This window comes from Pelophylax lessonae (genome assembly GCF_965119305.1).
Source record: "Pelophylax lessonae genome assembly, chromosome: 4".
Lineage (NCBI taxonomy): Eukaryota > Metazoa > Chordata > Amphibia > Anura > Ranidae > Pelophylax > Pelophylax lessonae.
Genome location: NC_138771.1, coordinates 540,344,046 through 540,488,224, shown reverse-complemented (window position 1 = coordinate 540,488,224; position 144,179 = coordinate 540,344,046).

Genomic DNA, 144,179 nt, shown 5'->3' with positions numbered 1-144,179 from the left:
GACCAGTGCCCTGATTACCTGTCCTGGAATTCCCTTTGAGGGGGAGCCACTGATCCACCCTCCTCACCATACACTCTGACAGTGTGAGGCGAGGAGCGCCGATAAACGGCACTTCCTCATTTACACAGCCACATGGGTAAAGAGCCACGTCATTGGCTCTTTACCAAAATCGGGGTCGCGCCTAGTCCTAGGAATGCAGGCGCGTGAGAGCAGCCATTCTGGGGCGCCATCATATGAAGTTGTCCCAGAACGAGAGCCACCACAGCTGCACTGTCATTTGACGGTGGGTGGGCGGGCGGCAAGTGGTTAATGAATACATCCAAAAATCCTAAAGAATTTGATCAAAGTGCAATAAAGTGTAAAAAATTACATCCAATTTTCATAAATAATTGATCACAGACAGTGCTATAAAGTGTCCAGTGCTCCAATTGCATTTTAACGGTTCAGGTTGGTGAGTGTATGCAACAAACACAACTTATTGGCAAGGATGCCAAAAACACTCTACACCATTCTTTATGCTTTGGTTAGGCGATAAATGCATATTTAATTAAATATAGTGAGCATTTAGAATACAGCCATAACAGGTGCCACCTAGGGTGAAGGACTCATCAGCAACAAACACACTTGGTAGAGCAGGACCGGTAGTTTGTGGCAGTAGACAGTTCTCCTGCAGATCAAGTTCATTGTCACACAGATTCTATCCAAATATAGAGTGTGCAAATATACTGCACACTGAGCTTTCTCCTAAAGAACTCAGTGGGGTTGATTTTCTAAAATGGGAGAGTGCGAAATCTGGCGCACCTGTGCATAGAAACCAATCAGCTTCCAGTTTTTTTTTTGTCAAAGCTTAATTGAACAAGCTGATGTAAGAAGCTGATTGGCTATCATGCACAGTTGCACCAGATTTTGCACTCTCGCGTTTTAGTAAATCTTCAGCTACCGCTATATCATTAATCGAATAATATGTATGTGTTTGGTTCCATACAATTAAGGAAAGTGCAAGATGCAAACTGATTAGAGAGTAAACCCAGTAACTTACCAAAGCTGAAAAGAAAGAAAAATTGGACTTACTGGTCAATACAAGAGGTAATGTCTCCTTGCATATGCACCATTAGTTGAGATACTGTAATTTTGCACTGTAATGTGTATGTGTATGCAATGTGTATGAGGGGAGTGTCTATTTAGGTACTTAAAATTTTTATTTGTGATATACAGCATACATATACAATATATACAGTATATATAAAGTTGCATATAGACATTTAGAGTGCTCTGCAGAACAAATAAAAAGCAGCCAAAATATTTCAAACAGGTCTAGTTTATTAGATTTTGTACAAACCCATTTTTTTTACATAATCTGCAGATTAATGTTTTCAGGAATGGTTCCCTGTCTTGAGATAGTTTTAAACTAAGTTTTATCAGTAAGCTAGCAGTGTGCCACACTGTCAATTGATAACTTCAGGTGTCAGACTAAGGAATGAGAGCCAATTGTAATGGTTCCTGATCATGTGATTACAATGACAGATCATATGCAGGTTGTTTACAAATGTAGGGATCTGCTGCCCTCTACTTTTAGCTGTAAATATTACAGTGTTATGTATAATTATGTATTAACACTTCCTGTCTCTGGGAGGGACTTTGAAAACCCCAGAAGAAAGAAGTTGAGAGAGAGAGATAAAGAACTGAGTCAAATGGCCTTATACACACAGGAGCTGCTACTGCTGCTGTATTTTCACCAAGATCATGAGCAGAAAATATTATGCAGTATTCCTCTGTTCTAATAGATGCTCATAGTTTCTTGAGTTTACAAATAAATACTTTTGATGCATTTATTTCTGTCCTATTGTTATTATCTCACACGCACAGGGCGAGATAGCTAGGTCTGTGCTATTGTATGTGTAGTGGTCACTTTCTAGTATATTAGTAGGTGAACCTGTTTATTGCAATATAGTTTATATGCAGCCTCTGTTATTCTAGTTAACTCTGTCCCTTCTGGTCTGAAATTATATAGCTAATTTTAGCTTAGAATTCAAAACCAGTCTAGGCTTGATCATTCTTAGGCATCCAGTGACCACTTCTTATAGCTAAAGGTCCAGGTGCATGTCAGATTAGAAGATACTAGAGAAAACTCAGAGTAAATAGGCTAACTCTGAGTTCCAGTGCCACCCCACAGTTCTTACCAGTCGTAAGCTGTGTTTCAGGCTGGTTTGACTACAGTTAGAGGATCCCCTTGTGACCGATAACCTTGTCTTCAGGTCTCCGACACAAAGACAGATGCCGCATCATTCTCACAGGTTCTGCAACTGAACTTTGCTGCAACATGTTTCTGGAGGTGTCTCTATAAATAACTATATATCCCCAGTTATATGTGCACAAATCCACCAGAACTCCTATTGGGCCGTTTGCTGATAATACCCGTTTGAACATTGGGTGTATGTACTGTTAATAATCTCTTCTATAAATCTAAAGTATTTTTATACTGGTGTACATCTAGATACTTATGGTTGATTTTATCTGCTGGTTGCAGTCATTTTTCTGCTCCCAATTACTTTGATTAGATACTGTAATTGATTAATTTCTCAGGAAGGGAATCCCCTCTGTTCACAGAAGCCCTGTCCAGGATAGAGCCACTGCCAACATTATTAGTCATTAGGTTTAATGCAACATCCTGTTTGTAGAGGGACTTTTCTCTTAACCCCCCATAATAGGGCTACAGAAACAAACATCTCTAGTGGCTCTTGACATACTTATCGAAATGTACGAAGACTGGAGCAAAAAGAATCTAGAGCAGCTGTGGATGGCAACCAATTAGCTTCTATTTTTCATTTTCAAAGCTTAAGGGCTCTTTCACACGGTCCGCCTCTGTAGGTGGATCCGTGCTGCTCAGCGGGGATCGATCCGCCGATCGCCGCTGAGCCGGCGGATGACAGCTCCGTCTCCGCTTGCATTGCGGAGAGGGAGGTGTCACAGTTCCCACTGCTCTCTATGGGGGATCGGATGAGAGCGGACCGTCTGTCCACTCTCATCCGATCCGATCCCTGAACGGATAGAAAAATAGGATTTCCATCCGTTCAGATTTCACGGACAGGATCGGATACGGATGGCAGCGGGTGTCAGCGGAGATGTCTCCGCTGACATCCGCTGCCCCATAGAGCTGCATGGAGGATCCGATCAGATCCGCCTAAAAAACTGACAGGCGGATCTGATCGGATCGCCCGTGTGAAAGAGCCCTAACTGAACAAACTGAAGCTAGAAGTTGATAGGTTACTATGCACAGCTGCTCTAGATTTGAGTTTTAACGAATTCTCTTCCTTTCTCCCTCCTCTCTCTTTCTGGGCAGTTAAGTTGAAATATATTCATTAAAGTGGTATTAAAGCTTCATTTTTTTTAAAATAACAAACATTTTATATTTGCCTGCACTGTGCAGTAATTTTGCACAGAGCAGCTTCAATCCTGTTCTTTTCGGGTCCCCTGCCGGCACTCCTGGCTTCTCACCATCTAGCAGTGCCCCCAGAGAAAGTTGCTTGCCCTGGGGGCACTGCTGCATGCTCGCTCTCGAGCCGCGGCTCTATGCCTACATAAGACACAAAGAGCCACAGCTCAGCCCTGCCCCGGTCTCTCCTCATTGGCTCACTCAATGGGCTTCCGCTGCTGTCTCAGCCAATGAGGAGGGAGAGTCCTGGAACAGCCGAGGCTATCGTGAACATCGCTGGATCAGAGGGTGCTCAGGTAAGGAATTGGGAGGCTGGGGGGCTGTAGAATTATCCTAAAAATGCATGAAGGTAAAACACCTTCAGCCTTTTAAACCACTTCAAGTTTGATCTGAAAAAAATAACATAATATTAATAACATAACATTAATATTTTTCAACTTATATTACAAACATTAGCAGTATATTATTTTTATAAAACAGTGTACAAAGTATTAGCCTTATATATCCCCAAAAACTATACAAAAAAAATATTAGGGTAGGCTAATTAGTCATAGCGTTATTGTTAAATTAATATTAAAGCTGCTAAATATAGTCTGGGTATGAAAAGGTTAAAAGCATTGTAATGATTATTTGATACTGTACAGTGAAAACTACCCGATCAAGAAATGTTGTGTATGAGTTTGTTGTTTTTTTTTCTACACATTACTTTGTTTAATTATTTGTATATTTTAGTCAAGTATCCCTTTAATAGACCTGCAAGAATACGATTCTCAGCTGACTGGGGCCAAGCATCAAAATAATATTGGTGTTGGTGCTTGTGCCCTACATCACACAATATATGAAAAGAAAATCAAATCTGGCTCTTTTCTCTATTTAACTACAATTGACAGAACCAAGATTTAACAAGAGATTATCTGCCAAATCTGTTTTCTGTTTATATAGAATAAAGACCATGGGGTCTTAGTCTGTATTAGGAGTAAAGTAGAACTGGCTGTTTTCACCTGTCTAATCCCACCTCTGTCAGATGGAGTTAAGAGGAAAACGTCACATCTGTTTTATATCCTCATATGGAATAAACCTTTAATAAACTAGGATGAAAAAAGAAGAAATTCTGATATAGAACATATGACATTCCTTGTGCGTGAGCTGAAAGCACAAAGATAATTCTGAATATGTGTACTGCATCTGAATCAGTGGTGTGGGTACAGGAGCTTTGAAGTTCCAACAAGGTCAAAGCAAATTATTCTTTGGTGCCTAAATGTTTGCATCTCACTTTGTAGATTATTTACTGTATATTCTGCATAAGTCTTCAATCTGTTCAAGCAATCAGATGACCTGCTATAACTGCAAGGTTGGCTTCACACTTGTGGTAACACCTGGTGAAGTGTGAATCTTACTGTGTTACTCTCAGGGCTGCTGATAAGGCAGTACAGCTATCCCTCCTGTACGGGGCCCAGGCCTCATCAGTTTAAAAGGAGGGCCAGCAGTACTGCCTTATTGCTGACACTTGTGATGCTGGCGGCGTTATTGGTGTAACGAAACGCGTAGGAGGAGCCTGCGGCACGCTACGTGGCTACCAAGGAGAGGACGCGGCGGCCATCTTTTTGGTAGGATACCATGCTGAGGACTCTCCACGACGCATGCCTGTCTCTATAGCTGGAAATGTGAGTTGCCATCTGTTTGTTTTATTTGAATAAAGCCTGTTTTGACGTTATTACACCATGGAAGTCGTTTTCTCTCCACATATATTTATTATGTGGTAATAAATATAATAATATTTATTTTTTATTATATTATTTTTTATATTATTATATAATAATAAAGTATAATAATATTTATTATGAGAGGAGCGGGTACGGTGGCTGAAGGAGCTTGTACATGTCATCTTGCTGTCTCCAGGATTTGCTTTGACCGCTATTCATGATCCCTGTGATGGGGATCGTGGTGCTCTGGTAAGAGGCTCATCTTATCTTCATGGTGGTGGCTATCCTCACATTTTGCTTGGATTACTTATATGATCACTATTGGGACTGCGTGCTCTGAGGAATCTACTCAGCATTATGATTATATGCCAATTTTTTGGACTGGATTAATTTAGGGACTGACGGACAATCGGTCTATATTGTGTTTTTATAGCGCTACATCATCTATTACTATTGTGCAGTACTGCTGGCTTCTACTTCACTTTTCTTCCTCCGGCTGCACTGCAGGGGGATTGGTTCTAGAATCTGCGCCCCCTTTCCCCTGTAGTTCTGCTGTTTCCCCTCCTCTCCTCTCCTGCTGGCAGCTGCTGAGGCCACACAGGTGGGTTATTGAGTTATTCAGGATGGTGAGCGGGGGGGGGGGGGGTTCACCATCCTGAATGAACACACCAACCTGAATGAACATTATGGGGGTGCTGCTATTCACTTGAATGGGTCCTCTGCCATGGCTGCAAAGCTTATCATTGTGTCCGTTGCTAGTGTTGAGCGAACACGGACTGTATTATTCGTGTTCGTACCGAATAATTGGATTTTTTGTACCCGAACACGGACACGGACACTTTACTGTATGTTCGGGTAAAAATCCGTGTTCGGTCGTTTTATTTCCGGGTTTTGCATGCTTTGGCGCTCTTTTCATGGCGGGCTTTCAACAGCCAATCAACAATCGTTTAACTGGTGTGCCTTAAGCCATCCCAGCCATGCCTGCAAATGTCTCAGTAGCTGTGATTGGCCGTCTGAAGCATGTGACCAAGTCTTTATAAGTTCGAGGCAGCCGCAGCGGCGTCATTATGCTGCTTAGATTCAGGGACAGAGCACACATCAACGTGCTGGCTGCTGATTAGGGAAAGATAGGCAGGAAAAAACCATTTGTGTCCGGATAGAATTGAGGGACAGGTCGGAGTGTTTAGGCAGGGCGAGTTGTAGGCATTTTAGGGATAGAGTCTGCTGAATTATATAGGGTCAGTGTCTTCTACAAACTACAATCGATATTGCTGTGTGGGGGGTGGGGTCTGCACTCAATCCTGATCTACGATCTCTTCTCAATCCTGTTAGGGACAGAGTCTGCTGAATTTTAGGGAAACTGTGTTCTACAAACTACAATCGATATTGCTGTGTGGTGTGGGATTGGAGATAGGCAGGTGTCAGTGATCCACATCCATTTTTCTGTGTGTGAGCTGCAGTGAACACAATCTTTTTGGGCTGCAGTGAACACAATCTTTTTGGGCTGCAGTGAACACAATCTTTTTGGGCTGCAGTGAACACAATCTTTTTGGGCTGCAGTGAACACAATCTTTTTGGGGTGCAGTGAACAAAATCTTTTTGGGGTGCAGTGAACACAATCCTTTTTGGTGTGCAGTGAACACAATCTTTGTGGGGTGCAGTGAACAAAATCCTTTGTGGGGTGCAGTGAACACAATCTTTTTGGGGTGCAGTGAACAAAATCCTTTTTGGGGTGCAGTGAACAACATCCTTTTTGGGGTGCAGTGAACACAATCTTTTTGGGGTGCAGTGAACAAAATCCTTTGTGGGGTGCAGTGAACACAATCTTTTTGGGGTGCAGTGAACACAATCTTTTTGGGGTGGAGTGAACAACATCCTTTTTGGGGTGCAGTGAACAAAATCCTTTTTGGGGTGCAGTGAACAAAATCATTTTTGGGGTGCAGTGAACACAATCTTTTTGGGGTGCAGTGAACACAATCTTTGTGGGGTGCAGTGAACACAATCTTTTTGGGGTGGAGTGAACAACATCCTTTTTGGGGTGCAGTGAACAACATCCTTTTTGGGGTGCAGTGAACACAATCTTTTTGGGGTGCAGTGAACACAATCTTTGTGGGGTACAGTGAACAGAATCTTTGTGGGGTGCAGTGAACACAATCTTTGGGGGGTACAGTGAACACAATCTTTGTGAGGTGCAGTGAACACAATCTTTGTGGGGTGCAGTGAACACAATCATTGTGGGGTGCAGTGAACTCAATCTTTGTGGGGTACAGTGAACACAATCTCATACTGAAGGTTTGAGGGTGCTGCCTGTTCCATACTCCCCCTACTCCTCATCTAGCCTTTTAGGGGTACAAACAATAGTAATTGGGGCCTAGTGTGGTTGTGTACGTGTGATATACATACACTTTTTTGGGATCATATTTTCTATTCCGCTATTTAATCAAAAACCTTTGGGGATCAGTTAAATTGGGGGATAGTCTGTGTTGGTACGTGTGAGAGAGATCCACCTTTCCAAGTTGTTGGGGTTCATCTCATACTTCTGAAGGTTTGAGGGTGCTGCCTGTTCCATACTCCCCCTACTCCTAGCCTTTTAGGGGTACAAACAATAGTAATTGGGGCCTAGTGTGGTTGTGTACGTGTGATATACATACACTTTTTTGGGATCATATTTTCTATTCCGCTATTTAATCAAAAACCTTTGGGGATCAGTTAAATTGGGGGATAGTCTGTGTTGGTACGTGTGAGAGAGATCCACCTTTCCAAGTTGTTGAGGTTCATCTCATACTTCTGAAGGTTTGAGGGTGCTGCCTGTTCCATACTCCCCCTACTCCTAGCCTTTTAGGGGTACAAACAATAGTAATTGGGGCCTAGTGTGGTTGTGTACGTGTGATATACATACACTTTTTTGGGATCATATTTTCTATTCCGCTATTTAATCAAAAACCTCTGGGGATCAGTTAAATTGGGGGATAGTCTGTGTTGGTACGTGTGAGAGAGATCCACCTTTCCAAGTTGTTGGGGTTCATCTCATACTTCTGAAGGTTTGAGGGTGCTGCCTGTTCCATACTCCCCCTACTCCTAGCCTTTTAGGGGTACAAACAATAGTAATTGGGGCCTAGTGTGGTTGTGTACGTGTGATATACATACACTTTTTTGGGATCATATTTTCTATTCCGCTATTTAATCAAAAACCTTTGGGGATCAGTTAAATTGGGGGATAGTCTGTGTTGGTACGTGTGAGAGAGATCCACCTTTCCAAGTTGTTGGGGTTCATCTCATACTTCTGAAGGTTTGAGGGTGCTGCCTGTTCCATACTCCCCCTACTCCTAGCCTTTTAGGGGTACAAACAATAGTAATTGGGGCCTAGTGTGGTTGTGTACGTGTGATATACATACACTTTTTTGGGATCATATTTTCTATTCCGCTATTTAATCAAAAACCTTTGGGGATCAGTTAAATTGGGGGATAGTCTGTGTTGGTACGTGTGAGAGAGATCCACCTTTCCAAGTTGTTGGGGTTCATCTCATACTTCTGAAGGTTTGAGGGTGCTGCCTGTTCCATACTCCCCCTACTCCTAGCCTTTTAGGGGTACAAACAATAGTAATTGGGGCCTAGTGTGGTTGTGTACGTGTGATATACATACACTTTTTTGGGATCATATTTTCTATTCCGCTATTTATTCAAAAACCTTTGGGGATCAGTTAAATTGGGGGATAGTCTGTGTTGGTACGTGTGAGAGAGATCCACCTTTCCAAGTTGTTGGGGTTCATCTCATACTTCTGAAGGTTTGAGGGTGCTGCCTGTTCCATACCCCCCCTACTCCTCATCTAGCCTTTTAGGGGTACAAACAATAGTAATTGGGGCCTAGTGTGGTTGTGTACGTGTGATATACATACACTTTTTTTGGATCATATTTTCTATTCCGCTATTTAATCAAAAACCTTTGGGGATCAGTTAAATTGGGGGATAGTCTGTGTCGGTACGTGTGAGAGAGATCCACCTTTCCAAGTTGTTGGGGTTCATCTCATACTTCTGAAGGTTTGAGGGTGCTGCCTGTTCCATACTCCCCCTACTCCTCATCTAGCCTTTTAGGGGTACAAACAATAGTAATTGGGGCCTAGTGTGGTTGTGTACGTGTGATATACATACACTTTTTTTGGATCATATTTTCTATTCCGCTATTTAATCAAAAACCTTTGGGGATCAGTTAAATTGGGGGATAGTCTGTGTTGGTACGTGTGAGAGAGATCCACCTTTCCAAGTTGTTGGGGTTCATCTCATACTTCTGAAGGTTTGAGGGTGCTGCCTGTTCCATACTCCCCCTACTCCTCATCTAGCCTTTTAGGGGTACAAACAATAGTAATTGGGGCCCAGTGTGGTTGTGTACGTGTGATATACATACACTTTTTTGGGATCATATTTTCTATTCCGCTATTTAATCAAAAACCTTTGGGGATCAGTTAAATTGGGGGATAGTCTGTGTCGGTACGTGTGAGAGAGATCCACCTTTCCAAGTTGTTGGGGTTCATCTCATACTTCTGAAGGTTTGAGGGTGCTGCCTGTTCCATACCCCCCCTACTCCTCATCTAGCCTTTTAGGGGTACAAACAATAGTAATTGGGGCCTAGTGTGGTTGTGTACGTGCGAGATACATACACTTTTTTTGATCATATTTCCTACTCCGCTATTCAATAAAAACCTTTGAGGATCAATTGAATTGCGGGATAGTCTGTGTCGGTACGTGTGAGAGAGATCCACCTTTCCAAGTTGTTGGGGTTCATCTCATACTTCTGAAGGTTTGAGGGTGCTGCCTGTTCCATACTCCCCCTACTCCTCATCTAGCCTTTTAGGGGTACAAACAATAGTAATTGGGGCCCAGTGTGGTTGTGTACGTGTGATATACATACACTTTTTTGGGATCATATTTTCTATTCCGCTATTTAATCAAAAACCTTTGGGGATCAGTTAAATTGGGGGATAGTCTGTGTCGGTACGTGTGAGAGAGATCCACCTTTCCAAGTTGTTGGGGTTCATCTCATACTTCTGAAGGTTTGAGGGTGCTGCCTGTTCCATACCCCCCCTACTCCTCATCTAGCCTTTTAGGGGTACAAACAATAGTAATTGGGGCCTAGTGTGGTTGTGTACGTGCGAGATACATACACTTTTTTTGATCATATTTCCTATTCCGCTATTCAATAAAAACCTTTGAGGATCAATTGAATTGCGGGATAGTCTGTGTCGGTACGTGTGAGAGAGATCCACCTTTCCAAGTTGTTGGGGTTCATCTCATACTTCTGAAGGTTTGAGGGTGCTGCCTGTTCCATACTCCCCCTACTCCTCATCTAGCCTTTTAGGGGTACAAACAATAGTAATTGGGGCCCAGTGTGGTTGTGTACGTGTGATATACATACACTTTTTTTGGATCATATTTTCTATTCCGCTATTTAATTTAACTGGGCCTCCATGCGAGACCTGTGTGCCTTGTTGCGCTGTTTTGAGTACTCCACCAACATGGCCAGTGGCAATGACGCCGTTCTCAGCTTAACTATCCCACTTCCATGCCTCCTTGAAAAAACAATTCGGGCGATGATGGAAGAGGATGTGGCACAGGATGAGGAGGAGGAGGAGGATGAAGAGGTAACATTTCCAAGGCTTTCAGGGCAGTCATTCGCAAGGGGCTCCGAGGGTGGGTTCCTGCACACGCAAACGCCAGGGACGCAATTGTCCAGCAGGGGCACAGTTCTGGAGGATGAGGAGGATGAGGAGGAGGAGGAGCTGGAGGAGGAGATGGAACCATGTTCACAGCAGGGTGGCACCCAGGCCAGCTCATGGCCATCACTGGTGCGTGGCTGGGGGGATACAGAGGACACGGACGATACACCTCCCACAGAGGACAGCCCTTCGTTGCCTCTGGGCAGCCTGGCACACATGAGCGATTACATGCTGCAGTGTCTCCACAACGACCGCCGAGTTGCCCACATTCTAACTTGTGCTGATTACTGGGTGGCCACGCTGCTGGATCCCCGTTACAAGGACAACGTACCGTCCTTAATTCACTCACTGGAGCGCGATCGCAAGATGCGCGAGTACAAGCGCACGCTGGTAGACGCCATGCTGCTGGCATTCCCATCTGACAGCGGGGCCACAGTGGAAGCACAAGGCAGAGGAGGAGGAGGTCGCCAACGCAACCAGGGCACCGCCAGCACCTCAGAAGGCAGGGTTAGCATGGCCGAAATGTGGAAAAGCTTTGTCAGCACGCCACAACAAACAGCAGCACCAGCAGCTCAGATGGAACGTCTTAGCAGGAGGCAGCATTTTACCAACATGGTGGAGCAGTATGTGTGCACATGCCTACATGTAGTGAATGACGGGTCTGCCCCCTTCAACTTCTGGGTCTCCAAATTGGGCACATGGCTTGAGCTTGCCCTTTACGCCTTGGAGGTGCTGGCGTGCCCTGCAGCCAGTGTATTATCTGAACGGGTATTTAGCACGGCTGGGGGCGTTATAACAGACAAGCGCAGCCGCCTGTCCAGAGACAATGTGGACAAGCTCACGTTCATTAAAATGAACCAGGCATGGATCCCACGGGACTTTTCCGTACCTTATGCAGAATAGCAATGGATACCGACCTTACCCACCCATTGTTCCATTTTTGCTCTTTCTCACTCTTTTGGGGTGTACCCTCATTTAAAATTTTTGAAAAGAAGCAGTGTTGGCTACCTCGTCCTCCTCCTCAGGGCCAGATTAATGTAGGGGCTATTGGAGCTGCAGCTCCAGGCCCCTACCTTTTATATAGGCCCCGGGTTGGCCATATTCACTGTTACCGCTCTTCTGTCACTTGTAAACACAGAAGTCTGGCTTCTATGCTCGCTTCCCCAGGCAGCACCCTCAGAACCTCCCCACACAGCGTGAAGGCCGGACAAGGAGGGACAGTTGGCGATGCATGGATGTGTTTATGGGCTTCAGAGACAGCATCCCATGTTGAATTAGGCATGCATGGCTGCACCCTTCCTCCTCTGGGTGCATGGCAAGGCACGGCCCTTAAGGCCCTTCAAAATCCTCAGCACCAAGCCCATGATGCTGTTAATCCGGCCCTGGTCCTCCTCCACCGCCGCTTCCACCTACACCGCCCATAGGTGTGCGCAGCCTATTGCATTAAGGTGTGCACCCCAAAGTTGAAATACACATGCATGTGTTTGCCAGCAGGGAGAGTAATGTATCGGGGCCATGTACCTGTAGGCAAGGAGAAATAGAGCAGAGCAGGTCCCAGGGAGATCTTTCCCATCTCCTCACTGGCAATGCTATGTGCCCTAGGTGATTAGGGTGTGCCCAGGCACACCCAGCACACCCTGTGCGCACGCCTATGTCACCGCTAGGCTTGTGACGGTATCAGATTTTCATGCTGCGATTAATTGATTAAGGTTTTGCCACGGTATACGGTATTATCACGGTATTCTATTATTAAATTTAAATTATTAAATTTCCACCTCACTTCAATTTCATTGCTGAATTTAGGGGCTTTGGTTCACTTATGCACATTATTATATAGTCAGTCAGTACAGACTCTGTGAACCAGGCCTAAAATAGGTCATCAAGCAGTGTCTGGCCTAACTGGTGATAACTGGTTCTGGCGCTCGGCTCCGATCCGATGGCCTGGTCATTAAGAGGGCAAATCCTTGTGGTCAAGAAGTGGTTAAACCTGAAGGAGGTGTTGTTTATAAATTACTTTACTATTGCTTTAGGCCTGGTTCACATGTATGCGGGTTGGTGGTTCACATTTGCACAGGCATAGCAGCCCATTGATTTGAATGGGCTGCTATGCCCTCATTTTCCGCAGAAAAAAGGTGCATGCAGCATTTTTTTAAAATTCAGTGGCCTTGAAATCCATCCTGCTTTTGCACCATGCGACTAACCTGCAGTTCCTGCTCTGGCAAGCTTTCTGCATTTTTTGTATACGTGGGCACGGCATTTAAAAATAAACAGTTTGCGTGTGCAGCAACGGCAGGTAAGTCGCATGGTGCAAAAGAAGGATGGATTTCATGGCCACTGCATTTTTTTAAATTCTGCATGCACCTTTTTTCAGCTGAAAACGCAGGCATAGCAGCTCAAGCCCATTCACATCAATGGGCTGCTATGCCTGTGCAAATGTGGGCCCCCAACCCGCATACATGTGAACCAGGCCTAAAGCAATAGTAAAGTCATTAATTGGTTAAACCTGCAGGAGGACCGGTGTTTTTATCTATTAATGACTTTACTATTGCTTTAGGCCTGGTTCACATGTATGCGGGTTGGGGGCCCACATTTGCACAGGCATAGCAGCCCATTGATGTGAATGGGCTTGAGCTGCTATGCCTGCGTTTTCAGCTGAAAAAAGGTGCATGCAGAATTTAAAAAAATGCAGTGGCCATGAAATCCATCCTTCTTTTGCACCATGCGACTTACCTGCCGTTGCTGCACACGCAAACTGTTTATTTTTAAATGCCGTGCCCACGTATACAAAAAATGCAGAAAGCTTGCCAGAGCAGGAACTGCAGGTTAGTCGCATGGTGCAAAAGCAGGATGGATTTCAAGGCCACTGAATTTAAAAAAAATGCTGCATGCACCTTTTTTCTGCGGAAAATGAGGGCATAGCAGCCCGTTCAAATCAATGGGCTGCTATGCCTGTGCAAATGTGGGCCGCCAACCCGCATACATGTGAACCGCCAACCCGCATACATGTGAACCACCAACCCGCATACATGTGAACCAGGCCTAAAGCAATAGTAAAGTCATTAATAGATAAAAACACCGGTCCTCCTGCAGGTTTAACCACTTCTGGATCGCAAGGATTTGCCCCTTTAAAGACCAGGCCATCGGATCAGAGCGCCAGGACCAGTCATCACCAGGTAGGCCAGACACTGCTTGATGGCTATATAATAATGTAATGTGGGCTGCTAGGCGTGTGTGTGTGTATATATATATTTATTAGAGCTGCACGATTCTGGCCAAAATGAGAATCACGATTTTTTAGCTTGGAATAAAGATCACGATTCTCTCACGATTCTCTGTGTAACAAAAAAAAAAAAAATTGGGATAACTTTACTGTTACGTTTTTTTTTTTTTTTTTATTCATTAAAGTCTAATCATTGCGTTTGAAAGACTGCTGCGCAAATACAGTGTGACATAAAATATTACAACAATCGCCATTTTATTCTGTAGGGTCTCTGCTAAAAAAATATATAAAATGTTTGGGGGTTCTAAGTACTTTTCTAGCAAAAAAAAAACTGATTTTAACTTGCAAACAGCAAGTGTCAGAAAAAGATCCAGTCTTTAAGAGGTTAAACTTCCTTTCTCCCTGGCAGAGGGAAGGAAAAGATACAAATGTAATCATTTTTGTTTATAGTTAGGAGACTTAATGCTGAAAGGTGTTAGGCTGGGGTCACACTATTGCGATGCGGGAAAGCTGCGAATTCGCAGCCTTTTCCCGCATCGCACACGCACCCCCGGCAGTTCACACTGCCATATGCGATACGCTGGGGGTGTCAATGTAATCTTAACGACACCCCCAGTTTGATCGCATATCGCAGTGCGATCGTGCAGTTCGCACAGGATGGGATCGCACAAGTGTGAACCGCTGTGCGATCCGATCCTGATGCGGCTGCAAAAATGCCTCCTGTGCGTGTTTGCACCGGGTGCGATGCGAATTTAGCCATACAAACTGTATGGCTAAACTCGCACCGCACAGCTGATCGCATGTAATGTCGGAGCAGTGCGCTCCGACATTACATGCGAACCCGGCACTCGCATGAGTGTGAACCGGGTCTCAGCTGAGTGAGTGAATGAGTCATCCAGCTCACTGAAATGTATCAATTCACAAGTCAGGCAGACTTGACAGGGAAACTCGGTATTTTAAAAATGCCACAATAACAATACCGTGGCTATGCAATACCGCGATATATCGAATTACCGAAAACCGGCATATGTCTAGTCACCGCCACATCCACCACCACCTCAACCTCCCTCCTACTCCATATGGGCCTCGTCCTTCAGAGATGAAGAAGAACATTGTTTTATTTTTCTGTTTTTTTTTGTTGTTTTAAGTTATTTCCCTATCCACATTTGTTTGCAGAGCACTTGCCATGCTCTTAATTACGTTTTGCTGCCATTTGCAGCACTCTAGCCCTTTCCTTTGGTGTTTTAGAGCCATTTTAGTGCCTTAAAGTTCGGGTCCCCATTGACTTCAATGGGGTTCGGTGTCCGGGAAAAGTTCGGTAAAAGTCCGGGACACGGACCCGGACTTTTTTTTAAAGTTCGGCCGAACCCGTCGAACACGGACATCTAGGTGTTCGCTCAACCCTATCCGTTGCATTTAAGCAAAAAATATAATTCAATATTTCTGGAGGAATGGGGACCCTGTCAGGTAGGCTATTCGGGGCCCCGTGATTTCTATCAGCAGCCCAGATTACTCTAATATACTTTATTGTACAGTACTATTGTATGTGTGTTGCATTGCACTGCTATTCATTTACAATAGTACCCAACACATACGGTAGCTGCCAACATACCTGGGCTACAGCACGCCACAATGCACATACTATGTGTTTTGGTGTGCTGGATTGCTAAAAATCCTGTAGGTGCATTTTTTAGTGCATGCTGAGGTGCTCTGCCAATTTATTTAAAATTAATGGGCTCAGCACCCGAAAATGCACTTGTTCATGATTGTAAAGGGGCCCAAAACTTGATTTTGCCAGTATTTACAGACACTGCTACCAAATATGGGTTATTCCGGTTATAAAAAAAAAAAGCATGGATGCATAAATATCTATCAAATACCCTATTCCAGTCTGTCCCAGTTACCCTCCCCTATCAGGTACAGCCATCTTGCCCCTTACACCTGTATTGGCTGTCCATAACCATACATATAAGATACCTCAGTCCTTCCTGTGACAGTTATGTGTCACTGCTCTACATCTCATTGGCCATGGGAAATGAGTAAGAGATGGAGATAGAGGGTACAGCTGCTGGTATTTGAAAAAAAAAGTCAGTATTTCCATATTTTAACAACATTTTAACAGCGCTGTTTAGTCTGCTTAGGTGGAGTGTCTTAAAGAGTAGAGGAGTGTGTCTGAACTAGACTTAAGGCCCGTACACACAATACGAAAATTGGAAGTAAAATTTAGTCCGACGAACGATCTGCCAATTTTCAAATTGCTAGTATAGTGCTTTTGACAGTCGATTACGAATTTTCGGACCACAAAAACTGGATGTGCAGGCTATAAAATTTTTATTGTACGTCAACACAACGTCCGATTTCCGTTTAACTAGTACAGTTTTTGTCCGAAAAAAATCGTAAGAGCGAGACTAGGCATGCTCAGAAACGAAAGAACACATACAAAACAATTCAACTCTGTCGTACAAGAATTTTCGTATGAAAGTAACCGCTTTACATTCTATATGAGACTAGCATGCAACAAAAAACAGACGAAAGATCGTTCGATAATCTGATCTTGCGTACGAGGCTTTAGAGACTACCACTATGCTTCCATGCCCAATAATAAGAGTGGTTAAACTTTAATGCAGCCTGTCCTTACAGAAATACCTGTGTTGCCAGTTATACAATGCTTCCTGCTTGGCTTTCTAAGTGAGTCAGACCCAAAACTGTGGTGAATCAGCAGATATGGCTTATGTTGGGGCAACTAGCTTTGTTCTCAAGGGGCTGATATAGCAGATCTGGCTTTTTTTCTTTTTTTTTTTTAGGAACTAGCCTGTCTGTTATTCCCAGGTCCAAGAAATTTTTAGTTATGCCTCTTATTTGAATGCATGCATAACTTTTCTAAGTAAAAAATTATAATTCTAATCTCTTTAAACAATTTAAAAACAATTACAGCCTGCACAACATTTAGTAATCCATGCGCCATGTAATTATCATTGTGTTATTTGCTGTTCTGTTTCGTTGCAGTAATATTTACAGAAATGTTGTTCCTCCTTTTAAAAAAAAAAAAAATGAATTAACTAACTCTAGTTTACCACTATAAATCTTGGGGTCAGGTACAGTGGCGGCCCGTGCATAGCGGGCGCCAGGGCGCCACCCCCCTACCCCTAAAAAAAAGAAAAAAAAAATGACAAAGCGAACAAATAAAGTTTTACAAAAAAAAATTGGGTTCGCCGGCCTTTGTAATGGAAGTGGTGGCTAGGGGGGGGGGGTGGGGTTACGTCCCAGAAGAGGCGCCAATCGGCAGTCTTCTGGGGGCGTAACCCGATCGCAAGTCCTTGCGATTGGACACCCCCACTTTAGGATATCCTGGCTGTGATTGGTCCAGTCTCCAGCCTGGACCAATCATCATCCAGGACATCCGATCCCTGACATCACAATGGGGGCGGTGCCGGTGCGTGAGTCAGTCACTCACCGTCACCGCCGCTCGGAGGACGAGGGAGAAGCCGCTCTCCTTCCCGCCGCCGCAGAGAGGACGGACTGGATCGAGGAGGGAAGAACTCTCCGCCGCCGCCGCCGCCGCCGCCGCCAGGAAAGTGCATTAAATTGAAGGGAGCACGCACGCTGCACTCTGCATTAAATGGGGGACAATGCTGTGGGCACTCTGCATTTATTGGGGTACATTGCTGTGGCACTCTGCATTTATTGGGGTACATTGGGGGGCATGCCAATATCTTCTATGCAGGATGTGGAAACCTTGCAAGCAGACCTGAACAAAATAACGGGGTGGGCAACTACATGGCAGATGAGATTTAATGTAGAAAAATGTAAAGTAATGCACTTGGGGGCCAGAAACCAGAAAGCAAGCTACTCACTAGGGGGGGAACCTCTGGGTGAGTCTAGGATGGAAAGGGACCTGGGGGTACTGGTAGACAACAGGCTTGGCAGTGGCATGCAATGCCAAGCCGCCGCAAGCAAAGCCAACAGAATACTGGGTTGTATAAAAAAGGGGATTCACTCCAGAAATAAAGAGATTATTCTCCCGCTCTACAAGACTCTGGTCCGGACACACATCTGGAGTATGCCGTCCAGTTCTGGGCACCGGTCCTCAGGAAGGATGTGCTGGAACTGGAGAAAGTCCAGAGAAGGGCAACAAAAATAATTAGGGGAATGGAGGACATCAGCTATGAGGAAAGACTACAAGCACTGAACCTATTCTCTCTGGAGAAGAGACGATTGAGGGGGGATATGATATCAATGTACAAATACTGTACTGGCGACCCTAGCATAAGGAACAAACTATTCAGAGAAAGGAGATACAATAAGACACGTGGCCACTCACTAAAACTTGAGGAAAGGCGGTTTAACCTTAAAGTGCTTAAGGGGGTCGTATCAGCGGGGAGCATTGATAGTTTCAAAAAACTATTGGATGGACACCTTAAAGACCACAACATACAGGGGTATACAATGTACGGTTAAAAGTAAACACACACACACATCATAGGTTGAACTGGATGGACTTATGTCTTTTTTCAACCTCACTTACTATGTAACTATATAACTATGTAACTATGTACATTGCTGTGGCACTCTGCATTTATTGGGGTACAATGCTGTGGGCACTCTGCATTGATTGGGGGACAATGCTGTGGGCACTCTGCATTGATTGGGGGACAATGCTGTGGGCACTCTGCATTAAAAGGGGGACAATGCTGTGGGCACTCTGCATTTATTGGGGGACAATGCTGTGGGCACTCTGCATTTATTGGGGGACAATGCTGTGGGCACTCTGCATTTATTGGGGTACAATGCTGTGGGCATTCTGCATTTATTGGGGTACAATGCTGTGGCGCTCTGCATTTATTGGGATACAATGCTGTGGCACTCTGCAATCATTGGGGTACAATGCTGTGGGCACTCTGCATTTATTGGGGTACAATGCTGTGGCGCTCTGCAATCATTGGGGTACAATGCTGTGGCACTCTGCAATCATTGGGGTACAATTCTGTGGCACTCTGCAATCATTGGGGTACAATTCTGTGGCACTCTGCAATCATTGGGGTACAATTCTGTGGCGCTCTGCATTTATTGGGGTACAATGCTGAGGCGCTCTGTATTTATTGGGGTACAATGGGGTACAATTCTGTGGCACTCTGTAATCATTGGGGTACAATTCTGTGGCACTCTGCAATCATTGGGGTACAATGCTGTGGGCACTCTGCAATAATTGGGGTACAATGCTGTGGGCACTCTGCATTTATTGGGGTACAATGCTGTGGGCACTCTGCAATCATTGGGGTACAATTCTGTGGCACTCTGCAATCATTGGGGTACAATGCTGTGGCACTCTGCAATCACTGGGGGACAATGCTGTGGGCACTCTGCAATCATTGGGGACAATGCTGTGGCGCTCTGCAGTGATTGGGGACAATGCTGTGGCGCTCTGAATTGAAAGGGGCATGCACGCTGAACTCTGCATTGTGGGGGCACAGCACAGTGTTCATTGCATTGAAGGGGGCACAGCACAGTGTTCATTGCATTGAAGGGGGCACAGCACAGTGTTCATTGCATTGAAGGGGGCACAGCACAGTGTTCATTGCATTGAAGGGGGCACAGCTTCAAAGTCACGCAATTTTTTTACTGCGTTTTTTGGCGCGAAGCAATACCTATTACATTTTTCTTTTTGCGCCCCCCCAAAAATTTTGAGCACCAGCCGCCACTGGTCAGGTAGCAATCGTATAAAATGCAACTCGATTAAACAGTGGCCAGTACTTTACTGCATGGACCTCTGGATTCTCATTAGACAAAAAACTATGAGAAAAATATATCCTCATTTACTAATTAAAAAAAAAAAAAAAAATATATATATATATATATATATATATATATATATATATATATATATATATATATATATTGTGGCAGGGAACATGGATCCGTGGTCGACGGAAGATACGTGTCACCGAGGTTCCTGGCCTCGGTGAGATAAGAGCCGGTAATTCTGTGTCAGCAGCAGCTAGTGCTGTTTGACATTTTTCTATTTTAGTGTGGCTGCAAAGCCGAATCCGGGCCGGCTCTTATTGGGAGAAGTTAAGGTATGGGTGGGTGGCTGCTCCCCACGCTCCAGGCCAGGTCTTGCCTGGGGTTTATAAGGCAGACAGCCTAACAGGTGATTGAGAATTATCTCCATGCACCAGAAGGCTGTGGAAGTGAGTGCTGAGGCTGGAAAAGTTACAAGCAGGTGAACTGATCCGTTGCTGTGTGTGAACAGCACCAAAGAGACACAGGTGAATGGACTTGTTGCTGTGTTTAAACCTGCCTTAAAAGACTGTCGTTTTCCTTTTTGTTGGGTGTGAGTTAACACCAAGAAAGACTGTTACTTTTGTGTTCCTGAAGTGTAAATAAAACACTCCTGATTTACTTAAAGAACCATCTGTTTTGCCTCTATACTGCACCCGCAAATCCTACCTACCAGAGCAAATCCCCACAGTTGGTGGAGGATGCGGGCAAACGCAGTGAGGCTGGCGTAAGTCGCCAAAATATTTTTGTTCTGCTGAACGTGACTTTACATGTCCTATATTAAGCCTGCTAAACTGCAGCCACAGGAAAAGATGGAGGAGATGATAAGGCAGCTTGCCCAGGCCAACCTGCAACAGCAAAAAAGACATGAGGAGGCTATATGTGCACAGCAGGAGACTAATCAACGGCTGCTGCAACATGTGTTGGCTTTGGAAAAGTCTGGGGTGTCTCGGGGAGTGCATAATATCCGGAAAGCGGTCCGTGCAGCAATATCGAAGATGGCTCCCGCAGATGACGTCGAGACGTACCTAGCCATATTTGAAAAAGTGGCGGTCCGGGATAAATTACCCCGTGACCAGTGGGCTGAGGTGGTTGCTCCGTTCCTGGCATCCGGACCCCAGCAGGTGTTTTTCGATTTGACAGATGACCAAGCTGCCGACTACCCGACCGTAAAGGGTGAGATCCTGGCGAGACTGGGCGTAAATGTCTTAGTCCGCGCTCAGCGAGTGCATCAGTGGGGCTACAAAGCGGCCGAACCGGCCCGGCCACAATATTACGATTTACTGCACAGATTGCAAAAATGGCTGCAGCCTGATCTGTTAAATCCCACTGATATGCTGGACCGCTTGTTGGCTGACATGTTTTGGAGGGCCTTGCCTTATCCCCTCCAGCACTGGATCGGCCAGGCTTCTCCTGACAATGCTCTGGATATGGTTGACCTGGTGGAGCGCTATGAGGCCACTAAGAACTTGCAGGGATGTACAGGGGGGAGGGGGCCAGTAAAACCCCGGAAATCTACACCACAGACCCAACGGTTGGTGGCAATGAGACACACTCAAGACGTTCTCCCTGTACGCCCGGCCCCAATAGTCTGCTGGCGATGTCAGGAGCCAGGTCACGTGAGGGCTGAGTGTCCACAACAGGACGAGCCTATGGAGACTAACTATGGACAGCGCCACTCGTTGTATGCACGAAAGCTATGCGCCACAGGCACTGGTGAGGTGATAGACAGTAACCATCTGTGTCAGGTGGAAGTGGGAGACACTTTGGCGGTGGCTCTGCTGGACTCAGGAAGTCTGGTGTCCCTGGTGAGAACGGCGTTAATACGGCCTGCTGAATATACCGGCCACAGAGTCGGGGTCGTATGTATTCATGGAGACTTAAAGGACTATCCCACAGCGCTGGTAACTTTGTCTACTGCGGCCGGCAAATGGACCCATGAGGTGGCTGTCGCTACCAAGTTGCCACATGAACTAATAATCGGAAGGGACTTTCCAGCTTTTCCGGCGCTGTGGCCTATGGTTAAAGGGTCTGACAAGCCTGAGACAGGGACAACCCTAGCAGAATGGCCTGGTTCCAGTGTGAGGCCAGAGCCCTGGGAGCCTGAGTCCGAATGGCCCTCGGTAGGGGTGACCACAGCTTCTGTGATAGAGGGGGACACCACCCCACTAAATGTAATGGTGGGAGACGTGGAGGACTTGCCATCCGGCCCTGAGTTGGCAGACCTCAATGTCTCCGGGGAAAATTTCGGGACCGCACAACACCGGGATACGTCCCTAAGCAGGGCCTGGGAAAATGTTGTAATTATTAATGGTAAACCAAAAAACCCTGGGGCTGAATTGATGTTTCCACGTTTTATTGTTCAACAGGAAATGTTATATCGAGTGAATCAAATCCGGGGTGAACTGGTTGAACAGTTGGTGGTGCCCACAGCGTACCGCAAGCTTGTTATGGAGCTTGCCCACCAACATGTTCTTGGGGGACACTTGGGGTGGCAGAAAACACAGGACCGAATACTACAGAGGTTTTATTGGCCCGGTGTGTTCAGAGAAGTGGAAGAGTATTGTAAGTCATGTCCGGTCTGTCAGATAACTAGCCCCCAGCCCCATTTCCGTAGTCCCCTGATACCTCTCCCAATAATTGAGGTCATATTTGAACGAATTGCTATGGATCTAATCGGCCCTGTTCCAAAATCTGCCAGGGGTCACCAACATATTCTAGTCATCCTTGACTACGCCACTCGCTACCCAGAGGCGATACTCCTGCGACATACGTCCGCCAAACTTATAGCTAAGGAGTTAATTGAAATGTTTTCCCGGTTGGGACTGCCTAAAGAGCTCCTGACTGACCAAGGGACACCGTTTATGTCCAAGGTTATGAGAGAACTCTGTAAGCTGCTCCACATAAAACAATTACGTACATCCGTCTACCATCCCCAGACAGATGGCCTGGTCGAGAGATTTAACCAAACATTAAAAAACATGTTAAAAAGAGTAGTTTCCAGGGATGGTAAGGACTGGGACCTGCTTCTACCCTATCTGATGTTTGCAGTGCGAGAAGTACCTCAGGCTTCCACGGGGTTCTCGCCCTTCGAACTGTTATATGGTAGGCATCCTCGTGGGTTGTTGGATATAGCCAAAGAGGCCTGGGAACAACAACCCACCCCCTACAAAAGTGTTGTTGACTATGTCACCCAGATGCAGGAACGGATGGAAAAGGTGATGCCCTTGGTCCGGGAACACATGGAGGCAGCCCAACGAGCCCAGAGTAGGATCTACAATCGACAGGCTAGGGTCCGGAACTTTAACCCGGGTGATCGGGTAGTGGTACTAGTACCAACAGTAGATAGCAAGTTCCTAGCTAGGTGGCAAGGTCCCTATGAGGTGCTCGAAAAGATAGGGGAAGTAAATTACAAAGTACACCAGCCAGGGCGGCGGAAGCCTGAGCAGGTGTACCACGTAAATTTACTAAAGTCGTGGAAAGATAGGGACTTGTCCGAGAACGACAGCCCCCAGCCAGGGTTTCTAGGGGAAAAGGGTCCAGCCCCTCCTCTTGAAGCCTGTGAAGCAGTAACCTCGGTAAAAGCTGCAGATAGCCTGTCCTCCAAACAGGTCCAGGAAGTCAGGGAGTTCATTAGTCGGAACACAGATGTGTTCTCAGACCTCCCTGGACGCACGTCTCTAATCCTACATGATATTGTCACTGAGCCCGGGTCAAGGTCCGCGTAAAGCGATATCGGGTACCCGAGGCTCGGCGACATGCTATTGAGGAAGAAGTACAACTCATGTTAAAACTCGATGTTATTGAAGAGTCTAAAAGTGAATGGGCCAGTCCTATAGTCTTCGTACCCAAACCAGACGGGACGGTGCGGTTCTGCAACGATTTCCGTAAGCTAAACGAAATCTCCAAGTTTAATGCGTATCCCATGCCCCGAGTAGACGAGCTGATTGAGAAATTAGGCCAAGCCCGATATTTTTCAGTGCTAGACCTCACCAAAGGGTACTGGCAAGTACCCTTAACGGAGTCTGCCAAGGAAAAAACGGCTTTTGTTACTCCTCAGGGCCTATATCATTATAAGGTGTTACCCTTTGGCCTGCATGGCGCCCCTGCCACCTTCCAAAGACTAATGGACATAGTGTTGCGACCTCATCGTCAGTACGCCTTGGCTTACCTGGACGATGTCGTCATCCACAGCCGGGATTGGGAAAGTCATCTGCCCAAAGTGCAGGCGGTAGTGGATGCCCTTAGGAAGGCCGGGCTGACCGCTAATCCAAAAAAGTGTTCAATAGGATTAGAAGAGACTAAATACCTGGGGTATGTGGTTGGGCGAGGAGTCATCAAACCCCAAGTAAACAAAATAGAAGCCATACGTAGTTGGCCCCGACCAGTCACCACTAAGCAGGTCAGATCATTCCTGGGAATGCTGGGATATTATATGAGGTTCATTCCCCACTTTGCCACCTTAGCTGCTCCACTGACAGGGCTACTAAAGGGACGAAAGTCAGTCATGGTTCACTGGAATGATAAGGCGGAAGAGGCCTTTTCCGCTTTAAAGTCGGCACTATGTGGGTCCCCAGTGTTGGTCACCCCAGACTTCAAGAAGGGATTTATAGTACAGACCGATGCCTCGGAAGTAGGTCTAGGGGCTGTACTATCACAGGAGGTCAATGGGGAGGAGCATCCTGTCGTGTACCTCAGCCGGAAGCTAACCCCAGCAGAGACCCGATACAGTATAGTGGAGAGAGAGTGCCTGGCTATCAAATGGGCACTCGAGTCTCTCCGCTATTATCTGTTGGGGAGGAAATTTCGTCTGGTGACTGACCATTCCCCTCTCCAATGGATGAGCCAGGCCAAGGAGAGAAATGCTTGGGTCACCAGATGGTTCCTGTCCCTTCAGAACTTCAAGTTCTCAGTGGAACACAGGGCAGGCCGCCTACAGGGAAATGTGGATGCCCTGTCTCGCGCACACTGTATGACATGTGTTCACCCCCTGAGGGTTGAACAAAGGGGGGAGGTATGTGGCAGGGAACATGGATCCGTGGTCGACAGAAGATACGTGTCACCGAGGTTCCTGGCCTCGGTGAGATAAGAGCCGGTAATTCTGTGTCAGCAGCAGCTAGTGCTGTTTGACATTTTTCTATTTTAGTGTGGCTGCAAAGCCGAATCCGGGCCGGCTCTTATTGGGAGCAGTTAAGGTATGGGTGGGTGGCTGCTCCCCACGCTCCAGGCCAGGTCTTGCCTGGGGTTTATAATGCAGACAGCCTAACAGGTGATTGAGAATTATCTCCATGCACCAGAAGGCTGTGGAAGTGAGTGCTGAGGCTGGAAAAGTTACAAGCAGGTGAACTGATCCGTTGCTGTGTGTGAACAGCACCAAAGAGACACAGGTGAATGGACTTGTTGCTGTGTTTAAACCTGCCTTAAAAGACTGTCGTTTTCCTTTTTGTTGGGTGTGAGTTAACACCAAGAAAGACTGTTACTTTTGTGTTCCTGAAGTGTAAATAAAACACTCCTGATTTACTTAAAGAACCATCTGTTTTGCCTCTATACTGCACCCGCAAATCCTACCTACCAGAGCAAATCCCCACAATATATATACCCATTGTCCACTTTATTAGGTACACGTTGCTAGTACCGGGTTGGACCCCCTTTTGCCTTCAGAACTGCCTTACTTCTTCATGATATAGATTCGACAAGGTGTTGGAAACATTCCTCGGAGATTGTGGTCCCTATTGACATGATAGCATTACCCAGTTGCTGAAGATTTGTCGGCTGCACATCCATGATGCGAATCTCCCGTTTCACCACATCCCAAAGACTCTATTGGATTGAGATCTGGTGACCATGGAGGCCATTGGAGTACAGTGACCCCATTGTCATATTCAATAAACCAGAGGTGAGATGATTTGAGCTTTGTGACTTGGGGCATTATCCTGCTGGAAGAAGCCATCAGAAGATGGGTACTATCACGTACCTGGTGGAGACCAAGCTGTAGAGGGGGCTTCTCTTGCACCTCCTGTCCAACACCCCTGATAGAGATGACAGGCGGTGTAGGACACAGAGTGGCACGAGGGCCGGTATAGCAGGTGATGTCTTGGCAGAAGACTGATGGCTGTGGATCACCGGATGAACACCTGGAACTGGAACTCGGTGATGCTGGATGAGAAGGCAGGAGCGAAGTCGGAACACAAGCCAAGGAGTTGTCAACAGCCGGACAGCACGGGTACAGGAACGTGAGACAGAAGCGGAGTCAGGATACAAGCCGAAGTCGGTACACAGTCTGGCAGCAAGGTACAAAGGCATAAGGCAAGGGCAGGGTCAAACACAGGCTGAGGTCACAGGTAGGCAGGCAGGAATCCAAGGAGAGTCAAAAGGCAAGCCGGGTCGGTATAACGGGAAATCCACAAGCAGGTCAGGGCACAGGTAAACAGGAACACAAGCTGAAAGACCACTCAGCAATGTGCTCCTGTCACCGCTTGGTATAAATAGGCCGTTTGGCGCCAATTGCGTGTGCACGTTGCGTACGCACGTTCGCGTGTTCGCACATTCCTTCCAGTGTGCCTGGGCATGCGCACTGAGCGTCTCTTACAGGTACACTGTAGTCATAAAGGGATGGACATGGTCAGCAAAAATATTTAGGTAGGCTGTGGCATTGAAACGATGCTCAGTTGGTACTAAGGGGCCCAAAGTGTGCCAAGAAAATATCCCCCACACCATTACAGCACCACCAAAAGCCTAAACTGTTGATACAAGACAGGATGGATCCATGCTTTCATGTTGTTTACGCCAAATTCTGACTCTACCATCTGAATATCACAGCTGAAATGGAGACTCATCAGACCTGGCAACGTTTTTCCAATCGTCTATTGTCCAATTTTGGTGAGCCTGTGTGACTTTTAGCCTCAGTTACCTGTTCTTAAGCCCCGTACACACGTACTGATCGTCGGCATACAAATGTTCGTCTTTTCTCCCCGGGATGTCGGTGTCTGTTGAAAAGTGCAAAGACAGCACAAGGACAGCACAAGAATTTTGTCTGCAGACTTCAGCTGACTGCAGAAGTGATGTCATGTAATGGTTAACTTTCCCTGTGTTTTTAATTTTCTGAGCATGCCCAGTCTTGCAAATCTGCGGTCTGTCGGCCGAATTCTGTACTGACAGGCGAACAATCGTCCGTTCTGGTGTCCGCAGACAAAAATTTTCATGTTTGCAAGAAAGACTTTTGTCCGCGGATTGTGCGCAGACAGCTGTCGGAGGCACCATACTAACACGCGTACAATCGGCAGATCTTTCGTCCGCCGACGTTTGTATGCCGACGATCGGTATGTGTGTACGGGCCTTTAGCTGACAGGAGTGGCACCTGTTGTGGTCTTCTGCTGCTGTAGCCCATCTGCTTAAATATTCGATTTGTTGTGCATTCAGAGATGGTATTCTGCATGCCTTGGTTGTATTGAGTGGGTATTTGGGTTATTGTTGCCTTTCTATCATCTCCATCCAGCCTGCCCATTCTCCTCTGACCTCTGACATCAACAACGCATTTTCGTCTACACAATTGCCTCTCACTGTATATTGTCTCTTTTTTGGGTCATTCTCTGTAAACCCTAGAGATGGTTGTGCATGAAAATCCCAGTAGATCACATATATATTTCTTTCTTAATTGTCTTTCATTCTTTATTTTTAGCGCAAAAATAAAAAACACAGAAGTGATCAAATACCACCAGAAGAAAACTATTAGTGGAAAAAAAGGACATTAATTTTATTTGGGTACAATGCTGCATGACCGTGCAATTGTCAGTTGAAAAAACGCAGCGTTGTATTGCAAAAAATGGCCTTATCATTAGGGGGGGGGTAAACCATCCAGAACTGAAGTGGTTAATGAGTTCCTGAGAAAATAAAGTACCTCTTTCATACGCAATACCCTTTTTAAGATCGATTATTTAGTTGGAAAGTGTATTATATTGCAATACAGTGCCTTGCAAAAGTATTCACCCCCTTGACTTTTTACCTATTTTGTTACATGACAGCCCTAAGTTCCATGTTTTGTTAATCTGAATTTTTTGTGATGGATCAGAACACAATAGTCTAAGCTCATGAAGTGAAATGAGAAAAATATATACATAAAACATATTTTTTAGAAATAGAAAATTGGCATGTGCGTATGTATTCACCCCCTTTGTTATGAAGCCCATAGAAAGCTCTGGTGCAACCAATTACCTTCAGAAGTCACATAATTAGTGAAATGATGTCCACCTGTGTGCAATCTAAGTGCCACGTGATCTGTCATTACATATACACACCTTTTTCGAAAGGCCCCAGAGGCTGCAAGACCTAAGCAAGAGGCACCACAAACCAAACACTGCCGTGAAGACGAAGGGACTCTCCAAACAAGTAAGGGCCCTTTCACACGGGCGCTCCGTATGTCCGCAAATCATGCTATTTTTTTTGCGGATGATTTGCGGACATAATGTAAGTGAATGGCATTGCGGATGTCAGTGGAATACCATCCGCTGACATCCGATTTTCTTCCTTTCAGTTCTGTTCCGTTTTTTGGAACGGAACAGAACCCTATTTTTCCTCCGTTCAAAAAACGGAAAGGAAGGAAAATCGGATGTCAACGGTGTCATCTGCTGACAACCGCAATCCCCATAGACTTACATTATGTCCGCATATCATCCGCAAACGGATGGGATGATATGCGGACATACGGAGCGGATGACATTTGTGAAAAAAAAAAAAAAAGTCCCGCAGCGGAGAAAAACAGCGGAGCGGCCATGTGAAAGAGCCCTAAGGGACAATGTTTTTGAGAAGTACAAGTCTGAAAAATTGTCTGGCATCTGGCATTCCCTGAAGCACTTAAAGCTGAAAATTGGTCTGGGCAGGAAGGGGGTAAAAGTGCCTAGTACTGAAGTGGTTAAGAGAATGGCAATTCCCATCTATAATTCTTTTTAAATGTGTGGTAAGGTAGTTGTATTATCCCATGAAAATATATTGTTTATAAACAAAAGCTGGCCAGGAATCTGTAATTTAGTGGCAGTAGTGTTAGGCCCCGTTCACATAGCAGCGACGCTACTTCCCGGGGCGACCTTCGAGGTCGCGGCGCGCTGCTCGCCCCGCGACCTCGGAGCGGCCGGCACGGACTTCATAACATTGAAGTCTATGACGGTCGCTCCGGGTCGCCCCAAAGAAGCACCGGACCCTTTTTCTAAGTCAGAGTGACTTGTGTCGCTCCTATTAGAACGAGTCCACAGCTTCCCTATGGAAGGCGACCTACGGCAACCTGTGAGGCGACCAGGTCGCCTCACAGGTCGCCCCAGTGTGAACGGGGACTTATTGCTGATTAATGACAGATCCCTGGTAAATGTTTGTAAATGATGTCTTTGTTACAGGATTATCGTTGATCTGAGTGCAAGCTATGTCAATGATGCAGCCTGCAGTATCTGTTTCAAACAGAAGACACAAAACACTGTTGTTCACTTGCTGTCCAAGTTTAATGTGTGAAATAGAAATGGATTACATTACACAGATGATTACTTTTATAGTGGCAGCACAAAAAAAGCACATGAATTTGTGTTAGTGAGTTATCGTTATTAACATACAATATCTTGTCAAAAGTATTGGGACGCCTGCCTTTACACCCTCATGAACTTTTATGGCATCCCAGTCTTAGTCCGTAGGGTTCAATATTGAGTTGGTGCACCTTTTGCAGCTATAACAGCTTTAACTCTTCTGGGAAGGCTGTCCACAAAGTTTAGGAGTGTGTCTATGGGAATGTTTGACCATTCTTCCAGAAGCGCATTTGTGAGGTCAGGCACCGATGTTGGACAAGAAGGCCTGGCTCGCAATCTCCGCTCCAATTGATCCCAAAGGTGTTCTATCAGGTTGAGGTTGGGACTCTGTGTAGGCCAGTCAAGTTTCTTCACCCCAAACTCGCTCATCCATGTCTTTATGAAACCTTGCTTTGTGCACTGGTTCGCAGTCATGTTGGAACAGGAAGGAGCCATCCCCAAACTGTTCCCACAAAGTTTGGAGCATGAAATTATCCAAAATGTCTTGGTATGCTGATACCTTAAAAGTCTCCTTTACTGGAACTAATGGACTAAGCCCAACCCCTGAAGAAAAACCCCACCCCATAACCCTCCTCCAACAAATGATTTGGACCAGTGCAAAAACCAAGGTCCATAAAGACATGGATTAGCGAGTTTGGGGTGAAGGAACTTGACTGGTCTGCACAGTCTTGACCTAAACCCGATAGAACACCTAAACAACTTTCAAAAATGTTTTATGCTTCTGCAGATAAATACATAACATTTCTTATTTCTTAATCTCTAAGCCTTTGGGATGTGTAAACCCAGAAGAACAGGGTTAAAATTATTTTTACATTGTAAGACAATTCCAGCAGAAGAGGAGGGTGTGTGCTTCTGCAGAATCCATTCAGGTTTACAATATATAGAGAATAGCAGCTGCCTAAAGGAAAAAGTCTTTACAAAGTACAGACCTTATACAGAGCTCCTCCTGCTGGCTACAAGTGGTAAATATGAAACACATAAATATTTCTAAATTAACTGACCTTAAAATATACTTAAAAAAAGGAAATTAAAAAAAGATTATGGGGCATGATCTGGTGCTGGAGCGTGATGGTTGCCTAATCTCCCTGCACACTTACATCGAGGTCCTGCAAGCTCCCTCCCTAATGGAGGAATCAAGCCACTCAAGCATGGGGAAGATATCAGGGACCTGTTCCCAATCACAGTACCGCTCCTCTGGGGAATATCCCAGAAATATTCTGCACGCAATCACGCGGGCCACAGCTTCATCCCAGGCTTCCATGAGGCCCACACGCTCCTCTAGCCTGAGCCCGTCTAACAGCAGCCACACATGCCCTCCAGCCACAGGGATGCATACTGACTATTCACCAAAGCTGAATGACCTGCGTACGGTAGCCACTGACATAAAGGACACCCTGCCTGCTGCAATTTCCGAACTCAGGACAGACATTGAGTCTATGAGCACGAGGATGGACGAGCTGGAGGAAACCGCCATGTTTCAGCAATTACACCAATCCTCAGATGCCCACACTATGCAGCTCAGGGAACTACACAGACACCTGGAAGACCTGGATAATCGGGGATGTTGCCATAATTTACAGGTAAGAGACATCCCTGAAAATGTTGACACAAGCCAAATAATGCAAACCACACTAACGATTTTTAATGATGTACTGGGCAGACCTCCTGAGTCCCCCATTGAATGTGAATGTCTACACGGAGCATTGAAACCCAGAATCAGAGACACTGACCCTCCCAGGGATGTGCTTGTTAACTTTAAACTTAAGGAAGAAATCCTCAGGAGAGCACAAGATCATCGAGCAATTCTATTCCAGGGAGTAGAAATTAGGATATACCAGGACCTCTCTACTATTACCCTGCAGAACATATGAGACCTGCATCCATTACTAGACCTGTTGCGCACTAAAGGGTTTCATTACAGATGGAAGTTCCCATTTTTCCTGTCTGCATCAGCACTAGGTTGCATAGCAAATCTCTGGGTACCAGAGGACCTAAGATCCTTCTGCGAAACCCTAAATCTGCCTCTTATCAACTTACCAGACTGGTACAGCGCGATGACTTTCACATCTGCCGTCACAGATCTTCATCACTACGACAACATGACCCATCAATACCAGCCCGACCCCATCCCTTGTCCACAGGAGACCACGCCATGATGGCCCTACTTAAAAGACCCACTCCCTTCTGGTGCCCCCAAAAATGCCAGATTCAGGGCATCTCTACATCTTAATTTCCATTTGCATTCCCTCATTTGCTTTCCAGCCTTACCCAAAATACCAAAACCGTTCTACTCTGAAATAAGTCACCCTCTAATTGTCATGTTTCTCATGCTCCCCAATATTTCTTGAAAATGATGAAGCTCTAACAGTATCTAGTTGGAAACTAACCTTGGAAGGGAAATTGACATTTTTCACAATTTCACAGAACACCTTGCAGCTCATATAATATTGGTCTTGTTATTAAATAAGCTGTCACATGTGGGACATTGAGGCTACCTTAAACACAGTTGGTATACACAATGGAAAACCCATCACATATGACCCAGTCTGTGTAATCACCCATTCGCCACCTTCACAACCGCATATTCAATTGTATCATGTCACTCTACACCATGCCAACAGCCAGGATCCCAGTCCATTGCCACCTGTCAAACGCTTTCTCCATCCATATTGGTAGGAGACAGGGCTGCCCACTCTCTCTGATCCTCTTCATACTCACCTTAGAACCTCTCTTACGTCGACTACGAGCAAACTCAGACATACAAGGTATACCTATCGCTGATCTTACATATAAATTAGCAGCATTCGCAGACAACCTACTCTTGTTCCTCAGAGAACCACTTACAACTGTTCCCAATCTTTTAAAGGATGTCAAACTATTTCAAAGAATATCAAACCTGAAGATCAATTTCTCTGATACAATCAAATACTTGTCATTTGACAGCCTGCCTATCAGACCTATATACAAAAAACGTTATACCCATCCTCCATTCCATCTCTGATTACTTATGCAGATAGGACAAATCATCTTTCTTATGGCGCGTGGCTATCCTAAAAATGAACATCCTCCCTCACGTCCTATATATCCTCCAAACGATACCGATCAAACTCCCCCCAACCTTTTTCCAAACTTATAAACGTATGCGTAAAATTCTTGTGGAAACAGAAACATCTGCAGATAAGTTATGACCAACTAGTGAGACCCAAGACGATAGGCGGAATTGGTATACCTGATATTAGGAACTACTCCAGAATTGTAGACTGGAAGGTCCACAACCAGTTGAAAGACTGGGTACACCTGGAACACTTGTTCTCCTCAATACCATTTAGGTCAACTCTGTGGCTTCTATCCCACCAATTCCCTCCAAAGCTAAATGAACACCTGCTGATTAGCCCAACTTTAAATAGCTTTAAAGAGCTGTGCACAAAACTACTTCTCTCCTCCAGCCCAGGCCCCCTAACACCTATCCAGTTTAACCCAGCTTTTTCCCCTAGAATGTCCACTCAATTTTTAGTAGATATCAGGCCACACCCTGAGTTACTAGCTTACCAATTCTTTAAAGAGGGGTCACTTTCAGACCTTTCCACTTTGAACTCCTTTTTGGACTTATTTCCAAATACGTCACTTCTTAACCTCGCTAGCGGTATCCCCGAGCGTGACTCGGGGTAGGAATTTTCTGCTTTTACCCCTGAGTCACGCTCGGGGGTGAATGGCAGAGCTATGCAGACAGCGCAGCGGAGCGTCTCTTACCTTATCCTGGCGATCCAGCGATGAGCTCTCATTGCTGTAACCGCCAGCCGAGATCTCCGCCGCTCGTCTGTCGGTAGGAGGACTTCCTAGTTCCGTTCCCTGCAGCAGCAATGCTGCATGGGAGCGGAACTAGAGAGGGAAATTAAAAAAAAAACGTTGCACAAAACACATAACACATTTTATATTATATATATATATGCATATATATATATATATATATATATATATATATATATATATATATATATACACACACACACACACACACACACACACACACACACACACACATATATATATATATATATATATATATATATATATATATATATATATATATATATATATATATATATACACACACATATATATATATAATATATAACGCATGAATTATAATCTAATCAATAATATAATTTTATTATATATATCATATATTAAATAATAAAATAATATTATTGATTCGATTATAATTCACTTGTTTGTGTTTCAAATTTATCACATCTGGGATGTCTACTAGAGACTTGTTTTGGTCAGGTTTAAGTCAGTAATTACTAAGAATTGTAGGCCTATAATACATAACGCCAAATTTCCATGAAAAGAATTGTACCGCTTTTGGAACAGAATTCCTGACAGAATCATACCGCCAGGGAGGTTAAGGGATATCGACCGACATACCTTAGTCCCACGACCTTTAACTCCATTTGAATAATTATGTTCCCAAACATCACCCTAAAGGTATGTGATCTCTAACATACACAACATGCTCCATGCAACCATATCTCCTAATTCAGGTAAAGCATATCAGGCATGGGAGAAGGATTAAGAAACTCACCAATGAACAATGGGAACTTATTTTCACTATTGCACACAAGGGGTCAAAGAACGTTACAATACAAGAAAATAATTTTAAGATCCAGAGTCGTTGGTACCGAATACCAGTCCTTCTTCACAAAATTAACCCTGGGACATCCGACAGATGCTGGAGATGCTCCAAAGAAACCAGAACATTTCTACACATCTGGTGGACATGCCCCTTACTTAAAGAGTTTTAGGAACGTGTTTACGAAATAACAACTCAGGTTTCCACTTACTCTCTGGAACGTACACAGGACCCACTCCTTCCTCCCCACTCACCCATATCTGTTCACTCATATCGTAAATCTTTAGCTATTCACATGATAAATGCTGCCAAACTGTGCATTTCAACACAATAGAGTTCACCCCTTACCCGCCTATATCTGAATGGCTTAAATTTATAAACAAAATCACAGCAATGGAAGAACTGTTCTGTATAGCAAGTGACACCCCAACCAAATTCTCACGCATACGGGCCTGCTGGACTCACTTCTAAACTACAGACAGATACAAGACTCTAATGTGTCTGAACCCTACCAACCCCCCAAATATAACACAGACTGTGCTTACTTTAATCCCAAGACAGAATGCACTTCTAATTATAGAGGTCGGACCTCCCTCCCCTATTAAAGGTGCGAGTCTGGGAGGACACCACGTCAAGGAAGACTACAATTAATATTGCTAATACCTCAAACCAAGATTTTGCCCATACTCACCAAATGTCCCCCCCCCCCTTTCACAAATAGACTGAGGTCTGCTAACAGTAGAGACCAATGAGGTGAACTCAATTCCTCCCCTTCTTTCCCTCTTTCCCCACACATACTCACACGCCTTCTCCCCCCCCCCTTATTCTCTCCGACCTCTCTCCACCCTTTTTATAAATAGTTATTTTTTTTTTCTTTTCCCCCCTCTCTTTTCTACCTTCTCTTTCCCTAAACACCCCTTACCCCTTAAACAACCCCGAATACAAATCCACAACAAAACAAAACCTTACGCCACTCTTGATACAAACTTTTTACAACATCGGTCTACACCAAATGGAACCTCTAATATGCGATTTACTAAGGCGAATAAGATATGTTTTCTTTACAATCATCTAACTGGTATGCAGGATCAAACTTCATACTAACCTGGTCACTCCTCGAACATCGGATTCCAGTTATAAACTTACTACCACCTACACTATTTGTAGCTATTGTTGAATATATCCCAGGGCCTTTTGATGGAGGTTTCATCTTGAAGCCCAGACTGATGGATTCTTGAGCTGTTATTCTATTTGATGCTTATCAAGTATAAAACGTTACTGAAATTTACTATACGTAATAGACAGATGTATTGAATCTATGTCATTATTATGTAATCTTCTTTACTTCTTTACAATAAAATATTGTTGGAAAAAAGAAAAAAAATATATACATATACAGTACATTTATATTGTGCTAAACATTATAAACGAGTATCTTCTAAGATATCTGCATGGTTCTAGAATGACATACGTCATAGTATGTGTACATTAATTTTAGTAGTAGTAGTAAAAGTAGAACAGTAGTAAAAACAGAGTTAATAGTAGTAACATTAGAATTAGCATCACCATTATCATTTTCTTATAATAGTGTCCCCATATTCCACAGAGCTTTGTGTGAGGTACAACGTAAATAGATTTCACTGTACAATTTAGGGGGTAGTACAGAAAAAAAGTTCAAATAAAATTAAAAGTTAATTCAAGTGAATTGTCTTTTTTAACTCCCCTTTATTGGTTCTGTGCAGGTTAGCACATATAGCCTTAGGATTTACACGGCAAGAGCTGAATTATGAGTGAGGTTTGAAGTCTTGCCGTGCATACATCAGCATAGCTACAGATGTGTGGAGCTGTTTATATTTCAAAAGCAGTATATTGCACCTTTCAAAATCCCATTTGGAAAGGACAGAAAAACAGTCCTCGAAAAGTCAGGAAAATTTAATTTATCACGCTATTAAGTTAAGGGATTGAAAAATCACCTTGCTTCCAAGTTGCCAACTTTGATCTTTTCAAATTGGTTTGAAACACGCTGCCCTCGGTAGAAAATGAAGTATGTCTCTATGTACATGTGGGAGGGGGCTGGACTCTAACCTCCAGCTATTCCCTGCCATCTCAGCTTTGCTGAATAGAGTAAACTGCTGATATTGTGAGGTTTAACGCAGCGCCAACAAGCCAATCTCCAACAAAATGAGATCTCAGGCAAAGTTGGCTTCCTCTTTCTTCGCACAACCCCTAAATAGACTGGAAAATCTTCTGTTAACATGTTCAATGCCATTCTAATTTTCAAAACTTCACATCTAAAAGTTGATAGCTATAATGTTTCTGTATTTTCCAACAGTTGTACATGCAGATGTACAGTATAGCAAATTAATACATTAAATATAGAATGGAAAAGAGACAGCATGTTGTTTATCACCAATGTTCTATCTATTCAATGAAGAGTGGCACAGGTATATACTGTATTTCAGGTAACCTTGCAAAGAGACAAAGTGCTTCTCACAGTTATCAGTTTATACAATACTTTAAAGTGCCTTAAAGTATATGTAAGTCCAGCCAATAAAATCTCATATAAACCTTTACATGTTATTGTAAATTTAAAATCAATTTTTAATATTTAGAAATTTGCAGTTTTGTTCAAAAATTAACCTAGTAATCGTGCTGTGAAAGAACTTGTTCAGATTTTCCCTGTCATAAAATGACAGTGTTGTCCCCTGCCTCTCTGTTGTACTCCCCCTTTGCAACACTGTGACATGGGTTTTCAATGGAGACTACAAGTGGATATTTAAAACACATTGAGGGTTAATTTACGAAAGGCAAATAGACTGTGCATTTTGCAAGTGCGGTTACACTCATTTTTCTTAGTAAATGCAATGTGGTAAAGCTCCACTTTGTAAAGAATACCCACTCAGGCGCAAGGGGAAAAATAGCATTTTTTCTTGCGCATGATTGCATGAAAGAAATCTGCAGAGCTTTACCACCTTTACTAAGCTCTTGGAAAACTGAGTGCAACTCCACTTACAAAGTACACAGTCTATTTGTCTTTCATAAATCACCCCACTGGCATAATCACTGTTTTTACCATCGGGAAATATACTGCAGCTATTGCTAGAGTGCATGTAGACATCAAAGAGGCACCAAAGGATGTGATATATATATATACATTATCTCACAAAAGTGAGGGACACCCATCACATTTTTGTAAATATTTTATTATATCTTTTCACGTGACAACACTGAAGAAATTAGTTATTTTGAGGGGGCAGCAAATTTACACTGCTATACAAGCTGTACACTCACTACATTACATTGTAGCAAAGCGTCATTTCTTCAGTGTTGTCACATGAAAAGATATAATAAAATATTTTCAAAAACGTGAGGCGTGTACTCACTTTTGTGAGATACTGTATGTATATATATATATATATATATATATATATATATATATATATATATATATATATATACATACTGTATACACACACACACACACTATACACTATAATACTAATAGTATTGTGATGTCTGCCTTTACACGCACATGACCTAAAGGTTTACACTCCTAAACCTTGTGAACAGCCTTCCCAGAACAGTTGAAGCTGTTATAGCTGCAAAGGGTGGGCCAACTCAATATTGAACCCTATGGACTAAGACTGGGATGCCATTAAAATTCATGTGCGTGTAAAGGCAAGTGTCCCAATACTTTTGGTAATATAGTGTATCCTCTTGCTAACTATGATTTTCAAACCATTCTAAATTTAGTTTAAAATCTAATGTTCCTTCTAAAGTACAGTCATACATGCAGACACAAATACACACACCAAGAGGACCAATTCATGCGGAAGCCAATTAACCCCATGGACCTAAATAAAGACTTTGCTTTTCTTCACCTGCTGTTTTGGAATGCGGGATAAAAACGTTGCTTTTTAAATTTTCGTGTGAATTGATGGTCTGTGACTCCAGTTTGCTTTTAGAAGGTCGTGTTGTACTTCACAGCAGATGCAATGTGTTTTATCCAGAGCCCCTTACTTACAACATCCAGGGTTAACTTTTGTTAGCTCTTACCAGACCAGTAAAATGACTCAGGAAGAAATTCTATATAGCATACCCCCGTCATATTCCTGTTTCAATTATTTTGTTTGGAAATGTTGAATGACATTTTAAAATATCAATACGTTGCTGCCTGTCGGCAAAAATTATTTTGAACTGTGTGTCAATACTTGAAAAATTTTTGAACACTAATCCATGCCTTTTATTTTCATAAGGAAATCAATGAAGAAAAATAGCCCTCAGCTAAAGCATGGCTTGTTCTCAAAGAAAAACTGGGCTCCACTTTATGCTTTATTCACTTCTTGTCTATTCTTCTGTCTGCATGCCATTGTTGCACTTTACTTTGTGTTAAGTAGAAATAGTATTACTATGGAAAATGTCTGCAAATGACTAAATGCTTGAAGGATTACTGCATAAACACAATTCTAAGAGTAAGTACTAGGGCACGTGGATTTTAGGATTGGTAAAATTACAGTGTAAATGTAGTGTCATTTATTCCTGCTCGCTTTATTAGTATAGCAAGCATAATTTTTTTTTTTTTAGTTCAGTGCATTATTTGAACAAAACATAAGCTTCCAATAAATGTTTTGGTTCTGGTTGGTAGCAAAAAATATCTTTCCGTAGGTTTTGGATAAAGGATGGCCATTAGTCATGAGCTACAGGGACCTGGAGCTCAAATTTGGAAATAAAGTTTAAGGCTGGCTTCACACATAAGCTCACAGCAGGGGTCTCTTTCAGTCCCAAACTGTTGCCTAAACTCGGACCTGAAACTGAGCCAAAGATGCACAGGACCCCTGTGTAATCTGCACAGCAGCAGCCCCCCCCCCCCGCAATCATAATTGGACCATATTACCCTGGAAAACCACCTTGTCCCCATGTTGATAAGGACAAGGGCTTCTTCCCCATGTCCCTAACATTTGGTATGTATTTTAGGGAGGACACCAATGTCATTTTTTTTTTTTTTTTTTAACGTGGTGTCCCCCCTTAAACCCATACCAGACCCCTATACAAGGTAAAGGCCTAGTATTAGTTTCAGGGAATCCCACATCAGTTTTTGTGTTGTTTTTTAACTTAAAGGCAACAAACGACTATGCAACTAGCATCATTGATTGGTAAGAAGCAGGCAGCTACCTGCATCTTGGCAACCAAAGACATTTGCAGCCCACAGAGAGGGAAATCGTCAGTGGTGGTAGGAATATCACCACAAAATCACTGACTTACAACTGCAGCCAGAGGTTTGCTTTGGCAGGTGGGCACATACCCTATTTAATTTGTTAATTTGGCAAAACGTCTTTTACTCAATAGAAAAGCCAACCCAAATAACTTCTGGTTCAATGCGGATATAGACAACCCCATGATCAAAGTTACAACCAACAAAGTAAAGCATTAACAGTTTCTTGTCCTTCATTGATGGGCATTCACCAACCTCACTGACCAGGTAAAGCCCTTTTTTCAATACCTACAGCAAAGAGTTTCTGTGAACAAGGAACCCCAGGTGCTCTGCAGCCGGTGCCAACAACCAGAATGTGTCCTATTGGAACCAAGACAAAGAATCAGGCATTGAATTAGAACAGCCAGGTATACTATATGTATAACATTAGCAAAAATATTAAAATGTAAACAACCTACTACTACATAACACAAGAACCATATCACAGAAGACGAACAAGCATATATGTTATTGATGGCCATGACTAATCTATATTATGAAAATGGGAACACACCTTTGTTAGTGAAAACTGAACCTCACAACTCAACCAACAATAAAAGGGTGTAGAGTTTAAACAACACCAAGTTTGTCAATAATTAAGCTTCTTCCATTTTCAAAGACCATAGCCAAGCACTCCACTGGCCCCCCTAAAGTATGTCCTATATCCAGCTGAGTCAGCCGCATTTGTAAACTATTTAGGATCACAATTGCGCATCCCTCCATAGCAAGCAATCATTTTACTCCAAAAAATGCCACCACACCTATAAATAATTGTGGTTCTCAGGACAAATCAGGGACACAGACACCAGCCACAGTCACTAACAGGTGATGATTAAGTATCCTGCCTATCTGCATGATGTTGCACACAAATTTTAAAGTAGCTCCAAAGGCAAAAGGTTTTTTCATCTTAATGCGAATTATGCATTAGGATAAAAAAACCTTCAGTGTGCAGAAACCCCCCTCAGCCTCCCTAATACTTACCTGAGCCCCATCTCGATCCAGTGATGTGGCTCTAGAGCCTTGACTGCCCTAGGCTTTCCCTCCTGATTGGCTGAAACACTGCAGCAGGTGGCATTGGCTCCCCCTGCTGTGAAGGTCAGTGAGCCAAAGAGGAGAGAGAGAGAGGGCAGGGCCAAGCCACGGCTCCATGTCTGAATGGAGCAGCGTCTCAGCTCAGGTGCACCCATAGCAAACTGCTTGCTGTGGAAGCACTTGGTGGGAGGGAGGAGCCAGGAGCACCGGCGAGGGACCTGAGAAGAGGAGGGTCTGGGCTGTTCTATGTAAAAGCACTGCACAGAGCAGGTAGTTATAACATGTTTGTTATTTTTAAACAATAAAAAAAAAACAAAAAAAAACAAAACCTTAGTATCACTTTAACCCAAACACAACTGCAACTGCTACAATTAAAGTTTATTTTTGTACTGGCATCCTGCAATGACAACTGGAGAACTGTGAGTTTATATTTGGGTAAATGACATTCTATTGCTACTAAATAAAAGACAATACCCAGAAATCTGAGCTGAGTTGTTGGCCCTCCATCTTATCAGGGGGAAAGTGTACATCAAACCACCCAGCCACATATTGCACTCTAGCTAGGAGAAAAGCCCTTTCACCTCCTGGAAATGACTAGTTGTGCACTGAGCAATCTTCAATAGCTTTACCTGGAGGTAATATCTTGATGGCCCCAGTGATTTGTCAGATGCACAACTCTTTTGCATTTGTTTTGTTAACAGAAATACAAAACTGATAGCAATGTTGGCTTCAATATGAATCAATGTTTATTTCATTGGGGGGTGCAGTGAATATAAAATTTAAGATTAGTGCAGTGCTAAAAGTGCTCTACTCTACAGCACGAATCTAAATATAAATTAAAATCAACAATTTTTTCACTTGAAACGTGCTAATGCTAAATAAAAGTATAAGTTACACAGTGTCCTATTTTTCACTTATAAAGTACAAGTGCTAAGCACACTAAAGTGGCAATGTGTAAACAGATACAATTCACTTAATCTTGTGGATCCAAAAAAAGATCGACAAGTGTACTTGATGATTAACCACTTCCAGCCCAAGCCAATTCTGGCATTCCTCTCCTACATGTAAAAATCATCATCATGCTAGAAAAATACTCAGAACTCTCAAATATGTATATGTTTTTTTTTTTTTTGTTTTTAGCAGAGAGCCTAGGGAATTAAATGGCGGTCTTTATTTAAGTCACAAGGTATTTGCGCAGCAATTTTTCAAACGCAAGTTTTTTGAGAAAAAAACTAATGAATGAATTAAAAAAAAAAAACAGAACACTAAAGTTAGCCAATTTTTTTTTGTATAATATGAAATTTTTAGTAAATAGATACCTAACATGTCATGTTTTAAAATTGTGCACACGCGTGGAATGGTGCCAAACTTCGGTACTTAAAAATCTCTATAGGTGACGCTTTACAAATTTATCAGTTTAGAGTTACAGAGGAGGCCTTGTGCTGGAATTATTGCTCTTGCTCTAATGTTGGGGACGATATCTCACATGTGTGGTTTGAACGTCGTTTACATATGCCGGCACGACCTACGTATGGGAGCGCTTTAATTTTCTTTATATTCTTTATTTTATTTTATTTTTTTTAACACTTTACCTTTACATTTTTTCTTGTTCAAAATTTTTATTGGATTTTTCAGGTAGTAACATCAGAAGGAAGATAAACAATATTTTTCACACCATGTTGAACAGAATACAGGTTTGTGTGAATAAATACAAGTGATAAAACAGAAGCGATAGGTAGAGGTTGGCAAAAACTAGTACAATCAATTACGAGGGCTAATTAAACGGTGGGCCGTACCTTTTTCCCAACCCCAGGCACCCCATAGGGGAACAAGCTGTGCCTGAGGGGGAAGGGAGACGATTCGGTCTGTTTCTAATTTTGAAATTTCCCTCTATTATACAACTGTTCGATGGTTAAAGGTTTAATACAAAAGGATAGACTAAAACCAGAGTAAGAGCTAATGATGGGTTTGGAATATTAATGCAGCTGGCAAACATTAGCAACATGAGTGGTATGTCCCAAGAAGGGTCGTGTAGTATTCACTCCTCCCGGGGATGTAGCTCCAGAGATCTGGTGAACTGTTACCCTTTACATTTTTCAATCACTTTTATTCCTATTACAAGTAATGTAAACATCCCTTTTGAAAGGAATAGGACATGATAGGTCCTCTTTACAGAGAGATCTGGGGTCTAGAAGTCCCCAGATCTCTCCTTTAGACTGGAAAGCCTGAGATAAAAAAAAAAAGAAATCAATCTCGGGCTTTCCAGCTAAAAAAAAAACAATGTTTATCTATTCCGGCACCGGACATTACATCATGACGTCGCTCCCGGCCTCTAAAGGTCATAGAGTTGGCAGGGGACAATCTGATCCTCGGTCAGCTCTATGGTAAACAGCTGCCATTGGCCGATTCATTCTTATTTCTGTTAGAAATAAGGTCAAACCCACTTTTTCCCTCACATGGGAATCAGCACAGGCACAAAAACCAGCTTGTACACATTCAGGTAATCCCAGACAGAAACTCAAAAGAAAGTTTAAAAAAAATCCTGGGGGAGATCTACTAAAACGGGTACATTCAGAATCTGGTGCAGCTGTGCATTGTAGCCAATCAGCTTCTAACTTCAGCTTGGTAAATTAAACTTTGATAATAAAACCTGGACAGTGATTGGTTTCTATGCAGAGTGTCACCAGATTTTGCACGCTTCAGTTTTAATAAATAACCTTCACTGTTTCAAAACAATAGAGGTTATGCTTAATAATGTGCTTAGAAATAGATCTAATGGAGGCATGGGGTTACCAAACATATCCCTTCATTATATAGCCTTCATTATAAAGCCATCATCCTAGATCAACTCCTCTTTTGATGAAGCCCAGCACCAGATTAAACCTCATGTCTGATGGAGTCTTTCTTCTTCATAGATTAAAAATCCCAAACAGACAATGCTGTTAATTAAACTAGGAATACCTCCCCCAGGTTGAAATACCCAGCAAATACTATATCACACAAAGTTTGTCCCTGACTTTGTTAGAACCTAATGCTTCTTCATCTCTACAAAGGATCAACCTCCCCACTGGTCTACTGCATTAATAGGTTTCTCTAAAACCAATACCACACACAGATGGAAAACCACACTTTCCACAAGTGTTGGTAACATTGAGTATTGAGTATAGAATTTTCTTTACTCAACACTATTAGAAACTTAAATTTAGATGTAAAGGATGAATTCACTTTAAAGGAAAAAAAAATCAATAAATGCACATACAGTTAGGTCCATATATATTTAGACACAGGCACATACTTTTGGCTCTGTATGCCTCCAGAATAAAATTAAATCAAAACAATCCAAATGAATTTGAAGTTCAGACTTTCAACTTTAATTCAAGGGGTTGAACATAAGTATCATGCACAAATTTTAGGAACTGCGACAATTTTTATACACAGTCCTCCCATTTTCAGGGGTTTAAATGTAATTGGACAAATTAATATAATTATAAATAAATGTTCATTTTTAATATTTTGTTGAGAATCCTTTACTGGCAATGACTGCCTGAAGTCTGGAACCTGTGGACATTACCAAAGACTAGGTTTCCTCCTTTCTGATGCTTTGCCAGACTCCAACTGCAACTGTCTTCAGTTGTTCTTTGTTTGTGGGTCTTTCTGCCTTTAGTTTTGCAGTCAGCAAGTGACATGCATGCTCAATTGGCTTGAGATCAGGTGATTGACTCGGCCATTGCAGTTTATTCCACTTATTTTCCTTCAAAAGCTCCTGGGTTGCTTTTGCAGTGTGTTTTGGATCATTGCCCATCTGTACTGTGAAGCGCCATCCAATCAACTTAACTGCATTTTGGCTGAATCTACACACTGCAAAATTCATCCGGCTGCTTCTGTCTTCTGTCACATCATCAATAAACACCAATGATCCAGTGCCACTGGAATCCATGCATGCCCATGCCATCATAATTAGGGTTGAGCGGACACCTAGATGTCCGTGTTCGACGGGTTCGGCCGAACTTTAAAAAAAAGTCCGGGTCCGTGTCCCGGACTTTTACCGAACTTTTCCCGGACACCGAACCCCATTGAAGTCAATGGGGACCCGAACTTTAAGGCACTAAAATGCCTCTAAAACACCAAAGGAAAGGGCTAGAGTGCTGCAAATGGCAGCAAAACGTAATTAAGAGCATGGCAAGTGCTCTGCAAACAAATGTGGATAGGGAAATAACTTAAAACAACAAAAAAAAACAGAAAAATAAAACAATGTTCTTCTTCATCTCTGAAGGACGAGGCCCACATGGAGTAGGAGGGAGGTTGAGGTGGTGGTGGATGTGGCGGTGACATAGGCATGCGCACAGGGTGTGCGGGTGTGCCTGGGCACACCCTAATCACCTAGGGCACATAGCATTGCCAGTGAGGAGATGGGAAAGATCTCCCTCGGACCTGCTCTGCTCTATTTCTCTTTGCCTACAGGTACATGGCCCCGATACATTACTCTCCCTGCTGGCAAACACATGCATGTGTATTTCAACTTTGGGGTGCACACCTTAATGCAATAGGCTGCGCACACCTATGGGTGGTGTAGGTGGAAGCGGCGGTGGAGGAGGACCAGGGCCGGATTAAGAGCATCATGGGCTTGGTGCTGAGGATTTTGAAGGGCCTTAAGGGCCGTGCCTTGCCATGCACCCAGAGGAGGAAGGGTGCAGCCATGCATGCCTAATTCAACATGGGATGCTGTCTCTGAAGCCCATAAACACATCCATGCATTGGCAACTGTCCCTCCTTGTCCGGCCTTCGCGCTGTGTGGGGAGGTTCTGAGGGTGCTGCCTGGGGAAGCGAGCATAGAAGCCAGACTTCTGTGTTTACAAGTGACAGAAGAGCGGTAACAGTGAATATGGCCAACCCGGGGCCTATATAAAAGGTAGGGGCCTGGAGCTGCAGCTCCAATAGCCCCTACGTTAATCTGGCCCTGAGGAGGAGGACGAGGTAGCCAACACTGCTTCTTTTCACAAATTTTAAATGAGGGTACACCCCAAAAGAGTGAGAAAGAGCAAAAATGGAACAATGGCTGGGTAAGGTCGGTATCCATTGCTATTCTGCACAAGGTACGGAAAAGTCCCGTGGGATCCATGCCTGGTTCATTTTAATGAACGTGAGCTTGTCCACATTGTCTCTGGACAGGCGGCTGCGCTTGTCTGTTATAACGCCCCCAGCCGTGCTAAATACCCGTTCAGATAATACACTGGCTGCAGGGCACGCCAGCACCTCCAAGGCGTAAAGGGCAAGCTCAGGCCATGTGCCCAATTTGGAGACCCAGAAGTTGAAGGGGGCATACCCCTCATTCACTACATGTAGGCGTGTGCACACATACTGCTCCACCATGTTGGTAAAATGCTGCCTCCTGCTAAGACGTTCCATCTGAGCTGCTGGTGCTGCTGTTTGTTGTGGCGTGCTGACAAAGCTTTTCCACATTTCGGCCATGCTAACCCTGCCTTCTGAGGTGCTGGCGGTGCCCCGGTTGTGTTGGCGACCTCCTCCTCCTCCTCTGCCTTGTGCTTCCACTGCGGCCCCGCTGTCAGATGGGAATGCCAGCAGCATGGCGTCTACCAGCGTGCGCTTGTACTCGCGCATCTTGCGATCGCGCTCCAGTGAGTGAATTAAGGACGGTACGTTGTCCTTGTAACGGGGATCCAGCAGCGTGGCCACCCAGTAATCAGCACAAGTTAGAATGTGGGCAACTCGGCGGTCATTGTGGAGACACTGCAGCATGTAATCGCTCATGTGTGCCAGGCTGCCCAGAGGCAACGAAAGGCTGTCCTCTGTGGGAGGTGTATCGTCCGTGTCCTCTGTATCCCCCCAGCCACGCACCAGTGATGGCCATGAGCTGGCCTGGGTGCCACCCTGCTGTGAACATGGTTCCATCTCCTCCTCCAGCTCCTCCTCCTCCTCATCCTCCTCATCCTCCAGAACTGTGCCCCTGCTGGACAATTGTGTCCCTGGCGTTTGTGTGTGCAGGAACCCACCCTCGGAGCCCCTTGCGAATGACTGCCCTGAAAGCCTTGGAAATGTTACCTCTTCATCCTCCTCCTCCTCCTCATCCTGTGCCACATCCTCTTCCATCATTGCCCGAATTGTTTTTTCAAGGAGGCATAGAAGTGGGATAGTTAAGCTGAGAACGGCGTCATTGCCACTGGCCATGTTGGTGGAGTACTCAAAACAGCGCAACAAGGCACACAGGTCTCGCATGGAGGCCCAGTTATTGGTGGTGAAGTGGTGCTGTGCCGCAGAGCGACTCACGCGTGCGTGCTGCAGCTGAAACTCCACTATGGCCTGCTGCTGCTCGCACAGTCTTTCCAGCATGTGCAAGGTGGAGTTCCACCTTGTGGGCACGTCACATATGAGGCGGTGAGCGGGAAGGCCGAAGTTACGCTGCAGCGCTGCCAGGCGAGCAGCAGCAGGGTGAGAACGCCGAAAGTGCGCACAAACGGCCCGCACTTTCTGCAGCAGCTCTGACATATCGGGGTAGTTTTTAAGGAACCTCTGCACCACCAAATTCAGCACATGCGCCAGGCAAGGGATGTGCGTCAAACCGGCTAGGCCCAGAGCTGCTATGAGATTTCTCCCGTTATCGCACACCACCAGGCCGGGCTTGAGGCTCGCTGGCAGCAACCACTCATTTGTCTGCTGTTCCATGCTCCTCCACAACTCCTGCGCGGTGTGTGGTTTGTCCCCCAAACAGGCAAGTTGTAAAACTGCCTGCTGTCGTTTACCCCTGGCCGTGCTGAAGTTGGTGGTGAAGGTGTTACGCTGTCCGGATGAGGAGGCGGTAGAGGATGAGGAAGCGGAGTAGGAGGAGTTAGGAACAGGAGGCAAACTGAAGCGCCCTGCAATCCTCGGTGGTGGAAGGACATGCGCCAAATTGCTATCTGCCTCAGGCCCATCCGCCACTGCATTTACCCAGTGTGCCGTTAGGGAGATATAACGCCCCTGACCGTGCTTACTGGTCCACGTATCGGTAGTTAGGTGGACCTTGGCACAGATGGCGTTGCGCAGTGCACACCTGATTTTTTCCCCCACTTGGTTGTGCAGGGAAGGGATGGCTTGCCTGGAAAAGTAGTGGCGGCTGGGCACGACGTACTGTGGGACAGCCACCGACATAAGGTTTTTAAAACTGTGCGTCTCCACCAGACGGAATGACAGCATTTCAAAGGCCAATCATTTTGAAATGCTGGCATTCAGGGCCAGGGATCGCGGGTGGGTAGGGGGGTACTTCCTCTTCCTCTCAAGTGTTTGGGAGATGGAAAGCTGAATGCTTCCACGGGACATTGTGGAGATGGTTGTTGGTGACCCAGGTGGTGGTGTTGCTGACAGATCGTCTGTTTGCGGGGTGGCAGGTGCCGGTATCACTACAGATGTGGCTGGAGCGGCCGAGACTGCAGCAGAAGAGGAAGCAGGATGAGCCAGAGATGTTTCTTTTTTTTGAAGGTGTGTACTCCACTGCAGCTCGTGCTTTGCACTTAGATGCCTGATCATGCAGGTTGTGCTCAGGTTGAGAAGGTTTATGCCTCGCTTCAAGCTCTGATTGCACAGGGTGCAAAACACTCGTGTCCTGTCATCAGCACATTTTCTAAATAACTTCCACGCTAGAGAACTCCTTTGAGCTGACTTTGGTGCGCTCGTTCCCTTGCTGCGTTGGGCAGTAGCGGGCGTAGTGTCTAGGGCACGGCCGCTCCGCTTCTGCACCCTGCTCCCTCTTCTGCTGTGCTGGTGGCTCTGTGCGACCACCGCCTCTTCCTCCAAACTACTCAGGTCACCTGCATGACGTTCATTCCATGTGGGGTCGAGGACCTCATCGTCCTCCACATCATCTTCCACCCAGTCTTCACCCCTGCCCTCCTTGTCGGTCTCCACAATGCTGAACGCCGCAGCAGTTGGCACCTGCGTTTCGTCATCATCGGAGACGTGCTGCGATGATCCTTGCATGTACTCATCTTGAGAAATAAGTGGTTGGGCATCGCTGCACTCAATCTCTTCCACTTCTGGGGCAGGGCTAGGTGGATGGCCCTGGGAAACCCTGCTGACAGAGTCATCAAAAAGAAGAAGAGACTGCTGTATGGCTTGGGGCTCAGACTGCTTGCCTGATTTGCAAGGGGGTGAGGTGAAAGACGGTTGGACATCGGCTGCAGGTGCCAACTGTGACCTTTCTGCAGTAGACTGGGTGGGAGACAATGTGAAGGAACTGGAGGCACTGTCAGCAGCAAACCAATCTACTATCGCCTCCACTTGTTCTGGCCTCATCACTTCTAGGGGCGTATGATGCCCTACCAAATACTGATGCAGGTTCTGTCGCCTACTCACACTTGAGGAAGGTGTTTCACTTGTCGTGTAGCTGGCACAGATCGACCACGTCCTCTCCTTGCAACAGGAGCTCTACCAGCAGCACCACGACCCAGGCCACGGCCCTTATTTGACGGTCTCCTCATATTTCTGTAATTTAAGATCTTGCCCTAGAAAGGTTTTTATTGAATAGCGGAATAGGAAATATGATCCAAAAAAGTGTATGTATCTCGCACGTACAAAACCACACTAGGCCCCAATTACTATTGTTTCTACCCCTAAAAGGATGGATGAGGAGTAGGAGGAGTATGGAACAGACAGCACCCTCAAATCTTCAGAAGTATGAGATGAACCTCAAAAACTTGGAAAGGTGGATCTCACACGTACCGACACAGACTATCCCGCAATTCAATTGATCCTCAAAGGTTTTTATTGAATAGCGGAATAGGAAATATGATCAAAAAAAGTGTATGTATCTCGCACGTACACCACCACACTAGGCCCCAATTACTATTGTTTGTACCCCTAAAAGGATGGTTGAGCAGTAGGAGGAGGAGTATGGAACAGGCAGCACCCTCAAATCTTCAGAAATATGAGATGAACCCCAAAAACTTGGAAAGGTGGATCTCACACGTACCGACACAGACTATCACGCAATTTAATTGATCCCCAAAGGTTTTAATTGAATAGCGGAATAGAAAATATGATCAAAAAGAAAGTGTATGTATCTCACACGTACACCACCACACTAGGCCCCAATTACTATTGTTTGTACCCCTAAAAGGATGGTTGAGCAGTAGGAGGAGGAGTATGGAACAGGCAGCACCCTCAAATCTTCAGAAGTATGAGATGAACCCCAAAAACTTGGAAAGGTGGATCTCACACGTACCGACACAGACTATCACGCAATTTAATTGATCCCCAAAGGTTTTAATTGAATAGGGGAATAGAAAATATGATCAAAAAGAAAGTGTATGTATCTCACACGTACACCACCACACTAGGCCCCAATTACTATTGTTTGTACCCCTAAAAGGATGGTTGAGCAGTAGGAGGAGGAGTATGGAACAGGCAGCACCCTCAAATCTTCAGAAGTATGAGATTGTGTTCACTGTACCCCACAAAGATTGTGTTCACTGCACCCCACAAAGATTGTGTTCACTGCACCTCAAAAAGGATTTTGTTCACTGCACCCCACAAAGATTGTGTTCACTGCACCCTAAAAGGATTTTGTTCACTGCACCCCAAAAAGATTGTGTTCACTGTACCCCCCAAAGATTGTGTTCACTGCACCCCACAAAGATTCTGTTCCCTGTACCCCACAAAGATTGTGTTCACTGCACCCCACAAAGGATTTTGTTCACTGCACCCCAAAAATATTGTGTTCACTGCACTCCAAAAAGGATGTTGTTCACTGCACCCAAAAAAGGATTTTGTTTACTGCACCCCAAAAAGATTGTGTTCACTGCACCCCACAAAGATTGTGTTCACTGCACCCCACAAAGGATTTTGTTCACTGCACCCCAAAAAGATTGTGTTCACTGTACCCCCCAAAGATTGTGTTCACTGCACCCCACAAATGATTTTGTTCACTGCACCCGAAAAAGATTGTGTTCACTGTACCCCCCAAAGATTGTGTTCACTGCACCCCACAAAGATTCTGTTCACTGTACCCCACAAAGATTGTGTTCACTGCACCCCACAAAGGATTTTGTTCACTGCACCCCAAAAAGATTGTGTTCACTGCACCCCAAAAAGGATGTTGTTCACTGCACCCCAAAAAGGATTTTGTTCACTGCACCCCAAAAAGATTGTGTTCACTGCACCCCACAAAGATTGTGTTCACTGCACCCCACAAAGGATTTTGTTCACTGCACCCCAAAAAGATTGTGTTCACTGCACCCCCCAAAGATTGTGTTCACTGCACCCCACAAAGGATTTTGTTCACTGCACCCCAAAAAGATTGTGTTCACTTTACCCCCCAAAGATTGTGTTCAATGCAACCCCACAAAGATTCTGTTCACTGTACCCCACAAAGATTGTGTTCACTGCACACCACAAAGGATTTTGTTCACTGCACCCCAAAAAGATTGTGTTCACTGCACCCCAAAAAGGATTTTGTTCACTGCACCCCAAAAAGGATGTTGTTCACTGCACCCCAAAAAGGATTTTGTTCACTACACCCCAAAAAGATTGTGTTCACTGCACCCCACAAATATTGTGTTCACTGCACCCCACAAAGGATTTTGTTCACTGCACCCCAAAAAGATTGTGTTCACTGCACCCCAAAAAGGATTTTGTTCACTGCACCCCAAAAAGGATGTTGTTCACTGCACCCCAAAAAGGATTTTGTTCACTCCACCCCAAAAAGATTGTGTTCACTGCACCCCACAAAGATTGTGTTCACTGCACCCCAAAAGGGATTTTGTTCACTGCACCCCAAAAAGATTGTGTTCACTGTACCCCCCAAAGATTGTGTTCACTGCACCCCACAAAGATTCTGTTCACTGTACCCCACAAAGATTGTGTTCACTGCACCCCACAAAGGATTTTGTTCACTGCACCCCAAAAAGATTGTGTTCACTGCACCCAAAAAAGGATTTTGTTCACTGCACCCCAAAAAGGATGTTGTTCACTGCACCCCAAAAAGGATTTTGTTCACTGCACCCCACAAAGATTGTGTTCACTGCACCCCACAAAGGATTTTGTTCACTGCACCCCAAAAAGATTGTGTTCACTGCACCCCAAAAAGGATTTTGTTCACTGCACCCCAAAAAGGATGTTGTTCACTGCACCCCAAAAAGGATTTTGTTCACTCCACCCCAAAAAGATTGTGTTCACTGCACCCCACAAAGATTGTGTTCACTGCACCCCAAAAAGGATTTTGTTCACTGCACCCCAAAAAGATTGTGTTCACTGCACCCCACAAAGATTGTGTTCACTGCACCCCAAAAAGGATGTTGTTCACTGCACCCCAAAAAGACTGTGTTCACTGCACCCCACAAAGATTGTGTTCACTGCACCCCACAAAGGATTTTGTTCACTGCACCCCAAAAAGATTGTGTTCACTGCACCCCAAAAAGGATGTTGTTCACTGCACCCCAAAAAGGATTTTGTTCACTGCACCCCAAAAAGATTTTGTTCACTGCACCCCAAAAAGGACGTTGTTCACTGCACCCCAAAAAGATTGTGTTCACTGCAGCCCAAAAAGATTGTGTTCACTGCAGCTCACACACAGAAAAATGGATGTGGATCACTGACACCTGCCTATCTCCTATCCCACACCACACAGCAATATCGATTGTAGTTTGTAGAACACAGTTTCCCTAAAATTCAGCAGCAGCCTCTCCCTAACAGGATTGAGAAGAGATCGTAGATCGGGACTAAGTGCAGACCCCACACAGCAATATCGATTGTAGTTTGTAGAACACTTTGACCCTAAAATTCAGCAGCAGCCTCTCCCTAACAGGATTGAGAAGAGATCGTAGATCAGGATTGAGTGCAGACCCCACCCCCCACACAGCAATATCGATTGTAGTTTGTAGAAGACACTGACCCTATAATTCAGCAGACTCTATCCCTAAAATGCCTACAACTCGCCCTGCCTAAACACTCCGACCTGTCCCTCAATTCTATCCGGACACAAATGGTTTTTTCCTGCCTGTCTTTCCCTAATCAGCAGCCAGCACGTTGATGTGTGCTCTGTCCCTGATCTAAGCAGCAGAATGAAGACGCTGCGGCTGCCTGGAACTTATAAAGACTTGGTCACATGCTTCAGACGGCCAATCACAGATGTTTTTTGGCAAAGTCTAATCCAGCTTTTCTATTCTTCAGGCTTATGAATGGTTTGCAACCCCCTGTATTTGCTCTCGTGAAGTCTTCTCTTGATTGTAGACTTTGACATTGATATGTCCACCTTCTGGAGAGTGTGAATGGGTTTTTCCTTACCGTAGAGGATCCTGCAATCATCCACCACTGTTGTCTTCCGTGGACGTCCAGTTCTTTTTATGTTGCTGAGCTCACCAATGCGCTCCTCTTTCCTCAGAATGTACCAAAATGTTCCACTTCTAATGTTGCTGCTATCTTTCTAAAGGATTTGTCCTTTTACCTGCTTAATTGATAAAGAAATAACGAAAGAGTAGCCCACAGCTGGTCATGAAACAGCTTTTGATTCAATTGTCCAATTACTTTTGGTCCCTTGAAAAAGGGGGTTAGCTATTCTCAGGAGCTGTAATTCCTAAACCCTTCCTCCGATTTGAATTTACATACCCTCAAATTAAACCTGAGAGTGTGCACTTTCATGCCATATCTATTATATAACTATAACATGAATATTATATTGCTAATCTTTGTATCTTGTTGTGTGTATTACATACTAATGCAATGTTTTATATGTATGTTTGCTTTTAATGATTATTTAATACATTTTGCAAAAAAAACTTTTTTACAAAAAATGAATGAGTCGGATATGTTTTTTCAGAGGCACATTTAAATCCCCTTTGGTTCTAACTCCTCCCATTTAGGGCGGACGTAGAAACCCCCCCTTTGCTTTCTATAATCCCTTTTCACCTTACCTGCTGTTCTTCTAAATTGTTATTGCTCAGATCATTTTGGTAATCGTAATTTGTATGACTTCATCCTTTTGTATCCTTCTTTTGATTTAAAAAGTAAATAAAAAAAATAATAAATGTAAATAAAACCACTCACAAGATCAGTGCATCATACATGGGTGTGTTGGCAAAGTTCATTTGAATTTGGGTGCCACTACTACCCTGGAACCTGACATGTCCTTTTAGAGTCCATTAATCTCTTAAACAGTAGTATAAGTCCATATCCCTGGAACCCCAACTGGGTACCCACATAGTTACATAGTTAGCGAGGTTGAAAAAAGACATCAGACATCAGTCCATCCAGTTCAATCTATGATGTGTGTGTGTGTGTGTGGGTTTGCTGTTAACTGCACATTGTATACCCCTGTATGTTGTGGTCTTTAATGTGCCCATCTAATCATTTTTTTAAACTATCGATGCTCCCTACTGATACCACTGCATGTGGAAGAGAATTCCACATCCTTACTGCTCTGACAGTAAAGAACCCCTAACGTGGTTTAAGGTTAAACCGCTTTTCTTCTAGTTTTAGTGAGTGGCCACGTGTCTTAATGTATTCCCTTTCTCTTAAAAGTTTTTTTCTTATGCTATGATCACCAGTACAGTATTTGTACATTGATATCATATTCCATCTCAAGCGTCTCTTCTCCAGAGAGAATAAGTTTGATGCTTGCAGTCTTTCCTCATAGCTGATGTCCTCCATTCCCCTAATTATTTTTGTTGCCCTTCTTTGGACTTTCTCCAGTTCCAGCACATCCCTTCTGAGGACCGGTGCCCAGAACTGGATGGCATATTTAAGATGTGGCCGGACCAGAGTCTTGTAAAGTGGGATAATGTTCTCTTTATTTATGGAGTGAATACCTTTTTTTATACATGCCAGTATTCTGTTGGCTTTGCTTGCAGTGGCTTAGCATTGCATGCCACTGCCAAGCTTGCTGTCGACTAGGACCCCCAAGTCCTTTTCCATCCTGGATTCACCCACTAGTGAATAACTTGCGTTCGTGTTTCTGAAACCCAAGTGCATTTAACTCTGTCCCTCCCCCCCCATCACCTAGTTTAAAAGCCCCTCTAACCTATTGGCCATCTTTTCTCCCAGTACGGCTGCACCCTCCCCATTTAGGTGAAATTTGTCCCTACTAAAAAAAGAGCCAGTAGCTCTTTTTCTTTGCACTGGTTTTATTAAAAAAAAAGGTTTGATACAGTACAGCACTTTTGGTGATTAAATAATTTTTATAGAGGTATATACATCAGACCAAAACGAGGGATAGCTAAGGACAATAGAGGGACAGAGGTATTTGGTTCCAAATGAGGTGCAGTTAGGAACTATTTTATCACTCAACCAGCTCTTTTTCCTGCTCTCCTGAGTAGACATATCTCAGTATTAATGTCAGCCAGCTAGTGATATTTTTAGGAGCAAAATCCCATTTGATAGTCTTTGAGAAATGACTTTACATTTCAAATACCGCACAAATCAATAATATAGGACAGATGCAGTGAATTCAGCAGATCTGTGCAATAAAACCTTCAGTGGAATCAAAAGTAGAATAATTCATTTGATAAGTTAGTATATAATGCACAGTAATGAAAATATTGTATAAGTTAGGGCCAGTGTCTAAGATAATTAAAATGAACTTACGTATGACATTTGGTTAAGACGCTTTCAGAATTAATTTACCTTATTGACATGTTCATTTGACTTGCAGGTGACCTCCTTCTACCATGCATTTGACCAGCTTCAAGCTGTTTTTTGCATTCCCATTGACTTCTATGGAGAGAGAAGCAGCTGTAATGACAACAAAATCCTGTAGACATTATAGTATTGCAATCTCAGTGAAAACTGAAAGAAAGGAGACTGAGGAAAAATGTCCGCCTGCAGCAGACTGATCACATTATCACAGCCTAACTTACTTAAAGGTAGCTCAAGAAAGAATTTCTAAAGTGTTTGTTCAGCCAATGTTTTTTTTTGAGTGGGGCAATTGGCAGAAATTACTAAAGGAGTGTAGCATGTTTCCCTTGCAAAGTGACTTTTCACTGTGTAAGGGAATATTCACTTATCTTAGTGAAAATACTGAAATTTTACTTTGCAAAAAATACCTAATTATGGGCAAGGAAAATAATAAAAATAATAAAAAAAATTCTTGTTTGCACATGATTGGATGGTTTAAGTCAACACAGATTCAACTCATTCACCAAGCTAGGTAAAAATATATTTCCAAAGTGAAAATTCAGTTTGCTAAGTGAATGGGCTGTATTCTTTTAGCAAATCAACCTCAATAAGTGATGGGACTGTCATAATATTTATACTGCTCTGATAAACAGTGTCTATTTATGCAAATGAGCAAGGATCTGTAAGTAAGGAAATTCTCAACTTATTTTCATAAATCAACAAAAATTCAAGATCGTTTTAGTGGCACTAACCTGAAGATAAGAGGAATACAATTTTGTGCAAAAAATATATATATTTATTAAATAATTCAGTGCAGAATAATGTCAAAAGATAACTGGTAACAAACACAAAATGTGGAACAAAATTCAATAATATGTATAACACAGGTAATGTGAGAAATGTAATCAAAGAATATTATTACAGAATATCAAGGTAACCAAAACCCATAGAATATGATTAATAGCTTTCCATGAGCTCACAAAAGATGGAAACAAAATCTAACAGATTTGACATGTGACTTCTCTCAGCCAACAGATGTTCACAACACAATGTTTAAAAGAAATGCATGGACAAAAATTGTTACACCATGCACCAAGACTTGCTAAAAGTCCAGATAGTTTTTGGTAAAATAAACTTCTATTAAGTTAATCTATTTTTAAGAATACATCATAACTGCCCCATTTACTATGGCTAAAGTCAGCCTAATATTCCCAAGATAAGAAAAATTAGATCAATCATACTGCAGTTAGAATGATTAAAATTCAAATCTTGATGCTATAAGAAAAAGAATGGTTCAGTCAAATGTATTTGGCAAATTAATTGCCTGTAGGAAAAATAGAAATATATACTTTACCAAACAAACTTACTGTATATACTTGAGTATAAGCCGAGTTTTTCAGCATGTTTTTTTATGCCGAAAAAGCCCCCCCTCGGCTTATACTCGAGACACTGGCTCACTTACCTTTTAAAAATGGCGCCGTCTGGCGCCAATACGTCACTGCGCATGCGCCGTCTGCCCGGGAATAGACAAACGTGTACAGGCTTTCCCGAGCATCGGCGGTGCATGCACATTGACGTGTTGCCGCAGGTCAGCGCCATTTTTATATGTAAGGTGCCTCACTGTCAGGTAAGTGAGACTCCTCCGCAGCCCCTGCATTTCCTAATGCAGTGCTGCAGGCATGGTACAGGACATTCTCCTGTACCATGCCCACAGCACTGCATCTCCTGTACCATCTGTGCCATACCTGTACCATCTCCTGTGCCATGCCTGTACCATCACCTGTACCATCTCCTGTGCCATACCTGTGCCATCTCTTGTGCCATGCCTGTACCATCTCTTGTGCCATGCCCGAGCCATCCCTTGTGCGATGCCCAAGCCATCTCCTGTGCCATGCCCGTACCATCTCCTGTATCATCTCCTGTACCATGCCTAAACCATCTCCTGTACCATGCCTGTACCATCTCCTGTACCATGCCCACAGCCCCTGTTTTGTGTCTTGTGGTGGTCCAGTTGGGTCCAGTAGCTGCTGCATTTCCCACTCTAGGCTTATACTCGAGGCAATACGTTTTCCCACTCTTTTGTGGTAAAATTAGGTGCCTCGGCTTATATTCAGGTCGGCTTATACTCGGGTATATATGGTATTTGTCTTCTTGTCTGAGATATCACGTTTGTGTAGCCTCAGCTTCAAATGTCTCCTATCAGCCTCAGAACCTCATCACAGCACCTTACTCCTTTCATGGTCTGTTCAATTCTCCCTCATCCCTTACTAAGACTAAACATATATCCTATGGGAATGTGGGCATGGATTTTGGTGCCATATGAAAAAATACCTCAAAAAGGGGCTTATTCACTAAATGGCTATAACTCCGATCTAACTCTGAAAGAGCAATAGGGGGCACTGTTGGCCTGTATAAAAGCTTGGGAGATTGAATTTAATGCAATTATTTTCCCAAAGATAACTTTCTGACCTAAGCCTAGGAAAGAAACTTAAATCTCATGTGGGATACCTTCCATGTCATATTCTGTCAAGAATAGTGTCTGGCTTGTATGATTTATAACTACTTATATAAACAATAGTATACAATACATTCCTAGAACTTAATCCATTTAGTAGGCCAATGTATATACCTCACATAATATGATGATATAATAATATTGTTGCTAATACAATTTCTACAAATAATAATAATGTTTCCTCAAGCATATTTTAAATTTGCCCTAAAAAAATATACTGATCTATTGTTCATTGTTAAAATTCAGACAGACAAGAATGACATCACCCTCATTTGAACCTGGCACAATTATGGCTGGATCTTATCTTAGTGGGATGTCAAGGCCCCTTTTAATTTATGGCTTGAAAACAGTCTCTACTGAAACTTTAAACTTGTCTGCAAGAAATCCCAAGGACAATGAACTTACATTCACCACATGATAAAACGGCTGCTAGGCTGCCCAATATAACAATATGTATTAAATATTATGTATGGGCCTTATATTACTCATTTTCAGCCCCCAATAGTTCTGACAGGACATTGCTTTAATGGAGCTACAGACAGCTATAAAAATCCAAGAGGGGTTCTAACCTTCCCCACATTTATGTCCAAAACTAAAAAAAAAAAGAAAAAAAATTACTTTCCGGTTATCAGCAGTCCTTTTCCCCCATGCCAGTAACCGGCATGGCTGAAAGGGCACAGTTAGTACATTTTTTATACTGATAATCAGGGCATTGATCATCAGTGCCCTGATGATCAGTGCAGCCCCATGAGTGCCAATTAGACATGTGTGGTTTGTTTCATTCTGTATAAATAATTGGACACATTTTTCAGTATTCAGAGATTCGGATATGTACGAATATCCGAATTACAATATAAACTAAGTTTACTGAATGCTACGAAGAACAAAACTAAATTCATATGAATTTCCGAAATTCGAATTCAAATTTTAATCAAAATTTACATTTTACGAGCTGTAAAGATATTTCTTAAATCAAAGACTGTGTGTGGTATTAGAGTACCATTTCAAAATAATGCTGTTTTTGTTAAGCCAAAGATTATTTAAAGAGTCATTATAATCATTTGATGAAGATTTTTCTTTTGTTTGTTCACTTTGCCGCAATCAAATCGAAAAAAAAATTAAAACTTCAGATTCAACCGATTTAAAATTTATCGATTCAAACTTTTCGAATCAAAAAAATCGGTAAATTCAAAGAAAATTAGAAGAAGACATAAAAAGAATTCTGAATATGAATTCTAAATATGAATCCCGAATACGAAATTAAACCCGAAGACAAATTGAACGAATCAACCGAATTTACCTAATCTAAATACAGTAACTAGATTACCGAATCTAAATGAAACAAATTTTTTCTTCATGTACATGTCTAGTTCCCATCAGTGCCACCTATCACTGCCACCTCTTCAGTGCCCATCGGTGCAGCTTATTAGTGCCCATCAGTACAGCCTTATCAGTGCAACCTTATTAGTGTCCATTGGTGCAGCCTCATCGGTGCCCATCAGTGCAGCCTCATCAGTGCCCATCAATGCAGCCTCATAAGTGGCTATTAGTGAGGCCTCATGTGCCCATCAGTGCAGCCTCATCAGTGCCCATCAGTGCAGCCTCATCAGCACACATCGGTGAAGAAGAAAAATGACTTGAAAAATGTTATAACAGAAACTAAGAAAAACTCTTTTTTTCAATGCCTTCAGTCTTTTTTGTTTGTTTAGCAAAAAAAAAAAAAAAAACCCCAGTGGTGATTAAATATCACCAAAAGAAAGCTCTATCTGTCTAAAAAAATGTCAAAAACGTAATTTGGGTACAGTGTTGCATGACCATGCAGTTGTCATTCAAAGTGTGACAGCACTGAATGCTGAAAATTGGCCTGGGCAAAGGGGGGATAAAAGTACCCAGTATTGAAGCGGTTAATGTAAGTGCAGTACTTGTTGTTTATTTTTTTTTATTAAATATACTTTTACTATGCGCTGCTCCTCTTTCCTTTGTGTTATCTATGTGCAGAAGCACTTCTTTGAGATGCAATTTATAGGGCCAAGTTGTATACTTAATAGAGCTAAAAGAAAAATTGTGGAGCAATTGTCAACTCAATCCAGTGTGTGAGGTGTAAATCCATGTTAGGAATGAAATTATGGGACCAAGCTCTTCTTCCCATCTAATGATATAATTAGGAAGGCCAGGGCTTGAATGGTTTTGCATATAAAGGAGTGTGATCAACCATTTTGCTTGTGGGATACAATAAGATACAGATTACATTAAGGGAAGATTATTATCACAGGTACTTACATAGCGCCAACAATTTATGTAGCACTTTACATACATTGTACATTCACATTAGTCCCTTCCTTCAAGTGTCTCAATTGACTATATCTAAATAGAGATGTCCCGAACTATTCCCAGGGAACATCGCTTGCTCTCGTTCGCTGCGGCGGGCGAACATATGTGATGTTCGGTCAGCCCCCTATACGTCATCATTGAGCAAACTTTGACTACCTCACAGTCAGCAGACACATTCCAGCCAATCAGCATACCCTCCCTCCCAGACCCTCCCACCTCCTATAAAAAAAGCAAGGACAGCATCCATCTTAGATTCATTCTGAAGCTGCAGTGTTAGTTAGAGCAGGGAGAGTGCTGCTGCTGCTGAATTAATAGCTAGGCCAGTGTTCTGTGTCCACTCCAGTCCTCAAAGACCCATCTGCTGTAAGGACAGCTTCCTGACAGCACCCCAAAAAACCCTTTTTAGGGCTGGTACATCAGTCTGTTTTTTTTTTTTTTTTTTTCAATATACAGTGGTCATCGAAAGTTTGGGCATCCCAGGTAAAAATTTGTCTTAATGTGCATAAAGAAGCCAAGGAAAGATGGAAAAATCCCCAAAAGGCATCAAATTACAGATTAGACATTCTTATAATATGTCAACAAAAGTTAGATTTTATTTCCATTATTTACACTTTCAAAATTACAGAAAACAAAAAAATGGTGTCTGCAAAAGTTTGGGCACCCTTCAGAGTTAATATCTTGTACTGCCCCCTTTGGCAAGTATCACAGCTTGTAAACGCTTTTTGTAGCCAGCCAAGAGTCTTTCAATTCTTGTTTGAGGTATCTTTGCCCATTCTTCCTTACAAAAGTCTTCCAGTTCTTTGAGATTTCTGGGCTGTCTGTCACGCACTGCTCTTTTAAGGTCTATCTATAGATTTTCAATTATGTTGATGTCAGGAGATTTTTAAAGGCCATGGCAAAACCATCAGTTTACGCCTCTTGATGTAATCTACCGTGGATTTTAAAGTGTGTTTAGGATCATTATCCATTTGTAGAAGCCATCCTCTCTTTAACTTCAGCTTTTTCACAGATGGCATCAAGTTACCATCCAAAATTTGCTGACATTTTATTGAATCCATTTTTCCTTCTACTTGTGAGATGTTCCCTGTGCCACTGGCTGCAATACAACCCCAAAGCATGATTGATCCACCCCCAGTTGGACAGAGGTTCTTTTCATTAAATTCTGTGCCCCTTCTTCTCCAAACGTACCTTTGCTCATTCCTGCCAAAAAGTTCAATTTCAACCTCATCGGTCCACAGAACTTGTTTCCAAAATGCATCAGGCTTGTCTATATGTTAATTTGCAAAGTTCAAACGCTTATTTTTGTGGTGAGGATGTAGAAGAGGTTTTCTTCTGATGACTCTTCCATGAAGACCATATTTGTACAAGTATCTCTTTATAGTGGAATAGTGTACCACAACTCCAGTGTCTGCCAGATCTTTCTGGAGGGATCGTGCAGTCAAACGTGGGTTTTGAATTGTTTTTCTCACAAACCATGCGAGCTGTTCTGTCTGATATTTTTCTTGGTCTTCCAGATCTTGCTTTAACTTCCACTGTTCCTGATGACTGCCATTTCTTAATTACATTCCGAACAGAGGATATTGACATCTGAAAACGCTTTGCTATCTTCTTATAGCCTTCTCCAGCTTTGTGAGCGTCAACTATTTTCAGTTTCAGTTTTCTAGACAACTGCTTAGAAGATCCCATGGTGCTGATTGTTGGGGCAAGGTCAGACGAGTCTGGGCATTTAAAACCTTTGAGATTGACATCACCTGGTCTTCCTAGATGATGATTGAGAACAATCCATGACACTGGCAGGTCTCAGCCTTGCAAAGGGGGCAGTGCATGCTATAAATTCTGCAGGGTGCCCAAACTTTTGCAGACGCCATTTTTTTTAATTTTCTGTAATTTAAAAAAAATCAATGATGGAAATAAAATCTAACTTTTGTTGACATATTATAAGAATGTCTAATCTGTAATTTGATACCTTTTGGAGATTTTTCCATCTTTCCTTGGCTTCTTTATGCACATTAATACAAATTTGTACCTGGGGTGCCCAAACTTTCGATCACCACTGTATATATATATTGCAGTTGCCAGCCCTTGTGTGAGAGGCCACAGGCCCACAGACTGTACTGTGTGCACACCACTCATATAGGGTGGCACAGTACTTTGCACGCATAGTACCACTATTCAAAAAAAAAAATGACAGGCAGAAGCAGGCCACCCCGCAGGGGCCGTCGTGGTCGTGGTGCTGTGATTTCCTTTGGCCCTAGAATAATGCCCAGTGTTCAGAGGCCACGTACCCTGAACTCGAAAAATTCTGAGGACATGGTTGACTGGCTTACACAGGACACCCAATCTTCTACAGCTTCCGCTCAGCTAGGGGACGTAACAGGGATTAAACTGATAAGAATAGTACTACTTAACACACCACTCATATAGGATGGCACAGTATTCTGCACGGCGCACACGCAGTGCCCCAAATTGGAAGTAAGAGGACCGACCAACCATCTTTTTCCATCTCCCGGTTCCTAAAATCTATTTCATACACCGGCCCCTGATAGGGGACAAAACAGAGATTAAACTGGTAAGAACAGATTTTTTTTTATTTAAAAAAAAAGAGGACAGCCTCTGCGGAGCTGGGTATTTTTTGGCTGCGTTACTGAACGCTCATGCACAATGGCTGTAGGCTCATGCGTCCTTTTGCGGAGGTGACAAACCTGGTCAGTCAAACCCAAGGCAACATCATCGACCTCATCCCATATGCGTTTTTTCTGGAGCGTGCCCTGCGAAGAGTGCTGGATCAGGCCATAGATGAGCATGAAGAGGAAGAGTTGTGGTCACCATCACCACCAGAAGCAGCCTTGTCGTCGTCGATTGCTGGACCTGCGGCAACACAGATAGAGGAGTCTGAAGAAGAGGAGTCAGAGGAGGAAGGTGGCTTTGAGGAGGTGGAAGACCAACTACAGCAGGCGTCCCAGGGGGCTTGTTGTCACCTTTCGGGGACCCTTGGTGTTTTACATGGCTGGGTTGAGGAAGAGACCTTCAATGACGTCAGTAAAGACAAGGAACGGGACATGGCTAGCTTGGTATCCAACCTTGTACAAATGGGGAGTTTGCGGTTGTGCAAATGGACTGTTTGCGGTTGTTTGCGGTGCGTTAAACGGGGAGTTTGGTCTGTCAGAGTTTGGTCTGTCACTGCGTAACGGGCATAACCCTTACACTACCTGATCGATACAACATCATACCTGATCGTATACACACACTAGATGTTTTAAAGCACCTTATTCCAAACAATTTTGGAATGTTAGGTGATTTATGCCCTTTATGGATTAAAACCCGACTTTGCGTCAACTACGTAATTTTCCATGGGAGTTTTGCCATGGATCACCCTCCGGCATGCCACAGTCCAGGTGTTAGTCCCCTTGAAACAACTTTTCCATCACTATTGTGGCCAGAAAGAGTCCCTGTGGGTTTTAAAATTTGCCTGCCTATTGAAGTCTATGGTGGTCCGCTCGGTTCGCCCGTTCGCAAACATTTGCGGAAATTCGCGTTCCCCATTCGCGAACGGAAGATTTTATGTTCGCGACATCTCTATATCTAAATAGTTCCTCCAGAGTGTTCCTCAGAGGCATTGGAGGCACTACCATCAGATAGTTGAATTTGGAACTCTGAGTTACTGAAGAACACATTAGTAAAAGTAGAGATTATATTTCACCTTATACTGTTGCCACAGAGTTTGGGAAATGCTTTTGATGTCAAATTTTATTTTAGTTTTAGTCATAGTCTTTTGACTAAAATGCCGTTTTAGTTTTAGTCATATTTAATCATCTAAATTGTTTTAGTTGAAATTTAGTTGACTAAAATCTCCAGTATATTTTAGTTGACTAAAATCGAATGGGTTTAGGTAAATTATAATGCATTATTTTATTAAGCATTTCTCTAGAATTGTGAAAATCATTATATACTCCTGGAGTAAAAATCTAATAACATGCTATTTATGGTATTAAGATTTGAACATATACTACAGACACAGATTAGCCAAGTTTCATAAGCAAACAAAAATATTGTTTTTTGACAAACAGAAGTATAACCATAAAATATATAAAAAAAACAGTACACTCTATTGTGTGTAATGCCATTTCACATATTATCTGAATATTTTACCAACATTGAATATTAGGGAAAAAATAGGAAAAGAGTTTTTCTTATTTTATATTTCTTTCAGCAGCTTAGCAGATGCCCCTACTTATTTTTATGTGGTAGTGCAGTGTTATTTTAAAGGCAAGTTTCAATTTCACTTTAGTCATAGTCTTTTGACTAAAATGCCATTTTAGTTTTAGTTGTATTTTAGTCATGTGAATTGTTTTAGTTTTAGTCTTAATTTAGTCAACTAAAATCTCCAGTACATTTTAGTTGACTAAAATCTAAAGGGTTTAGTTAAATTATAATGCATTATTGTATTAAGCATTTCTCTAGAATTGCCAAACTCATTATATACAGTACTCCTGGAATAAAAATCTAATAACATGTTATTTATGGTATTAAGGTTTGAACATGTACTACAGACACAGATTAGCCATTGTGCTACAGTATATACATGTCTCTAACTAAAACCAAGTTTTATAAGCAAACAAAAATAAAAAAAACTGTAAACTCTATTGGTTGTAATGCCATTGCAGATATTACCTGAATATATTACCAACATTGAATATTAAGAAAAAAAATAATTATTATTTTCTTTTCTTTCAGCAGCTTAGTAGATACCCCCTACTTATTTTATGTGGTAGTGAAGTGTTAATTTTGATGTCAAGTTTCAATTTCACTTTAATCGTAGTCTTTTGACTAAAATGCAGTTTTTTAGTTTTAACTTTCAATAATTTTTATTGAGTTTTCATAAAAGGCATAACAGTGCAAAATGAGCCAACTCGGCTCAACCATACAGATAGAAGGCGGTACAGCATATGTAGAACATGAAATATGAAGATACGTATACAGATATCTTTAAAAGCAGGAATCAGAGAAAAATGACAGTAGAAGCAGTAAGACATCGACCAAATCGAGGTAGATACAGAGCCCCCGCTCTATAACACTAAAGGTCGGGCGGTCTGGGCCCGAACCCCCCCCCCCCGGCGCCCCTACGGGAACACACTGCACCCCGGGGGGAGGCAGCCCCCAACCCCCACCCCAATACATTGCACTTAACTAGGGGAGGCAGCATCCGGCTGTCAGTGCACTGAATGGGAGAAGAAAAAAAGAGAAAAAATGAAATAAATGAGGAAAAGAGGATGGACAAGACAGAAAAGAAAGAACCAAATAGCATGGAAAATTGGAGAAAGGTAGCAGGAAAGGAATGGGGGAAGGGGGAAGAGAACAATAGCGGCTGGTAAGAAAGGGAAGGGTCGACATCCAGGTCCAGCACCCCCCAGTGGGGTAGGCTCTCAGAACTCTCAGTCCGAAGGGACCAAGGCACCCGATCCCCTCTTAAGGGGGGCCGGCCAAATACCGGATCCAGGGGTCCCAGGTCTTGTCAAACAATCGCATCTTATCATTCAGTAACGATACAATCCGTTCATTTATCATGATCCAGGTCAATTTGGCTTTGAGTAGCTCGAACGGCACTACAGGGGTGCGCCATGAACGAGCGATTGCAATTTCAGCGGCCGTGAACACAAAGGCTATAAGACGTTTGGTATGTTTAGTTGCCCCCTCAATCGGTTTACCCAAAAGAGCTTGTTGGGGATTTTTCACCAGGTTGACTTGCGTTAATGAATAGATAAAGTTATAGACACGGATCCAAAATCGTCTAACATTTGAGCAAGTCCACCAGATGTGGAGGACAGTGCCTGCTTGTCCGCATCCCCGAAAACAGTTGGGGGATGCAGTGTGAACCGCTGCTGCCAGCCTGACCGGGACCATGTACCAACGTAGAAACACCTTGTAGTTAGCTTCTATTAAGGAAGTGTTGAGTATGGATCTAGAATTAAACTGTGCTAAAGAATTCCAATCAGCTCAGTTCAAGTTCTCATTCAGATCCTCCTCCAGCGTAGCATATACGATAGTTTAGTGTCATTGTCATGCAGTATATTATAGATCATGGATATATAGCTTTTTTGTTTATCCAGCGTACGACAGAGATACTCCATTTGTGTGGAGGTAGTGATGTCACTCTTGCGCTTAAGGGACGCTACAAAATGAGAAATCTGAGCGTAGCGATAGTACTCTACCTCAGGGAGGGAATATTTCTCCTGCAACTGGGCCCTAGTAAACAGTCCCCGGTGATCGCACAAATCAGCCAACCTGAGAAACCTCTTGTTTGTCCACCACTCAAACAGTTGGGGGATGCAGTGCGAACCGCTGCCGCCAGCCTGACCCTAACCATGTACCAATGTAGAAACGCCTTTAGCTTCTATTAAGGAAGTGTTGAATATGGATCTAGAATTAAACTGTGCTAAAGAATTCCAATCAGCTCGGTTCAAGTTCTCATTCAGATCCTCCTCCAGCGTAGCATATACGATAGTTTAGTGTCATCGTCATGCAGTATATTATAGATCGTGGATATATAGCTTTTTTTGTTTATCCAGCGTACAACAGAGATACTCCATCCAGCGTACGACAGAGATACTCCATTTGTGTGGAGGTAGTGATGTCACTCTTACGCTTAAGGGAGGCTACAAAATGAGAAATCTGAGCGTAGCGATAGTACTCTCCCTCAGGGAGGGAATATTTCTCCAGCAACTGGGCCCTAGTAAACAGTCCCCGGTGATCGCACAAATCAGCCAACCTGAGAAACCCCTTGTTTGTCCACCACTCAAACACCGAGGGGCAGAGGCCCGGTGGGAATGAGGGATTGCCCAGCAGGGGTGCCAGTGGGGCATGGGGGGACTTAAATGTATGTCTGCCCGACAGCCTATCCCACATGGTGGATTGGGACCCATAAATGGGCCGCTTCCAATTGCATCCAAAATGGGGAGAGGTTCTCGGGAGTGAAAGCAAATCAAGTGGGTCAGTTGTGCTGCATAATAGTATTTGCCCAGGTCCGAGACCCCCAATCCCCCTCTTAGCTTCGGGGTAAAAAGAGTGCATCTGTTCACCCTGGGCCTCTTGTCCCCCCAGATAAATCGGACAACTGTCCCCTGGAATTCTCTAAGATCAGACATGTTAAGCATTACAGGTAAAGTGCGGAACAGATACAACAGTCTAGGCAATATGTTCATTTTTACTGAATTCAACCTACCGAACCACGATGGGGGACTAGCTGACCAAGTAGCAAGGTCCTCTCGCAATTTTTTGTACAAAGGCGGGTAATTACGTGTGTAAAGAGTAGCTATAGAAGTCGTGAGGTGTATCCCAAGGTACGGTAGCGATCGCTCCTGCCAGGTGAACGTAAAATTGTCTCTGAGAGCAGACAAGTTTTTTAGTTTTAGTTGTATTTTTGTCATCTGAATTGTTTTAGTTTTAGTCATATTTTAGTTGACTAAACTAGTATTAATGTTTTACTCTGTACATCCTTTATCTTAAACCAATAAAGAAATATTGAAAGTAAAAAAAACAATTCTCTTGTTCTCTGCTCCCCCTCTTTTCCTTCTCTTTCCCTCCTAATCGTTAAGCTACATACGCTCTACTGTTGAAGCGTACTGGCTCTTATAGCCATCCTCACTAGCAAAGCCAGCGGTGGGACTTACTCTATATACGTTGCTCTCTTATATAATAGCCTATTGTGAATATAACTTTGTATTCTTATGGTACGACACCATTCACTGTCACAGCATTTACTTTTAATCAATTGGTTGACCTACTGTTTTACTACCAGCTGGGAGAGGCTGTCTCATTAAATTGAGCAGCCACGGATTTCTGGTAAGCTGCCTGTTATACCTGAGCACAAGGGTGTCCCCTTCCTACACTTTTCCCTGGTGTTATTGGAAGAAAGTTATTTTGCACGTGGATTCACATTCCTGCACTCTAACATTGGGACTATTTATTTGGACACTACCCCTTCCTCCTGTTTTTTGTTTTCTTTGTACGTGCTTTTTAGCATTTTAATTGTACACTGATTTAGCGCTGCACTTTTTGTTTTTATGGTATAAATATTCTTACTTACTTTTTACAGATACTAGGATAACAAGTGTGACATTGTCTGAAAGGCCCTGCATCTGTATCAATAAAGGGCAATGACAAGGTCACTCGCTTGAGAGCCTGGACTTCAGGACTATCTCTATTTGGCCCTAATTATGGCACTCGGATCTAAGAGGGTTCATTCTGAATGATTGACTGCATCTTCTCTGTGGAAGTGAAAGGGCAATAACATATTATCTCTAGACAAAACATATAATAGTGGACCCAGATTAGTCCACTTTATAAAAATCTGGAGTAGGTGGAGGCTTGAACTTCCTAGATTGCATTGGGATGTGGCAGGGATTGAGGTAGCGGGTTACCACCACAACATTTTTCTCTTTGTAGACAATACTTTTTTATTACTGACTAACCCTTTGATCTCTTCACACTAACCTTATGCCCATTATGACTAGGGATGATCAAACTTTTGAAAAGTTTGGTTCGGCCAGAACACCCGAATTTCCCGAAAGTTCGGTTCGGATTCCAGAACCCCATTAAAATCAATAGAACCCGAACTTCTGGAATCAAAAAACACAATTTTGAAGCCCTAAAACCCAATAAATGCCCCTAAAAAGTGCCTAGGGTTCTGGGTCATGCCCAATGGACTATTAATCACACAAAAGAAAGTTCTTAAAAAAATGTCGTTTTTGATAGAGAGCCAATTATTGAAAAAATTAATGAAAAAAATCAAATTTCTTTGGATTTAGTGTCTGGGGGGTCTAAAAAGTGTACCTGCGAAGTTTCAGCTCTGTAGCATGTCCAGAACCAGAAAAAAAAAAAACAGATTATTTTTCTTAGAATTTCAGATGGTGTTACCCTCCTTTCACACCTGGGCGTGTATATATATATATATATATATATATATATATATATATATATATAAGTATATGTGTATATACTGTATATATATATATATATACATATACTGTACATAAAAAGTACAGTAAAAATGAAGGAAAGGGCACTGGGGGGCATACTAATGTGAATTTATTTTATTTTGCACTGTATCAGTGTTTTTTACATTTTGAGATATATATATATATATATATATATATATATATATATATATATATATGTGTGTGTGTGTGTGTGTGTGTGTGTGTGTATAATCTGCATAGTGAGGTTACCCTAACATGGCAGGCAGAGTCAGCTAAACTACACTACGGTCACCCTGACATGGAAGAGTTTGGTCACCCTGGTATGGCAGCCTCAGGCAGAGTCAGCTAAACTACACTACAGTCACCCTGACATGGAAGAGTTCGGTCACCCTGGTATGGCAGCCTCAGGCAGAGTCAGCTAAACTACACTACGGTCACCCTGACGTGGAAGAGTTCGGTCACCCTGGTATGGCAGCCTCAGGCAGAGTCAGCTAAACTACACTACGGTCACCCTTACATGGCAGAGTCAGGTCACCTAAACTACACTATGGTCACCCTGACACTTAAAGGTATCCCTACAGAAACTAGATTATTGAATCTAACTATAGTGGTATATAGTACCCTAACTACACTGCATATCCCTTTCCTCACACTAAGGTGTACGTTTAGTAAGCTGAGAAGTTTTCTCTCAGTTCACTTTTCGGCAGTTCTCAGAGAAAAAATATCTCCTCTGGCACCCAGTTTAGAAGGCGGAGAACTTCACTTCTCACAGGGTGATCAGAGGAGAATTTTTTTTCTCTGAGAACTGCCGTGATCTGTGTATAACTGGGTAGATTGTCTGTAATCTCACGAGATATTGTGAGATTACAGGCACTGCTAAATTTAAAAAGTGAAACTAAAGTTTAAAAGAACTCGTAATGACATGTTCTGACACATGAAAACATATCTATACACACACATACACACACACACACACACATGCACAGTATATATACATATATACATAAAGTATATATATATATATATATATATATATATATATATATATATATATATATACACACATGCATACCAGTACATACAGTACATACATACATACATGCCAATCTGTATGCAATTGCACTGTGCGTTGGCAGATTGCATGCAGATTGTACACCAGACGGAGATCTGCGTGTGTGTGGTGTCCCAGCAGACCAGTCTGCGAACAAACTGTTGGGTGGTGGCAGGCTATCCTTTGTGGTGTGTGGGTGTGGGGACAGTGGGAAGAGTGATCAACACAGGGGTTCTGGCTTGTAGGATAGCTGGAGGAATCCTAGTAGTGTGTGGTAATTGCTAGACTGCTCCCCAACCCTAATGCCTCGTGCACATGTACCGATTGTCGGCCGTAAATATTCGGCCGACGACCGATCGGCCGATTGTAGGCTTGTTAGTATGATGCTTCCGACAGCCGACAGCGCACTTTCGGCCGAAAAGAATCTGTCATGCAGGCATTAAAATTTTTGTTGGCCAACACCAGAACGGCCGATTGTTCGCCAGTCAGTACAGAATTCGGCCGACAATCAGCAGATTTGCAAGACTGGGCATGCTCAGAGAAGAAAAAAGACACGGAAAGTTAACCATCACATGACATCACTTCTGCAGTCGGCTGTTGTTGGCCGACAAAATTTGTGTACAGTCTTTTGCACTTTTCAGCCGACGATTGGTACGTGTGTACGAGGCATTAGAGTGCACCAGATTGTATGTAAGATTTGTATCTGCCTATGTGTGGTCAGCCAGCTGGATTGGAGTGGAGTCTCCCTCTAGTGGTGACCGAAGGCAGTGCAGGCTGTGAAAGTATTGCAGCCAATCTAATTACTTAGTAGGAATTTTCTTTTTTTTTTCCGTTATCCCCTTATACTGCCCAGTCACGATTCATCACGTCTCGGTTAGCTAGTCGCCATGGTCGAATCGTGACAGATTGGTTTCCTCCCACACTCCAAAGACATGCTGGTAGGTTAATTGGATCCTGTATAAAAAATTGGCCCTACTGTGTATGTATGTGAGTTTGGGACCTTAGATTGTAAGCTCCTTGAGGGCAGGGACTGATGTGAATGTGCAATGTATATGTAAAGCGCTGCGTAAATTGACAGCACTATATAAGTACCTGAAATTAAAAAAAAAAAAAATATATATATATATATATATATATATATATACACATACACACCAGTACATACAGTATATATATATACACACACACACACCAGTGCATACAGTATGTATGTATATATATATATATATATATATATATATATATATACCAGTACATATAATATATATATATACAGTGGGTACGGAAAGTATTCAGACCCCCTTAAATTTTTCACTCTTTGTTATATTGCAGCCATTTGCTAAAATCATTTAAGTTCATTCTTCTTCCTCATGAATGTACACATAGCACCCCATACTGACAGAAAAACACAGAATTGTTGACATTGTTGCAGATTTATTAAAAAAGAAAAACTGAAATATCACATGGTCCTAAGTATTCAGACCCTTTGCTCAGTATTTAGTAGAAGCCCCCATTTTGATCTAATACAGCCAGGAGTCTTTTTGGGAAAGATGCAGCAAGTCTTTCACACCTGGATTTGGGGATCCTCTGCCATTCCTCCTTGCAGATCCTCTCCAGTTCTGTCAGGTTGGATGGTAAACGTTGGTGGACAGCCATTTTTAGGTCTCTCCAGAGATGCTCAATTGGGTTTAAGTCAGGGCTCTGGCTGGGCCATTCAAGAACAGTCACGGAGTTGTTGTGAAGCCACTCCTTCGTTATTTTAGCTGTGTGCTTAGGGTCATTGTCTTGTTGGAAGGTAAACCTTCGGCCCAGTCTGAGGTCCAGAGCACTCTGGAGAAGGTTTTTGTCCAGGAAATCCCTGTACTTGGCCGCATTCATCTTTCCCTCGATTGCAACCAGTCGTGCTGTCCCTGCAGCTGAAAAACACCCCCACAGCATGATGCTGCCACCACTATGCTTCACTGTTGGGACTGTATTGGACAGGTGATGAGCAGTGCCTGGTTTTCTCCACACATACCGCTTAGAATTAAGGCCAAAAAGTTCTATTTTGGTCTCATCAGACCAGAGAATCTTATTTCTCACCATCTTGGAGTCCTTCAGGTGTTTTTTAGCAAACTCCATGCGGGCTTTCATGTGTCTTACACTGAGGAGAGGCTTCCGTCGGGCCACTCTGCCATAAAGCCCCGACTGGTGGAGGGCTGCAGTGATGGTTGACTTTCTACAACTTTCTCCCATCTCCTGACTGCATCTCTGGAGCTCAGCCACAGTGATCTTTGGGTTCTTCTTTACCTCTTTCACCAAGGCTCTTCTCCCCCGATAGCTCAGTTTGGCTGGACGGCCAGCTCTAGGATGGGTTCTGGTCGTCCCAAACGTCTTCCATTTGAGGATTATGGAGGCCACTGTGCTCTTAGGAACCTTAAGTGCAGCAGAAATCTTTTTGTAACCTTGGCCAGATCTGTGCCTTGCCACAATTCTGTCTCTGAGCTCTTCAGGCAGTTCCTTTGGCCTCATGATTCTCATTTGCTCTGACATGCATTGTGATCTGGAAGGTCTTATATAGACAGGTGTGTGGCTTTCCTAATCAAGTTCAATCAGTATAATCAAACACAGCTGGACTCAAATGAAGGTTTAGAACCATCTCAAGGATGATCAGAAGAAATGGAAAGCATCTGAGTTAAATATATGAGTGTCACAGCAAAGGGTCTGAATACTTAGGACCATGTGATATTTCAGTTTTTCTTTTTTAATAAATCTGCAACAATGTCAACAATTCTGTGTTTTTCCATCAATATGGGGGGCTGTGTGTACATTCATGAGGAAGAAGAATGAACTTAAATGATTTTAGCAAATGGCTGCAATATAACAAAGAGTGAAAAATTTAAGGGGGTCTGAATACTTTCCGTACCCACTGTATATATATATATACACCAGTACATACAGTATATATATATACACACCAGTACATACAGTATATATATATATATATATATATATATATATATACACACACACACACACACACACCAGTACATACAGTATATATATATATATATATATATATATATATATATATATATATATATATATATATATATATATATATATATATATATATACACACAGATATATATGTGATTGTATAGTTAATGTGTTTCTAACCTGCTGTTGATGTATATTTCACTGTAGTAGGGAGAGTTTTTGCTTTCACTTTTGGGCATGGAGACATTCACAGCAGAGATCTCCTATTTCTTCCTGCTATCTCCACCTCTGAGCTGGAGAAGCAGGAAGACGAGATCTTCAAAGAGAAGCACAGTGATCAGGTGACATCATGTGTTACTAAACTGGCCGTTTCTGTTGCAGTGAATGCAAGCCGTTTGTGTACTGAGATGAGAAGAGAAGACTATGTTCTCCACTACTCTTCTCAGTAATTTAAACCGGCAATGCTCTGAGACAAGCCGTGATCATCCAGATCTCAGCTTATCTCAGTTTACTAAACGTACACCTAAAAGAACAGCTCCATACAGCAGGAGTAACACAAATGCTTCCACTCTCTTCCATAGCCCCTGTATTACAGTGCTAGAGGTTTAGCGGGGCTATGTTATATACTGGGGGGCGTATGGGGGGCGTATTCACTCCTGATTGGCCTCTGGACCCCGTAGTCACTCCAATCACATTTTACTGATGTTTCTGGGCCAATCACGGGCTTTTAAAGCCCAGTTCCTGTCCCATTGCATTTTGGGCGGTTCTGGTGGCCGAATTCCGAACTTTTACCGCAAAAAGTTCGGAATTCGGCCGAATTTTGAACAGCCAATGTTCGAGTCGAACCGATGGTCGACTCGAACCGTTCGATCATCCCTAATTATGACTTGTTTTGGACATATTTGGGAATTCATATTAAGCTCACTCTATCAAGTAAATTACCCTAAATTATTTACCTACCTGGTCTTGCTTCTCACCACCTGGGAAAAACATAAAATCTCTTGTTTGGGAAGAATTATGGCAGTGAAGATGACGATACTTTCAAAATGTTTGTATTTAGAATTGGTACTACTTGTTTTCATTCCATTCCTGTCAGCTTTGTGCTCGCCAGCCATGCATTCTTCATTTTATTTGGAAGGGTAATTTTCCCCAAATGTCTAAACGTATTCTATACATATCTAAACTTCATGATGAACTCTGGCTCCCTCTTCTGCAACACTTTTACATGACAACTTACACTGCTTGCACATTGGCAGTTGCCTAGGTGGGTCCCTTTGTGGGTTTGCTTGGAGGCTTATCTTAGATAACCTCTCTTTATAAATAATCTTCTCTGGTTGCAGAAAAAAGGAGTAACAATCTTACCCAATTACCATGCACTCCTTAAAAGTATGGGGTGACTTAAGAGTTAAACACAAGTTGATATCTCCCCATATCTCCCTGCTCTCTACACTGGGGGTTCTGGTCTTTCCACCAGGACCCACCTCCCCATCTGCATTCCACAAGTGACTTAGATGTGAGTTATATTTTATTGCCCACTTTTTACATGATTCAGGTATTCTTCCTTTTGAATTCCTTAAGGCTAGACATAAGCTCAATACTGGAGCTGTTTTTCAGTAACTACAAATCAAACATTTCCTGCATATGCAAAATCAGCATGCTACTGACCTCTCCTCTCTTACCACTTTTGCAGGTGCCTTTCTGAACAAACTAAGGGATCCGGGTCTTATCTTACTAGTATATTCTTTCCTAACTGCTTCATCAGCAGCTGTCCCTCCCTCTTACATGGCCAAGTGGGATGCTAAGCTGGGAAAACACATATTGGAGGAGGACTGGGTTTGAATGTGGACAAGAGTTAACTCAACCTGTTAGCTGTGGAAGCGAACTACAAGGTTCTTGTTCGATGATATCTTGTTCTCCTGATGATCTCATGTGTGATTCCAACCCAATCCCCTCAATGCTTTTGAGGATGCCAGGCAGATGTATCCTTCAGTGGGTGGGATTGCCCAATGGTGGGATTGCCCAAAAGTGTGCATATCCATGAATAGTATACCAAATTCTTTACATGGGTATGGGTAAATACTTTCGGAAGGAGCCTTACGTAGCTCTTCTGCATCAGCAAGGCAACCCAAAGAATGCACCAATGCCCAATTCAGGATTGTTACACACATTCATATGGCTGCAAAGAAGGTAAAAGAATGAGCCTAGAAGACCCGGACTGTTCCCTTCGCGTCAAGCACTGAGTCTCTCAGGATCAAGATGATCTTTGAATCAGGATCAGCATGATCTTTAAAAAAATGATCACCCACCATAATGATAAGATGGCTACATTTCATAAAAACATCAGAAATATGGATTGAATCCTACATGCCGCTCTCTTTCAACCTGGAGTCACTGCTTTTGTAAGAGGGTGGAAGAGAGAAGTGCCTGAGTATTGAAAAACATTTTTTTATTTTCCCTTCCACTTCCCCTTGTTTGCCCTACTGGCCCTTGTTGGGGATAGGGTTGCCACCTCATCCTTTTAAACCAGGACACACATTAATTACACAGGTTCTCTGGCTGATTAGGGTAGTAATTAAACTCACTTGGTGCCTTATGTGCATTATATCAGCCACAGAACAAGTGTAAAAAATATGTCTCCTGGATTAAAGGGATGAGGTGACAACCCTAGTTGGGGATGAGAGAGTTTTGTACTGGGCTAAAGGTGTTGCAATCTGAGCCTTTTCCCCCTCGTCTTATTATAATATACACCTTCCTTTACCTCCAAAAACACGGGGCACACCGCCTACTCAAATATTATCCTTTTTATATCATCTCTTGTCACTTTGCCCTGGTCCACTTCTGTTTTAAATGTCTAATGCTTTATTATGACACTTTCAATGCAATATTTGTTTATATGAGCATATTGATCCTTTCTATTCTGTATCATTTTGTTTGTTAAAGCTAATATTGAAAATGTAACAAAAAAACGTTTGGAACGAAAAAAAAACAAGAAAATGTTATTCCACGTGCTCACTCAATTAAAAAGTAAGAAAAAGTTTTGGCTGGTTTCGGGATTTAATATTCAGTAATAAAGTTTTACTTGTGATGCTCTGTGATTCTTAGGGAATGTATAAATATATGTTTTTTTTGTAATTGTGCACAAAAGATTTGTATATACCAAGTAGAGTAGCATGCTTGTGTACACCGCAAGACCTTTACTGCAAAACCCCCATGTAAATCTGAACAGGTTTGCAAAAGATCACAAACTAAACCTGCTGTGTAATAGCAGCTGTGGGGGGTAAGCTATCGCTTATCAATGACACTTCAATTTAGTGCTATTCCTAACAAATTGTTTCCTAAACTGCCAGGTACAAAGAAAGCACAGCTGGATTAGCATTAGCTCTAATGGAAAGAATTAGGCTGCAGGTTTGTGTGTATGAAATCATTTTGTTAGCTTTGCTTGGAAAATTGATTAATTCAATTTAAAAGGCTGAATGCAGCTTGGTGAATGATCAGGTACAATTAATCTCTGCTGTGGACAATGTGGAAAAGGCCATTTTGTAAAGCTGACAATATAAAGCTTAATCACCTAGGCAACTGGCATCCTCAGCTGATCCTGCCTGATATTTTAGAAGCAAAACTCTGGCCTGGCAGCTGGACCAATTTTACTTAGAAAGGTAAGCATCATTTGGAGCTCATCGGTGAGAAGGGGTGATCGTGCACATCTAAACCGTATATGATATGTGCTTCATGTCACCAATAGGCTGATGAAAAAACCAGGAAGTTATCAATTTTACTTGTAAAAGAGCATTTTGCCCCCATTCCCATGCAGGGGCAAAAACAACAGGTTTGTTTAGTTGCTTATATTTACCTTCCCATCACAACTTTGCAGCCACCTGTTCACCTGCTGGATTGAGGGGAGCTCTGTGTAAGCTCCAAGTCGGAGCTTACTTAGAGCTCATACCTTATGTCTCTCTACCCAACAGTGATCAGATCTGGTGATTGGTTGTTAAGACCCCAGGTGCTGCATCATAAGAAAATTACAAACGAATGCTAAATAGTGGAAGTGATGCCCACATCCTTAGAGTCTGAAATGCATGTACAGAACCCCCTCTAATGGGATTGTTTAGTGCATGTCCTAAACAATCCCATTAGAGGGGGTTCTGTACATGCATCATAAGAAGAATTGGAAAAAGTCACAGGCTCCACCATACCCAGAAGTACCAAATACTTTGCATCTCTCCAGTTGAGAAACAAGCATGGGAGAGAAAGAAAGGGGACTATATGCAGCAGTAGGGCAGGGTGGTCAATGGAGCAAACTTAATGCAAAGCACTTTAACACCAATTTTCTAGAAGAAAAGCCCCATTCCCATCAAATTCCAGCCATAAATCTACTGTCAAATGATCTTCCAGTGGTGTAGACTGTTGTTTGCTAGGTGCTTCAAGCTCCTCTTCACTGCTCAGCTAACTGGTCATGCTGGCTCATTAACACTAAGGAACTCACTGGGCATCCATGTCATGGACAAGTTCATTAGTTAATAGGCAGCATCGGCTTCACTAGAAAGTAACTTGGCCCTGCAGGAAGGACCCTCACAGACTGCAGACTAGAAGAAACCAGTTTATCAGGTGACCACAACTCCTATTTAAGCGGAGTTCCACCCAAAAGTGGAACTTACACTTATTTGCTTCCTCTCCCTCTCCCTCTCCAGTGCCACATTTGGCACCTTTCAGGGGGGAGGGGGGAACAGGTACCTGTTTTTGACAGGTACCCTTCCCCAGTTCCGGGAGATGGGGCTGCGGCACTGTCCCTCTGAAGTTTGGTCCCCTCCTCCTTCCACCCGCAGCCGAGCCAATCCGAATGCGCAGTGCGCTTTGCACATGTGCAGTAGGGACCCACCCATGAAGCCGCAAGGCTTCACTGCCAGGTTCCCTTACCGGCAATGGCGGTGGCAGCACCCGACAGCCAATGTAAACGTCTGCTGCGGTGCCGACATCGCTGGACTCCAGGACAGGTAAATGTTCTAATATTAAAAGTCAGTAGCTACAGTATGTGCAGCTGCTGACTTTTAATTTTTGGAGAGGGAGGCTGGAACACCACTTTAAGTAGTTGTTTTTTTTTACTTGAGTTTCTTAAATGTTAATTGGATAAAGTGAATGGAATGTTTTGAACTCCCTGTAGTTGAGCTTTAAAGCAAACATGTACGGAGAGTATGATGTAAGTTTTGATTTCATTTCTCACTTTCAGAAAATGTCTATTGCCTATTTTCTTTTTACATCTGCAGATGTAGTGGTTAGAGTGTTGATAAGCCATTAACCACTGCCAGGAGTGCTTCCAATGATCGGTGCTGCTGTCCAAAGCTGCCCCTGTGCTCCTTCCTCCAGACTGAGAGCACTCTAATTCAGGAGGTGTGTTACTTGCCAGATCACCAGGTAAAAACAGAGGGGAAAAAAAGCCTAAAAAAGGAAAACAAATGCAGCCACCAAAACTAAGGATCGGTAAGCTGAAATATATTGCATTTTTAGTTTTGGGTTTAATAATGCTTTATGTACACTTGTAATGTTACAATGTTAAAAAGCAGTTAAGTATTGCCTTCTTTGTGTGAAATTCCACGTGATCTTGCCAGTCCCTCTACTTTTCTATTTCAAACTGACCATGCCAGGCATGGAAGCACATCTTGGGAGCACAACCTTCCTGTCCTCCAATGGTCAAACTTGTCCAAAAAGCAACCCCCCACACAGCTAATTACTGGGAAGATCTGTACTCCTGTTTCTCAGCCTCCTTAGACACACTACCTGTAGTCTCCACCTCCACCTTTCTAAGCCCCTTATGCAGCGGAGAACAGAGGTCATGTGATCACTTTTGAAAAAGAAAAAACATATTTAGAATGTCTTTTAAATATATACACAAATGTTTGCCTTGCATTTCTGTTTTTATCTAAATGAGCTGTTTTACAAACAAGGGTTCACATATACTTTATACAGTGGGTATAGAAAATAATTACGGTTACCCCCCTTTAAAATATTCACATTTTGCGGCTTTGCAGCCTGAGATGAAGACTGGCACGATTTTTGATTTATCCAGCTGTATTTACTCTAACATCTAAGTAAAAGAGAAAACACCAACATGTCAGGTATTATAATTTGACTGTATTTTGCCCCATCCATTTTTCTTCTATGTTGACAAGTGTTCCAGTTCTTGCTGCAGAGAAACACCCCCATAACAGGATATTACCACCACCATGCTTTACTGTAGGAATGGTGTTTAATGCCAAATCATTCAGTTTTTGTCTCATCTGACCATAACACCTTTGTCCATGAGGCCTCAGAATCTTCAAGGTGCATTTAAGGTGGTAAGATAAGACTAAAATTGAATAATTTGGCCTCAACACCAAATAATATCTCTGGTGGAAATCCAATACTGCTCAGCATCCAAATAACACCATTCTTACAGTAAAGCATGGAGGGGGTAATATCCTGTTATGGGGGTGTTTCTCTGCAGCAGGGACTTAAGCACTTGTCAGGATAGAAGGAAAATGGATGGGGTAAAATACCTTCAAATTCTTGAGGAAAATCTACTAGTTGTCAATGGGAAGAAAGTTTACCTTCCAACATGAAAATGACCCAAAGGACATAGCAAAAATGACCACACAGTGGTTGAAGTAGAAAAGGTGAATGTAATTGCATGGCTTGATCAGAGTCCTACTTAAAACCCATTGAAAATTTGTGGAATGACTTGGAAGACTGCAGTCCACAAACGGTCACCATTAAATGTAACTGAACTTGAGCAGTACTGCAAAGAAGAATGTGCAAATATTGCAAAGTCTAGATGTGCACAGTTAGTAGAGACATATCCCAACAGACTAAAGGCTGTAATTAAAGCATAAGGTTATCCAACAAAATACTGACATAAGGGGGTTGGTCTTTTATCTTTCACTTGGATGTTATAAGTTGCACTAGTAAATACAGCTGGATGAAACAAAAATTGTGTCTGTCTTCATTTCAGGCTGCAAAGCAATACAATGTCATTATTTTAAAGGGGTGTCATTCTTTTCTATACCAACTATATATATACTTTACTTTAAAGTACATCAGTACCATGTGCAAGTACTCTAATGGTCCTTTTTTATTTTCCTTTAATGTCTACTCTAAAGTGATGTAGGCAATTATTTAAAAGGGGAGAAGCCTTCTCTATCATTTTGATTTTTAGAAAGCAGAGTTTGTATAAATAATGAGCAAATAAGGATGGCATCATGTAACTTTATCATTACAAGTATGCTTGCAAACAAGGTTTTAAAATGTTTACACACATTGACTGGTTGCATCTAGCTGATCTATTTCAAATGCAGAACTAAAAAAATGTTAAAATATATTCCCTTTAAATATTATCACAAAATTATTATACATATATATATATATATATGTTAAAAGAAGCCGAATATTGCATATAATTTCCTCTCTAATTACCACATTTATTTGGACTGAATAATTCGCATATGTGAACAGAAAGAGAGCAGAACATTGCAGTTAATCTAAAATATAATACTTGGCCTGAGTTTTCAGCTAATGACACTAATTAGGATGTTTTGTGTGTTGGGGATTTGAAGTACATCCTGTTCTATTTTCATCACCCTGTGAACATTTCTTTGCCAGAAGAGCAACACATTATTGAGCTGTGTTGTCAGCTTGTTGGGGAACGCTTAAGTAGGATATGGCCAGGAAATAGTGCCAACTGGTACTTGGTTCTGCACCCCTGTAGCAAGGTTTCCTATAAAAAGAAATGTTTTTGTGCAGATTTGTGAAAATGATTACTTGCTTGCTTGAAGCAGGCTTGCATTATAATATATAATTTGCTGTTACATAGTTATTTTAAAGATTAACTCTTGGCAACAAGTGAACCCATCAGTGAGCTAACAATGCTATCAAGTAAACACTACAACTGTGCTACAATGAAATCCCTTTACTACTAAGAGATTTAACTGCTTGGTAGCAGTGACCTATTTTGTGCCACACTGAAATAGATTTGATGGAAGAAATATTGTGGTGACAAGTAGTTAAATATTTCAGCATTAAAAAGATCTAACAATTTCTGACCACAGTACACGATAACATTGCTAAGATCACCACCTTCCAACCTCACTTCACCCCAGTCCAATACCTGCCACATCAACCCAAATCCACCTACTATAAATCCACTTAATCAATGCAGCCAGGAAGAGCATCCCCTCCAGATGGGGTACTGCTACTCCCCCAACAACAGATGATTGGTTTTGCCTCATCAAACAAACTGCCGAATTTGAGGAACTGATCAGTACAGCCTATAATAACCCATCCAAATTCAACTGCTCATGGTAATGCTGGCTCCTTTTTCAGGATTCCATAGCAAAACTAGTACCATAAATAGATGCTCAAACCATCATTCACCAGCAACACAATTCTTTGATTTACCTTAGCCACACAGAAGACGGAACCAATGAGGCCCTCTATACGCACCCCCTCCATAGGGGACCTTAGGAGAAGCTCACCCCAGCCTCCACACCCTAATTTTCTCCCTCACGTTTTTACCTCTCTCCATATCCCTTATCTCCCCCACTTCCTTTTCCCTAAAACTTCCACAGATACATACCTGTTGATCCTCAAACAGTAATATACCTCCTATCTTATGCTCTAGTCTGGGCATAGGTATTCACTTCTCTCTCCATACTCCTGCAGGAAGACACCTAACAGCACTGATAGTTTGTTAATGCTTACTGAGAGTTCTTCCCTCTTTATCTCACTATTCCTCTATGAGACTTCAGGCCTTCTGTACACGACCGAAAACTACAGTTCAAAAAATCAGAAGTATTCCACTATTAAGCTCTGTTCCTACTCAAGTCTGGAAATTATGTTTTACATTTCACATATGCTGTTTTCTTTATTGTGGTTTTTGTTACCTTTCTGTAAAACTCAATAAAATTCTTGAAACAGAAAAAGATCTAACCACTGGGCTTAATCTAATCTAAATCTAAATTTTTTTTTGGGTGGGGTTGGTCCGGGGAGTGTCCGGTTGCCTCTCGGGGGATTAGGAGGGAATTGATACCGAATATGTCAACCCTCAAAATTGTATGCCCCTGCAAAATTATGAAAAACTATGGTACCCAAAATTGTTCATCGATGACAATTTAAAATACTTTAAAACATTTGCGTTAAGAGTAAAATTCCTAAACCAGCAGCTAACACCCCATTAGATACAAAATGGCAATATCAAGTAAATCCAAACTCAAGTGCTGCGCTCATAAAACAAAAACAGAACAAAACCTGTATCAGTCCAGTATATGTGTCTATAGTAGAATGTGCATGCATGCAAAGGAACTCCACTGTGAATTAAAAACAAAATCATCTTCATAAAATGTAAAAAACTCCTCCAGGTGAAGAGAACAACACACCATGTGTCCCACACCAGTGCTCAGGTCAGAGGCTTACCAGAGCTGTATGACCCTCAAAATGAGAAGTCATATACTGCTGAGTCATATAATGCTATAATGCTCATGACAACATCATGTATTACCGAAATTGGAAGCAATCTGCATATTCCCCTGGGGAGTTTGATTTGCACAGTGCCATCTATGCTTTTATATATGTATATATATGAGTAGCATTGTTGTTAATAAATATTAAATACCAATAATTTTACACTATGTGGAGCTTTCTAGATTTTTCCAAGCATATTCCCCTGAGTGGCTGCTGATATATATGGTGGAGTGAAGTGGCAACATCATATGTCCAGGATTTGAGCCAATCACTTTCAAGCGTTAAATATTTTCTCATACTGTTTCAGTAAGCCTCTAACCTGGGCACTGGTGTGGGAGTACCGAGTATCTAATTTTTTTTTCACCTGGAGGAGTTGTTTTTTTTTTTTTTGTTACATCCGAATCTTTGAATGAAATAGTAACAAATAGTAACCAATTTTGTTGAAATCCATTAAAATTTATTTTGTTTATTTGTTTTGTAATGAATTCCCAATTTTCCAAACGATTGGAATTAAGATGATGATCAACCAATTTAAATTCTTTGTGAGATTAGCTGGTTGTAAGGAGCAGGCTGGGAACTTAACACCAATTTTTTTGTTTTTAAAAAAAGGCGTGGGCAACCCCCCTAAAATCCGAACCAGACCCTTATATGAGCACGCAGCCTGGCAGGTCAGTAAGGGGGGGTCAAGCGAGTGCCCCCCTCCTAAACCATACCAGACCACATGCCCTCAACATGGGGGGGGATTATTTGGGGCCACCCCCCCACCCCAAAGCACCTATTCCCCATGTTGATGGGGATTGGGGCCTGGTAAAGTTCAGGAGGGGGGGCTAGGATAAGGGCGCTCGCTTGCCCCCCCCCCCCTTTTCTATACATTTTGGGGGGGACCATATGCCGTTTTTATTTTAAATTTTTTAAATTTTTTTACATTTTGGCATGGATGGTTTAAAATTTTACTGCCAACATTGTTTTGTTTAAATTTCAGCTGTCAGTGGGGAAGCCTGATGACAGCTGATGGGCAATCAGTTGTTAAGGACGCGGTGGCCGGCTTTCCAACCCACTGCTTAACAACCAGCTATTCTTCACACTAATCTATCTAAAACCAAACTTAAATTTTTCCATTCTGCACATCTCTAGTTTTTATACACGTATGTAGCTGACATGTGTGGTTGAGATGTATGTGTGTGTGTGTGTGTGGGGGGGGGGACTTTTTAGATTTTTTAAACCTATTTTATTAACCAATAATTTTTTTAACTTCTTTCTTTTTTTAACTTAATTTTTTTGCTGACAAGCACCCTATGTGATAGCATAGTGCAGGTGACAGATTCTGTTTAAGAAGACATCAGGGGTCTATTAGACACCTGCACTCTATTGCAGCTGAGCACATTATATGATTAATCAACTGCTACCGTGGTCAGAGCAGGTTGTAAACTCAGGTGCTCCAAGTGTTCAGGCCTAAGAACTTCTAGGTTCACTCTATCCAGCAAAATTCCCTAATTTTCCACTGCTCTCCTTTCTGACATCTACCACATACACCTTGGGTGCCCAGGGGAGACAGGCAAAATGAATGGTGCCTAAAAAGTCCATGCGTTTAGTTACTATTACATTTTAGAATTTGAGGATGTGGCACCTTAAGTACCTATTGTACACCCACTGTGGCTGCCCTATGACGGTGCGCTACCTTTAGTTTTGCTCTCTTAGATGTAGGTAGACACGCATTAGCAGCAAGTTCACTCAGCTACTCTCCTTGACTCTTGTCCCTTAGATTTGGCGCACAGACCCTGACATTTGGTCCGTTTCCCTTATTCTCCACTTTGGACTGGACCCCCCAGTATCTTATATTTGCCTGGGAAAAGCTCCTGTGGTTCAGAGTCCATCTGCCCTCATTCATCTGTATCGTGATGTGCCCTCCAAGGAACTACAAGTTCCAATGTGGCTGTTGCATCCTCCCCCTGCTGCTGATTGGCTCTGATCCACTACTGCAGGAGGGAGGGGCTTAGAAGCAGGAGCAAGCAGGGAATCAAACCCAGAACTCGCTCTGATCCTTACAGCCAGCCATGCACAGTGAGAATGGGGAGGAAGGAGAAAGCTCACACCTGTGACAGAATCTACTTACAGTGAGGGGTGGGTGGAGGGGTGGAGATTACACACACATGCTCAGCCTGCACACACACACATCCCAGACACATAGCCGGCGCACCTGGCTACACTGACTACCAAATGAATAGGCTCTGCATATACTGTAACTAACTGACTATTCAGTTATATGCAAGATTCATTACTGTTTCTGCAGAAACTATGCTACTTGATAGAGACTATAAATAGGCCTGTAAATATTTGCTAATATCTGTCCTTCATAATGCTTCCTACCTAATTTGCTGTAGCTGTCTTTCTTACTTCATTTTTTCTCCCCACATACTTTATCTAATGTTTGACAGTACTGTAGTAGTCTTGTTCTCTTTGTCTGATTTATTTGAATAAGCTCCCAGCTCCCTCTCTTCTCCGTCTGTATGTTACTGTATGTGTCATCCACTCAATCTTTATCTTACTGTCTTTCTCATACTTATTATCTGTCTTTGTTACATCCACTATTTCTCTATATAAAGTGTGACAGCACCACACAGTCGGGAGATACAAAGATTCACTGCCTCATTTGTTTATAATAGGTATTTTCAATTTGTCTTTTTCTCCCCTCTCTGTCTTTGTATTCTGTATTTGTGTCTGCTTACATGCGCTGTGCCGGATCTCTTGCTTTATGAATCAGAATGCTTGCTAACAGACAACATAACAAACAAAGGCCAAACTCAACAAAAGATTAAATTAGATTTTCTGTCTCAGTCACAATCATTATTAAAGGGCGTATTCTCATAAAATACAATATATTTTCTGATTTTTTTCGATAGTGGCTTATATATCATAGGCCCATGATGACTAACGGGAGCTGCCATGTTCATTGTTAAGAGAGAAGTTTGGGCTTATAGAAAAAAAAATAAACATTTGTACTCTACAAGGAGGATGCAGCATTGGTCCAATGTTGCATCTGTCCCCTGCTGACTCTGCACTGAGAATTAAGTGATTAAACACTGTTGGTCACTCCATGGGTGGAAGGAAAGAAAATCACTTGATTCCCCCATCAACACAGTCAGTGTTGATAGGGAAATGCCTCTCACAGTGATATTGTGTTCTGCCAGCAGGACACAGGGAGTCTTCTCAGTTGGTAGAACATGATTACTTAATATATTTAATAGACCTAATAGACCTAAAAGGACTTCCAACCACTGGCATTCCCAGCCTCTGAAGACCTGTGGGAGCGTAGAAACGCGTAAGCTGGGAACTTCCAGCCACGTCACATGCTTTGAATTACAGTTTGTTTGTGAGTGTAAACTTCATATCTTTTTAACCTCTGTAGTGATGTGATAATTTCTTTGCCCATCTTTCAAGTGTGTATTCCTGTTATGCAGTGTTTGTTTTTGCCTTTTGTCAATATGGCTGCCGTGATCTCTTTCTCTCTCTGCAAGAAGGATGAGGTCATCAAAAAAGGCAGAGCAAGGATTTGTGGGTGAGACTGGGGAAAAGAGAGACATGAGGAGACACAGACATTTTTCCTGCTGGAGTGGAGAACAGACTGTAAGTGCTGTAACATCCCCTCACTGAGACACAGCTAATGATTTCATGTTCCTGAGGAAAATATCTTATGTTGTATGGCTTATTGAATGTTATTTCTTCAATACATGGACATTTAAACACTCTGCTGTGTGGATTATTGTCTTTATGGATATGTTTTGGGATTTCACTTGCTAATCACAAGCCCTGCTTGAGTGGAGGCACTGTGTAACGCTCCTGCGTTTTCTGAAACAAGATGGATTTGCAGCTGCAGAAAAACTCCACTCAGTAGTCATGTAGAGATAGGTTGAAATACCAATTCCAACTCCCAAGACTCATCACTGTGGTCTGTCTGATTCAGCATACAAATATACACACTCAATAAGATGTTCCTGGAGTGATAGATGTATATAGCAGTATAGTGGTGATGAGTTGAAGAGACAGGTATGAACAGTGACAAATAGGTGAACAGCACTTGAGAGAAATGTTCATGAGAGTATAGATGGTAACAGGTAGGATGCAGATAGGTTAGCAATCATGTATGGTAGTAGGTGGTAGGACAGCAGATGACATACAGGAGAGACTAACCCAGTGCAAGGATAGATGTTAGTAGGCTCAAGAGCTAGCAATCTAAAACAACAGTGCAGATGATAGTTACAGTCCTTAATATGCAGAGCTAGATAGTGTAAGCTTAGTAGGAAGGTTATGGAGGATTCCCCTGCGGGGTACTTATCACTAATAGCAAGCAGTAGTAGAGAGGTTCGGTATGAGCGAGTGATCCGGTAGCGGGATACAGAGATCAGCAGCGAGGTTCCGACAGCGAGGTACGCTTGTAAGCATATGAGCTTCAAGGCAGGTTGAACGAACATGTGAGTGAGAACGCCGGCGGTTGAAATAGCCTCTCTGCGGCGCTCAGTGATGACAGCATCGGTCCTAAAGGTGTATGCGCACCTACCAGAAGAGAATGGTGGGACGCATACACTGAATGGGAAAGTGGAATAAGGGTACCAGAGGTACCAGAACATTACACACTGGCGCTTACTATAAATCCTGTCCTGATCACACAGATTATATACTCTGCTCCTAAATACTACACAGGTGGCGTCATCATACCCCAGTAGCCGCCAAGAGTGACCAAAATAGCGCTACACCTCTATAAAAAAAGGAAAATAACACACTATGGAAATTTTCTTGTAATCCTCTTTACGCGAATGAGGAAACATCATCCAATCCTGCCAATTGATCGAGTGGAGCAGCTGGGGATAGAGGAACACGAGCACTAGTTGAAAACTTCTCTATCAATAGGCACATTTAAATTCTAATATTGGTGAGTAAGAACACATAGGGAGGGAGCACGGCACTTTATTATTGCACAAAGAAGATTTGAAGCACTATTTGCACTTTGAAGAAAGCCTCTTTACACTTTGTTTCAAGGACTTGATTTTTTCAGGTTTGAAATTTATGAAATATCTTATTTGCAAATGTTTATAATTGTTTATTATTTCATAAGGATTGTTGGAATATGAATTGCTTGTTTTATATATGTAGGGACAGTGCTGTTTTTTTTTTTTCCATTGATAGAACATGATTACTGCTAGCGCCTATACCTGCCAGCAGTAATTGTATGGCAAAAATCTGACAGGCTAGTTGTACCTAAGTCGATCCATTGATCAACTTGGGTACAATCAACCTGCCGACACATGTGTAGCAGGATTCCCAGCCGTTGTGCTAGATATGGGTCCTGCTGGGCCACCGGGTGCAACAAAAGTACCCTTGTGCATAAGTGTGAGCGCTAAGAAAATGATCAGTCCAGTATCTTTGGGTTTTTAGATTTATTTCAGAACTTGGATGGGAGAATGGGAATGAGTGGGACACTCCTCTGGCTCAACTATGCACAATTTGCTAGGGACAACTGAAAACACTTCTTAGCGCTGACTTGACGCTGGCTATATGCCGGTCAACGCTGTTGACGCTGGTTAACTCTGGCTTGCTGCCTGTTGACTCCAAACTGACTTTGGACTGCTTTCTCACTTAAAGAAGTCGTCCTTCCTTTAGCTCCCTAAGCACTCCTTGCGGAGGTAGCTACATGTGCTGTTCCTGCGCTGCTAAACACTTCAGGGCCCACACAGGCAACCTCTTTCTCTCACTTATCTTCAGGGCTTCAACACTGGCACCTCCTTTCTCTAATCCTTCTCCTTAGGTTAGCTGACTCCTGGATCCCCTTGACCTTCTGGAGTAGTCCCCTCTCCTAAGCAGGCCCCTGGGCAGTCTCAAGTACTCACCATACACTTGGTCCACAGCACTGTGGATCCCTCTCTGCAGCCCAGCTCAACCTTCGTCCTCTAGACCGACTGCCCAGGACACTCTCACTTGCACTGACAGGAGGAGAGATAGCCGTCACCCTCCTCTTGGGACTCTGCTTCCCACCAAAGACAATGCGTCATGTGCTCCCCTCAGACATATACCCTATCCCAGGATGCTTTGCAGCAGATTCTGCCCTCTGAGATGAATACAAGCCCCAGTGTGCTATTGGTCAGGTTTCCTCCACTGTCCAATAAGAACCCTCATTGGACACAGTAGGGATACTCTCCAGACTCAACAGACACCCTGGAAAGCACATAACAGCCTAACAAATAATCAGGCCCTCCTGATATGCAGACAGAGCCACCCATATGCTTCTTCCTAGCACCTACCTAGGAAGGTAATACACATGGATCAAAATTCAGCTGGTCCCTGCTGAGCTTGCTGAATTTCGAGCCATGTACGACCAGCTTTAATCTACTCACAGTCTCAGATGGGTGTAGCACAGTAACTATTGCACACACAGTTGCCAACAGCACAGCATTGCAACAACACCTCTGGAACAGCAGTTCTCTAGAACAGCAGGGCTCTGAAACAGCAGATCTCTGGAACAGCAGAGTACAGTCTATGCAGCCATCACTGTACAGCAATACCTATCAGTGTCTAAGGCAGTCCTGAACACACTGTCCATCTGGACAGTCCAGGCAACTCCAGCCACCCATGTGCTTTCCCCTCAGTGTGGGTTCTGCTCGCTGCCCCCTTTGTCTAGTGATGTACACAGGTGACAGGCCTTACTGATTGGGAGCAGGTACACAATTCACCCTTACTGGTAAGAGTTAGCCTGCATTAGAACTTTGATAGCGATGCCCATCCAGTATACAGATAGTGCTCCTAAATTTGTTCAGACTTTGTGATCCAATCCATATGACTTAATTCATATGTGTACCTGATTAAAGGGCTTACCCGATAGCACAGATTTCATTACAGTCTTTGTGGTGAAAATAAGCCTACTACTACAAAGATTACACCACCTTAAAACAATACCTGTTGAACAATGCTGTTTTTTTTTTTGTTTTTTTTTATAGAGTAGGATAGGGTTAAACCCCCTGTCATCTTGTTTTCTGTGTCCCAGATTCCCCCTTATGTCCTGTAAACACAGCAGTAAGTGAAAGGACATCTTTTCAAAGTAAGAGAACTCCACCATTTGATGTGTATCACCTGAACAGGTGTACCTATTGGAAGATTTACCCTCTATTGCTGTTCTGCTGACAAGTCAACATTTTTCATCATCCCTCATTTTCAGTCCCACAGCATTAACTTGTTCTGCCACAGTTACAAATGCATCATTGCATACAGAATCAAACATGATACAAATGATTCTGCCACAATACAGCGGCCATCTACCTAGGTACAAAGAAAAACAAAATATCACAGGATGACCCCCTCTATTGATGAGATGGCTTAAGGAAAAAGCTGTAAATAAGCTGTACAGTTTATGTTGTTCTTTGCTGATTAAGCTGAGGAACCCTGACACATTATTTATGATGGAAACCTTGTAAAAAAATACTGTGTAAAAAAAAAGAAATATATATATATATATATATATATATATATATATATATATATATATATATATATACATATACACACACACACATATATATATATAGGAGAGTATTTCACAAAAGTGAGTACACCCCTCACATTTTGTAAATATTTTATTAAATGAGCACTTTGCTACAATGTAAAGTATTGAGTGTACAGCTTGTATAACAGTTTAAAATTGCTGTCTCCTCAAAATAACTGAACACACAACCATTAATGTCTAGTTGGGCCCAATTAGCCATTTTCCCTCCCCGGTGTCATGTGACTTGTTAGTGTTACAAGGTCTCAGGTGTGAATGGGGAGCAGGTGTGTTAAATTTGGTGTTATCCCTCTCACTCTCTCATACTGGTCACTGGAAGTTCAACATGGCACCTTCATGGCAAAGAACTCTCTGAGGATCTGAAAAAAAGAATTGTTGCTCTACATAAAGATGGCCTAGGCTATAAGAAGATTGCCAAGACCCTGAAACTGAGTTGCAGCATGGTTGCCAAGACCATACAGCAATTTAACAGGACAGGTCTACTCAGAACAAGCCTCGCCATGGTTGACCAAAGAAGTTGAGAGTTGAGTGCACGTGCTCAGCGTCATATCCTGAGGTTATCTTTGGGAAATAGATGTATGAGTGCTGCCAGCATTGCTGCAGAGGTTGAAGGGGTGGGGGTCAACCTGCCAGTGCTCAGACCATGCTCCATACACTACATCAAATTGGTCTGCGTGGCCATCGCCCCAGATGGAAGCATCTTCTAAAGACGATGCACAAGAAAGACCACAAACAGTTTGCTGAAGACAAGCAGACTAAGGACACGGATTACTGGAAGTCCTGTAATCTGATGAGACCAAAATTGCCTTATTTGGTTCAGATGGTGTCCAGTGTTTGTGGTGGCAACCAGGTGAGGAGTACAAAGAGAAGTGTGTCTTGCCTGCAGTCAAGCATGGTGTGGGGCTGCATGAGTGCTCCCAGCACTGGGGAGCTACAGTTCATTGAGGGACCCATGAATGCCAACATGTACTGTGACATACTGAAGCAGAGCATGATCCTCTCCCTTCGGAGACTGAGCCACAGGGCAGTATTCCAACATGATAACGACCCCAAACACACCTCCAAGATGACCATTGTCTTGTTAAAGAAGCTGAGTGTAAAGGTGATGGACTGGCCAAGCATGTCTCCAGACCTAAACCCTATTGAGCATTTGTGGGGCATACTCAAATGGAAGGTGGAGGAGCGCAAGGTCTCTAACATCCACCAGCTCCGTGATGTCATCATGGAGGAGTGGAAGAGGACTCCAGTGGCAACCTGTAAAGCTCTGGTGAACTCCATACCCAAGACGGTTAAAGCAGTGCTGGAAAATAATGGTGGCCACACAAAATATTGACACTTTGGGCCCAATTTGCCCATTTTCCCCTAGGGGTGTACTCACTTTTGTTGCCAGCGGTTTAGACATTAATGGCTGCGTGTTGAGTTATTTTGAGAGGACAACAAATTTACACTGTTATACAAGCTGTACACTCACTACTTTACATTGTAACAAAGTGTAATTTCTTCAGTGTTGTCACGTGAAAAGATATAATATGATATTTACAAAAATGTGAGGGGTTTACTCACTTATGTGAGATACTGTATATATATTGTATATCTAGTGTTTTTATTCTGTCCTGATCGAATTATACATATATTCCTTGTATCCAAATCCCCTACCATAATCCTAATTTTCCACATAGAACAAGGATTCTAAACATAATTTTTACACAAGTCAGCCAACCTACTTGCTGCATTACAGACATTGATTGCCACATTACAGGCCATCTGCAGACAAGAAAGCTGCATAAAAGAACAGAACTCTCAAGCTATTATACATAGACTTACAAGCTGTAACACTGATAAACAATATATGACAATGTCATCATTTATAGATATTGTTTTTATAATATAGGCAAAAGCGCTGTACACACCTAAGTGCAGTCAACACTGTGCTGCTTGCCAGTTTTGGAGCAAGGTCCTCTGTCAGTTTAATCAAAGATACCAAAGTGAAACCTCCCTCCAAGCTGGCATAGATCAGACTAGAATTTTTATTTGTGCAGAATCTGGGCCGCTAAAGGGTACAGAAATAACAGCAGCTTTTTTCCAGCCCAGTGTTTCAGTGTTTTGTTCACAGAGAACTGAACAGGATGTGTCATGGGTATTATGAAATAGTTAAACCAGATTTAGGCATAAAAAGTAGAGATAAGTGGGGTGATTTTAACAAAATTTATATCACTACCAATTTCTCTGTCAGCAAAATTGCGCTGAAGCTGAATTTCACTATTTTGGTCATTGAGCTTCTTAGGTAAAAATTTGATGTAAAAAGAAGTTCTTAATTGGTTTTTGGGGATGTATTTATTGTAGCTTACTGTAGTTTAATTTAGTGTATTCTTTTTATTTATTTATTTATTTATTGTATATTTGATCATCATTTACAGTGTGTACTGTCTTTCAGTTTTCATTGTCTGTTGTGTTCTTTTTTGTGAAAAAGATAAAATAATTAGACCTAACAAGGGGCAGCTTTTGACAAAAGCATTGGACCAGAAGCTTCTGTAACTTTTAAGAGACACTTAAAGCAATTGCTTCTTTAAAGACCACCCTAATTTGATATTTTCCTTTGCCACCACTACATTTTGCCAAAGTGGCAAAGTTAATAAAATCATATGATTTTTGCCAAAATGTCAAGGAGATGAAAATTCTCATTATCACTCATCCCTAGTATGGAGCCAGGTTGTCATTAACATTACAATAACCAACATTTGTTCTCCCATATGGGAACTAAGGCAGTTAATAACTTATTAAAATGCAAGATTTATTCTGCAAGTTGTCTCTTTTTTCAATTCAAACTTTTAAAAAAAACCTAATAAAACAAAGGAATGTTTAAAATGTTGTGTGTTCTGTTAAATGTATGAACAAAATGGGGAAAAAAATGACAGTAAAAATTACATATCCACAAAATCCAATAAATAAATTATAGCCACGGGTAGAAGGTGAGGAAAGAGTAAATAGGAGCAAATTAAAAGGTAACAGGAATTTTATGATAAAAAAAAATTATCTTTCCTAGTCAAAGTCAAAAATCACACTTCTCAGAAGAGATGACAGCAGAGGAGGCTCCCATTTCAGGTGCTCCTCCAACACCACAGCATTTGAAGTGGTTTTATGATTTACAGTGATGGAAGTAACTGCGTTTAAGTAAACGGCGTTACTTAACACAATTACTTTAAAAGGTAACGAGTAATCTAAATGATTACTTGTCCCCTCATGGTAATGCCGTTGAAATTACTTAGGCCGCGTTACCGCAATTACATTTACCACCACTAGATGGCAGTAGTGTAATTCCTCCTCTCCTCTATGACCGAGGCCGGCGCTGTCCGCAGCACTGGCCTCAGTCGATGAGAGAGAGAGGCAGCAGCACAGGCCTGGAGGAGGAGGACGGAGCCAGACGGACCCCAGTGTGCCTGGGCAGGCCACACACCACCACCAGCAGCCAGCCACCACCACCACCACCAGCAGCAGCCAGCCACCACCACCACCAGCAACCAGCCAGGCAGCACTGCAGCAGCAGCACAACAGGTACCAAAAAAAAAAACTCAGTCACAGACAGTCAAGACAGGAGGACTCAGGACTCAGACCCCCACAGTGCGCCACACCACCACCAGCCACCACCACCACCTACCCAACCTATACACCCACTGACCCCTATATACACCTACCCACCCTCCCTATACACCCACTGACCCCTATATACACCTACCCACCCATCCTATACATCCACTGACCCCCAAATACATCTACCCACCCACCCTATACACTGGCAGTGTACCACGCAGGTACCACAGTGCCACTCTCAGCAAATACCACTCAGCTACCACTCAGCAAATACTATACAGGTACCACTAACCAAATACCACACATACAAGGGGCATATAAGTTATTTGACATATTTGATTATTTTTTTAAAGTAACGCAATAGTTACTTTCCCTAGTAATTAGTTACTTTTTTACTGATGTAACTCAGTTACTAACTCTTTTTGGGAGAAGTAACTAGTAACTATAACTAATTACTTTTTTTATGTTACATGACCAACACTGATGATTTATGATCAGCAAGAAACGAATGGCCACTTTCATGGATACATATGGATAATATGTACTTCGTGAAAGGCTGGAACCTTTGGATATAATAGATATAATAGATACAAATACTACCACTCTTTACTGACTTTTCCTTTTCGTTTTTCTCCCTGTCTCTTCCATCTTCTCTTCTTCCCCTCTTTCTTCACCTTTCTTTCACCCCCCCCCCCCCCATTTCACAAAATGAAACCTAATGTCCCTCCTATAAAACCCCTCTTAGTTCATTGTATCATCAAGTGGCCCGCTGACCTCAACCTGATCTTCTCATCACTTTGGTCATATCTTTCATATCTCTCTTAACTAACCCTATTACCTGTACTCTCTTATATTCTATCACATGATCATGTTTGTCACTATTCTATCTCCTTTTTATGTCTAGAATACCTACTGTAACCTGTAAACCTCAGTTAAACCTTTGTGAAACCTTTGTGAAAGACAAAACCTCTCTGCCGATGAAATCTCCTGGCTGTCAGTTTGACATCCAATTTTCAGAAGCGTTGACTGCAGGAGAGGCTCCCACTCCAGCTGCCCCTCCAACAGAAGAGCATCTGAAGTGGGAACTTCCCATACCTCTGTGTCTTTCTTCCTCTGGGTGTATGCTTTAGTTTGGTGTATTGTTCATACGATCTTTAATGTTGACATCTAGGTGGTTTAGGGGAAAACCCAGATTTGGGGCTACCATTTACCATATACCTGTTTATTACATTTGCTCTGATGCCCATCTAAAAGTTTTTGGGAAAATATTGATACTCCTTGCTGACACCACCACATCCTTATTGCTCTAACAATAAAGAACCCCTTACACAGTGTATGATTAAACTGCTTCTCGTCCAACTTCATTGAGTGGCGGCATGTCTTCTTTAGATTTAGAAACATGGTTTTAGTTAATATAAGCTTCCCAAAACAATTAAACCTCTTAAAAAAGATGCTCTGAGTCTTGAGTGCTCTTCTTCCTGTCACATAGCAATGTACTGAACGTGCAGACCTCAGATCAGGTGCTCAAGTCCAGCAGCTGGCAGACTAGTAGCACTTCGATTTTGTCTTTTTCTAAAGGGAGCTGGTCAAATCACAGTTGTGTAGGCTATAATAACCAACATCAGCTCATGGACAAATCAATTAGAAGCCCATAACTGGGCAGACTTGCTCCCAGCCAACAAGGAAAAGACCTGTAAGGTATATACAGTATACACAACATTAGCTTCAAAACAAACAGAAAATAGAATGTGAGGACAGGGACACGGACAATAGTAATATACTGTATATATATATACACATGTACTGTAAATATCACATTAATCTCCATCTAAAATAGTACAGTGGTAAATCTATTTGTTTATTATAAATACAAACAGTGAAAACCATATATAAAAAAAATATATATATATACAAAATACTATTTATATAACATAACCTTCATGTTTTTTTCTTAAAAAAAAAAAAACTTTTTGTAAAGAAAATAAAAATAGTGAAATTCTATAAAATTTCACAACTTAGAGTGTTAGGACTCCAGTTTGTGGCTACCAGGATTCAGTAATGTCTTCTCATAAACATGTAGAATGTTACAAATGGTTTTCATAAACAGGTGGTTCACCAGAACTCCCGAACAGGGGAAAAGTTTGGCCCCATGCCACAAACTCTATTAAAGTCTATGGGACCCACGGTGAGTACCGCATCCCCCAACTGTTTCCGGGGATGCGGCCAGGCGGGCACGGTGCTCCACACGTGGTGGACCTGTTCGAAAGTCAGACGCTTTTGGATCAGAGTCTATCATTTTGTTTACTCTTTGACTCAGGTTAACCTGATAAAGGATCCCCGAAATGCCCTTTTGGGTAAACCAGTGGAGGGGGCATCTAAACCCGCCAAACGCCTTATCGCCTTTGTGTTCACGGCCGCCAAAATAGCTATAGCCCGGTCGTGGTGAACCCCAGTGGTGCCGTTCGACCTGGATCATGATAAACGAACGGATGGTTGCGCTATTGAATGACAAGATGCGTATGTTCGACAAAACATGGGACCCTTGGATAAGGTACCTGGCAGGCCCCCCTTAGGGGTGGTCGGACGCCTTGGTCGCCTTGGACAAAATGTTGGGGGAATCTCCCCCTTAGGGGCGGGCGGGACCTGGGTGTCGACCCTTTCTTTTCTCACCAGCCGCTGATGTTTCCTTCCCTCTCCCCACCTTCCCACTCCTGCTACCTTCCTCTGCTGTTTCCTCCTTTTTCCCCCAGTCTTGTCCTTCTCCCTCCATTTCTTCTTTTCTTTCTTTTCTTCTGTTTCTCTCTGACAGTGCATGGATAGCGAGATACTGCCCCCTCTAGTAGTGGGCTTAGTATTGGGGTCGGGGGTTGGAGGCCGTCTTCTCCCAAGGGCACAGTGTGTTCCCGTAGGGGCGCCGGGGAGGGGGTCGGGCCCAGACCATCTGACCTTTACTGTAATAAAGCGGGGGCGGTGTCTCCATGTTTTCACTTCATCTGATGGATGCCTAACCAACATTTACTGTTCCTTTTTCTGATTTACTGGTTTCTAATGTTTGCTATTGTGCTTCTCTGATTAGGCATCACTGTATTTCATGTATTCTGTGAAATTTACTGCCTTCAAAGAATATGGTTGAGCCATGTTGGCTCTTTTTGCACTGTTAAACCATTTTCCTACAAAAAACTCAATAAAAATCATTGAAACATAAAGTCTATGGGACCCAAACATGAAAAATCAAAAGTCCCCAATTTGAAGGCTTTTATGCAAGTTATTGGCCATAAAAAGGGTAAAGGAGCCTGGGAACTGCCCTGGGGGACATGTATCAATGCAAAAACATTTTTTAAAAACAATCTTTTTTAAAGAAGCAGTGATTTTAAAGATGCCTATTGTGAAATAATAAAAATGAAAAACTCTTTTAAATATAGTCCCTGGAGCGTCCCCTTGGTCTTCCTGTAAATTGGCACATCTGTACAGTTTATAGAAGCTGCTACAGCAAACCTGAAACTTCATGTAAATGTACTTTGTGGCTTCAAGTTATTGCACAATTAAAAAGAAAAAAAAAAGAAAAAAAAAACTGCATGGGGTCCCCCCACCCAGTACATACCAGGCACTTTGGGTCAGGTATGGATTTTAAGAGGAACTCCATTCAAAAATGTAGAAAAAAAACAGCGTGGGGTACCCCATATCAGACCCTTATCCTAGCAGGCAGTCTGGCAGGTCAGGAAAGGGGTGGGGGACGAGTGAGCATCCTACCTCCTCCTTAACCATACCAGACCACATGCCCTCAACTTGAAGGGGTGCTTTGGGGTGGGGGGCTCATGTTGATGAAAACAAGGGCCTCTTCCTGACAACCCTGGGCTGTGGTTGTTTGGGTCTGTGGGTGGAGGGCTTATCAGAATTAGGAAGCCTCCTTTAATAAGGGGGTCCCCAGATCCTGGCCCTCCAATGTAAATGAGTAGGGGTACATTGTACCGCTACTCATTCACCAAAAAAAGTGTCAAATATAAATAAAAACAGTACACAGGTTTTTGACAATACCTTTATTAAAAAAAAAAAATGTAAAAAAAAAACAATGCCCCACAATGTGGATCCATCATCAATTAAAATGCTGCCAACACCGCCAGACCCGAAAAAATGTAAAAAAAACTCTGCCTGCAAGGTAGTCTAACCGCCTACTGCAGGCACAGTTTGACAGTTCTTAACCACTTCCTTACCGCTGGACGTCATATGACGTCCAGTGCTTTAAGTGCACCTGCAGGCATCATTCAGATTTTTTTCAGCCGGTGATTCCCTTCACCATAGGAACAATCATAGTGGCTGTTTAGCTGCTTGATTATTCTTACAGGGGCCGTGAGGGGACATCCCCCCTCCCGCCACCCTTCTACCAACTCACCTGTGCAATTGGCGAGCCGGAGAAGGAATCGGCAACTGGTGGAAGTACACCATAGAGACTTTCATGGACCAGATGGTCCCCGGCAGTCTCTATGACCCTCGGTGGCCAGAGCGCCACGTGATTTTGTCACGCCCGGCCTGGCAGTTGTCAATACTGCCGTAATCTCAGCTGCATAGCCGAGATCGTTTTTTTTATTATTTTTTTTATTTTAGGCTTTTCAGTCTGTAGGAGAGATTTGAGGTCTTATTGACCCCAGATCTCTCCATGAGGAGGACCTGTCAAGCACTATTCTTATTACAAGGGATGTTTACATTCCTTGTAATAGGAATAAAAGTGATCAAAAAAAAATTTAAGGGAAAGTGGTAAAATAAAAAATAAAAATAAAATAAACAATAAAAAATAAAAATGAAATGTGCCCTCGTCCCCGCGTGCTCGCACACAGAAGCGAATGCATGCATATGTCGCTGCAACATATGTAAACGGCTTTCAATCCATACATGTGAGGTATCGCCGCAAACATTTGAGTGAAAGCAATAATTCTAGCCCAAGACCTCCACTGTAGCTCTAAACTAACCTGTAAACATTTTTAAATCGTTGCCTATAGAGATTTTTAAGTACCGAAGTTTGGCTTATTCCACGAGTGTGCACAATTTTAAACCGTATCTATTTATTTAAAGGGTATCTATTTACTTGGCGTTACATCATCATTCACAATATACAAAAAATTGGGCTAACTTTAGCGTTTTTGTTTTTTTTTTAATTCATAAAACTGTTTTTTTTTTTCAAAAAAACATGTTTGAAAAATTTCTGCGCAAATACCGTGTGACATAAAAAGTTGTAATGACCGCCATTTTATTCCCTAAGGTCTCTGCTAAAAAAATATATAATGTTTGGGGGTTCCGAGTAATTTTCTAGCAATAAAATAATGAATTCTACATGTAGGAGCAGAGTGTCAGAAATGGGCCGGCATGGAATTTGTTAAATAGGTAAGATTGTCACCTGGTCACACTGCCTCTTGTGACGTCACTGACCCAGCATGCAACAGTCGATGACGTCACAAGGGGGCGGTGCAACCAGTTGATGTCACCGGGTGGCTCCGCCCATTGCCTATATAAGGAAATGTCAAACGTCAGAGCCTGCAGTAGGCAGTTAGCCTTTCTTGCGGGCGGAGCATTTTTTTTTCAGTTCTGGCGGTGGCGTCATGATTGATGATAGATCTACATCAGGGGACATTGTTTATTTATTTATTTATTTATTTTTTTTATTAAAGGACTTGTCAAAAACCTGTGTACTGTTTTTATTTATTTTTGATACCTTTTTGTGGTGAAAAATGTACCCCTACTCATTCACATAGGTGGGGGCGGGATCTGGGGGCACCCTTGGTAAAGGTGGCTTCTAGACCACAACCACAGCCCAGGGTTGTGGGGAAGAGCCCCCCTGTCCCAAAGCACCCACCCCTATGGTAAGGGCATGTGTCCTGGTATGGTTCAGTAGGGGGGGCCCTCACTCGTCCCCTGCCCCTTTTCCTTGCCTGCCAGGCTGCATGCTCAGATGAGGGTCTTGTATAAATTTTGGGGGGCCTAAATTCATATCAGACCTTTTTTTTTTTTTCTTTTACTTTTTTCTATTGCCGGCAATGTTTTTTTTTTTTTTTTCATTCAGCTGTCAGTAGGGGAGCCCATTGACAGCTCATGACTCATCCATTGTTAAGGATGTGGCAACTGGCTTTCTGGCCCCGCTACTTAACAACAGCTATTTACTTTGCCTTAATTGGGCAAAGTTTTGCCCAATCAGGGCTTAGAATGCACTGTGCAGTGCACAGTGCATTGTATGGTGCTCGGCCAGTAAGCCCAATGTTCTGCAGGTAAAAGAGTCAACAGTTTTTAGGTTGCCAATCAGTTGCAAATTAGTGGCTCTTTTCTTGTAAGGAAGGAAAGTAAAAGTGTTACTAGTTGAATTTAACAATTTTTTCAACTCCTCATTTGAAAATATTTTATTTTATTTAAAAAACTTCTTATTTTAAAATGAATGATTTTAGTTTTCCTCTGAATTATATGTTTGAACAGACTATAATATTAGGTCATATCTGTTTTTGTTTGTGTATGTTTGTTGTAACAGTTTACATTGACGTCTCTACCATAAACACTGAATAACCCCAATGTGAAATAATTTGCTTCTGCTACTCCCCTCAAGACCTGCAGGAAAAGTAATTAAGCAGCCAGATGAGAAATCACTTACGTATAAGACACCATAAAAATATTATTTTAGATTTTCAGAATAAAACCCAAAAATGAACAAGGCATTTGCACTAATGAGAAGTCTGTTTTTCATCTAATCAATAAGTGGAGGTGACTTATTTTCCACAGACAAGTTCATCCTTAGAGCTGATAATTAAGACTGAGCTTTGTGCAATTTGTTAATGAACTGTAAAAAAAAAGAAGAAAAAATAGAATTCACTATAATGAAGGTCACATATGCTTGTTCATATAGATCTTTAATGTGCCATGATTTGATGCTTGCGTACTGTCTGCTGACTAGGGAGAGATATACATTGCTATCAGCGAACATTGCTATACATTTAAGAAGACCCTGCCACCAGACAATTCATTTTAACAACAAGATTCTCATAACATTATATGTACATTTTGTGTATTTGGGAAAGTAATACACATATAAAAGCCTTCCTTGTGTAGACATTCAAACCCCAAGACTGCTGTTGGGTACCACCATCTTGGATGTGAGGTCAACAGCTCCAACTGTTACTCAAGTGACATTCGTTAGCAGAGCTAGGCAACCCTGAAGAGGTGTAAATCTACCTGAACAACAAGAAAGAAATCAAAGCTCAACCAGGTGCAACATTTTTTAAAATTATTTTTAAGGGCATTACCTTGCAAGACCTTGTTAAAAAGTAAGGAAGATTTGAAGCGTTCAAGAGTCAGGAGTAAAAAGAGCAGAGTTGAATGGTGAGTAGTACATAATGCAAAGTTCAGCAGTCAGTAGTATGTAACATAGAGTTCAGAGGTCGTTAGTGCAGAGTGCAGGGTCAGGAGTAAATAACACAGAGCTAAAAGGTTAGTAATATGTAATTCAGAGTTCAAAGGTCAGTAGGAAAAGGGGTAGGGTAAAGTAAGACAGAGTACAGTAGTATGTACAGTAATGCAGAGTGAATGGGGTCAGGAGTAAGTATTGCTGAGTTCAGAGGTCAGTAGTAAAAGGAGGCCGGGTTCTGGAGTAAGTAACACAGGTCGCAAGGATCAGTAGTATGTAATGCATAGAGCAGAGGACAAAGTATACACATGTATCTGCATTGTAGGCTGAAGAAAACTGCCAACAACTCTTATAACACTAAGTCTGAAACAGAGGACCTGTCATTACAGCTGGAACCCTTGTTCAACTTGTTGCCCTTGACAAATAAGGTGTAAGTAAAGCAGAGTTTAGGACTGAGTAGTAAGTAATACAAAGTTCAGTGGTCAGTATATTGTAATGCAGAATTCAGAGGTAAGTAGTATGAGATTCAGAGTGCAGGTTTCAGGAGTATGAAATGCAGACTTTAGAGGTCAGTAGATTGTAATGCAGATTTCAGAAAACAGCAGCAAGGGCGGCAGGGTAAAGGGTTTAGGAGTAAGAAACACAGGTTTCAGAGGTTAGTAGTATGTAATGCAGAGTGCAAGGCACAGTAGTATGTAACATAACATTCAGAACCATTAGCAAGTCAGTAGTATAGAGGCAGAGTGTAGGGTTTTGGAGTAAGTAATGCAGAATGCACAGGTCGGTATTATGTAATGCAGAATTCACAGATAAAAGTATGCACATGTATCTGCAGTGTAGGCAGAAGAAAATTGCCAACCTCTGTTCTACACTGGCAGTCTGAGGTCAGTAGTATGTAACCCAAGGTGCAGGGGCTAGGAGTAAGTGTCACAGAGTTAAAAGGTCAGTAGTATGTAATGCAAAATTCAGAGGTCAGTAGTATGTAACACAAAGTGCAGGGGTCAGTAATGCAGAGGTTAGTAAAATGTAACACAGAGCGTGGGAGTCAGTATTATATGATGTGAAGTTCAGAGATCAGTAGTAGGAAAACCAAAATGCATGAGCCAGAAGTAGGAAATACAGAAGGGCAGTAGCTTCTAACACAGAGTTCAGGGGTCAGGAGTAAATAACACAGAGTTCAGAGGTCAGTAGTATGTAATGCAGTATTCAAAGGTCAGTAGTAAAGGAGGGTAGGATTAAGGGTCTAAGAGTAAGTAATGCAGAGTCTAGCGGTCAGTAGTATGTAATACAGAGTGCATGGGGTCAGGAGTAGGTAATGCAGACTTCAGAAGTCAATAGTAAAAGGGGACAAAGTGTAGGGTTCTGGAGTAGTAGAAGTAATGCAGGTTGCATAGATCAGTAGTATGTAATGCAGAGTGCAGAGGTCAAAGTACACACATTTATCTGCTTTGTAGGCAGCAGAAAATTACCAACCCGTCATATAACACTGCCAGTCCAAAGCTGAGGACCTGTCATTACAGCTGGCACCCTTGTAGAGCCTGCTGCCCCTGACAGGTCAGACGCAAGTAAAGCAGAGTAGATGATTAAGTAGTATAATACAGAGTTCAGAGGTGAGTAGTATGTAATGCAGCGTGCAGGAATGTGTTCAGAGGTCAGCAACAATAAAGGAAAGGGTGAAGGGTACAGGAGTTACATAGTTACATAGTTAGTGAGGTTAAAAAAAAGACATCAGTCCATCCAGTTCAACCCATAATGTGTTTGCTGCTAACCGTACATTGTACACCACTTTATGTTGTGGTTTTTAAGGTGCCCATGTAATAGTTTTTTGAAACTATCAATGCTCCCTGCTGATACCACTGCTTGTGGAAGAGAATTCCTCATCCTTACTGCTCTGACACTAAAGAACCCCTTACGTAGTTTAAGGTTAAACCATTTTTCTTCTAGTTTTAGTGAGTGGCCCGTGTCTAATTGAATTCCCTTACTCTGAAAAGTTTGTTCCTTATGCTATGGTCATCGGTACAGTATTTGTACATTGATATCATATCCCCTCTCAAGCGTCTCTTCTGCAGAGAGAATAAGTTCAATGCTTGTAGTCTTTCCTCATAGCTGATGTCCTCCATTCCCCTAATTATTGACTAACTGTTCAGAGTTAGTTTAGAGGTGAGTAGCATGTAATGCAGAGTGCAGGGCACAGAAGTATGTATCATAGCATTCGGAGGTCATGAATATGAAATGCAGAGTTCAAATGTCAGTAGTATAGGAGATAGAGCGTAGGGCTTTGGAGTAAGTAACACAGAGTGCTTGGGTCAGTAGTATTTAATGCAGAGTACATAGATAAAAGTACACACAAGTACCTCAATTGTAGGCAGCAGACATTGAGGATCTGTCATTACAGCTGGCACCCTTGTGTAGTTTTCTGCCCCCTTATCCCTGGTCGGGAGTACATAAAGCACAGGTGGTGGGGTCAGCAGTATGTAATGCAGAGTTCAGAGGTCAGTAGTATGTAACACAGAATGCAGGGGTTAGGAGTATCTAACGCAGAGTTAAGGGGCCAGCAGTAAGTAATGCAGAGTGCAGGGGTCAGAAATCAGTAATGCATAGGTCAGTAGTATGTAACACAGAGTTCAGACGTCAGTAGTAAAGAAGCAGAAATGAGGGGGTTTGGGAAAAGTTATACAGTATTACAGTATATATATGATTTGTTGATGTAAAGAGAGTACATACCTACATTTTACTTTATTTTCAGCCTCTTATAATGCCCTGTGCAGGAGCATTTAGACTAGAAGGTGAAGGGGCAGAACTAGGAGTTTGTCAGGTGTTCCAACGTATGTGTGCAGACAACAAACATTATTGAATGGAGGTGAGAGCAGAGAAAAATCTTATCCAAAGCTTTGTTGTTTAAAGTGATTGTTAACCTTAACACAGAAGATTTTTTTACCTAATGCATAGAATGCATTAAAAAAAACCTTCTATCTTTACAACCACTTTAACTACAGTAGGGTAAAGTCAGGTCTCCACAGAACTAGTCGGACAGAAATAAAATTATTTGGCAGGAAAAAAAACTCTCATACAGGTACATCTCATAAAATTAGAATATGATCAAAAACCTTTTTTTTCACTTATTAAATTTAAAAAGTTAAACTCATATATTGTACATAGATGCATTACACACAGGGTGATATATTTCAAGCATTTCTTTCTTTTAATTGATGATAATGGCTTAAAGCTAGTGAAAACCCAAAATTCAACATGTCAGAAAATTTGAATATTACATGATAAGACCAATAAAAAAAAGGATTTTTTAAACAGAAATGTTGGCTTACTGAAAAGTATGTCCATGTACAGTGTAGTATGAACTCAATACTTGGTCTGGGATCCTTTTGCATGAATTACTGCATCAATGCGGCATGTCATGGAGGCGATCAGCCTATGGCACTGCTGAGGTGTTATGGAAGCCCAGGTTGCTTTGATAGTGGCTTTCAGCTCATCTTCATTATTGGGTCTGGTGTCTCTCACCTTCCTCTTGACAAGACCCCACAGATTCTCTATGGGGTTTAGGTCAGGTGAGTTTGCTGGCCAATTAAGCACAGTGATATTATGATCATTAAACCAGCTATTGGTACTTTTGGCTGCACGGGCAGGTGCTAAATCCTGCTGGAAAATGAAATCAGTATCTCCAAAAAGCTGGTCAGCAGAGGGAAGCAAGAAGTGCTCTAGAATTTCCTGGTAGAGGGCAGCGCTGACTTTGCAATTGATAAAACACAGTGGACTAACACCAGCAGATGACATGGCTCCCCAAATCATCACTGACTGTGGAACCTTAACATTGGACCTCATGTAACTTGGATTATGTGCCTCTCCACTCTTTCTCCAGACTCTGGGACCTTGATTTCAAAATGAAATGCAACATTTCCCACAGTCCGTGATGATTCGGGGAGCCATGTCATTTGGGTGTATTGGTCCACTGTGTTTTATCAAGTCCAAAGTCAGCGCAGCCCTCTACCAGGAAATTCTAGAGCCCTTAATGCTTCCCTCTACTGATCAGCTTCATGGAGATAATGATTTCATTTTCCAGCAGGACTTGGCACTGCCAATGCCTGATTTAATGATCATGGTATCTATCACTGTGCTTGATTGTCCAGCAAATTCGCCTGACCTAAACCCCATAGACAATCTGTAGGGTATTGTCAAGAGGAAGATAAGATACACCAAGCCCAACAATGCAGATCAGCTGAAAGCCACTATCAATGAAACATGGGCTTCCATAATACCTCAGCAATGCCACAGGCTGATTGCCTCCATGCAACACCGCATTGATGCAGTAATTAATGCAAAAGGAGCCCCGACCAAGTATTAAGTGTATACTATACTGTATTGAAAAAATGATTCGCTTGTGGAGAGTTTATTCCCAGCGCCCAATTTATCTTACATCTGGTAAGAGGCTCATAAGTGTGTTTACACGCAGGGTGAACTTGCACATATTGGCTATTGTGGAATACTCATGATATTTACATTTATATATCTGGTAAGGAGATCAGCCTGCTGGTGGTGGGGATCTTTTCACGTGGATGTCACACTGTTTGAGTTGTATTTCCAGCACCTTCATATTATCACAGAAGCTTCACGAGGAACATCATTTATTTTTCACGTTGCTGGTGTATATTATGATGGACATTTATTTTGGACTTCTTCAACACATATGATTTGTTGGTTCACTTTGTTTGCACTTTGTACAATTGTGTTTATCAGGTTTATTGATTTAAGACATTTTTACGTTTAGCTTACCAATCATTTTTTCAATTCATCTACACTATCAGGCACAGTATCTTGGTAGCAGCTTTACTTCATTCATTTTATCAGCACACCCTTTACTTTTAAATATACTATACTGTACGTGGACATACTTTTCAGTAAGCCAACATATCTGTATTAAAAATCCTTTTTTTATTGGTCTTATGTAATATTCCAATTTTCGGAGGTACAACATTTTGAATTTTCACTAACTGTAAGCCATAATTATCAAAATTAAAAGAAAGAAATGCTTAAAATATATCACTCTGTGTGTAACGCATCTATATAAAATTTATGAGTTTCACTTTTTGATCTGAATTACTAAAATAAATTAACTATTATTAATGATATTCTAATTTTATGAGATGTACCTGTATATGTATTTCATCTGTGTATTTAGCTGTCTGCATTCAATTTAGGTTTAAATGCCATGAAAACACATGTGAATGCTGTAGCATATCGAAATGGCAAGGATGAATTTGCTCTAAGAAATTTTTAGTTACGCATGTTACAAGAATTGTACAACTTTTATGATTACAAGTAGCACTTAAGAAGCAGTTTTTAAAGTACTTATTCAGAATAGAACAATTCATGTTAACACTTCTCTGTGAGACAGTGTGGAAAGTCTTCTATCTTTGTGAAAATTTGTTGAGTAGCCTAAAGGCAGTTTTAGAAGCAATAACAGGCTCCACCAAGATCGTCTACAATATGTAAGATTTATTTTCTGTATCATTAAAAGGATTTCTTATGGTAAAAGCACTCCTACCTTTAGTTTAGTTTTCCAACAATCCTTATTTATTTTTGTTAAAGCATCTTTTAGTGAAATGGATAAACTTGTGAGAGTTTTCCTTGTGGGCCAGATCTTCTTTGCTTTTTTTTGTTAGATTAGATTTACAAACAACAACCAATATATAGTATAGATCAATATACAGTATATTGTAAAAATATTTTAAGTAGCTCTTAAGCTATAAAAGAAATTGGAGTTGACCCTAATAAAGGATAAGTAATTGTTAATTTCACTATCCTCAGATGTCCCCTATTCCATCACTGTGTGCAGGTTTAAAATATATTATATTTACCTAAAACAGAAATGTCCAGTGTCTCACAGCCTATGGTAAAAGTCATCAGTTCCACCCCCAATGTATATTTAACATAGCCTTCTCTGACTTCATTAGAAACCCCATCAGAAAAAGGCAGCAGACAGGCCTTGAGTTTAATGAATGGCCCATACTTGTACCACAGTTAGTTAGTTTCATTGCCTATTGCAATTCTGGAGAAATTGAACTTAAAGTGGGAGTAAACTGCTATACATATTTTTACCTATAGGTAAGCCTATAATAAGGCTTGCCTGCAGGTCCTTATAGGTACTCTAAGTATATCACTGGTGGCATCACCAGTGCATGCGCACTGAAGGAACAGCCACAGAGTCCTGTGTCGTAAACCCCAGCTCCCGCACGCATGAGTGATGTCATCGCGGCTCTGGCCACTAACACAGCTGGAGTCCACGAACCCGAAAAGGAAGACGGGTGAAGATGGAGGCCCTGTCAGCGGTAACAGCTCACCACTGGAAGGGCTTCATTCTAAGGTAAGTTTCACATAATGTGCTAGTATGCGATGCATACTAGAACCAAACCACTTGAGGGAACAATCAGCATGGACTCTGTCGGACAATGTGGCTTTGACTGTCCAGAAGTTGCAGTGCTTCTATTGAACTGCTTTTGGATATGCCAACAGTATAAGAATGTAAGGAAATCCTCTGTCTCCCAATGTACAGTACAATAAAGAAAATAGGATTGTTATACTCACCATAAAATACTGACTGGAAAAAAGAAAGCACTATAGACAAAAGCTTTTTGGGTACCAGATCGGATCAGCATACCTTCTAATCCTCTGAGATAGGAAGGAGGGCACTTTTTAGAACAGACTATTCAGGCAGCGAACACACTCTTGCCACCCTCGATCACTTAGACTAAGATGAATTTAAATATAAAAATGGTCATGTTAAACTGGGGCTTTTTTCTGTTTGCATTTGCATTTTAAAAAAACAATGCAATAAACTAAAGAATGGATGAAACGTTTGGTACTTATTTTGGTGGCTAAAAAGTACATTTATTAATATAGATCTTTGCCAAGCACTTGAAGGGACATAGAAAGATTGCATCCCAAAAGAGGAGCAGTCTTTCAAAAATTAGGAACAGTTGGGGGCAGTTTATGAATCAATGAAAAATTGGCCAAATCAGAAAGGGTCACCATAAAAAGAATTTCTGTTTGGATCTTAGAGCAGTGCTGTCCATGAGGCCCATTAAGGTGAATGCTTCAATCTGCATTTATAGAGGCATGGATGTCAGAGTGTCAATACCAGACATTTTGTTCTCTGTGTAGCTCACATGACTGAGCTATATACCTGAGCTCTTGCCCAGTCACTGGGGCAGAGCCTCTTTAGTGACATGCAGCCTGTTAAAAATGAAAGTTCAGCACCACTGACTACAGCACTGCCAGCCTCTGCACCTGTCCATGTGTGACAGATACAAAAATGGTGTAACACAATCAGTGCAATCAATAAGTCAAAATAGAAATCAATTGCGTGAATACAACTTCACCAAAATTATTTTATGCCTAATCACCGAGGCAAAAAACTGCTGCTCTCACTCTCAAGTGTTTCCACTATTTCACCCCAAGTGATATATATTAATACAGTGCAGCGCAATTCTTTACATCACACAAAAATCTAGAACACAATCAAAACTGACATAAATCAATATGTGTCTCTAATAGTCTTTCCAATATCTCTTATATATATATATATATATATATATATATATATATATATATATATATATATACATATATATATATATATATATATATATGTATATATATATATATATATATATATATATATATATATATATATATATATATATATAGTGGGTACGGAAAGTATTCAGACCCCCTTAAATTTTTCACTCTTTGTTATATTGCAGCCATTTGCTAAAATCATTTAAGTTCATTCTTCTTCCTCATGAATGTACACATAGCACCCCATGCTGACAGAAAAACACAGAATTGTTGACATTGTTGCAGATTTATTAAAAAAGAAAAACTGAAATATCACATGGTCCTAAGTATTCAGACCCTTTGCTGTGACACTCATATATTTAACTCAGGTGCTTTCCATTTCTTCTGATCATCCTTGAGATGGTTCTACACCTTCATTTGAGTCCAGCTGTGTTTGATTATACTGATTGGACTTGATTAGGAAAGCCACACACCTGTCTATATAAGACCTTCCAGATCACAATGCATGTCAGAGCAAATGAGAATCATGAGGTCAAAGGAACTGCCTGAAGAGCTCAGAGACAGAATTGTGGCAAGGCACAGATCTGGCCAAGGTTACAAAAAGATTTCTGCTGCACTTAAGGTTCCTAAGAGCACAGTGGCCTCCATAATCCTCAAATGGAAGACGTTTGGGACGACCAGAACCCTTCCTAGAGCTGGCCGTCCGGCCAAACTGAGCTATCGGGGGAGAAGAGTCTTGGTGAGAGAGGTAAAGAAGAACCCAAAGATCAATGTGGCTGAGCTCCAGAGATGCAGTCAGGAGATGGGAGAAAGTTGTAGAAAGTCAACCATCACTGCAGCCCTCCACCAGTCGGGTCTTTATGGCAGAGTGGCCCGACGGAAGCCTCTCCTCAGTGTAAGACACATGAAAGCCCGCATGGAGTTTGCTAAAAAACACCTGAAGGACTCCAAGATGGTGAGAAATAAGATTCTCTGGTCTGATGAGACCAAAATAGAACTTTTTGGCCTTAATTCTAAGCGGTATGTGTGGAGAAAACCAGGCAGTGCTCATCACCTGTCCAATACAGTCCCAACAGTGAAGCATGGTGGTGGCAGCATCATGCTGTGGGGGTGTTTTTCAGACCTTCTCCAGAGTGCTCTGGACCTCAGACTGGGCCGAAGGTTTACCTTCCAACAAGACAATGACCCTAAGCACACAGCTAAAATAATGAAGGAGTGGCTTCACAACAACTCCGTGACTGTTCTTGAATGGCCCAGCCAGAGCCCTGACTTAAACCCAATTGAGCATCTCTGGAGAGACCTAAAAATGGTTGTCCACCAACGTTTACCATCCAACCTGACAGAACTGGAGAGGATCAGCAAGGAGGAATGGCAGAGGATCCCCAAATCCAGGTGTGAAAGACTTGTTGCATCTTTCCCAAAAAGACTCCTGGCTGTATTAGATCAAAAGGGGGCTTCTACTAAATACTGAGCAAAGGGTCTGAATACTTAGGACCATGTGATATTTCAGTTTTTCTTTTTTAATAAATCTGCAACAATGTCAACAATTCTGTGTTTTTCTGTCAGTATGGGGTGCTATGTGTACATTCATGAGGAAGAAGAATGAACTTAAATGATTTTAGCAAATGGCTGCAATATAACAAAGAGTGAAAAATTTAAGGGGGTCTGAATACTTTCCGTACCCACTGTATATATATATATATATATATATATATATATATATATATATATATATATATATATATGTGTGTGTGTGTGTGTGTGTGTGTGTATAATGTTCTCAGATTTCACACCACTGTGTTCAAAATAAGTGACAAAAGCATATTCTTCACAAGTGTGTCCTGTGAACCACCACCTCTATGTGAAATGCCTGCTCACCTCCAGACTCAGACCCCTCTAGCCTCATTCACCTCTACTACACTCCACCTGTGGGTGTCTCAATACCACTCTTCCTCCTCCTGGTTCCAATTCAGGTGTTCAGAGTGTACCCTTATACTCGCTCCTCCTCGATTAGTGCATAGCATTAGATAAAAGGGGAGAACCATAGTGCTCTCTGTTTCACAAACCTACTGAAGAAACCCAATAGGAGGGTGTAACGTGTATGGGTGGGAAGAGCCGAGCTTGTGACCTCACACAGTAGATACCTGAGTATCAGTGGTGAGCTGCGTATGTTGAAACGCCTGTTTTTAGAAGTTTGTGAAACTGAGAGCACTATGGTACTCCCCCTTTTATCTCATGCTATGAACTAATGGAGGACGAGCTAGAATAAGGGTACACTCAGAACACCTGAATTGGAACCAGGAGGAGGAAGAGTGGTATTGAGACACCCACAGGAGGAGTGTAGTAGAGGCAAATGAGACTCTGTAGTGGGGTCTGAGTCTGGAGGTGAGCAGAAATTTTACATAGAGGTGGTGGTTCACAGGACACACTTGTGAAGAATTTGCTTTTGTTACTCATTTTGAACACATCAGTTTGATATCTGAAGAATTTTTACATCAAATATATTTATGAATTGGAGATATTAGAGAGATTATTAGAGACGCATATTCATTTATTCAGAGCTGAGTGTGTGTGTGTGTGTGTGTGTGTGTGTGTATGTGTGTACTAAGCAAATTGAGGGGAATAATATAAGTGACTAACAGACCTGCATGCCCTAAAATATGTTTATAAAGTGGGATCTGCTGAAATCTGAATGTGAAAAAGATTATTCATGGCATAAATCCAATTTTTACATGTTTGGCCCTGACAGTTTAGCAATAATAATCTTAATAACTGTTTTTGTTTTTTTTCTTCTATCCAGTATAGTATAATTTCTAGAAACTATGTAACCTGCTCTTCACATCTAATTAGGCAACAATTAGTTAGCACCTCTATTGAGCATGTACTGATAATTTTTTGCCTTGCTCTGTCTAGCATTTCCATAATTAACCGTTCATCCTCTATTTAATTTTGTTTCGTAACTTTGTTGTACTCTCTTATTGTCCTTTTTATGCTAAATTTCCCACTGTATTCTGCCCAGGTCTGTTGGTGATGACTGTGACCTAGACACATGTGTTTTCTTAGTTCTTTATTTAGGAATATTTACAGTATTTATGGATTTTGAAACTCCAGACAAACAGTTAATTTACAATTGAAACAGTTTTGCCTGCCAAATGATTTGGAATGCTGCTTTCTCTGCTCTCCCTATAACCTTCATGCAGACTAACCCGAGACAAATAATTTATTAGATAAAAAAAAGCACGGTGAGCAATGTACTCACAAAGACAGCAAGAAATTGTGCATCACAGATCACTGTACATTCCATCCAATGTATCAAAATGTATGGGTGTAACAGTCACTGAAGACCCCGTGGGCTAAAGCATTTCGAGGAATTGGTGGCTCTGAAGTAGAGGAATTCCTCGAAATGCGTCAGCCCACTGGGTCTTGAGTGATTGTTGCACCGTGCTTTTATCTAATAAATTATTTGTCTTGGGATAATGGACTAGGTCGGTGTGCCCTGTGTGTTTTATATACTGTAGTTGCAGTGTTAGACTCCCCTAAGTCTTTGAGCGCAGCAAGACCTTGGTTACCCATTTCTAGAGTAATGAAGACATAAAGCACATCCATCCGGAGGGGCCATTTTCCTAAGTGCAAGAGGCATTGTGTGTGCGACTGCTTCATGTAGACTACACTAAAGATGAGCATTACAACCTAGTCTAAAACCAGCCCCAGCCTAAAAGTGTTTGTAAATCTCAAAAAAAAAATCATGTTACTGGCTTTTTAACGTTTCTTAATTAGCTTTTAGTCACTATTTTATTTGTGCCTGCTGGTGTTCTCTAATACCTTGTTGATCCTGCCTGTGCCCCTCCTCCTGAGAGGAAACTAACCATGCTAAGCATGGCAGCCAATCCATGCTAGCATGGTCAGTTTTCATCTTGTGTCATCCCGCTGTTTGTACAGGCAAGATGTGCCCTTGCCTGTATCTTAAGTTGTAAGTATAAACCCCTCCGTCTATACCTCCTGCCTTGAGTGATGGCGGATTCCCCTCCTCTTTGTATAGCTGCCTGCTATGCTTGTGTTTCATTGGCTTGGACACACAAACACTTGGCAGCAAACATTATTTCCTCCAATGATATGGATGCCAAGCCGTGTACACGCTCACCAATAGGCCTATTAATCGCTCCGGAACATACAATGATTAAGTGACCTGCTCTTTAGAAGCCAGAAAACATTACCGGATTATAGGCAGAGGAGAAAAGAGGAATCAAATGTCACTAAAGTGGCTCTTTTCATCACTTGTGGGGCAGTTCCAGCTGCTTGCATGACATTTGTACCCTCTTTCCTCCTATGTGCCACTCTAATGCAAATGTCACTCAAACAGCTGGAGTTGCATCCCAAGTAATGTAAAGAATTACATCAAAAGGGTCTGCACAGCTGCTTGAATGATATATGCTCCCTTTTTCCTCCAGTGTGCCCCATGTAATGACTGGGTCTCTCCTCCACCGGTAAAATATTAGTATTCATATTATTCATATTCATATTATTATTATGAATTCTATTATTATTCAATGACTTGTATTGCAGTTGTTATTTTTAGTATGAATGACATGAAGGATTGTTTATTAATTGATTATTTAGGCAAAAATTTAAAAAACAATTTCTTCCATCAGGCAGTACAGAGGAGCATATACACCAAGGGTGGCAACATAGAGGCCACAGGATCAGCTGCAATGATGTTGACACCAACAATGAGGCAGTGCATGGAAACGGCAGGATCAACCATTTATAAAAATAAGAAACAGAGGGATGATTACTTGCATAGGAACACAGGTACAAGACCTAATTTTAAAGACATATATACAAAGAATAATTGGAGGTTTAATGACAATCTTGCCTGCACAATGAAGGAGCAGCAGCTATAGAGCCTAGCTGACTTACAGTGCTGCCCCTACCTCTCCCAATACTGCTTTGTGGTTAGAGTTACAGGGGGCTTATATTAAGGTAGATTCATGTACAATACATTTGTATAGTTTAACCCTCCTCTTGTGTTAGGGTCAGAACCGACCCGTTTTTAGGTTTTGAATGTCTATAAGTATCACATAAATTTGTTTATTGCATCAAGATTTTTTTACTTTGTCAGGAACCTCTATTTAAACAATGTAATAGAAAAATAATCCTTTTCACTAAATTATAAAATACTGTGGTGAAAATTAAGACGTTTATGGTGTTAGTATTGTAAAAGGTAACTGATGCTAAAAAACGTCAACCACCCGCCCGGCGCTAAAATATATATATATAAATCAGTGTAAGGTATAAAGAAATAAATATATCTACTCAAATCATGAATAAATAGTAAATAAAATCATGTAGATAAAATCATGTAAAACATGTCACTCTGTGCATCCTTTTAATGCACTAGCTGCCACTGTAAACGTAAAACTTGCAAAATCAAATGTATAATAATAGCCCAATCTGTGCGTCTCAGTTCGTTATATCATACATTCAGCGGCGCTTCAGCACACACAATGTATGTGTGCAAGTATATTAGTCAGTTCCTGCAGTGCTTCAGAGCCTGCAATTGCAAACTAGTCCCAACTCCACAGGATGTGCAGTCACAGCCAGCAAAAAGATTTCTCCTCTGATGTTCAGCACCAGTGATTGTACACACAGTATCACTAATCCTTCACCACACCGACTGTGCACCCCTATGAAGTGGCCACTCACCGAATTGCCCTTGAAATATCGCCTTTATGCATAAGCTGCATGAGCCCTTGCTTCTAGTCGGTCTGTCGTCGCTTAGGCACGTCCAGATCCTATCCGTCCACCAGGGGTCACTATCAGGCTGTATATCTCCTCAGTGCAATTTGTAAGCAAACGACATGAAGCAAGAGAGTAGTGTAATACTGTTTCGACTTTATTAATTAAATAAAACGTCCCTCCCCTTCAGCGTATATGCTTACATTTCAATCACCCTTTGCACGCATATCATAAACACAGAGGCTTTGAAAGGTACCGCCGCTCGCCGACCGCGAGCTAGTCCCTGCTGTGGATTACAGCGCTCCTGCGGCTAACAGGCGAGATCCAGAACAACAGCGGTATCCTCCCTTCGTCTCCTCAGCAGCAGCGTACGTGCATCCTGACCGGTTTCGTCTGGTAGACTTCAACAGAGGACTAACGTGCGCTGCTGCAATCAAGATTAATGTATGCAGCCGGAGGACCTCCCTCCCATCATGATTGGTTTACACCACTGATGGGTTCAAACACCTCTTCATTGCCATTACCTGGCCTGAAGGAAATTCAATATGGACATACCATAGAATCATTTTCTAAATACCGGAAAAACAAGATTAATCGATACAAAACAAAGTTTAATACCGCTATCAACTCTCTTATTACTGCAACCAGTATCTGAATGGGTATTCCCCGGGTTTGAATCACACAGAACCCCAGTTTTTTTCAGATTGGCCATCTTTGCCCGATCTGAGCATGTATGTTCAAAATTTCCAAACCTATCGATTTGTAAAAATTGGTCATGGAGTTCTTTCTACCCCTAATTCTACATGCCATCTTGCCCTATCCGGATGCATACATCTTAAGTACTACTAATATTTAAAACGGTTATGCTAAAATCGATATAACCAAAATTTGACACAAAAATAAACCTACAGCACCTGGTATTCCCAGGTGGTCTCCCATACAGGTACTAACCAGGCCCGACCCTGCTTAGCTTCTGAGATCAGATGAGATCGGGCATGTTCAGGGTGATGTGGCCATAGGTAAAATGTAAAGTGCATTCTAATGGTGAAACCATCATGTATGACCACTATCCTCAAGATGTCATACTTATTACATAATTAGCACATGTCATGTAATTTCTGATATGTTTTAAAACCAGTAAATGTCAAATCTTAAATAAATCATTTCATAAATAGTAGATACATAATAAATAAATACATTAACTTCATAAATAATAGGTACAATTCATATGTTGAGATTACAAGAAAATGTTGTTCATAGAGGCCAAATCGCAAATATAATATATAAAATTCGCTCTAAAATATCTTAGTCCATAACCAATGGTACTAAAGGTTAAAATATATAAAAAATAAAGGCGTGTTGCCATAAGGAATCAATGGTCGAGGCATAATCGTAAATTCGAGTAAAATTGGAGAAGGATAAAAGTATATATAAAATGGAATCCATAAAACGTCCTGTCTAAAAAATATACTTAATAGTTGCTTAAAAAACAGTTCAGGTCAAGTTCTATATTTAACCCGTTGGGCGCCAAGGAGTTTGTCTTGTAAATCCATTCAGTTTCCTTTTTGGACAGTTCTCTTACTCTATTGCACCCTCTCCAGTTGCTTGGCATCTTTTCTATACCCCAAAATTTCAGTGCTGAGGGGTCTTTATCATGCTTTTCCCTGAAATGTAGTGGGACACTGTGTTCCTTGAAGCCTGTTGTTATTTTATAAATGTGCTCAGAAATCCTGATGCCCAATTTTCTCTTTGTTCTTCCTATATACAACATACCGCAAGGGCACTCCATTCCGTATACCACGTGGGTCGTGATACACGTGATACACTCCTTTATTTCAAAGGTCTTCCCATTTGCTCCTGAAGTGAACTCCGTTAGACCCCGAAAGTGTGTATTCACTTGTCTGCAAGCCTTACACCTTCTGCATGCGTGAAATCCAGACAAGTCCCAGAACATCTTTGGTGGTCTGGGAGGGTCCAAAACTTTCCTCACCACTCTGTCTCCAATAGTGGGAGCCTTTTTGTATATAAATATTGGGTTATCCGGAATCACGGGGCCCAGAACCTTATCAAGCTTCAATATTCCCCAGTGCTTTTTCATGATAGATTCAAATTCCCTGAACTGGACATTATAATTTGTTATGAAGCCCCATTGGTGCGATTCATTTGGAATCTTATTAGTTGGAGCCAGGCAGGACTCATGTGAAACCGCCAGTACTTCTTTCACTGTCTCCTCCAGTACCTCCGGTCTGTATCCCTTATCGGTAAATTTGTCTGTTATCACGCGTGATTGTTCCAAAAAATCCTCCTCCAAGGTGCAATTCCTCCTTATCCTCAGCAATTGCCCCTTGGGGATGTTCCTTAGCCAGCACGGGTGATGGCCACTGTATACTGGAAGATAGCCGTTTCTATCTGTAGGCTTAAAATATGCCTTAGTGATGATCCGTCTGTTTTCGATCCGCACAGATACATCTAGATAGTTAATTTCTTTTTTGTCCCATGTACATTCTAATTTGATGTTGTGTTTATTTATATTTAAATGCTCAGTGAACTCTGCTAGCGATGTCTCTGTACCAGCCCAAATAAAAAATAGGTCGTCGATGTATCTTTTGTAGAAGACCAGCTGCTCTTTTCTGTGGGCATATATACTCCTATCTTCCCACTCGCCCAAAAATAGGTTGGCGAGGCTGGGTGCATATTTTGCACCCATCGCCACACCTTTCTGCTGCGTGAAGAATTGTCCCCCATACCAGAAATAGTTGTGGGTTAAGCAAAAGTCCATAACTATCCCCAAGAATTTTTTCTGGGTATGTGGTATGTCCTCTCTCTTACTCATTGCCCAATTGAGGGCTAGTAATGCATCCTCGTGCTGGATAATCGTGTAGAGAGATGCTACATCAGCTGTTACAAGATATATCTCAGGGGCATCAGGCAGAGTTAGATTGTCCAACAAGGTTAAAAATTCCTTCGTATCTTTCAAATACGCTTTTAATTCAACCACACTTTTTTGAAGGAATACATCCAAGTATTCCCCAATTCTTGAGGTCACTGATCCGATACTGTTTACTATCGGTCTTGCTGGAGGGCAAGACTGATTTTTGTGGATCTTCGGGAGCGTATATATGGTAGGTACGCGATTAAAACTAGGGAATAAATATTTTTTCTCCTTCATAGGTTGAATTTGGTTTTAATGAACGCATTTTAACTATGAAGGAGAAAAAATATTTATTCCCTAGTTTTAATCGCGTACCTACCATATATACGCTCCCGAAGATCCACAAAAATCAGTCTTGCCCTCCAGCAAGACCGATAGTAAACAGTATCGGATCAGTGACCTCAAGAATTGGGGAATACTTGGATGTATTCCTTCAAAAAAGTGTGGTTGAATTAAAAGCGTATTTGAAAGATACGAAGGAATTTTTAACCTTGTTGGACAATCTAACTCTGCCTGATGCCCCTGAGATATATCTTGTAACAGCTGATGTAGCATCTCTCTACACGATTATCCAGCACGAGGATGCATTACTAGCCCTCAATTGGGCAATGAGTAAGAGAGAGGACATACCACATACCCAGAAAAAATTCTTGGGGATAGTTATGGACTTTTGCTTAACCCACAACTATTTCTGGTATGGGGGACAATTCTTCACGCAGCAGAAAGGTGTGGCGATGGGTGCAAAATATGCACCCAGCCTCGCCAACCTATTTTTGGGCGAGTGGGAAGATAGGAGTATATATGCCCACAGAAAAGAGCAGCTGGTCTTCTACAAAAGATACATCGACGACCTATTTTTTATTTGGGCTGGTACAGAGACATCGCTAGCAGAGTTCACTGAGCATTTAAATATAAATAAACACAACATCAAATTAGAATGTACATGGGACAAAAAAGAAATTAACTATCTAGATGTATCTGTGCGGATCGAAAACAGACGGATCATCACTAAGGCATATTTTAAGCCTACAGATAGAAACGGCTATCTTCCAGTATACAGTGGCCATCACCCGTGCTGGCTAAGGAACATCCCCAAGGGGCAATTGCTGAGGATAAGGAGGAATTGCACCTTGGAGGAGGATTTTTTGGAACAATCACGCGTGATAACAGACAAATTTACCGATAAGGGATACAGACCGGAGGTACTGGAGGAGACAGTGAAAGAAGTACTGGCGGTTTCACATGAGTCCTGCCTGGCTCCAACTAATAAGATTCCAAATGAATCGCACCAATGGGGCTTCATAACAAATTATAATGTCCAGTTCAGGGAATTTGAATCTATCATGAAAAAGCACTGGGGAATATTGAAGCTTGATAAGGTTCTGGGCCCCGTGATTCCGGATAACCCAATATTTATATACAAAAAGGCTCCCACTATTGGAGACAGAGTGGTGAGGAAAGTTTTGGACCCTCCCAGACCACCAAAGATGTTCTGGGACTTGTCTGGATTTCACGCATGCAGAAGGTGTAAGGCTTGCAGACAAGTGAATACACACTTTCGGGGTCTAACGGAGTTCACTTCAGGAGCAAATGGGAAGACCTTTGAAATAAAGGAGTGTATCACGTGTATCACGACCCACGTGGTATACGGAATGGAGTGCCCTTGCGGTATGTTGTATATAGGAAGAACAAAGAGAAAATTGGGCATCAGGATTTCTGAGCACATTTATAAAATAACAACAGGCTTCAAGGAACACAGTGTCCCACTACATTTCAGGGAAAAGCATGATAAAGACCCCTCAGCACTGAAATTTTGGGGTATAGAAAAGATGCCAAGCAACTGGAGAGGGTGCAATAGAGTAAGAGAACTGTCCAAAAAGGAAACTGAATGGATTTACAAGACAAACTCCTTGGCGCCCAACGGGTTAAATATAGAACTTGACCTGAACTGTTTTTTAAGCAACTATTAAGTATATTTTTTAGACAGGACGTTTTATGGATTCCATTTTATATATACTTTTATCCTTCTCCAATTTTACTCGAATTTACGATTATGCCTCGACCATTGATTCCTTATGGCAACACGCCTTTATTTTTTATATATTTTAACCTTTAGTACCATTGGTTATGGACTAAGATATTTTAGAGCGAATTTTATATATTATATTTGCGATTTGGCCTCTATGAACAACATTTTCTTGTAATCTCAACATATGAATTGTACCTATTATTTATGAAGTTAATGTATTTATTTATTATGTATCTACTATTTATGAAATGATTTATTTAAGATTTGACATTTACTGGTTTTAAAACATATCAGAAATTACATGACATGTGCTAATTATGTAATAAGTATGACATCTTGAGGATAGTGGTCATACATGATGGTTTCACCATTAGAATGCACTTTACATTTTACCTATGGCCACATCACCCTGAACATGCCCGATCTCATCTGATCTCAGAAGCTAAGCAGGGTCGGGCCTGGTTAGTACCTGTATGGGAGACCACCTGGGAATACCAGGTGCTGTAGGTTTATTTTTGTGTCAAATTTTGGTTATATCGATTTTAGCATAACCGTTTTAAATATTAGTAGTACTTAAGATGTATGCATCCGGATAGGGCAAGATGGCATGTAGAATTAGGGGTAGAAAGAACTCCATGACCAATTTTTACAAATCGATAGGTTTGGAAATTTTGAACATACATGCTCAGATCGGGCAAAGATGGCCAATCTGAAAAAAACTGGGGTTCTGTGTGATTCAAACCCGGGGAATACCCATTCAGATACTGGTTGCAGTAATAAGAGAGTTGATAGCGGTATTAAACTTTGTTTTGTATCGATTAATCTTGTTTTTCCGGTATTTAGAAAATGATTCTATGGTATGTCCATATTGAATTTCCTTCAGGCCAGGTAATGGCAATGAAGAGGTGTTTGAACCCATCAGTGGTGTAAACCAATCATGATGGGAGGGAGGTCCTCCGGCTGCATACATTAATCTTGATTGCAGCAGCGCACGTTAGTCCTCTGTTGAAGTCTACCAGACGAAACCGGTCAGGATGCACGTACGCTGCTGCTGAGGAGACGAAGGGAGGATACCGCTGTTGTTCTGGATCTCGCCTGTTAGCCGCAGGAGCGCTGTAATCCACAGCAGGGACTAGCTCGCGGTCGGCGAGCGGCGGTACCTTTCAAAGCCTCTGTGTTTATGATATGCGTGCAAAGGGTGATTGAAATGTAAGCATATACGCTGAAGGGGAGGGACGTTTTATTTAATTAATAAAGTCGAAACAGTATTACACTACTCTCTTGCTTCATGTCGTTTGCTTACAAATTGCACTGAGGAGATATACAGCCTGATAGTGACCCCTGGTGGACGGATAGGATCTGGACGTGCCTAAGCGACGACAGACCGACTAGAAGCAAGGGCTCATGCAGCTTATGCATAAAGGCGATATTTCAAGGGCAATTCGGTGAGTGGCCACTTCATAGGGGTGCACAGTCGGTGTGGTGAAGGATTAGTGATACTGTGTGTACAATCACTGGTGCTGAACATCAGAGGAGAAATCTTTTTGCTGGCTGTGACTGCACATCCTGTGGAGTTGGGACTAGTTTGCAATTGCAGGCTCTGAAGCACTGCAGGAACTGACTAATATACTTGCACACATACATTGTTTATGTTGTTAGGGTCAATTCTGACCCAGTTATAATATAGGATTTTAGGACACTAATAAGTGCCAAAACTGAAATCATAAACACTCTCTCTGCTTAGTAACACTGACAGCCAATCACCGCTCAACCCTGTGAGCTGTAGTTAGGGAGGGGCCTATCTCTTTTCCTGCTTGTCTGCTTCTCTATATAAGTGAAGAAACATAGGACCAATACATTTCAGAGTTGCTGACTTTATTTTACCATTTTTTAACCACTTGCCGACCGAGTACGGTAATAGTACTGCGGCAAAGTGGTTCGTTATCGTCTGACGACGTAGTATTAACGTCGTCAGACACTCCCCCTTCTGGGCGGCGCTTGTATTCATTCACAGCGGGAGTCGGGCCAGGGGAGGAGCAGCGGTGATCGCCGCTGCTCTGCCCCGATCGCCGGGGATCTAGTGTGGAGATCCGCCCGCTGTGTGTAAACACAGCGGGCGGATCTCCATAGTGACAGGGAGTGACAGATCGGACTGTTCAGCATAGCTGGACATCCGATCTGTCCATGACTCACTCAGGCCCCTCCCCCCCTACACGTCAGTAAGCACCAGGCATACATTAACCCCTCCCTCTCCAATAAAATTAACCCCTTCCCTGCCAGTGTCATTTTTACAGTAACAGTGCATATATATAGCACTGATTACTGCAGTAATGTCACTGGTAACCCCAAAAGTGTCAAAAATGTCAGTCAAGGGTCCGATCTGTCCGCCGCAATGTCGCAGTCCCACAAAAAAAATCGCAGATCGCCGCCATTACGCGTTAAAAAAAAAACACCAAAAATGACAGAAATCTTTCCCTTTGTTAGTAAACGCAATAACTTTTGCGCAAACCAATCAAAATACGCTTATTGTGATTTTTTTTACCAAACATAGGTAGCAGAAAACAAATTGGCCAAAAATGTTTTAAAAAATTGGTTTTTACATCTTTTTTGGGGGGAATTTCATATAAAAAAATGTTAAAAATATTGTTATTTTTTCAAAATAAACGCTCTTTTTTTGTTTATAGCGCAAAAAGTAAAAATCGCACAGGTGATCAAATACCACCAAAAGAAAGCTCTGTTTGTGGGAAAAAAAGGACGTAAATTTCGTTTGGGTACGGTGTCGCACGACCGCGCAATTGTCAGTTGAAGTCGCACAGCGCCGAATCGCAAAAAGTGGCCTGGACGGAAGACAGCAAAATCCTCCGGTGGTAAAGTGGTTAAACTTGAAAATGAGAGGTATGCTATCAAAAGAAAGGGGTCACACCAAAAATATTAAAACCAATATTTTCAAGGATAAAGAAGCCTAACAAGGTAACCAAGAGGTAAGAAACCAATTGGATGATAAATAATTGTTCAGAGGGTATTTTATGGCTGATTTAAGACACGGGTCAAAACCGACCCGTTAACATCATGGATAGTAACAGAAAGCTAACATAAGAGGAGGGTTAAGGCTACAGGCTGTAGATAAACATTCCTCAGCACAATACCCTCACTTTCATTCGCAGTGACAATGGTCACTAGTGTTGAGTGAACAATTTTAACCGAGCAAAAGTTTGGCCCGAACATCGCCTGTTCGCCCGTTTGGCGAACACCAGAATGCACAGTGAATTCTAAGCCATGATTGGGCAAAGCTTTACCCAATCAAGGCACAGTGAACAGCTGGTTGTTATGAAGTGGAACAGGAAGCTGGCCGCTACGTCCTTAACCACTTCTGGACCGGAAGGTTTTACCCCCTTAATGACCAGGCAATTTTTTGCGATATGGCGCTGCATTATTTTAACTGACAATTGCGCGCTCGTGCAACGTTCTAACCAAATAAAATTGATTTCCCTTTTCTCCCACAAATAGAGCTTTCTTTTGGTGGTATTTGATCACCTCTGTAGTTTAAATTTTTTTGCGTTATAAGCAAAAAAACAGTGTCAATTCTAAAAAAAAAAAAAAACTCTATTTTTAGCATTCTGCTATGTATAATATTCCCAATAAAAAAAAAAAAGTAAAAATCTAATTTTTTTCTCATTTTAGACCAATTTTTAATCTGCTACATATTTTTGGTAAAAAAAAAGCCCTAAGTGTATATTGATTGGTTTGCGCAAAAGTTATTGCGTCTACAAACTAGGGGACAGATTTATGACATTTTTATTTATTTATTTATTTTTTACTAGTAATGGCGGCGATCAGCGATTTTTAGCAGGATTGCGACATTGTGGCGGACAAACAAAAAAAGAGCGAAAATTTTGAAAAAAATAACAATATTTTTCAAATTTTTATATGAAATTCCCCCCCCCAAAAAATGTAAAAATCAAATTTTTTTATCATTTTTGGCCAATTTGTTTTCTGCTACATATTTTTGGTAAAAAAAAATCACAATAAGCGTATTTTGATTGGTTTGCGCAAAAGTTATTGCGTTTACTAACTAAGGGAAAGATTTTTAGCAGGATTGCGACATTGTGGCGGACAGATTGGACACCTAACTGACACTTTTGACACTTTTGAAGGGACAAGTGACTTTATTACAGTAATTAGTGCTAAAAGTATGCACTGTTACTGTACTAATGACACTGACTAATTAACACCAGGGGCGATCAAAGGGTTAAGTGTGTCCCTAGGGGGTGCTTGCTAACTGTGTAGGGGATGGACCCACTAGATGAACATAGAGATCTGTGTTCCGGAATAGCAGGAACACAGGGTCCTTGTGTTCATCTGTGACAGACCGACGGTCTGCCTTGTTTCCCCATTCTGTCTCTATTGGGGAGTGATCGCGTGTGGCCAGCGGACATTGTGACTCGCTGATTGACTCCGCATTCAGTGCGCCCCCCTAGCTTTCTGTTTTATAGCAAAACGTAAAAAATACTGTTTTTTTATGCTGAATACCAAACAGAGACTGCATTGGTTTGATTACCAATAGCTTGAATTTCAATAATTCAGCAGGAATCAGATGAAGTTCAAGTCATCTATGGCCAGCTTTAGTCCTCCAGCCCCTTTTGTTAAGCCCTGATTAACGTTTTTTAGCATGCTGGACATTTTCTTCAACCAGACCCAAATGTTTTGCTTCTTGTATGTGTTATGCATTAACTTTTGCCCAATGATAACTTCTGCCACCAACAGTGTATTGTATTGTGCAGCACTAAGCAGCTTTGCTCATCAAATACCTATATTATTAAAGCAATGGGATTTGACATCAAGCTCTAAAAATGTTCCATCAATAGATCCCAAATGATCTCAGTGGGAGTGTCAGTGTCAATTATGGAGATTCAATGGAATGTGTCATCTTTTGTAGTAATGTAGTTAATTCGACTTGATATTATTAGGATCTAATTCATATTCCATTACGGCGAGGCAAGAGGGGAAATTTATGTACTTAATAAATCTGGATCTTATCCTGCAGAGAAGGAGGGGGTGCTGAGAAACTGTGTGTTTGTAGTGACACCATGCAAATTAATATTAATCTAATCTCACCAAACTAATGTGTATTTGCATATATAATTACACTATCTAGAAGTGCATTATACATGTAATTAAAAATGCTTGCTGTATGACAGTCACAATCTCACTTTGATACCAGGGAGTAGATTTTCCTTCAGATAGAAACAGCGGGATTATTAATAATGTGTGCAAAGCTATGGTGTTCTACAAAAGTAAATGTCAACAAAAATATTGTCTGAGGCTGATAAAAGGATTCTGCTTATGAAGCACATTTTTTTAAAAAAACAACATATTGTTATAAGCGGTATGTTATTTTTAAATGTTACACGCCAATTTTAGTAAATAAATGGCAAACAACAATAAAATGAATACTTGATTGCAACGTTGGGCTGCCAATGGAAATGAAGAATAATGTGTTTATTTCTGTAGATTTCTAGGAATGACATGCAGGAGCTCTGAATACCCATAACAGTAGGCTTGCTAATGAATTTTATGGCTTAGTCCAATAAAATGACCCTTTTCCAGTACATCACAATTATGAAAGTATTTCAGGGCATTTGCCCTTTAGTTTGTATCAACATCAGTCCTATTCTCTTTAACCACTTTACCACCGGAGGATTTTGCTGTCTTACGTCTGGGCCACTTTTTGCGATTCGGCACTGTGCGACTTTAACTGACAAATGCAACGCCGTACCCAAACTACATTTACGTCCTTTTTTCCCACAAACAGAGCTTTCTTTTGGTGGTATTTGATCACCTGTGCGATTTTTACTTTTTGTGCTATAAACAAAAAAAGAGCGAAAATTTTGAAAAAATAACAATATTTTTCAAATTTTTTATATGAAATTCCCCCCCAAAAAATGTAAAAATCTAATTTTTTTATCATTTTTGGCCAATTTGTTTTCTGCTACATATTTTTGGTAAAAAAATCACAATAAGCGTATTTTGATTGGTTTGCGCAAAATTTATTGCGTTTACTAACTAAGGGAAAGATTTCTGTCATTTTTGGTGTTTTTTTTTTCAACGAGTAATGGCGGCGATCTGCGATTTTTTTTGCGGGACTGCAACATTGCGGCGGACAGATCGGACCCCTGACTGACATTTTTGAAACTTTTGGGGGTACCAGTGACATTACTACAGTAATCAGTGCTATAAATATGCACTGTTACTGTAAAAATTACACTGGCAGGAAAGGGGTTAATTTTATTGGAGAGGGAGGGGTTAATGTATGCCTGGTGCTTACTGACATGTGTGGGGGGAGGTGACTGAGTGACACAGGGACAGATCGCATGTTCAGCTATGCTGAACACTGCAATCTGACCCTGCCTGTCACTTAGGAAATCCGCCCGCTTTGTTTACACAAGCGGGCGGATCTCCACACTCGATTCCCCGACGATCGGGGAAGAGCAGCGGCGATCGCCGCTGCTCCTCCCCTGGTCCGACTCCCGCTGTGACTGAACACAGTGAGAGCGAGCCTCCGGCGGCGCGCGCGCGCCGCCCACAAGGGGAGGAGTGCAGCGACATAGGTCTACATCGCTGGACGATAACGAGCCACATTGCTGCAGTAGCAGCAATGGGAGCGGTCGTTATGTGGTTAATCCATTCAAATTTTTACAGGTCTGGTCTACTGAATGACAGCCCCATGACTTTGTGCTGTGGTCAGGATATTTATTAAAGCTAGGAAAACAGCTAAATACATAAATTGAATAATATAGATGCTATTTTACTGGTGAAAGGATTTTTATTACTGTTTATGCCACATAGCACAGTCTGGTCTGAGGAAGGAACCTAGTTTTTCTGTGCTGCAGTTATAAAAAAAATGAATAGCCCATAAATAGATGAAATAAAAAAACCTGCTTTTTCTTCAATATTCACCCTAAATCCAATGATTTCCTCCACTGTACTAGTTTCTGCCACCTAATGTCAACAGTATTAGGACCTGACCACTCCTCTGAGGTTAACTACTTCCGGTCCGCGCTATAGCCGAAAGACGGCTACAGCGCGGACTCACATTTTCGGGAGGCCGTCTTTAAACGGCCTCCCAGACACAGGCTCCCCGCGCGCTCCCGCATCGGGGAAAATCTGTGTTGGCTGTGTCCCTTGGACACAGCCAATCACAAATCGTGGTAAATGGCCAATCACAGCGGCCATTTACCACATGATCGGGCCGTGCGATGAGAGATGATCTCTTATGTACACATATGAGATCATCTCTCATCGCCAGCGCTCCTTCCTCACACGGAGACTGCAGTGTGAGGAAGGAGAGAGCCGATCAGCCGCCGGGGACACAGAAGAATGTAATCAGGGCACTGATCACCAGTGTCCTGATTACACAAGAGGTAAAAAACATACACAAAGTGCCCACCATCAGTGCCCACAGTGCCCACCATCAGTGCCCCCCATCAGTGCCCACAATCAGTGCCCATAGTGCTGCCAGTCAGTGCCTATCAGTGCCTGCTCATCTAGGCACTGATGAGCACTGACTGGCAGCACTATGGTCACTGAGTGTGGGCACTGATGGTGCTGCCCATCAGTGCTCATCAGTGCTGCCCATCAGTGATCATCAGTGCCGCCCATCAGTGTCCATCCGTGCCATCCGCCAGTGCCCATCAGTGCTGCCTATCAGTGCCCATCAGTGCTGCCCGTCAGTGCCATCTCTCAGTGCCCAGCAGTGCCACCTCTCAGTGCCACCTCTCAGTGCCCAGCAGTGCCACCTCTCAGTGCCCAGCAGTGCCGCCAATCAGTGCTCATCAGTGCCGCCTATCAGTGCTCATCAGTGCCGCCTATCAGTGCCGCCTATCAGTGCCGCCTATCAGTGCTCATCAGTGCGGCATATTAGTACCTCCTCATCAGTGCCCATAAGTGCCACCTCATCAGTGCCCATAAGTGCCACCTCATCAGTGCCCATCAGTGCCGCCTCATCAACGCACATCAGTGAAGGAGAAACATTTATTTATTTTCAAAATTTACTCGCAGAAAATAAGAAAAACTTTTTTTTTTTCAAAATTTTCTGTCTTTTTTCTTTTTTTTTTTGTAAAAAATAAAACCCCCAGAGGTGATTAAATACCGCCAAAAGAAAGCTCTATTTGTGTGAAAAAAATGATAAAAATTTCATATGGGTACAGTGTAGCATGACCGCGCAATTGTCATTCAAAGTGTGAGAGCACTGAAAGCTAAAAATTGGTCTGGATGGGAAGGGGGTTTAAGTGCACAGTAGGCAAGTGGTTAATAATGTGCATTGTTTTATTTTTTGTATTTTTTTTAAATGTATTACCATTTATAAAATCTATAAATTCACAAGAATATAGGACCAATAAGGAAAGCCAACATACAGAGGGCTTTTAAATGAACCTAATTTTCCTGTTTCCTAGTATTCATTTCATAGAAGCATAGAAAATTGACAGCAGAAAAAAGATCAACTGGTTAATCAAGTCTGCCCCATTTTTTTTAATGTATACTGTATACATGTATACGCTTTTGTTTTTTTTCCCCTTCTCCCTCTTTAGACAGGCCACCTGATCTCACATCCTCTTTCTCATCTTTTATTGTGTCATATCACCCTTCTTCCCCTTCTCTTTTTCCATTTTCTCCTGCCCCCTTCTCTACCTCCATCTATAATCCTCATATCCCCCACCCCCTCCCCCTTCCCCTCTCCTTCAAATAGTGAACGAAAATTATAATTACTGCACACCTACAAATCTAGTTTGTGTCCATTTTAGCAGCCTTTTGATAATTATATTACCCTTCCCATATTTGTGATCACTATAAAGAGGACTATTGAATTGAGATATTGCCTCCCCCATGTCTTTTTAGAGTGGAAAAGGTGAGGTCAAGGTAGTGTTCCCCTCTCTCAAGAAATCTCCTGCGTGGGAGGGCCCAGCAGCCATGTTGTTTAGGACCCAGGTCACCCATGGTATTTTTTTAAAATAAGACACAGAACATCATTGACCCCTCCCCCCCCCCTCCCTTGCATTATTATATTAGGACTTCATGTTATATAGAAAAAATCAACTGTGGAGGTTGGCCCATGCCCCAATATATATGCAAAGAACAAAATCTAGAGAAAAAGTAGGGGTTTCGAGGCCAGTTGGGAGAAGGAAGACCAGAAAACAAACACATTAAAATTCATCCATTTATTAGTATATCTAAAAGAATTTTGTGTACAGATGAGGGATATATAGAAAGAAAAATGATGAGAAATGAATGTGTAATATTTTATGTTTTTTCTCTTGTTAGAAATATCGGTATTGCTCGGTCTCTCTGGCCCTGACGAAGCCTGATGCGAAATGCGTTGGCTCATTGGGACCCTCAAACGAATATCACCAAAGACTTCTTGCATCAACATCAGCTTGAAGCATGTATTGTTCCCTTAATAGGGATATATTTCTGTGCTGCTGTTTTTAATATATTGGTGAATATATGAGGGATGTTTCTTTTTTTTCTTTCTGTATATCCCTCATCTGTACACAAAATTCTTTTAGATATACTAATAAATGGATGAATTTTAAAGTGTTTGTTTTCTGGTCTTCCTTCTCCCAACTGGCCTTGAAACCCCTACTTTTTCTCTAGATTTTGTTCACTTTGTGTTTTATAATTACCAGAGTTTTAGCTGCATTCCAGAACATTCTTATGAGTCCATTGGGAAGACACAAGACCCACTCAACCATATTAACCCAATCTACATTTCAGTCTAAAGCCGAGTACACACGAGCCAACTGTTGGGAGACAATGGCCGGTTCAAAAAATCCAGCTGACATTCGGTCCGTGTGTATGTCGGTCTGTGTGACAGAAGCCAGCTGTTCGTGCATCAGTGCTCCCAGCCAATGACTGATTGGAGTGTTCTGGAGGAGGGTCATCCCCCGTTCAGAACACAACAGCTCAGTGGGGGAGACCAATGCGCTAAACGAATAGTGTGTACTCTAATATGCCTCATAAAAACTGAGTTTAAAAGCAAGTAAATAAGAAAGCAAGCAGATATACACTTTATTACTTCAGAGTGATAAATACTTTGGCTGGAGTAGTGGGCAAATACACATTGTTGTCTCTCTTCCCTAGTAGAATCAAAAACTTCAGTGTATTTTATAACTCCAGAGATAATAACAAAACAGCCAGAATAAGGACACGTTTACCTATATCAGCTAATTAGCAGCATTTTAAGTGCATACACCACTATATCAGAAGGTAAAGGAGGGCAGCGGGACCCATTACCTCTCCTAGGTGAAATAGCCATCTGATACCCTTCATGGTTAGATTCATTTAAAAGGTACTTTCATGTTAGACAATAATACATAACCAGACTGTAACATGTAGGTATTTAAAGATATTATTACCTATATAAAACTGTATCTAAGCTACATACTCATAAATGTGGTGAAATGTGGTGACATCTCATCAGTCACCATCTTAGCTTGTGATTGGCCATATCATTTCTGTCAACACCCCCTCCAGGACCAGAAAAGAAGGACTGCAACCCATATCCACTGTACTCTAAAGGCCCGTACACACGTACCGATCGTCGTCATACAAACGTCGGCGGACGAAAGATCTGCCGATTGTACGCTTGTTAGTATGGTGCCTCCGACAGCTGTCTGCGCACATTCTGCGGACAAGAGTCTTTCTTGCAAACATAAAAATTTTTGTATGCCGACACCAGAACGGACGATTGTTCGCCTGTCAGTAAAGAAATCAGCCGACAGACCGCAGATTTGCAAGACTGGCTATGCTCAGAAAAGAAAAAACACAGGGAAAGTTAACCATTACATGACATCACTTCTGCAGTCAGCTGAAGTCGGCGGACAAAATTCTTGTGCTGTCTTTGCACTTTTCAACAGACATCGACATCCCGGGGAGAAAAGACGAACGTTTGTATGACGACGATCGGTACGTGTGTACGGGGCTTTACTTGTTGATTGGACTCTGCTAAACCAGGACTTGATAAGTATTTTTCATTCTGCAATCCTTTTTGTTTCCAGGTGGATTATTATCTCTTTTTTCTTTGTAATACGCTTGTTCTTTAAATATTTTGTTTGCACCATTTTTTTCTTAATTGTGTAAAACTATTTTTCAAAATTGTTAATATTGTCTCTAATGCACTAATCAAGAACTTAAGAATTTCCTGTCTCTTCAAATAGTGCTACTACATGGTATACAGTGCCTTGCGAAAATTTTCGGCCCCCTTGAACTTTGCGACCTTTTGCCACATTTCAGGCTTCAAACATAAAGATATAAAACTGTAAATTTTTGTGAAGAATCAACAACAAGTGGGACACAATCATGAAGTGGAACGAAATTTATTGGATATTTTAAACTTTAACAAACAAAAAACTGAAAAATTGGGCGTGCAAAATTATTCAGACCCCTTAAGTTAATACTTTGTAGCGCCGCGTTTTGCTGCGATTACAGCTGTAAGTCGCTTGGGGTATTTCTCTATCAGTTTTGCACATCGAGAGACTGAAATTTTTGACCATTCCTCCTTGCAAAACAGCTCGAGCTCAGTGAGGTTGGATGGAGAGTGTTTGTTTACAGCAGTTTTCAGTTCTTTCCACAGATTCTCGATTGGACTCAGGTCTGGACTTTGACTTGGCCATTCTAACACCTGGATATGTTTATTTGTGAACCATTCCTGTGTAGATTTTGCTTTATGTTTTGGATCATTGTCTTGTTGGAAGACAAATCTCCATCTCAGTCTCAGGTCCTTTGCAGACTTCATCAGGTTTTCTTCCAGAATGGTCCTGTATTTGGCTCCATCCATCTTCCCATCAATTTTAACCATCTTCCCTGTCCCTGCTGAAGAAAAGCAGGCCCAAACCATGATGCTGCCACCACCATGTTTTACAGTGGGGATGGTGTGTGCAGGGTGATAAGCTGTGTTGCTTTTATGCTAAACATAACGTTTTGCATTGTTGCCAAAAAGTTCGATTTTGGTTTCATCTGACCAGAGCACCTTCTTCCACATGTTTGGTGTGTCTCCCAGGTGGCTTGTGGCAAACTTTAAATGACACTTTTTATGGATATCTTTAAGAAATGGCTTTCTTCTTGCCACTCTTCCATAAAGGCCAGATTTGTGCAGTATACGACTGATTGTTGTCCTATGGACAGAGTCTCCCACCTCAGCTGTAGATCTCTGCAGTTCATCCAGAGTGATCATAGGCCTCTTGGCTGCATCTCTGATCAGTCTTCTCCTTGTATGAGCTGAAAGTTTAGAGGGACGGCCAGGTTTTCGTAGATTTGCAGTGGTCTGATACTCCTTCCATTTCAATATTATCACTTGCACAGTGCTCCTTGGGATGTTTAAAACTTGGGAAATCTTTTTGTATCCAAATCCGGCTTTAAACTTCTCCACAACAGTATCTCAGACCTGCCTGGTGTGTTCCTTGTTCTTCATGATGCTCTCTGCGCTTTAAACGGACCTCTGAGACTATCACAGTGCAGGTGCATTTATACGGAGACTTGATTACACACAGGTGGATTCTATGTATCATCATTAGTCATTTAGGTCAACATTGGATCATTCAGAGATCCTCACTGAACTTCTGGAGAGAGTTTGCTGCACTAAAAGTAAAGGTGGCTGAATAATTCTGCACGCCCAATTTTTCACTTTTTTATTTGTTAACAAAGTTTGAAATATCCAATAAATTTTGTTTTACTTCATGATTGTGTCCCACTTGTTGTTGATTCTTCACAAAAAATTACAGTTTTATATCTTTATGTTTGAAGCCTGAAATGTGGCAAAAGGTCGCAAAGTTCAAGGGGCCCGAATACTTTTGCAAGGCACTGTATCTCTGGATATACGTGTCTATGGTAACAGTCTGTGTTACAGACATTTATTTTGTATTGTGAACTTTTGATATTTTTGAATAAAAATATCTGGTGGCAGAGTAAAGAACTAATTGTGTATTTAAAGTGCTACTAAAGTACATTTTTTTTTTAAATTAAAATAACAAGCTTGTTATACTTACCTTCTCTGTGCAGTGGTATTGCACAGAGTGGCCCCCCTCCTCCTCTTCTGGGGTCCCCAGCGGTGATCTTGGCTCTTCCTCTTCTTTTTAGGACTACCATAGCTAGCCACTGGCTATGGGGAGAGCGTAGTCTGTGCTCTCCTGACCTGTGTGTCTATGGAGCGGTGCTCCATAGACTTACACAACGGACTTAATTTATGCTGTAAATTAAGAATGCTTTCAACAATAGAAATGTTAATAGTTTTTTTATTTTTTTTTATTTTTTATCAATTAACAAAACAGAAAGCAAATGAACAGAAGAGAAATCCAAATCAAATCAACATTTGCCTTCAAAACTTCACCAGTTCTTCTAGGTATCCTACAAAATTCCTGATTTTGTGAAAGTGTACAAAGTGTGCAAGTGTAAGAACTGATGCTGGTTTGAACCCAAAGGGTATTCCCACCAAATATTGATTTGATTTAGATTTTATTTCTGTTCGCTCACTTTGCACTTTGTAAATTGATGGAAACAATTAAAATATATATTTTTTAAAGCATGCTCACTTTACAGCATGTCTGTGCACCCGCCTAAAATTTTCTTTAAAACCTTAATATTTTGGGAAATGTAACTGTACGCAATCTATAAAATGAACATATTTTAAAGAATGACATTTTTATGTGGATATCATTAAATATTTTACAATGAAAGTTCCCCTTCATTCTCTCACTTTGGTTTTCATTAATCCATGTAATACAAGAATGTCACTTATGATAATATTTGTACCGTAAAAGGCATGCAGACCATCGAGCCCTCCTAACTAGAACACACTAATTTATATTTTGGTGCAATGCCAACTTACAACATTTTTAATTTCGTTTTCCTCCACTTTCTACAGTTGTCTATGTCTTGAAACAACATGATTTATGATTGAGTCCTTAATGCAAACTGGCAGCTAGAAAGATGCTGGAAGATTTTATACTCTCAGTGGCTTCTATTTTTTTCTTCTCTCTTTGTGAGTGCACAAAACAGGTTCGCCTTTTGTCACCCACAATTAAAGCTCTGAATTCCATTTAAAAGGTTTTATGGGAAATAGATTTGCCACTTCAGACACCCCAACAATATGATTCTGTATGTCAAGTTGTTAAAAGCAAATAAGGAGTGTAGAGAAATTACTTTTTATGATTTTCATCATGCTCTAGCAGCTCCAACAAGGCACATTATGATACTGCAGTATGGTTATGGTCTACACCTAAAGAGAACCTGTCATGTAAAACTAAAAGAAATAATCTATCATTCTATGGCTAAGCAGATAAAGAAGAGTGAAAAAAGTAAGTTTCTGAATAAATGGAAAATAGACTACTATACAGACAAGCAGCTATATCATAGCTGGAGAAAATGGTGATTAATCACATTCCTTATTTGTTTTTCCTAGAGCAGTGGTCCCCAACTTTTTTTGGCACAGGAACTGCTTTTGGTGTAGTACATTTTTCAGGGACCGGGAGGGGATGTGGAAGGTGGTTCACAGAGTCTCAAAACCCCACTACACTGTACTGTAAAAGGGCACTGTTACATAAAGGGGGGCTATAATGACTACAGTGCCCCTTTACAGTGCAATGCTCTTTTATACTGTATCACAGTGCCCTTGCAGTCATGCCCCCCTCCTTCCCATCACAGTGCCCCTTGCAGTCATTGTCTCCCAAATACAGTCCTCCTTGTAGTCATGGCCCCCTATCACAGTCTTCCTTCCAATCATGCCTCCCATCACAGTCCTCCCTGCAGTCATGGCTCCCCCTTTACTCTTTTAAAGCACAGTGCTCCTTCCAATCTCTGCCTCTTCTGCAGTGTCTTACCTTCAGCAGGGCAGAGGCAGTTATAAGCCTGTGTCTCTTCTTCCAGGTCTCCTGCCCAGCCTCCAATTAGCAAGGCAGGAGGCTGGAGAAGCTGCAAATTGGCACAGATTACCCAGTTGTTATTATAAAAAATCTCCCGCTCTGTTCCGATCTGCAGCTGCTCCCACCACTATAATCCTATTAGCAAGGCAGGGGGCCTAGGAGAATAGACACAGGCTGCTAAATGGCCCATGGTCCATGACAGGACTCACCTCCTGCTGTGTGGCGGCCCACTTAACAATGGGCTACGGACCAGTATCATTCCGTGGCCCAGGGATTGGGGACACCTGTTACCAGAGACCTAGAGAATAAAAGATGATAGCTGATTGATCACTATGGGTACCAACTCTGCTATTACTCCATGTTTTAAACAGTACCTTGAGGGCGCATTCACACATGAGGAGGGTGGGTGATTAAACCCAGGTAGTTGAGCTGCTATTTTACCACCCTACCACATGACTAATGCAGTTCTCTATGGCTTTACCCAAACCACACTGCAACTGCGTGCAATGCACATGATTGTGGTACGGTAGTTGTAGGAGACATATTCTCCCTTCACTGTCTGTCAAACACCTCTGAAAAAGTGATCCGAGCATGGATTGCTTTTCAGAGGAGCAGCAGTTCATGTGATTGAGCCCTTAGAACATGGGTGCTTAAACTGTGGCCCATTAACTGCTGCTGAACTATGGGTCCCATCATGCCCCTGCCTTTGGGAGTCGTGTTTGTAACTGTCCGTCTCGCTATGCCATGGGACTTGTAGTTCCACAACAGCTGGAGGCTCACAGGTTGAGCATGCATACCTTAGAGTGACTATTAGTGAGCCTATTTGTTGGCTAATTGTTTTAAAGGGTCAGTTGAAAAATTGATGATACAATAATAGGTGGATGCTGATCTGAACCATTGTCTGGCTTCCTTTAGCTTCCCAGCACAACTGTTAGTTTTCTGACAGAAGATCCTAGCCCAGCTACTTCTTAGCAGGGAGTCTAATGCCTCCTGCTCTACTTCTTACTATGTAAAATACATGGAAAATCACATCGTGAGAGCAGCTGAAAAGGTATGTAGCAGGGGAGAAGAGGTGGAAACAAAAGGCTCATCCTAGGCATTAGTCCTAGCCTGGACTTGTTATTGTGAAAAATCTTTCGTACTGACAATCATTATATGGTATAAACAGTAACAGTCTTGTATGACAGAGAAAAGCTTGTAAAATACACATGAGACAAGGGTAACATTGAAATGCTGCTTCAAGGTATCATAAATGTGTGTATTCTGCATACGATTGTTCAACTTTCTGTTGATATAGTTAAACAAACATGCAAAAATATAATAAGTCCAACAGAAAAGGAACAAAAATATCCTACTTTATAGATGAGCATTTGAGAAGGCCTCCATCTACAAACAATCTTCCTCACAAATTTTGGATGATACACTTTTAAATCATTTCTTTATGCTCCTGTTATATCCTTAGGGTCTTAGTTCACCTTTTTTCAGACAATAACCAATGCAGTCAAGGGGCCCCAGTAGATAATAAAAACTCATCAGCTATGTAAAATGTTCTTTCATTTTATTACCATACCTGTTGGCATTTGGGTCTGCCCAGAAGTCTCACTGAAAAGCTATTAGTAGGCAACACCCATATTCTGGATTGTTGATAGGATGAAAATTGTTGGCTGCTCACTCTAAGCATTTAAGGAGTGAGCAGTTACAAAACAGGAAGTTTTTTAGTAACTCACCACAACTCTTTAACCCAATCATGGGGCTACTTCAGGACCACATGGCCTTAAAGCACACAATCTGCAAAGGAGTCACACCAGTATGTGGGGCTTTACCACCAGGAACATGCCTTTTACACCCTAGGACCCCATTCAGAAGACCTCCCTTCACAAGAAAGGTTACCAAAGAACCTTTTCAGAATAGTGCATCTCTGTTTTTCCAAAACCTGGTCCAACCCACTGATGAAAAATTCACTAAAGGCTGACCACATGACAAAACAGGCAGAACTCTCTTTAGTTATCTCTATATCAGAACATGGAAGCTTCTTCAACAGAGTCTGGCAGATGATGCAGTACAGATTGTCCCTGGGCACAATATTCCACAAGAGTCTTCAAAAAAATGTCAATACAAACAACGAGCCCCCATTCACACCTGAGTTTTATCATGTGTTTTGCATTTTTTCTTCGCCTAATTGCACAGCAATTTTGGGGCAACATTTTTAAGATTGTATCTACGCCAGTTAATATATCATTGGCACCTAATCCTGCATTTGATTTGCCTAAAGTATTTAATTGTAAAGTCTTATTTTTTTATTTCTATTAAACTAACAAACATGTTATACTTACCTGCTGGGTGCAGTGGTTTTGCACAGAGCAGCCCAGATCCTCCTCTTCTTGGGTCCCTGGATGGAGCTCCTGGCCCCTATCTCCTGTTGAGTGCCCCCACAGCAAGCAGCTTGCTATGGGGGCACCAAAGCCGAGCTGGAGCACCATGAATAGAATGCATTAAGATAAAAAACCTTCTGACTTTACAACCCCTTAAATCATTTGGGTTGATCTAATAAAGGCAAATAGACTGTGCACTTTTGCAAGTGCAGTTGCTCCAGAGCTTACTTAGTAAATGAGGTAAAGTTTCACTTTAAAAAGAACACCCAATCACATGCAATGAAAATAAAAACAACAGCTTTTTGCAAAAATAACTGCACTTGCAAAAAAAATAACAAACATGTTATACTTACCTGCTCTGTGCAGTGGTTTTGCACCAAACAGCCTCAATCCTCCTCTTCTTAGGTCCCTCCACCGGCGCTCCTAACCCCTCCCTTTTGCACAGTGTCCCCAGAGCTAGCAGCTTGTAATGGGGGCATCCAAGCATGCTAGCTCTCAAGCCGGTGCTCTGTGTGTCCATTTACACACATAGCCATGGCTCAGCCCTGCCCCCTCTGTCTCCTTATTGGTTCACTGGGTGTGATTGACAGCAGCTGGAGTTAATGGCTTCTGCAGCTGTCTCAGCCAATGAGGAGGGAGAGTCCCCGGTGAGCAGAGGTTTCTGTGCACATTGCTGGGACTCAGGTAAGTATTGGGGGAGGGGGAGCTGCAGGGGGGCTACTGCATACAGTAGTGTTTTTTACCTCCATGCATTGAACCACTTTAATGGATATGATCCCTAAGCACATCATAGTTTGGCAACCCTGGGTGGATCACTTCCTCTGACCTTGCTTTTAATCTTCACTCCTTGACCTTTGATCCCCTCAGTTTTTTTGCTGGGTGAGATTGATGTGACCTTGGCCTAGTGTGAGTTGCTGATCTCCTCTTCTTCTCCCTCTTTCCTCTCCTTTTTTTTCTTTTTCTTTACCTTCTTCATAGCATGAAACCTAGGTCTCCAATGTATATTTTGCATCTCAACCCCTTTGGATTGACTGTCTACATTGTCAGCGGCCTATAGCTCCTGTCATTTGATTCTGGGATAGATAACAGATAAATCTCATGTTCCTGTACTTCTATGATGTATATAGTTTTAAGCATTTGTAAAGGTTCAGATTTTTATTTTGAATAACACACGGTACATGTTATACTTACCTGCTCTGTGCAATGGTTTTGCACAGAGCAGCCCTGATCCTCCTCTTCTAGGGTCCCCCGCCATCACTCCGGGCCCCTCCCCCCTGCTGAGTGCCCCCAAAGCAAACTGCTTCTCTTCCTCTCTATACTTTCTATCTTCTCTCTTCCTATCCTTTCCCTTTTTCTTACGGCTTTTCCTTCAAGGAAATTATTTCACTTGCAGTTTATCTCAATATTGGCTGATAAAACTGGTTGTTTTCAGATCATAAGGCTCTAACAACAGGAATGTGGACCTTCGTTAAGGATTATGGTTCCCAAGAATCGGTTTTATCTTCTCTGGATGGAATTAAACCTATCCTGTTCTCCCCAGAGACACAGCTTGTTCCCTGTCGGGGTGTCTCGGGGGACCAGGTCTTTTAACCTAAGGAACCAATTCCCTCGATATTTCACTTGCTACACATTTTTTTTTAGAAGCCTAAGATTTTATTTCAACTGTTCTTCTCAGCCCCATAACTCCTGTGATTCTTGTTAATTCTGTTCATCAGCAATTGTGTTATGAGCGTATTGTGACCGAGAAGCTCAATTATTATGTCTGATTTGTATTTTCTTCTTCTTGAAACTCAGTAAAACTATTGAAATAAAGAAAGCTGCTTGCTCTGTGGGCACAGGTGTATTCTCGCCTCCCTAGCTGCCTCTGTGTGCCTATTAGACACACAGGGTGCAGCTCGGCGCCTCCCCCTTCTTCTTCCTCAATGGCTGCAATTGACAGCATTGGGAGCCAGTGACTCTGCTTTGTCTTAGCCAATAAGGAGGGAGAAACCTGGGAGATCCTCTGCTTATCGCTGGATCAGGATTAGGTTCAGGTGAGTATAAGGGGAGGCTAAGGAGGGAACTGCACACTGAAGATTTTTTACCATCATGCATAGAATGCATAAAGGTAAAAAAAAAAAAATCAGCCTTTAGAACCACTTTAATGTTTATTGAACTTGTAGTGATTGAACAACCCATTCTTTCATGTAAATGGGACACTATTGTTGCTATTTATGCTTAATTTCTATGTTTAAAAAAAAAAATGAACAAGAAAAATGTATTATTTTCTGTTGAGGCTGTTAACATGTCTACACTCAGGCACTTGAAGCTCAAAGGTTGAAGCCCAAGAAGGTACGTGAGCTTTAAGAAAGCAAGGTTGTTGGAGAACCTACACACATATATGGCTAGCATTATACATGGCTAGATAGATGCAGTATATAGGTAGACAGACAGAAGGACAATCAGAGAGATATATTGGCTTGAAATTACTTTACATGGTGCTGCTTCTTATAGAATAATAAAGTAAAAGATGTCTATTAATGTGCAAAATGCAATTATCCATAGCAATGATACAATAGGTTTATAGAATCCACATCAGTAAAAGGTTAATTTGATTGCTTACTATGTTATTGTGCCTTGCTTTTTGGCTTTTTGAATAAACATGTTTCTGTTGATACCCCCAAGCAAAAAACTAACATTTGGCTCTCTGTTATAGATTATTACATATTTCTTCTGTTTAAATAAGGCTGCATTTATCAACACATGAGCAGTAAAGGAGAAGCATTATATGGATAAATTAATTGGGTGGAAAAATATCTTACTGCATTTCTGAATCTTCTTTTGCCACAAAGAAAAAAAAACCCAAACTAATTCTGAACTAAGAGGATTGCAATTGCCACGGTACCTATTATATTAGGATTTAGCATGTTGAAATGTTCACTTTGACAACAGTTAATTTTACATATTTCTTTGAATAATTCTACTGTACTTGTGGAAGATGGTGAATCATATTTGTTCTCCTAATTACTTTTTGCCGGCAGTAGAATCCAATGGTAGTCTAGAATATTGTCCTGTTAATTTCCAGTGATTTATCATTTTCATGGAACTAGATGAGAATTTAATATCAACTAAAAGGCCAAACAAATAAACAGCTATAATGAAAATGATTATTTCCATTTGTTATGTCCTGCAATTTACTTGATGTTCCTGGACAATCTCTAAAATACAAGCACCAGAGCCAAAACTCCTTTTTTTTCTTTGGTTGTTTATACTTTTCTTTGAAGATGGCTATAGACTTCAGAGGAGCATGATTACCATCTGAGGAAGTTTTTGGTCCAGCTTTAGGTATACACTTTTAGAAATCTATCTGTAGCACCCTCCTAGTCAGGTGCTAGGTAAGAGATTGTCGTTTTGGCTCTCTCTGCTTACCAGAAGGGCAGCAGGCAAAATAGTTGTGCACTCTGCTTATCAGGGACAGAATTGGTAGATAGGTCTACTCAGTGTGCCCAGTGTGGGATTCATCTGGTCTCAGGGAGTGTCCCCAGCTTATCCAATGGGAAGGCCCATTAGATGCTGATGGAAACCTGACCAATGACACACAGGCTTTTGGTACTGTCCCAGGGGTTGGCACAGACAGTGGTGCATTATGGGATAGGGTGTAAAAAGCCATGGGCACATGAGGTAGAGGTCTTTGGGTGGGAAGCCAGGTCCCAGAAGGAGGGTGGCGGCTGCCCCCTCTTCTGCAGCAATTGATGGTGGCCACAGGCAGTCGGCCTGGTGTACTAGGGGTGGGAGGCTGAACCCAGAGGTCCAGGAAAGCTGACTACAGGAGCTGGGGCATTGGAGATGGAGAATCTGGAAAAACAGTGTTGTGAGTACAGAAGAGCTTGCCCAGGGGTCTGCCCAGAAAGGGGACCACTCCGGAGTGTAGAGTTAGTGGACAGGTGTCAGCTAGCCCAGAGAGAAAGGGGCTACTAGGGGAGTGCCCTGAAGAGAAATACTATAGGAACGCTTACCTCATTCAAGTGGCAGGATGAAGTAGCAGCCTTGCCGCATTCTCAAGTTAAAGTCCTTACGATTTCTGCAAACAGTTGCTACGGGTAACCCAGGGGAATCCCTAAAGTATAAAAACCAGCAACCCTCTAGGGGGCAGTGCTACATATCATTTTTGTTCTTTTAATGATTCTAAAATCCACTAAAACCAAGCTTAATCTGCCCCCTTGTGATCTTCTGCCGCACCAGTTTTGGTTTTAATGCCCGGTCTACTGAATCAATTCTATTGAGTTGATTTACTAAAGGCAAATTGACTGTGCACTTTGCGAAAAGCAGTTTCACTCTGCAAGTGTAGTTTCTTCAGAGCTTAGTAAATGAGCATAGGCTCTGCTGACTTCCTTCATTCAATCATGTGCAAGCAAAAATGCTGTTTTTTTTTTTCCTTGCATGTGATTGGGTATTCTTTGCAAAGTAAAGCTTTACTTAATTTACTAAGCTCTGGAGCAACTGCGCTTTTTCTATTTGCTTTTAGTAAATCAACCCCTATGTGTTGGTCTCTGACCAGTCTTGCCTTGTTGCTCCCCTCCTGTCGATATCACCACACTAGAACTGTGTTAGTTCCAGCACCAGTGTCCATATCATTGGGTGCTACTAGAAGTAAACACAATGCAGAGCTAAAAGAATTATAGGACTTGGGCATTGAATATTGCTTTACTGTGTATTTCAGTTGTGCTTTAATAATTTTGAAATAACGGGGGGAAATTAAAGTTGTGTGACAGTGTAAAAAAAGTTAATTAATATTAAAAAAAAAAAAAGCCTGTCATTATGTAGGGCTTCCTACAAAGGGAAATATTTCTGCAATTACAATTAAGTTCTTCTGGGTGCAGCAGGGTTTTCCATTGTCTGTAGAGTGCAATTGGAAACTAAGGTGAGATTTCCCTATAAGGCTCTATAAAATTAAGTAACGACAATACCAAATACCACACTACTTTCTCTATAATCATGTTTTATTTTTTATGTAAATTTCACATGTGTTAGACCCCAAATCCCTCATCTGCCCTTAACCTCCATGGCGGTATGATTCTTTCGGATTTTAAGTGCTGAAAGCGGTACCATTATTTTGCATGTAATTCTTGAGAATGAGCAGCCCAAACCAACTATTTACATTTTTTTTTTTTTTACTGTGCGTTCTTCTTTATAACATCTCGGGTATGATAAAGTTTGAAACACAAAATCATAAATTTTAATATAATAAAAAACTATAAATAAGTTAAAGTATGTTAAAGTATGTATGTATGTATACATATATATATATACTGTGTATATATAAATATATATATATATATATATATATATATATATATAAAAGTACAGTAAAACTGCAGGAAAAGGCACTGGGGGGCAATGTAATATGAATTTATTTTATTTTGAATGGTATCAGTGTGTTTTACATTTGAATTTGCCGCCGGTTCCACCCCCCTGCGAACGTCACGTTGCAGGAGACGGAAGTCGGGGCACGGAGAGGATCGGGAGGAAGATCCGCTACCGCATACCGCTCGCATACATCGCTGGATCCCGATGACAAGATAAGTAACCTCTTTTACAGGATCCAGCGATGCTTCTGGCGGTACCCCGAGTGTGGCTCGGGGTTACCGCTTTTGGCTCTGAAATGTAACCCCGAGCCACGCTCGGGAATACCGCTAAGAAGGTTAAAAGCATTCATAACACCAAGATCTGTGTTTTTAAATGCTTTTGATTTTTAAAAATGGCACAGATGGTTTCTGAGTAAACCGGAAGTGATGTCATGTCATCTTCTCCGGTTTACTGTTACGAACAGCTGATCAAAGCCAATCCTGGCTTTGCTTGGCTGCCCGGCCAGCCAGCGAGCATGACAGCTGGCTGCTTGGGTCTTCCAGTGAAATGGGAGATCCCAAGAGAGCCATGAAAGGTGGGTGGCGGGTTGGTGGACGTCCCCTCCCCCTGCTTGTAATAGCAATTGGGTGGCTTACTGATATTATAAGAGAGGCGAACACCGGCTCTAAAAAATGATACTGAGGTGATCCATCCTAGTACCAATACAGGCGCTGTCCCCCTCAAAAATGCCTTGTTTGCCTAGAGGTAGATACATCCCTGTATGTATATATACTTAAGCCATTTAGTTGCTTAGTAGATTTGTAGATTCTCAAATGTGAAGGGCCTTTGATATTTTCAATAAACCATGCCTAAATGTGTCATATGGTTGCACCTAGATGTGTCACATAGCTTCTGTTGAATGACAATACAGTAAAACCTTGGATTGAGAGTAACTTGGTTTGAGAGTGCTTTGCAAGACGAGCAAAATTTTTAAATACATTTTGACTTGATAAACAAGTGATGTCTTGATATACAAGTAGTGTCACAACTGAGTATAAAAGAGAAGAGAGGTGCCTCTAAGAGTAGCAATATGGTTACATTTAATGAAGGTACAACATTTAGCAACTCACATGGTTGATGATTAAAAGAGGCACATCTAAGTATGCCGGCATCTGGGGTAAAACTGTCCACACAGACCATCATCCGCACCGCCATCAATGTAATCCCTTCCACGCTGCGCTCCACGAGCGCCTTAAGCCTCACTTTCAGATTGTTCTACTGCAGGGTAGTCTCCCCGGCCACGACTGCAGACTGACAGCGGTGGGAGCCGGCGGTGTGGAGGACAGCTTTACCCCGGATGCCTGCATTCTTAGATGTACATCTTTTAATCATCAACCATGTGAATTGCTAAATGTTGTACCTTTATTAAATTTAACCTTTTTGCTACACTTAGAGGTGCTCTCTTCTCTTTTATACTCTGCAGCTGCTATTGGATTTTGCTTCTAATCTCCTTGTGGAGGCGGCCATTTGTGGATGGACATTTTATGGTTACACAACCTACAATGTTTGCTACAATGTTTTTATATGGACTATAAACTGAAGGATTTATGAATAAATGGTTGTAGACCGAATCATTTGACTGTCCATTATTTCTTATGGGGAATTTGCTTTGATATAAGAGTGCTTTGGATTACAAGCATGTTTCCCGATCGAATTATGCTTGCAGCTCAAGGTTTTACTGTATACCATTTTTCACAGATATATAGCAACTTATTTTACTTTTTGTCTGTGGGTAGCAATTGTGGAAGTACCATGTACAGTACCAAAGGAAGAAGAACATGTAAAAAAAAAGAAATACTCAGGCTCAGGTGTTCTTCTCTTATCAGCCAAGCTCTTGAAAATTGTTTTTGATGTTACACAAAAAGCAGGAACTGATGGTATCAGAAAAAGGCAGGATTCGCATCAAGCATATTTTGATGTTTTTAATAGCAGGAACATTACAGGCAATAATGTTCTTAGATAAAATTGAGTGTTAATGTCTTCATTTAATGCACAGGACTCAGGCCCCAGGTAACTGGCAGATTGAGTTACAGAAAATGGTCACCGCAGGATTTGACAAATCAAAATTCCTCTAAAACATGCACTTAGTTGTTTTAATTTAATCAGATCAATTTCATCTGTAATGTACTGTAGTATAAAATTTAATAGAGATGTTTTGTAGCACAGGACGGAATATACTGTCATATAAAATTTTAAAGTAGAGCTGGGTATCATTTGATGATAAAGTCCCTCTGACATTGCTAATTCATAACTGTAGACTGTAACTCTTTTGTTAGTTAGTACACTTTTGGTATAATTTATCCTTATATTGCATCTGTTAGCTACATAGATAAGAGCTTAAAGGACTCTCCTTGAGAAAAATACGAAGGCTGGCTGCCTGAGAACAGTAGCTGCCTGTCCTCCACTACCTTCAGTACTTTTTGAGTTACTGACCTGGATCAAGCAAGCAGAA